Source organism: Canis lupus, chromosome 20 (genome assembly GCF_011100685.1).
Source record: "Canis lupus familiaris isolate Mischka breed German Shepherd chromosome 20, alternate assembly UU_Cfam_GSD_1.0, whole genome shotgun sequence".
NCBI lineage: Eukaryota > Metazoa > Chordata > Mammalia > Carnivora > Canidae > Canis > Canis lupus.
In genome coordinates, this window is record NC_049241.1 from 43,856,592 (window position 1) to 43,978,487 (window position 121,896).

At 41.5% G+C, this 121,896-nt stretch overlaps 5 protein-coding genes, 2 long non-coding RNA genes, 2 other non-coding genes and 1 pseudogene across 20 annotated transcripts in view; 5 read left to right on the forward strand and 5 right to left on the reverse strand.

The window, feature by feature from the left end:
* TMEM42 (transmembrane protein 42) overlaps positions 1-2,466 on the reverse strand; it is a 4,268-nt gene extending 1,802 nt beyond the window's left edge. Inside the window, exons 1-2 of the mRNA XM_038566702.1 lie at positions 2,252-2,466; positions 1-97 (exon numbers count right to left, since the gene is read on the reverse strand). The exon at positions 1-97 is cut by the window's left edge and continues 50 nt beyond it. Coding sequence (XP_038422630.1) covers positions 1-97; positions 2,252-2,443 — 289 coding nt within the window. The 5' untranslated portion in view covers positions 2,444-2,466. The remainder of the gene's footprint in view (positions 98-2,251) is intronic.
* Positions 2,467-5,264: 2,798 nt separating this feature from the next.
* On the reverse strand, positions 5,265-84,144 carry KIF15 (kinesin family member 15). Of its 4 annotated transcripts, XR_005374985.1 has the most exons (36): positions 84,020-84,138; positions 71,971-72,013; positions 71,281-71,464; positions 68,984-69,060; positions 62,760-62,797; positions 60,335-60,432; positions 57,992-58,171; positions 53,920-54,129; positions 51,060-51,185; positions 50,771-50,893; positions 48,156-48,279; positions 44,081-44,157; positions 43,642-43,851; positions 42,220-42,391; positions 37,664-37,805; positions 36,061-36,202; positions 30,662-30,859; positions 29,727-29,834; positions 29,193-29,298; positions 28,101-28,266; positions 25,321-25,471; positions 25,028-25,113; positions 23,978-24,047; positions 23,517-23,603; positions 22,325-22,429; positions 21,094-21,216; positions 16,978-17,124; positions 16,299-16,400; positions 15,870-16,034; positions 13,596-13,705; positions 11,916-12,025; positions 11,136-11,208; positions 10,247-10,284; positions 6,529-6,694; positions 6,175-6,306; positions 5,270-5,846 (listed from the first exon to the last, which is right to left on the reverse strand). XR_005374985.1 is itself a non-coding variant. In XM_038566698.1 (35 exons), exons 1-35 carry the CDS (start codon positions 84,036-84,038, stop codon positions 5,790-5,792), a joined length of 4,155 nt encoding a protein of 1,384 aa, XP_038422626.1. In that variant the 5' UTR covers positions 84,039-84,135; the 3' UTR covers positions 5,265-5,789. The 4 variants fall into 4 exon arrangements, 3 of the variants coding, with proteins under 3 accessions (XP_038422626.1, XP_038422628.1, XP_038422627.1); XM_038566698.1 differs by lacking the exon at positions 11,916-12,025 and having other exon boundaries at positions 5,265-5,846; positions 84,020-84,135; XM_038566699.1 differs by lacking the exons at positions 5,270-5,846; positions 6,175-6,306; positions 11,916-12,025 and adding an exon at positions 7,691-7,791 and having other exon boundaries at positions 6,556-6,694; positions 84,020-84,144.
* Positions 40,836-42,179, reverse strand: LOC102155467 (annotated as a pseudogene).
* Positions 50,927-54,267, forward strand: LOC119877326. The gene is made up of 2 exons (XR_005374986.1): positions 50,927-51,072; positions 53,964-54,267. It is a non-coding gene; the product is annotated as an uncharacterized LOC119877326 (long non-coding RNA).
* Positions 66,334-66,467, forward strand: LOC119864805. Its single transcript, XR_005375291.1, has one exon. It is a non-coding gene; the product is annotated as a U4 spliceosomal RNA (small nuclear RNA).
* An 83-nt stretch (positions 84,145-84,227) lies between the features above and the next one.
* Positions 84,228-90,462, forward strand: KIAA1143 (uncharacterized protein KIAA1143 homolog). The gene is made up of 3 exons (XM_038566701.1): positions 84,228-84,406; positions 88,854-88,998; positions 89,670-90,462. The coding sequence occupies exons 1-3, from the start codon at positions 84,248-84,250 to the stop codon at positions 89,882-89,884; spliced, it is 519 nt and encodes a 172-aa protein (XP_038422629.1). The 5' UTR covers positions 84,228-84,247; the 3' UTR covers positions 89,885-90,462.
* A 1,481-nt stretch (positions 90,463-91,943) lies between these two features.
* Positions 91,944-92,050, forward strand: LOC119864816. Its single transcript, XR_005375299.1, has one exon. It is a non-coding gene; the product is annotated as a U6 spliceosomal RNA (small nuclear RNA).
* A 526-nt stretch (positions 92,051-92,576) lies between these two features.
* On the reverse strand, positions 92,577-101,916 carry ZNF501 (zinc finger protein 501). Of its 5 annotated transcripts, XM_038566709.1 has the most exons (4): positions 99,293-99,676; positions 99,024-99,135; positions 97,458-97,532; positions 92,577-94,341 (listed from the first exon to the last, which is right to left on the reverse strand). In XM_038566709.1, exon 4 carries the CDS (start codon positions 93,917-93,919, stop codon positions 93,104-93,106), a length of 816 nt encoding a protein of 271 aa, XP_038422637.1. In that variant the 5' UTR covers positions 93,920-94,341; positions 97,458-97,532; positions 99,024-99,135; positions 99,293-99,676; the 3' UTR covers positions 92,577-93,103. The 5 variants fall into 5 exon arrangements, with proteins under 5 accessions (XP_038422637.1, XP_038422634.1, XP_038422638.1 ...); XM_038566706.1 differs by lacking the exons at positions 99,024-99,135; positions 99,293-99,676 and adding an exon at positions 101,831-101,916; XM_038566710.1 differs by having other exon boundaries at positions 92,577-94,230; positions 99,024-99,676.
* Positions 100,909-110,337, forward strand: LOC119864706. Of its 2 annotated transcripts, none has more exons than XR_005374988.1 (3): positions 100,909-101,022; positions 102,096-102,175; positions 109,986-110,337. It is a non-coding gene; the product is annotated as an uncharacterized LOC119864706 (long non-coding RNA). The 2 variants fall into 2 exon arrangements; XR_005374989.1 differs by lacking the exons at positions 100,909-101,022; positions 109,986-110,337 and adding exons at positions 101,851-101,992; positions 102,286-102,778.
* On the reverse strand, positions 103,738-120,171 carry ZNF502 (zinc finger protein 502). 4 transcript variants are annotated; one of them, XR_005374987.1, is made up of 5 exons: positions 120,070-120,171; positions 108,759-108,848; positions 107,659-107,772; positions 105,294-107,138; positions 103,738-104,029 (listed from the first exon to the last, which is right to left on the reverse strand). XR_005374987.1 is itself a non-coding variant. In XM_038566703.1 (4 exons), exons 3-4 carry the CDS (start codon positions 107,711-107,713, stop codon positions 105,568-105,570), a joined length of 1,626 nt encoding a protein of 541 aa, XP_038422631.1. In that variant the 5' UTR covers positions 107,714-107,772; positions 108,759-108,848; positions 120,070-120,171; the 3' UTR covers positions 103,738-105,567. The 4 variants fall into 4 exon arrangements, 3 of the variants coding, with proteins under 3 accessions (XP_038422631.1, XP_038422632.1, XP_038422633.1); XM_038566703.1 differs by having other exon boundaries at positions 103,738-107,138; XM_038566704.1 differs by lacking the exon at positions 108,759-108,848 and having other exon boundaries at positions 103,738-107,138; positions 120,070-120,160.
* Positions 120,172-121,896: the final 1,725 nt, after the last annotated feature.

Sequence of the window (121,896 nt, forward strand, 5' to 3'; positions counted from 1 at the left end):
ACATGGAGAAACTGAGGCCGCGGCTAAAGAACGTCCACATGAGAGAATTGGTGGTCGCCATCACGATAATGCCTAAGATGCGGAAGGCCACGTTCACCTGCAGAAGAAAGTGTCGCTGCAGCCCCCCTCCCAGCACACCGAGGGGCCCGATCAGCAGCAGCCGGATCCCACCACAGCCTGGGTGGGCGGGCCTCAGAGCTTTCCTGCACAGGACTTCACTTAATTCTGTGCTCCGCACGCTCTTTTTACAGCAGAAATAAACTGAGACTTAGGTGGCCATGTGCCCTTGGGCAGAGTGGAAAGCTAATCCGTAACCAGTACTGTGTTCTGAGTACCACTCCCTGGTGTCAAAGATCAGTGCCAGAGGGCCAAGCAGTTGCTGGTACGTAGCATAAGTAAACCAAGTGGGGAGCCCTCACTTCCGGGGATGGGGTAAAGCATAACCGGCCGTGCTTCCCCCATTCTGTGCAGGCTACAGGACACTCAGGCCAGTCCCACTAGGCATTCTGTTTCTTTTTTTTTTTTTTTTAAGATTTTATTTATTCATTAGAGAGAGAGAGAGGCAGAGATACAGGCAGAGGGAGAAGCAGCAGGCTCCATGCAGGGAGCCTGATGTGGGACTTGATCTGGGGTCTCCAGGATCACGCCCTGGGCTGAAGGTGGCGTTAAACCGTTGAGCACCCCGGGGCTGCCCACTGCTAGGCATTCTTGAACTTTAACTCTGTGCCAGGTGCTGTGCCAAGTGTTTTAAGTGCATTTTCATTTATTCCCTTAACTCCACTTTACAGAGAAAAGAACCTAAGACATTAGTAACTTGCCTAAAGCTGGTGGGAGCCATGAGGATTCAAACCCAGGCAGTGGCTCCACGCTTTCAACCAGGACACAGCACTGCTTAGGGAAAACACCCTCTACTTGGCTAGTGATCCCAGATGTCACTTAGAGTACTTGCAGCCTTTTTCCTTTTTTTCTTTTTTTTTAAAGTGAAAGCCTGGAGAGAAGAGGATCTTAAGCCTCCTGCACAAAGAATATGCAGACCCCTTACTTGGTTTTGAATTAGAAAACTGCCTGCAGACATAGCTGCCTTCTTCGGGGTCATCTAAATATCATACTCTTTAAAAAAAAAAATTTATTTTAGGGACACCTGGGTGGCTCAGTGGTTGAGTTGAGCGTCTGCTTTCCACTCAGGACGCAATCCCCAGGTCCTGGGATCGACCCACAGGAGCCTGTTTTCCCTCTGCCTATGTCTCTGCCTCTCTTTCTCTCCCTCTGTGGCTCTCATGAATAAATAAAATATTTTATTTTTAAAGTAATCTCTACACCCAACGTGGGGCTCAAAGTCACAACCCTGAGACCAAGAGGTGCATGCTCTGACTGAGCCAACCAGGAGCCCCCTCATACTCATTTCTCGTAACTTTTGAGTAGTGTCTTAAAGGGTGTCTTTGTAGAATTTTCACGAAGGCATTGCATGCACCGATGGCAGCCTGCTTATATAGTCAGGAAGGCCTGGTGCACAAAAGAAGACTAGGAAACCTCATGGTTCAGTCTCTCATCTTCCTTTGGACCACTTGAAGAGTTTATACCCAACAGGACACTAAGGTCAAGCAAGGTGGTCCTCATTGGATCAGCCCTAAATAGGCGACCCCCAAAGACCCAGTCTGTCCACGGTCCAGGTCAAACCTAACCCGGGGCGCAGGTGCGGACGCGGGCCTAGGACTGGCGAGGAGAGGGGCAGGCGCGGGGCGGCAGCTCAGTCCTCAGCAGGATGCAGGTGGGAGGCGGGGGAGATGCCCACTGAGCTTCCCGTCCTCTCTTCCGCCTCTGTGCCCCGAAGCACCCACGATCCGGCAGCCGCTCAAAACCCTCGTTAATTAGGGGGCAGAGATGGGCACCAGGCTTCCCACCTGGAGTCACGTGGAGGGCAAGGTTGGGGCCTAAGGGCTTAGGGCGAGAGGCAGGGTGGGTGTAGGGGGGCGGACCAGCCCCACGGAGGACAGACGCGACGGCGGACGGCAGGCCCCGGTCGGAGGAGGCTCGGTCTCCTACCGCCTACACTGGGCGACGAGTCGCGGGCCTTACAAGGGAGGGACGCCCGCCCGCCTCTGCCGACCGCGGCGGCCGGGGCGACCAGACCTGCGGGCGTGAGGCTTCGCCCTGCGTCCCCGCCCCCGCGCCCGTCCCCGCCCCGCAGCGCCCCTCCGCCCCCCCCGCCCCCGCCCCCGCCCGCTGGCCGCAGCGGCGCCCCGGGCTCGACCTCGCTGCCGAAGGCCAGCTTGGCGGAGGCGGCGGCCAGCGCCCCGAACGCGCCGGCGCACATGCAGTTGAACACGCCCCAGAAGCGGCGCCGCATCGCGCCGGCCTGGAGGTGCGGGGGGAACTCCGCGGCGGCGTCGGGGTAGGCGGCGGGGCACACGGCACCGCTCGGGGGCTGCGGCCTCTCGGCCATAGCGCCCGCCGCCGTCTCTCCAGGGCCCGGCGCCCCCGCCACCAGCAGGGCAGAGCGCGCGCCGCGATTGGGCGGCGGCCTCACGTGACGCGGTGCCCACGTGAGCAGGGAGGCCAATCCGGGGGCGGCGAGGGCCTCCGAGGGGCGGGGCCGAGCTCCGGGGGCCTCCGCGGGGCGAGGGGGTTTAGGTTTCCCGGGGAGACCTCTGGGGCTGGCGTGTGAGTCCGGGGCCGCGCCCCTGTGGTCGCCGCTGCAGAAGTAAAACTGCCCGGGACTCGGCAGTTGCAGTCCTCGCCACGGAGTGTGCCCCCGCATCCCTTTCCTCTGGGAGCCTGTTTGCAATGCCGAACCCCAGACCCTGCCCAACACCCCTGGATCAGAATCTCGCATTCCAACGAGCCCGGCGGGGGATTCACCTGCATCCTCCAGTTGGGGGATCCGCGAAGGGGAAAGCCGCCCCGGCAGAGGGCGCCGGAGACCTCTGTGCTCACCCAGGAGGCGGGTAGGGTTTAGTCCGCTCCCAAGGCCAGGACTCACGCTGCTTCTCATTTCCTGTGCACTTAAATGCTTAAAATTTATTTTATTTGCTTACTTATTTTTGCTTAAAATACTTTTTGTAAAACGCAGTACACGTCTTTCAAAGTTTAGTGCTGGGAGTGTATGAAGGACCATTTCCACTCTCCAGGAAAATCATTATTAGAGTACTTTCCGTCTATGCAGTTTTATATGTAGCACACGTTAGAAAGTAGTTTGCATAGTCTGTATGGGTCTTTTTCTTTTAGTATGATTTCACCCCGAACTGTCGAGCAGCATTTTCTTTCCATTTGGAAAGTTTTTGAAGTCCTTCCTTACGACCTCTCTCACAGGGTGGTTTCGTGGCATGGATAGCCTGACAACGGCTCTTTAAAGGCTGAATTATGTACCCCCCCCAGAAAAGATAGGTTTATCTTAATCCACACCAGTCAATGTGACCTTACTCAGAAAGGGAGCCAACTGCAGATACGATTAGCGTGAGCCCTATCCCGACTAGTGTCCTTCTAGAAGGCCGTGTGACCACGGAGGTAGATTGATGTATGTGTCTCTCTTTAGCCAAGGAGCGCCAAGGAGCGCCAAGATCTGCTATCAGTGCTAAGAGAAACACCTCCAACAGTTGCTCCCCAGGGCCCTCAGAGAGAATGGCCTTGCCAACACCTTGATTCTGGACTTCTAGCCTCCAGAAACTGTGAGAGAGTATGTTTCTAGCCTCCCCAGCTCATGGTCCTTTGTTCTGGCAGGTCCCAGACACTCCCATAGGTGGGTAAGACCCCAGTCTCTTTAGTACCAGCCTCAGGCAGAGACAGGCAGTGGGAGAAGCCTACTTGCTGTGAGGAGCTGGATGCAGGACTTGATCCCAGGACCAAGAGTCCCATACTCCACCATCAGGGCTGCCAGGTGCCCCCTAGAGTGTGATGTTTAGTTCCTTTTTTGTTTCTGGCTCTTAGGGATTTATTTATTACCCCTTGAGAACTCAATTCTGCATTACTTTTTTTTTTTTTTAAAGATTTTATTGATTTATTCATGAGAGACACAGAGAGAGAGCAAGAGGCAGAGACACAGGCAGAGGGAGAAGCAGGCTCTCTGCAGGGAGCCCGATGCAGGACTCCATCCCAGGACTCCAGGATCACACCCTGAGCCAAAGGCAGATGCTCAACCGCTGAGCCACCCAGGTGCCCCACCCTGCATTACTTTTTAAAATTGCCTTTCCTCTACTTTTTTGAGGTATAATCTACAATCCATCAAATGAAACCATTTTGAAAACATTTTAGTTTTTAGTAAATTCATAGAGCTAAATGTGTGTAAGGGACACCACAAACCAAAACATTTCTACCACATTAAAAAGCTCCCATTACACCCATATGGTCATTCACTCCCACCCCCAGGCACAAGCAACCAATGATTTGCTTTCTATCTCTCCATAATTTTGCCCTTTCTGGACACTTCACATATGTGGAATCATACAGTATGTGGTCTTTGGGGTCTGGCTTCTTTCATTTTCTGTGTTGAGGGAGGTCCATCCACATCGTAGCATGTCAGTTTGCCTCTTTCGGATTGCCAAGTATAGTGTCCTGTCATGTGTAAGCAATGCTCAGTATCCTTAGGCATTAGGAGAACGTAAGTGATAAGCCATTATGGGGATGGCTACAGTAAAACACCTGACAGTCACAGGAGCTGAGGAGGATCTGGAGAAACCGAACCCCCTGCTGACCAGAACAGGGATGGTGAAGCGCAACAGCACATCTGGAAGTGAGGCAGGATCTTTAAGAGTTTTGTTTTTCTTTTTTTTAAAGATTATTTATTTATTTATTCAGAGAGAGGGGGGTGGGGGCAGAGACACAGGCAGAGGTAGAAGCAGGCTCCATGCAGAGAGCCCGACGTGGGACTCGATCCAGGGTCTCCAGGATCACGCCCTGGGCTGCAGGTGGCACCAAACCGCTGCGCCACCGGGGCTGCCCGGATCTTTAAGAGTTAAACACAAGCTTACTGGCAATTCTACTCCTAGGTTTCTACTCAAGACATAGGAAACACAGTCCCCAAGACTGGTGCACAAGTGTTTATAGCAGCATTATTCAAAATAACTCCCAAATCGCCAATAGCTCAGATGGCTCTCAAATGTGGCGCGTCCACACAAAGGAACAGGATTCACAAAGAGAAGGAACAAAATGTCAACACAGAGAAGTTTCTTGAGGGCAGGAGGCTTTGTTTTCTTTGTTCACAGATGACCGACGCGTAATAGGTGCTCATGAAGTGGATGCTGAATAAACAAGTCTTTCATTTGGCTCTCTCAAGTGAACAATTAAATCACTTTATTAAACTTTATTTTCAAGAAATTTTATTAATTTTGAAAAATGCAAGAATACAAAAATAATCTATATTAACATGTGTGCCTTTCGCACGTGCTACGCAATCAGTCATGTTATGAAATCACCTCATATTGTTAGAGCTTCTGACATAAGACGCAAAGGAGATTATGGTAGGTAGTATCTAAGGAAAAAACATAACCTGGCCAACATCCACTGTCAACCTTAGCTACCGGCTTTTATTTTAAAAAGGCAAAAGGTTTTCCCAGTATTTACAATTGATTTAAAGCTTTGAAGTGGGGTGGTAACTTCAAAATAGTAGACTGCTGACTGTTACAGGGTGAGTTTGGTTCAGAACGTTCATCAGAAACTTGGGGGTCAGCCCCCAGTGTCACGTATGGAGTTAGTACTTGTGCTCCTTAATTCAGCTATTAGATGCGCAGGGTAGGGCTTACTTTTGCAAGAGGAAAGAAAGTCTCCAAAAAGGTGATGACCAAGATCTTTACGATTCATTCCTTTTTTTTTTCTTTTAAAAATACATTTTCAGCACGCAACTTTTCTGTCTCCTGAGAAATTAAAAAAAAATATATTAAGGCTCTAATGCTTAGAGGAAGTTATTCTCTGTACTCATTAAGTTATATTTCAAATTAAGACCACAATTTTCAATTTGTAAACTACGTGTAACATTAAACAAGAATCTGCTATACAAAAGCATACAAATTCAGACAAAGGACTGAATTACGCTCTGAATAATGATGACTGATTTTTTTTTTTTTTTAATTCAGTAAGGAGTTCCCTGAAGAAAGCATTAAGTGACTTGATAATTAAACTTTAATGAAACAATCATTCTAAAACCAGACTGAGTTTACCTAGAACACTAGGTCCAGAGCTTACCTCAGCAAGCCGGACATTCTCCTTCTTCAGCCGCACCACGTACTGAATCTTCTGGTGTAGGTTCTGGTGACCGACCAACTTGCCATTTTCCTCAGCAAGGCACTCCACCTGCTTCCTTAACATTTCCATCTCCTGCAGGCAAATCAGTGCAGGGAGGGGAAAATGAGCTGCTCTTAATTTTCCTTTTACAATAACATCATTTCCTCCCGTCCAAGAGCATGGGGCATGAGAGCCCAGGCTCCCGGCTTTGGGGGCCATACATCCCTGTACATGCCAGAGCAACTCTGAACCACCAGACACCCAATCCCAGACATGGCCTATGTACATGACAAAAGAACCAACACACAAATGCACCTGGAATATTCTCTCCTTTTCTTCATACACTTCTTCTAGCTTTGATCTCAGTTGCTCCTTTTCTTGGAACGCTTTGGATTCCAAAGTTCTAGTTCGTTCAACTTCCTCAGCCATCCTAAGGCAGTCCATCTCTTGGTTCTGAAGAGCACTCTGGACTTCTTCTAGGCTGTAACAACAAATATCACTTTCTGGAATCCCAAAGGAACATAATTACCACAATATTCAAATGAGACATTTTTTACCCAAGCCCAGAATTTTGATTTGAAAGCGTCACTAGTATTCAGCCCTCCCCTACTGACGGCAGAGGGAGAGAGCAAGGGATGCAGATAAGCTTCTTTTGTTATTTTATCCAAGACTTTCATTTTGGAAAACTTGTCAAAACATTTTTTAAATAATAAAAATTGAGAATTGGAACTTTGGAGCAAATGTAATTTAAGAAAGATATTTTACAGCATCTGGAATAGAAGGATTATTTAATGACATCATACTCAGAATTTCATATACCAAAAAAATAAATAAAAAATAAAAAAATAAAAATAAAAAAATAATTAAAAAAAAAAGAATTTCATATACCACTTAAGGCAAACTAATTTCAGGAGCAGTGTTTAAACTCAGACTAGGGGGATCCCTGGGTGGCTCAGCGGTTTAGCACCTGCCTTCGGCCCAGGGCGCAATCCTGGAGTCCTGGGATCGAGTCCCACATCGGGCTCCTGGCATGGAGCCTGCTTCTCCCTCCTCCAGTGTCTGTGTCTCTGCCTCTGCCTCTGTCTCTGTCTCTCTCTCTCTCTCTCTCCCTATCACAAATAAATAAATAAATCTTAAAAAAAAATAAAATAAACTCAGACTACATTCCATGGAACCTCAGAACAGTGTGGGGAGGAGGGCACTGATGTTCTAATTCATTTGGAGCTGTTCTGTTGTCTTGGGTACTTTGCTTTAGTTTGATGAAAAGGTTCTGGGACATGACAAACCTTGCTGCTGCTTATCCAACAGCCATTCCCTTGCTGCTTTTCTGCTTATAAAAACTCATTTTGAAAAAAAAAAAAAAACTCATTTTGAAGGAAAAGGAAAAAAAGGAGAAGCACACCCAGTTCTTGAGAGTTGGTAAAAAACAAAACAAAAACAAAAAAAAGCTAGTCTATGCTAAGCATGATTTCTTCACCTTGCTGCCAGATCCTGGTTTCCTCAACTTGCCAGAGGTGTGTTCATTCTGGCCACAAAGCACAGGCTGATTCTTGGGGGCCTACTAGGAGTTCTTTTCCCCTGACAAAAGAAAGCCCTTTTGAACTCACCTCACCACAAACTGTGATCCTCTTATTTATGACATTTGGGGCTATGGCAGCCATCTTATGGCCAAGAGGCCACAAGCAAGACTGCCTAAAGCAGAATGGGAAGGATATGGGTCCCTGATGGCATCAATGCACTTCCAGACCTCTTGTAATATGAAATTAAACATCTCCTGCTTTTTAAAAGCATCTCCACATACACAAATAGATAATATTATGGTGAAAATCACTGCTGTAGGTTGGAACCAATAAAACTGGGTATGCCACTTTCTTGTGTGTGCTTCACTTGCCCACACTGTGAGGTCTTGTATCTTCTAGGGACAGTATCACTGGAGACGCTTGGTTACTAGACTATGAAATAAATTACATGCCAACTTAGCTTTTATTCTTTTTGTTAGAAAGTTTAAAATGGCTATTATTTCTAAAATTGCTGTAATTCAACAGAAATCAGATAGCTGATTTTTGAGCTAGAGCCTGTAAGTAATCCACATTTTTATTCCAGCTCTACGACATAGAGAGAGCCTGTAAGTAATCCACATTTTTATTCCAGCTCTACGACACCTATCTAGGAGCCAGTCCCTAAACTGCTTGTATGTAGATCAAAGTATGGAACAAGCTCTGTTCCATATCTATACTCTGATGCTATAAAGCAAATGAGCAGGTAATAAATCTTTTACAGGATAGGTGATCTTCGTCAGCTGGTCATTAAAAAGAATTTTTGATGACAGATCACAATGTAATTTTGGACATATTAACTTGGAAGGAGTTCAAATAACTGCATGACAGGACTCTAACAAAATTCCTTCTGTTGCCATTTACTTACTATGTGAATAAGATTTCTCAGCACTTATAGGTATAAAAACAAAAAGCAGGAAAAAAAGTGCTACTGAATAATGTCTCATTCCAGAATTAAGTATAACAGAATAATGAGTAATTGAAGCAAAAGCATTAAGATAAAATGCACTGGGAGATGCATTTCCACTTAAGTTTTACTATGTATGATAATTTATAAAAACGTATAATAAATCAAGGACACTGTAATGAAAACTCAATCCAGAAAAAATATAGCACTAGAATATGAATACAAATTACTTTTATGATACAAGAAACTTTTACAAATTATTTCCCATTCGTATACATATTTTTGTTGCCAAGTTCCATGATAGGGCAAATCAGCAAAAATTTCCCAGACATATATAAAATTAGGTTATAATTCTGTGTAAGTATGGAACAGAATTTGAAAGGCAAAAGGAACAATGTATAATTTTAGGTGTGGGAATTTGTTCCTGTATTGTTCAACGGGTAGAAAGTATCAAGTAAGTTGGATACTTTTAAGAGAACACCACCAGGAGCTTTATCTCAGTGGCCAAGTTCAAGGTGAGAGTTTTCAGAAGGATTGCAAGAACAAAAGTGGGGATATGTCAGAAGTGGGATTCAAACCCACATCTCCATGCAGAGACCAGAAATCCCAGCCACAAGCAGGAGCCTGAGTCTTGTACTTTAGACCATTTGGCCATCCTGACACCAAGAACTTTCTTCCTAAATGGCATATGTTCAGTATGTGGGAACTTCTACCCTTTGCTTCTATGTAAAATTTCAATGAGAAATTTTAGACATAAAGTAAACTCCAAAAATGTGCATGAGGGTCTATGGTGTTTCAGAATTCTTTTCAGAATTAACAAGTGAAAATGTTTGAGGACCCTCTGTTCCAGATGAATATCTATTCAGAGTGCACCATCTTTCTAATGTTTATTTGTTAATACCAACCAGTTTGCTTATTTTGAACCGGAGAGAAAACACAGTATATCTTGCTCATCCAAGAATGAGGCAGTTTGTAAGTTTATACAAATTAATATGAAAACAAGATGAAAAAAAAAAAACAAAAAAAAAACTAGATGAACGAATTAGAATCCTGTTTACAGAACACATGTAAAGAGACCCAAGTCAAGACCAGAGGCATTCAATCAGAGAAGGACTATTATTATATGGTTTCACTCATACAGGGAATATAAGAAATAGTGAAAGGAAAGGAGGAAAAATGAGTGGGAAAAATTAGAGAGGGTGACAAAACATGAGAGACTCCTAACTCTGGGAAACAAACAAGGGGAAGTGGAAGGGGAGGCGGGAGGCGGGATGGGGTGACTGGGTGACAGGCACTGAGGAGGACACTTGACGGGATGAGCACTGGGTGTTATACTGTGTGTTGGCAAACTGAATCAAACTTCAACAAAATATGTGTGTCTGTGTGTGTGTATATCAGAGGCAATCAAGAGTATTGATTTATGGGTCTCAGGTGGGCCTCAAGGTTTTAAATCAGAAGAGACCAGAGAAAGGAAAGGAGTTAACTTACCTTGTGGATATAGTATTTCTTCCCTTAGAGGAGAAGAAAGAAAAGGCCTATAAGAACTTGAATTACAAAACAGTGCACTTACTTTGCTTTCATTTTCAACATTTCTTCAACTAATTTATTCTGTAATAAGATAAAAAGAAAAAGATGGCTTAAGTTTTTGCCACTGCTAAGAAAAAGATTAAGAGCCAGCAGTCCATTCTCCCTCATGATAATGAGATCAATTAAACCAACATCCTCTTCCATAGTTCCAATGGTGCACTCATAAAGGGGGTACCTGTCTTCAAGACTTCAGGCCCTGTGAGGGCTCCCATGGGCACCCTATACCTGCTTCTATTCTTTTATATTTTTAATATTTTATTTATTTATTCATGACACACACACACACACACACACACAGAAGCAGAGACACAGGCAGGGGGAGAAGCAGGCTCCATGCAGGGAGCCCGACATGGGACTCAATCCCGGGTCTCCAGGATCACACCCCAGGCTGAAGGCAGAGCTAAACCGCTGAGCCACCCGGGCTGCCCCTACCTGCTTCTATTCTAAATGGACAACTCGGGGATCCTTGGGTGGCTCAGTGGTTTAATGCCGCCTTCAGCCCAGGGCATGATCCTGGAGACCCGGGATCGAGTCCCACGTCGGGTTCCCTGCATGGAGCCTGCTTCTCCCTCTGCCTGTGTCTCTGCGTGTCTCATGAATAAATAAATACAATCTTTATAAAAAAAATAAAATAAAATAAAATAAATGGACAACTCTGTGTGAGGGTGCCAGCAGAAGGGTGACCACTGAAACATGAAGACAAATTCACTCATAATTACCAGCAAGGTCTAAATACTGATGGTAAATATCAAACTAATAGTAGGGATACAGAAGGGACAGAAATTTCCAAAGTCAAATGGTGTCTAAAACATATAACCACAAATGCATTTCTCAGACAGGAAACACAACTATTATATTAAAAAAAAATGTACTTTAGCAAGTCTTTCTTTGATCATTTCTTCTTGTTCATTCTTCAGCTGTTGATGATCTGGATGATTCTGTTCACTACAGAGATGAGAAACGGAGAATGGGGAAACTCAGTTAGGCATATTCAAATATCAATTTCCTATGTGTCATAGGCAGCAATGCCAAGTTAGGCAATGAAAAGCTAACTCTGGTGATTAGGTCATCAAAGTTATTTGCACAGTTCACAAATGTGACTGATATAAGGGGATGAAATCAGGCATCTCCCCTGAATTCAGGATGCCTCCCGTACAAAAATGAGATGAACAGAGCTGGGAAATCCAGTCAAGGCTTGGTGGGAAATAAAGTAGAAATTTAGCCAAGAGTGGTACCATATGAAGATCAAATGTGAGCAAAAGGGGTGAGAGACACAGGCAGTTCAGAAGCCTGGTGATCAGCTGGGAGGGGGCATCTCTGGAATGGGGAGGGTTCCTTAGGCCAGCCTAACACATGGAGCCCCAATGCCCCCTCTGCTTGGATCCAGGGTCAGCTGGCAATTTTCTGATAGCACTCTGCTGTCCCATGTATGCTGACACCAGGAAAGGGATTCCTTGAGCACCAGATAGAAATCTCTTCATGGAAAAGGAACATTCCTCTAAATAAAGGAAATCACATTCTGGATGATGCCTCAGTATCACGAATCTGATTAATGGGAGTCCATCTCTGTGAGCTTGACCAGGATAGGATCCTGAATTGAGTTTCTGTGGGTAGCCCCTACACCAGGGGGACAACCCCCAAGCAGAACCTGCCTGAATGCCACAGGCTCCTCTAGAAATATCTCTCACTGATGAGCAAAAGATCGTTTCTTGAAGGAAAATAGAAGCTCCAGTAGTTTCTTTCACTTAATGAATCTGGCAGCCTAGACAGAAATGGTAATGAGACCTCAGTGAGGAAAATGCTTGAAACCATTAGAGAAGTGTTTTCTATGTTCTTTTTTTTTTTTTTTTCCCTATGTTCTAATCCAAAAGTGGGTAAGTTTTTTCTGATAAGAACCAGACAAAATATTCTAGGCTTTGGAAGCTATGGGGTGTCTGTCACAGTTAGTCCACTTCGCTACTATAATGCCAATGCAATCTTTAAATAAGGGACGTGACTATGCTTCTGTAAAACTTTCTTCACCAGACATGCTGTGGGCTGGATCTGACCCCTGAGCCACAGCGTTCTCCCACTCTGATCTTTTAGGAAGGAGGTTCTGTATGGATCCTCATAAGGAACATGTGGCTATGAAAGAGTACTTTTCATTGCGATTTTACAAATGAGCTAGAAACGTTCTATTTTCCACGCTCAAACTAGCTCTTGATAAAAGACAAGTGTACCAAGTACAGTGCTTTTCTTTACATGAAGGTGGAACATGTGGAAAGTAGATGGGCAGACTGCGGGCTACCCACATTGGAATCAGCTGGAAGGCGCAGTGCTACTAGAATGAGCATTTCTAGTGCTGACTGAAACTTGAAGCGTTTAAGAATAGGCTGTGAGCACAGCCACCATTACCATCTTCAAGTATCTGTTGTACCTAGTTAGGTTTTGGACAGTGCTTCTGGACAGGGAAGGGGAGCTGCAGGAGGGGAGAGCATCTGCTCAAGACCTGCTGGCAACAATAGGAACAGCAGGTACCCCTATTCTGGGAAGTTGGGTTCAGTAAGGGCCTCTATCCTAAATGGAGACCCCCTGTGCTTCAGTTCAATTTGCCACCTAATTTTCCAGGCCACCCTCATCTCAAATCCCTCACTCAGAAAGTTCACAGAAGGGCAGGATCATAACTACTTTCTATATCTAATATCTGCCATTTATTGAGAGTGACACCCCTCAGGCCAAGTGCTATAACCAGCATTTTATCCATGTTAGTTTTGGTCTTTAAAACACCTTGTGAGAGAGCCATCATTCTCCTCATTTTATGGCTAAGGATACTGAAATACTAAAAGTTAAAAACTGTCCAAAATCACAGGACTTTCAACCCAAGGTAACGCTTCTCTTAAGGCTCCTTCCTGCGCAAGAGCATTTCCTGGACCATGGGTCATGAAGCAAAACCAACTGGTAGGAAATTCTCTCTTTTTCTGCTGGACCTCTCTTGTTGTTGGACCTCTCAAACCTTGTCTTATCGAGGTCTTTGCTCTGCCACCCCATGCCTCTTTTCTTAAAATAGCAGTAAGACAGTTTGGTGCAAATGTTTCACATGTCTGAAATTCATTTCAGTAGTCTATAACAACATAGAGGTTAACAGAGTAGGCAAGAGCATGAAAGCCTTATTCTGGCACTCTGGAAAAAGCAGCCCCCGCTCATCAGACTTGACTTAAAAGCAACTGATGGAGCATCCCCTGGACTAGCAATAAAAACTGTGCATGCCGTGAAACCAATTTCAACCGCTTTCATCTAACTACACCCAGACAGGCCAAGATTTAGCCCACAGAGTTCTGGTGGCTCTTTCTTACCTGTTGTCCTTTTTTCTTTCAATATCATCCAGCTGACTTTGCAGGAGCCAGTTTCTCTCTCTCAACTGCTCAGCTTCCTTACGTAGGTTTTCCATTTCACACAACTGCTCCTAATGAGACATTGAATCATATCTTTTCAGAAGGCATGTTGTAGTAGGCATTATTTTGCTCCCCAATGCCACAAATGAGACACGTATTCATATCTTAAGCTCCTGCTATGTACAGAACACTGCACTGGTTATCACTGGATAAAAAGTATGACAAGCGCTTGGGGTCTAAAACTGTCACTTATTTTCAAACCCACAGTGTGTTAAAACAAAAGTCTCTTATTGATATCACATAATTCATTAAAGTCCCTTTATGAGAAAAGATTTTCAAAAGTCTCTACTTTGATAAATGTTCTATTTGATTCTATTTAATAAATGCTGATAAAAAAAAACTGATGTAGGGAATATACTGTCAATAACACTGTAATAACGTCTGGTGACAGATGGTAGCTACCCTTGTGGTGATCAGAGCATAACGGATGGACTGTCAAATCACCGTTGCATGCAGTGTACAATTTATGTATCACAGCCCATCATTCAAAATCCTTACATGAACTCTAATGCAAAAATCATGAACATTTAAAACTATCCCGGGATCCCTGGGTGGCGCAGCGGTTTGGCGCCTGCCTTTGGCCCAGGGCGCGATCCTGGAGACCCGGGATCGAATCCCACGTCAGGCTCCCGGTGCATGGAGCCTGCTTCTCCCTCTGCCTGTGTCTCTGCCTCTCTCTCTCTCTCTCTCTGTGACTATCATAAATAAATAAAATCTTTAAAAAAAATAAATAAATAAAAAATAAATAAATAAAACTATCCGGAAGAAGTAAATACTTGTCTGCAAGGAGTGTCCTTTCTTATTTACTCCTACTTGTCCATTGTTTGATTTCTTTTCTTTCTTTTTTAAATCTTTATTTTTTTTAAAGATTTATTTATTTTGGGATCCCTGGGTGGCTCAGCGGTTTGGCACCTGCCTTTGGCCCAGGGCGCGATCCTGGAGTCCCAGGATCGAGTCCCGTGTCGGGCTCCCGGCATGGAGCCTGCTTCTCCCTCTGCTTGTGTCTTTGCCTCTCTCTCTATCATAAATAAATAAATCTTAAAAAAAAAAAAAAGGTTTATTTATTTATCCATGAGAGACACAGAGAGAGCAGCAGGCTCCATGCACGGAGCTTGATGCAGGACTCGATCCCGGATCCCAAGATCATGCCCTGAGCTTAACCACTGAACCCACCCAGGAGTCTCCATTGTTTGATTTCTTTTAACCTGACCCAATTTCTTCTGAGTACTAAAATCATGCCAACTCTGGGTAACAACCACATTCTTGGGATGGCGGCATACTGAGAGCTGCCCTAAATAAAAAAACAAGGAATGATCTCCATGAGGAACAAAGCTTAAGAGAGATGCTGTCTTCACGTACTTTCTGTAACTTAGTTACAGTCAGCTAATTTTGTTGCTAAACAGAAATTCACTACAGAGCAGTGATCTCACAGGCTAAATGCAATTTTCCAGGAAGCATCCTATCTGTTGTTCCACCCATACCCCTCCACACCAACACACCACCCACCAAGGCATTCCTCCCCACACCTCCTGGCCCTCAATACTCCTCTAAACACACTCCCTGCATATACAATCACTGTACTCCCCAAGTCACTGGGTAAAACAAAAAACCAGAAGAAGTTTAAAGGAACAGAAAACAAGAGGAGAGTATTTTTAACTACCACAGACAGAAGCAGATCTAATATCTAAAGAATACTTACAAATCTTTAAGGAAAAGTCCAACAATAGAAAGATGTGCAGAGGATATAGGTCAGAGAAACAGATAAAACAAAGATGCTCTACCTTATTCCTAATAAGAAAAATACAAACTTAAAACTGTAGTGAGAGAGCATACCTTAGCTCTGAAACTGGCAAGGGTCTAAGACAGGCAGCTCTGTGATCAGAGTAGCTGGTACAGCCCGGGTGTGATACCATCATAAAAAACAAACAGGCGGGGAGCCAATGCTAACAGATTTGACTATATGGGAAACTGGCTACAGTGGGGGCCTTCAGGGACAGGCCATCTAGGTAGTTTGGAGTCAGCAGGGGGAGGAAGGCTTTCCTGTGTATCCTTTAGTTCCATCTGTTGAATTTTTGTATTGTCAGTAACCGTGAAAGATATTATTTTACTTATTTATTTTGGATACTGTTTATTTTAAAAGATTAAATTTATGGGAAAAAAAAATCATCCAGTTACCTTTATTCTGAGGATTTCAGCATTTTTGACTTCCCGGTCTTCATTTAGCTTTGTTACAAGGTGTTGCAGAGAAATCTTAGAGGCTCTTCCATCTTCTATCTCTTGTTCTTGTGTTTCCAGGAGTTTTGCCAAATGTGTTTGAAAATGAGGTGGTGTTTTAGGGCTCTAAAATAAAATTAAGTTTCATCCAAATATTCAAGTGACATTTTATAAAGATTTCGTTGTAAATGTATATGCCAAGCACACAAAACACTCAGCTGTTTAGCTTGTTGTTCTAATCTAATTCCTGTCCAAGAAAAACAAATAAAACACTAGTACTTAAGGAAAAAAAAACAAAAACAAAAACGAAGCTACGGTCTTCGTAATTTCCAAACTTTTATCACCCACGAAACTTCAGTCTTCCTGCAATACACTCTTTCTGATAAGTACCTGGGGATACTCAGCAGCAGAATCCATCACGTATTCGAGCTGTCTCATTTTGAAGTTATATTCATTCTTTTTCTGTTCTACTTCCTCCTTCTTCTGGTTCAACTGGGAAAGTTGAACAGAGGTAAAATGTTAAGTTAGAAAATCATATGGGACCCACGGTCCTGTTAGAACAGACAAGCTGCCCAAGGTAGGAAGATACAGATTTCATTTTTTCAGACTTCGTTAATAATTTGAAAAGCAGTAAGGTATTAAAACCAACCTAAACCATAGCAATGTTTATGGCTGTAAACCCTGCAGCTGCCATTGATGTCTGTGGACTGTGGTTGCTGCTATGACCCTCTTGTCTCCCGCTCTTTCCCAGACTTAATTTATGATTTTTGAAGACTTTTTTAAGCTTCACAGGTCATCAAAGGGTCATTTGAAAAAAATAAAATGTAAAAAAAAAAAAACAAAAACAGCCAACAAGAGAATAAAAGTCAGCCATAACCTTGCCCCAGGGGTCAGACTTGAGGGCACATGTTGGGGGTGCTAAGGCTTGGCAGAGAGGCAGCCACGCAAAGCAGAACCCACATAAGCAACCAAGTCATTCAGAGCCCGCTGCGCTGCTGGGCCACCTAAGTGCCCCGATGGCCCCCTCTTTCTGTATACGGAGAGAATGGGCTGAGGCCCTGGACCTCACCTCGTGCTTAAGCTCTTGGATCAGGGCCTCCTTCCTGGTCATCTCCTCCTGGGCAGACTGCAGTAGCTCTGAATGCTTCTTTGACGCTTCGGTGAGCATATTCAGCTGCTCAGTGGCATGGGCCAGGTCCTCGCAGAGCATATCCCTCTGTCAGGAGACAACCCCCAAAAAGGAAGATTCCTCTTAACTGTGGACTCCACTAAGGATTTCTAAATCACCACTATGTGCCATCCTGAAAGGTTAAGAATGTTTTAAGGCAGAACTTTTACTTTTCATTTTTTAAAATTTATGTTTTTTTTTGCTAATGTGATAATTCATTCCAAAGCAAACCAAGCAGTTAATATTGAAGCGGACAGGTCAAAAAAGAAACATCACAGGAAATTCATACAGGTATCCCTATTGCAGTTTAACTCCATTCCACCCATTTCCCCCTAATATTGAACCTCTCCCCTCACCCCCAGGATCTCAAAGTTTATTGCTCTTCCCTGAGGAGGACTCTAGACACAGGTTTCTAGCTTAGATGCTATCTGACCAACTGACTCTAGTCCTTTATATGTTGGAAGGTAAACAGCTGTAAAGATGAATGGCCCTCAGCCAGCTTGGGGAGGATCCAGGCAGTCACTAGACACTGCTACAGTGTCATAGGCCATTAGAGTTTCAGCAAAGTAGCTTGCTGGAGAGTGGCAGAAGAATTAGGAGTCCTATGGGTTGCGTAGTTCCTATGTACACAGCATGCGATCCCTACCAAGTTAGAGCAGAATCTGCTTACCATAACTTTCCAAATGTGTATGTATATATGTATATACATGTATGTATGTGTATATATATGTAAACTTCTATAACTACACATAAGTTAATGTGTACAGTATTTTATAGAGAATACTATGCATGATATGTATCATGTACATGTCACGTACAATAATAATAAATGTAAGAGTACTGTGGAAAAATGTGATACATGCACACATATAGACATGCTTGATGCACCACACTTTTCCACATATTCCTTCCTTTACCCTATCATTTTTCATTGGGTAGGCTTGATTTCATCTTATGAATGCACTACAATTTAACCCATCACTGAATATTTTGGCTGATTTGAATTTTTCATTATTATATGTGTTATATTCTCACATCTAGATTAGTTCCTTAGGCTAATTTCTAAAAGTACAAACTCAAAGCTTATGCAAAAAAAATGAAAGCTGTGCATTGCCAGACCACCTCCCTAAAGGCTGGACTTAAAACCTCACCAGAAGTGTGAGTAATCATCCTTCTCTGAATATCTTCCTTGGATCTTAATATTTACCAGCCATAAAATCAAGAAGTAGCTCCATTTTTAACTTGCGTTTCTTTGACTTTAGCAAGGTTTTTGGGCCACTCTATTCTCCCTGGGGGAGCTACTCATGTACCTTCCTGTGTCCATTTACCACCAGGATGTGTCTGTCTTTCTTGAGTCTTCCGGGCTCTTGTACGGAACAAGGCAAGGACCCCTTTGTCCTTAGTTGTAAATACGTTAGCTAACAAAGCTGAGAGATGAGGAAAAAGGGGATGTGAACTGACTGTGGGGTAAATTCCACTTGAATCTAAGATACTTCAATATGCAGAGTCATACTTTTTTTTCAAGAAGGGAAGAGAAAGAAAGATATAAGGAGACAAAGGGAGTAAAGAAGAGCTTTTAGGAAAATTATATTGAACAAGCATCATTCAGCCACTCCCACTCACACAGCGAGACTTCCCTTTGCCCTCTGGCCACAGGCAGCACCCAGCTGAATTTTTAGTCCTATTTTATACTCTGTACAAGACCTCAGGGTGTGGCTTTTGTGTGCTAATTTTTCCTTTTAATTCCTTTTTTCTAGATTTTACTTATTTATTTGACACAGAGAGAGCACACAAGCAGGGGGAGCAGCAGGGAGAAGGAGAAGGAGAAGCAGGCTTCCCACTGAGCAGGGAGCCTGACGCCTGGTCAATTCCAGGACCTGGAGACCATGACCTGAGCCAAAGGCACATGCTTAACTGAGACAGCAGGTACCCCTAATTTCTTTTTTTTTTAAATCAGAGTATAGTTAGTTGACACTGTGTAGAACTTTTCAACAAGCCTCCAAAAAATATTGCCAGCTTCTGTGGACTGAGCACTTACAAGGTGCCAGTGTCTTAAGCACTTTCCATGTACTACCTCATTTCATCTTCTCCTCTTACGCACGAGGCAGTATTATTATCTCTGCTCCAGAGATGTGACAAATGAGGCACAGAGGGAAATATAACTTTCACAGGGTCACAGAGCCAGGACTCAGACTCCCAAGCAGTCCAACTCCACAGCCTGTGCCCTTAACAGCCTACTACTTGTCTTATCTTCCTTTGACCTGGATTTTACTTGTCTGTTTTAATCTCCTTCCATTGTATATATGTTAACAGCTTCAAGTCCCTCCTGGGGTACAGGAGAATATAAATACAGATTACTGGGTAATATGGGCCTTGGATATCTATCCCCACAGGTTCTCAAAAGTTCAAAACTAGTGTGTGTAAAAGTTACTCCACTAATTTTCCCCCAGACCTCTATTTGTCCATCTCAGGGGTACACAGAAACATCTGTGGTCATTATGGCTGGAGCCCTTGGTGCCTACTCTGACTGCTCCTGCATCCACAGTACACGTCCTACAGACAACAGCAACTGTCAGTGGTACTTCTGATGCACTGCTCAGTTCTAGCTCGTCCTATATCCCCACCAGCACTTTTGGACTGGGCCTCATCATCTTTGGCCTGAGCTAAAGTCTCTATTGCCCTGGCTTCCTGAAAGATACAGCCAATGCTTCTCGAGACCTTCCATGACACAGACTCCCTCACCTCCAGCCTTGATAGGGACTGCTCCACCCCCCCAAACACCCACAGCTGCCGAGCTTCCCTCCCCCATCAAAGTCTTGTACAAATCCTACCTCCTCTGGGAAGCACTCTGGAATTCTCCAGCCTCAATCAATCTTTTCCTCCCCTTCCCGTGCTCTCAGGCCATTGATTACATCAAAATACATCTAATTCTTAAGCTAGATGGCATATTTTGAGGTAAGTAACAGTGCTTCAATCATTCCTCCATTCACAAATGCCAAGTCAGGCAAGGATGTATGGTAGACGGGCTCAATAGGTATTTGCTGAGTTTGTTTCATGGGTAGCATAGTTTAGCAAGAAAACTTTATTTCTAAAGCAACCACAGAGCAGTATACTTAGTGTGTTTACCATCTGTGTGAGAAAAGGAAAACAAAATGTATATGAGATTTGCCTAAAATATCTCTGAAAGGATACATGAGGGAATGTATACTGCTTTACATAATTTGAATATTGAACCTTGTGATAGTACCCTTAAATATTAAAAAACATAAATTTACAACAAAAAACCTGAAAACCTATATTAGCTAAGACACAAGAGGCAACCCTGAGGTTAAACTGTTAACCTGCTCTTTCTTTGCTCCCTGCTTCACTCTACCAAGTAAACACAGCTTCCACTCTGGTCCCTTTCAGGAAGAGGGTCAGTTATAGGAACTTACGAGGTGTCAGCACAATGAAAATCAATCAACTGGATAAAATAGAATAATTTTTTTCTTTTTAAAGATTTTATTTCTTTATTCATGAGAGACAGAGAGAGAGAGACACAGGCAGAGGGAGAATCAGGCTCCATGCAGGGAGCCCGATGTGGGACTCGATCCCAGGACTCCAGGATCACACCCCGAGCCAAAAGCAGACACTCAACCGCTGAGGCACCCAGGCATCCCAAAATATAACAATTTTAATGTTACCTATTAATGGCCTAACTACTCTAGGGAAAATGGCTCTAATTATGACTTATTCCTTTATTTTTTAAAAGATTCATTCATTCATTCATTCATTCATTCAGAGAAAGAGACAGGCAGAGGGAGAAGCATGCAGGGAGCCCGACGCAGGACTCAATCCTGGGTCTCCAGGATCATAACCCTGGCTGCAAGCGGCACTAAACCGCTGCGCCACCGGGGACTGCCCTTGACTTATTCCTTTATAAAGCCCTCTATTTCTTCATTAATAACCTCCCCACACACATACACATATAAACATCAACAAGGGGAAAAACAAGTGTCAGGATGTGTTAAAGTCTACCTCTATGTCCTCAGAGAGTATTCTCAGTCTAAGGGCTTCTTTCAGATCCCGAATCTCCACTTCCTGTTGCTTAATCAACACTTTGCTCTCGTCCTTGTCAGCCAAAGCAGAGTTGTACTTGCACTGCAGAAAAGAAAATTATGATACAAGAGTGGTCTCCTTTACTGTGTTTACTTTTTTTTTTTTTAATTTTACTTATTTATTTGAGGGAGAGACAGAGAGTACAACAGGGGGAGGAGCAGAGAGAGAGGTAAGCAGACTCCCCATTGAGCAGAGAGCTGGATGCAGCACTCGATCCCAGGGACTCTGGGATCATGACCTGAACGAAGGCATACGATTAACGGACTAAGCCACCTAGGTGCCCCTACTATGTTTATTTTTAGGTCAAAAGAACAAGGAGTTTGAGCTCTGAGGTGATGATATTACCACAAATCTTTTAGTAAGTACTTGTTGGATGAAGGAATGAAAGAGTAAATGCTCAAATGGTGAAGAGATGTCAAAAAGTCCCATAGGTACCAGTGAAAACACATCAAGGTTTCTGGTTTTGTTTTTGTTTTTTGGTAATCTCTACACCCAGCGTGGAGCTCGAACCATGACCATGAGATCAAGAGTCATACCCTCAACTGACGGAGCCCGCCAGGCACCCCATATTATCGCACTTTTATCAGGAGATGTCTTTTGCAATAAATGTGGAGAACAGCAAGCTTCCTTTGTAGCAGAGGAATGGGGAATGTGGACAAAAGCCTTCACCCTGATCGGAGGTGAGGAGGAAGCACCAACATTCCACTTAGATACTTGCAAGGGAAAGTAGTTACTTGAGACCATGAAGTCCAATAATGCAAAAACTCACTATGTAACAAATGTCTCTGAACTTCACCAAAATCTGTCAAGGTTTCTTCTTGAAGCAGTTAAGGAACACTACATACCCTTTACTATCACAGACCACAACCAGTCCGTTTCTGATCAAAGGGTGAACACAGAACACTGTTCCTAGGCCCAGGTGGTCCGAGTAGTGCCACAGCCTATACCACCTCCCAGAGGCACACACTGCACATGAGCATATTCAAGGCTCTCTAGAAGTTCTGCAAATCCAGAAACCTGTGGTACTAATATTTGCATGCCGTTATGACCACAGAAATCTTTTTTTCTGGTGGAGCATTTGTTAAACTCTTGAGGAATCTGTGAAGTGCATCTTGTGCTCAAATGTGCTATCTTGTCAGTGACAACTTACACTTATGTCCTTCAGTTCTTGCTTCAGGGTGTCTATGGTTTCTGTTTTCTCACAGACTGATGTTCTTAGCTCCTGGATCTGGCTCATGAGGTCAGCTACAACTTCCTGACGAGGACAGAAACAATATCTTCATATTCAATGGCATTAAGCAAGAGATCATTTTTATTTAATTTTAAGATTTTATTGGAGAGAGAAAAAAAACACAAGCAGGGAGAGGAGTAGAGAGAGAAGCAGATTCCCCACTGAGCAGGGAGGCCAATACAGGGCTCAATTCTAGGACCCTGAAATCATGACCTGAGCTGAACACATATGCTTAACTGACTTGAGCCACCCAGGCGCCCTAGGAGGAGATCACTTTTAAACAACAAAGTTTGTCTTTCCTAATGACAGTCAGAGAAGTCAATTTTATTTAGCAAAAGATGTCACATTATCAATTTATATTTTAATGGCTTTATACTCTTTTATTGAAACATCTGTTTTGGTTTTTCTGAATGAATTAGGGGTAGGCATATAAAGAATTTTTTCTTTTTTTAAGATTTTATTTATTTATTCATGAGAGACACACACAGAGAGAGAGGCAGAGACACAGGCAGAGGGAGAAGCAGGCTCCATGCAGGGAGCCTGATGTGGGACTCGATCTTGGGTCTCTAGATCATACCCTGGGCTGAAGGCAGTGTCAAACCGCTGAGCCACCAGGGCTGCCCCTAAGGAATTTATACTGAATTTTACACTTGGACATACATATTTTGTTTACTATTCTGGTGAAAATCAACAGCAGGGATTTGACAGTTTTTGTATTACAGGATTCAGAGCCAACAAGAAAAGGTCCTACTAACAGTATCCTAGTTAAACTGACAGGATGTGTTTTAGAAACGATGCCAACAGAAATGACAACAGTTTGCCCCTGTAGTTACATGGAGTATTAACTTAAATAGAAGACCTCCTTTAAAAAAAAAAAAAGAAAGAAAAGAAAAGAAAAGAAAAGAAAAGAAAAGAAAAGAAAAGAAAAGAAAAGAAAAGAAAAGAAAAGAAAAGAAAAGAAGACCTCCTTCTCTGGCAACCTCGGAAGATGAACAAGGCTTAAGCATCTCTAGAAATGTCAGTTACCAGTCACCGTGGGAGCAGGAACTATAGCGTTAAAGGATCACTTCTAAAGAAAATGCCAAGGGATGCAGCTTTGGCCTCTACCAACCTTGTCAGCATCTCTAGACTTCTCCAGAGAATGGATTACTTTTTCTGCAGCATATAAGCTCTCTTCCAGTTTCTGTACTTTTGCCATCTATGGGGAAAAAGAAGTATTTTGAGAAAAAAATTAAATCACACACACATATAGAAAAAAAAGGGGGGAGGTGAAATCTGCTTTTCACATTACACAATGCTCTCTAGCTTAAAACTTGAAAACGAGAAGCTGGGTTAACAGGCAATGATGATGCTGTGGGTTTCCAACAAGGGACCACCAAGAAAGTATGACTAGCCATCTAGGAGTTAGGAAAGCAAGAGTTCAAAAATAATACAACCAACCAACAAGTCCTTCTTTTTACTACCAATTTCTGACACCTGACTGCTGAAACCGTGTTTCTAATACACCTATTCCAACATCAGGAACAGAAGTTACAGATCTCAAACTCTAAAATTAGAGCAGAGGTCACTCACCTGCTGCTCACACTTGGCCATCTCTTTCTGTTTCTCCTGACGCACAACCTCAAGAACTTCTAAGATTTCTCTGGAAGAAAAGAATGATTTTTTTTATTCACAACTTATTCCAATAGAAACAGGAATTAAGTGTGTTTGTACAGAAAAGATTCAATGAACTGCAACAGAACTCTGTGCAGCACACACATGGTGTTAGGCATTGCATTCCAGGAGGAGTCCGATATCTACCTGTTTCTTCAACAATTATTTAAGGAGATCCCATCTTTGGGCTACGACTTTCTTTTTCTTCAGAGCACTTAGGACTGGCTAACATAAGCATTTGTTTATTACCTATCTCTGTGTGCTAGAATGTGAAACTCATGGGGATGGGGATATTTTGTTCAGTCTTACTTCTAAATAAATGTTCTGGCATTTGCCAGAATAGTGCTTGGCTTGTTGGATATCACCTAGTATATGAACAAATGACTAAATGTTAACTGCTTCCAAACTAGGATGTAGGCCCACTAGATGTATTCACCCCTGTATCCCCAGGCCCAGAAGACAATCTGAGTCATACTAAGAACTCTACAAGCATTTGTTGAATAAATAAATACAATTTCTTCTCACTAGAGTAATGAGCATCCTGTTGGCTGAGGCCAAGTGACTGACAGAGATCACTAAGGGAAAGAACTTGGGAGAGAGCAGGAAGAAAGACAATGGCATTCATGTGAAGAGACCAAGAGAAAAACAGAACAGCTAGAAAAAGAACAGTAGAGACAGAAATAAAAATCAGTTCCCCACCTTCCAGTTATAAAATTACTGTGATTTATTTAGAGAATGCCCTGGGTTCTGATCACTACCAACTGCAATTTGTTTCAAAAGTATCACAGCTGCTTATCAAATGCTTTTGAAAAATTAAGTTTCTCTACCCTCTTACACAAAAGAATCTGGTATTTTAAAATGCTTAAAAAAAATAACTTTACAGGGTATCAGCAATAAAAAAGTAACTCAAGTTAATATGGTAGTAAATGATATTCTAGTCAACTAACGGAAAAGATAAATAGCACTCACTTAGAACTGTTCTCTTTATCTTCTTCAAATTGTAATAATAATTTGTTATTGCGTTCTTTTTCTGCCTCAAAAAGCTCCACCAAATTCTAAAAGACAACGTCACATCAGATTTTAAGTAATGGTTACTAGCAACGTGTAATCAACAAACACATCAAGTATCTTCTATGTCAGCAGGCATGATGGGCCAGTACAGGAAGTCAGGGAGAGGTCAAAACAGACTTTGCCCTGTGCTCCAGGGAACAATCACACATCCAGGACAAATTCATCAATAAGCAATAACCTTCTTAACTTACATTCAGATCAGATTTCAGAGTTTCATTTTCTTTTTTGCAGTTTTGTAGGTGTTTTGAAAGTTGGTCAATTTCAAACTTCATTACTTCTTGTAAGTTGTCATAGGAATCCTGTAGGCAGGCTTTGCTCTCAAGAAGCTTTTCCTTTTCTAATCTTTATCAGGAAAACATTTTTACAATGGTAAATATAAACATTAAATGTAGTTCTGCTAGTCAGATTATCGGCAGTTCCACTTCTCCCATCTACATACAGACCATTCCCAACTTACAGAAGCCTTGACTGACATAAAGCTCCTCATGAACTTGTGTGGAATGCCCACAATGCACAAACATATAAGACACACTGGACCACAGAGCAGTGTGATAGGGATGGAAAAGACAAGGTGGGCATGTAAGCCTATAGCCGCCTACCTCCTCATTCTTCCTCCCGTGGTCTCAACTGCACGTGCGCAACTGATGGGCAGTTAGGGTCATGGATTCGTTTTAGGGGGTGCCAGACCTAAACCTCTCTCATGTGAGTTAGGGACTGGCCTTAACTTAGTTTTGGTGGTAGCTCACCTCTATCCATTCATCATCACATATTCTCTGAACTCTAGGAAAGTTTTAAGATGGCAAATGGGGCTTTAATTTGATCAAGAGAGTAAACTCCCTCAGACAAAACTCTCATAATTCATATAATTATTATTTCCTGCTTTTTAGGTTCTCATCCCCTCATTCCTCTCCACACATTTTATGACACACCCAAACATCCAGAGCTTGGCCAAGAACTTATAAACAATGAACCTGACTCTGGCACCATCCAAAACAGATGTCCCAGCTTATACACAGGTCATTAGATGGGGATTGATCTGCTTTACTAACTGAAGCAGGGCAGAAGCAGCAAATTTCAAAGCAGTATAAATCAGCTGCTAAAGACAGATATACAGACAAGAGACGGGAACAAGGGGGGATGTATTTATGATATAAACTGTATATATAAAGCAGCCAAATGATTCAAGAAACACACAGTGGTGTTGTGCTATTTCATGCAGGGGCCTCTTCATTGCCTGGAAGGCCATGGAGTACAAGCAGCCCAGAGAGTGATGCCCTCAGTGTTAAACCTGAGTCACTGAGAAAAATTAAGTTGCATCTAATTTAAAAAGCAAGGAAATAAGGACACCTGGGTGGCTCAGCGGTTGAGCTTCTGCCTTCACGCCCAGAGTGTGATTGTGGAGTCCCGGGATTGAGCTCCACATCGGGCTCCCTGCATGGAGCCTGCTTCTCTCTCTGCCTATGTCTCTGTATCTGTGTCTCTCATGAATAAATACATTAATTAATCTTTAAAAAAAAAAAAACAAGGAAATATGCTCGCTATTTTTAAGACAGAATTTAAGCATATAGTCAAATATTGTGGGGATTCTTAACATTTTAGATCTATTTGAACTGACATGAACATCAGGAAGTTAAAACCCAATGAGATTAGTTGAAGTGACCTTTTCAAAAAAATCACACAAAATTAATTTACAACAGAGCCAAGATTATAATCAGTGACTAAGATGTTGAAAACAGATGCCAGGTGTAAGAAAAAACAACAGTGCACCAGGGATGACAAATGGCAACTGGCTGGAGTCTTGGTGCTGGGGACAGTGTGTAGGGGCAGTGGAGGGCATGTGGACTCTGCACACACCCCTGTCTCATGGGGTGAGACTCTGTCTCAAGAGTCATTCACATGGCAGAGATGGGATTTTCAGAGGACGCTAAAAGACAGATTTTTATAAGAAAGCTTTCAATTTTGAGAATGCTATGCTAAGCTTTTTCAAATCATACTGGGCAGGCCCAGTAAAAACCTGTCTGTATGGATTTGGTCTGCAGACCTCAGGTTTTCTTCCTCTATTTTAATTCCTTACATTTGGGGAAAACACATACAAATTGCAGATTTAAACCTTTGCAACGTCTCTGACACTCACCGTATCACATGCCAGATGTCTATTATTAAGTTATTGCCATGGACCCACAAGTTGGCATTGACACCACAAAATGGTTTTACAACAGGTTGAAATTAGCAAGAAGAATAGTAAAAACAACTTCTGTCTATCATTCCTTTGTTTCAAGAGTACTAGCACTGACTCCCACTGGCTTCAGGTGAGTTACCATGGACAATAGTGACAACTGCTGATTTAGTCAGTCTCATACTGTGTGTCCCTTCTAGTAAGAGCACACCTTTTCCTCTGGAAAGGTACTATGTTGGGCCCATGCCATCTCAAACTCTTGATGAGTAATTGGCCCAAACTCTCAATGAGTAATTGGCCCAAAGGTAAGCAGATGACTCCCGAAAGGCTGATTTGGATTTTCCCTGGGACTGATACACGGCTTCTGGGAGAGAGGTCATTGTAGGGATCGTTATGCTAAGAGGCAGAAGATGGAGCTGTCTGAGGCAATCTGTTCCTTGTCACATAAAGGAAGGCTCTCAAAAGTAGGACAGAGTAATGGCAACATACTGAGGGAAAAAGAGCAGGGACTTAGAGAGACAGAGAGAGAGAGACAGAGAGAGAGACACAGAAAGACAGACAGACAGATACAGGCAGAGACACAGAGACAGAGAGAACATGCACTGATGATATCTTCTGAAACTCAATCTAGTTTGTTCCTGAAACCAAAATCACCTCTAGGTCTCCCCAGTATTGTGAGCCAATAATTTACCTTTTTGTTTAACTAGTTTGGGTTGGGTTTATAGCACTTGCACAGCGAGTAGGCCCAGGCTGCAGGCCAACCAGCAACGGGACGTCATAACAGAACAACTCTACCTGACGCTGTCCAGTTGAAGCTGTGTGTGCGCATGTCGATCAGAAAGGCTACTCAGTTCTTTCTCCTGACTCTCTCTGAACGAACTATACTCCAGTTTCATGGAAGACAGCTCCTTGTCTGCAGAATGAAGAACTACACGCAGGTCATGCACCTCACTTTTCAAAACTAAGAAAGAAAGAAAATAAACTCTCAACAGGTTTCTTTATATAATTTTTTTTTTTTAACAAAGTAGGTAAATAAGTTTGAGGGATATCTTCACACAAACAGCAAAAAAGTAAAGATACCAATTTTAAGATGATAAACAATCAAAAAAAAAAAAAAAAAGTTAAACAACCAAGCGGTTGGTACCTAGGGGCACTCAGATTATTTTCTTCCTCCCCTTTGCTTAAGATTTTTGATGTATTTCTACAAAAAAAGGAGACTTAACATCTGTCTCTGATCTGCAGGCCATTTGACTCTACATTTCTCCTGTAGCATGTGCATGAAAATTTAATATAAGGGACAGAAATCAAGAGACTAAGCACATTTTAAGCGATCTAATCTTACTTATTGAAAACTCCTTGGTAATGTACCAGAACTTTCCAAAATGGGTTAAATGCTTCTGGTCTTCTAAGGAAACTCCAACTAAATTAGGTAACTCTTTGGTCAAAGAAAACACAATGGCTGTCTTTTAGCTTTATTATAAACTGCTGCAAACACTTTGATGAAAGGAGAAATAAACTGAAAAAAAAAAAAAAAACCTGGGAATTAAGCGATATTCCCAACTATGGATATATACAAATACCTAATTTATGCTTTATTTTGTCACTATCAAAACATTATTCATCATATAATTTAAAGACAATTTGTTTTCAAAGCCGTATTAAAACTTTCAGCAAACAGTTCAATCACTTGTTTGTGAGCAGTCCTGGAGCAAATTACCCAATTATGACATATTACTGTTACTTATCACTGTCGTGCAGACTCAAGTTTGGTCATCTAATTTAAAATTTTGAAAAACCCAAAATATAGGGCAAGATTTATTCACAAGAGTCAAAAGACACTGAGTTAACAGTATTCAGATGACAAAGCTCCCAGTTGTTCAAACTCACAGTCATTCTTAGTTTGAGTGTCCTGAAGCTGCTTTTCAAGGACATTCAATTGTGAGAGATGCTCTTGCTGTTGTCTGGTCCAGTCAGTTCTTTCTGATGAGAAAAGCTTTGAGAAAAAGATAAGTTTATTGGAAAAGGAATATTGGTGTACTAAGATATACTATAAATTAGTACCTTGTTTCTGTTTTAAACATCTAGTTTAAGGTCTCTGAGAGAAGAAAATTGGTTGTTCCCATGAGCTACAGTGAGGATGATCAACAAAGGGAAGGATCACTGCAAGCACCTGGACTGTCCATCCATCTTACTTTGTTCCAAACTAACAGCACAAGAGACCTCTTGGCACTATCGACAAAGTGTGCTAGAATTCAGACTAGGGGTGTGTGTGTCATGATCAGAGCAGTATGTGAAGTAACACAATAAATACAACTCAAATAAGCCTTGACAGAGGCTTTGTGAAGGCATTTTCTTCTCATAATCCTTTCACTTTGTGGCTTTGTTTCACGTTATTTTCTGGGGCCACACTCCTGGCCTTACCTCCTGCGTTTGTATAGAGTGATGTTCCAGTTTGTCAATGTGCTGTTGAAGCCTGAGGTTTTTATGCTCTTCTTCATCCAACTTCACTTGAAGGGCATTCATCTGTTCCTACAGCAACACAAAAACTTCTGTTGCCAAAAATTCTTTTTAATGGAACTCTCAACAATCCACTGTCTCTTCGGCATTAGAAAAACAAAAAATTAAATTCAAAACCTTATATGCACAAAGACATCAGAGGCCAGTTGGGAGCCAGAAAACAATTTCAAAAGATGACACTAATGACTTGTGGGGTCTCAGAATTATACCTGTGGTCCTTTTAATTAAATAGTTTGAAATACAAGGGAAAAGGTGGTTAAAATTAAGTGGATTCAATCACAGAACCATCTTGAGACTTCTAAGAAGTTTTCCCAGGGCCACATGTGAGTGACTTTACCAGAATGGCCTCTATGCCTTGGAAAGGGCAAAAGTCTGGAATTTGAGAGTGGTGTGGCTCACTCTAAATTTTACTAGACAGCAGAAAAACATTTAAAAAAAATAAATCACCAGAATTCTGAAATAAGCACATTTCACAGGTTCTTTCAAATATACCAAAAACTGCCTGAAATTTGATCTATAATAAGATTCTTTCAATCATTTTAATTTTCTTTAGCAGATATAGTACTGTGTCACATAAACCAGACCTGGAACTTGAAGCTGGTGGCAAAGAGACCAGTTTCTTCACATATGAGAGAACCAAAGCCCCAGGAGACTATAGAGGGGGCCTTGCTAAATACTGAAGAGCAAATCAGAGCGGATTTCAAAGTCAGGAGTTTTCACACATCCATATTTAAAGAAATACAATTTTAATAGTATACAGGTTTGAACACTAAACATTACAGAGTTGAAACGGTAAAGGAAGTTTGTTTTTACTCGTGTTTTCTGAAACTAAACATTACCTGCACCATTCTAAGCTCTTCAGAAATGGCCTCAAAAGCTTGTTCATTCATGTCAGGTGGAATTGGCTCATTCAAGATATTATCATCTAACTCACTTGAATTCTGAGTGCACACAGGGCCAAAGCTCCCCACTTCAGGGCTTAATTTTGGTACTGTTCGAGACCAAAGTTGATAAGCCTTGGTTGGCGTAGTCATAATCTACAGCAAAATGTGATTATGAAACAGTATTAGTACGCATGAACAAAATAGCAAAAGTATTTAGTTACTATGTGAACAGAGAGGATAAAATTGAAATTCTAATCATCAAAAGAAAGAGTATCCTTGAGAGGCAGGTGAGAAATGCCTAAATAGAAACAAATCTATCAATTCAATGTGGTCTCAAGCAAAATTCTAGTTAGATTTTTAAAACTGAAACTTGTTAAGCCAATTCCAAACTTCATATAAAGAATATAAGTGTAAGGAAAAACAATTTTAAAAAGAGAACAAATTAGGAAGACTTCCCTGACCCACATAAAAATACATTATAAGGGTATAGTCCTTAAATCGGTGATTAGCATATGAATAGTCAAATAGAACACAGGAAGAAAATACATAGAAAAACAATGATTTATATGTGTAAAGTTCAAAATAGTGAGAAAAACAAGGACTATTAAAAGTTAAATCCCTGTCTCATTCATTTGGGGAATATAAAAAATAGTGAAAGGGAATAAAGGGGAAAGGAGAAAAAAATAAGTGGGAAATACCGGAAAGGGAGACAGAACATGGAAGACTCCTAACTCTGGGAAACGAACTAGGGGTGGTAGAAGGGGAGGTGGGAGGGACTGGGTGGCGGGCACTGAGGTGGGCACTTGACGGGATGAGCATTGGGTGTTATTCTGTATGTTGACAAATTGAACACCAATAACAATTAAATTTATTAAAAAAAATAAATTCCATAGAAACTTAAAAAAAAAAGTTAAATCCCTATGTAATACCATTCAAAAATAAAATAGCAGATGGATTTAACATCTCAAAGTAAAGAGAAAATTACAAAAGTAGTGAAAAAAGTAGAATATGCTGATGACCTTGAGGTTCGTTGGGTCTTTAAAAGTACATAAAAGAGGCTCTTTGCTCCTCCCCATTTGACAGACAGCCACATCTGGTGTAGTGCCAGCCACATCCCAGAGACACAGTGGTGAAGGTCAGACTAAACAGATTGGGTGTACTGGGTGCCTGGTCACCAGGGCTGCTTTTAACCCTGGGAAAGTAGACAATGTCACCATTAATGACCCTTTCATTGACCTCAACAACATGGTCTACAGTATGATTCCACCCACAGCAAATTCCACAGCACAACCAAGGCTGAGAACAGGAAATTGTCATCAATGGAAAGCCCATCTCCATCTTCCAGGAGCAAGATCCTATCAACATTAAATGAGATGATGCTGGTGCTAAGTATGTTGTGGAGTCCACTGGGGTCTTCATTTACCATAGAGAAGCCTAGGGCTCACTTGAAGGGTGGGGCAGAGGGGGGCTGGTCATCATCTCTGCCCTTTCTGATGCCCCCATTTTGTGGCAGGCATGAACCATGAGAAATATGGCAGTTCCTTCAAGATTATCAGCAATGCCTCCTGCACCACCAATTGTTTGGCCCCTGTGGCCAAGGTCATCTATGACAACTTTGGCATGGTGGAGGGATTCATGACCATAGTCTATGCAATCATGGCCACCAAGACTACCGTGGACAGCCCTTCTAGAAAGCTGTGGCATGAATGACAGCTGAGGGGCTTCCTAGAACATCATCCTAGCTTCTACTGGTGCTGCCAAGGCTGTAGGAAAGTCATCCAAGCTGAATGGGAAGCTCACAAGCATGGTCTTCTGTGTCCCCACCCTCAACGTGTCAGTCATGGATCTGACCCATTACCTGGAGAAAGCTGCCAAATACAATGACATCAAGAAGGTGGTGGTGACATAGGCATAGGAAGGCCCCCTCAAAGGCATCCTAGGCCCTACTGAGGACCAGGTTTGCCCAGCAACTCTAACAATGATATCCACTCTTCCATCTTTGATGATGGGGCTGGCATTGCCCTCAATAACCACTTTGTCAAGCTCGTTTCCTGCTATGACAATGAATTTAGCGACAGCAACTGGGTGATGGACCTTACAGTCCATGCTGCCTCCAAGAAGAGCCCTCCAGACCACCAGCCCCAGGAAAAGCAAGAGAAAGAGAGGCCCTTAGCTACTGGGGAGTCCTTGTCCCAACTCACCCAACACAATGAGAATCTCCCGAACTCTACCTAGTTTCCACCCCAGACTCCCTGAAGAAGGAGAGGGTCTTGGGGAGTCCTACCTTGTCATGTACCATCAATTAAAGTATACTGTACCCAGAAAAAGAAAAAGATAAGGAAACCATCAACAAAATAAAAAAGGCAACCTACTGAATGGGAGAAGATACCTGTAATGATATATCTAATAAGAGTTTAATATCTAAAACATACAGAGGGCAGCCCTGGTGGCGCGGCATTTTAGCGCCGCCTGTAGCCCAGGGCATGATCTGGAGACCCTGGATCGAGTCCCACGTCGGGCTCTCTGCATGGAGCCTGCTTCTCCCTCTGCCTGTGTCTCTGCCTCTTTCTCTCTCTCTCTGCATCTCTATGAATAAATAAATAAAATCTTAAAAAAAATATATAGAGAATTCATATAACTCAATCCTAAAAACCCCAAATAATCCAATTAAAAAGGCACAGAGGTGAGCAGCCTGGGTGGCTCAGCGGTTTAGTGCCGCCTTCAGCCCAGGGTGTGGTCCTGGAGACCCAGGATCGAGTCCCACGTTAGGCTTCCTGCATGGAGCCTGTTCCTCCCTCCGCCTATCTTTGTCTCTCATGACTAAATAAATAAAATCTTAAAAAAAAGGGATCCCTGGGTGGTGCAGCGGTTTGGCGCCTGCCTTTGGTCCAGGGCGTGATCCTGGAGACCTGGGATCGAATCCCACGATCCCACGTCGGGCTCCTGGTGCATGGAGCCTGCTTCTCCCTCTGCCTGTGTCTCTGCCTCTCTCTCTCTCTCTGTGTGACTATCATAAAAAAATAAAAATTAAAAAAAAAAAAAAGGCACAGAGGACCTGAACATTTTTCTAAAGACATCCAGATGCCCAACAGACACATGAGAAAATTGCTCAATATCCCTCATCATTGGAGAAATGCAAATCAAAACCACAATGAGATATCACCCCACCTCATCTATCAGAATGGCCAGCATCAAAAAGACAAGAGACAGTAAATGTTGGCAAGGATGTGGAGAAAAGGAAAGGCTTCTACACTACTGGTGAGAATGTAAATGGTACAGTTAGTGTGGAAAACAATATGGAGGTTCCTCAAAAAAATTAAAATAGAATTATAATATGGTCCAGCAAAATTCTTCTACTGGGTATTAACCCAAAGAAAATGGAAACACTAATTTGAAGAGATACATGCACTCCTACATTTTGTGCAATATTATTTACAGTATCTAAGATATATAAGCAACTCAAGTGTCCATCAATAGATAAACACATAAAGATGTGATATATATATGCACATACACATCCCCACACGTATATACACTGGTATATTACTCAGCCGTAAAAAAGAATGAGACCTTGCCATTGGTGATACCATAGATGGACCCAGAGGGTAGCTTGCTACGTGAAATAAATCAGACAGAAAAAGACAAACACTACATGATTTCACTTATATGTAGAATCTAAAAAACAAAACAAATCAGAAACAGTCATAAATACAGAGAACAAACTGGTGGTTGCCAGAAGGGAAGAGGTTGGGGAGATGGGTGAGATGGGTAAAGGGGTACAAACTCCAAGTTCTAAAATAAATAAGCCACAGAGATGTGACGTACAGCATAGGGATTAGAGTCAATAATACTGTAATAACCTGTACGGTGACAGATGATGACTACAGTTAATTGGGTAAGCACTGCATAATGTATAGGATAATATAAAAAACTACCTAATCACTATATTGTATACCTGAAACTAAAATAATATTGTATACCAACCGCACTTCAATTAAAAAATTTTTAAAAAGGAAAAAATTAAAAGGTGAAAAATAAAACCCCAAAAGACTTGCTGATAGTGACTGTCTCCAAAAAGGGGCTTGGCTAGTCGGCAGGAAGGACAGAAGATGGAGAGAGACTTGTCAATGTATACTCTTTATACCTTTAAAAACTCCCATCATGTGAATTGTCTACTCAAACAAATGAATACAATTTCTTTTAAAAACGGTCTCCTAGGGCAGCCCGGGTGGCTCAGCGGTTTGGCGCCGCCTGCAGCCCAGGGCATGATCCTGGAGACCCGGGATCGAGTCCATCGGGCTCCCTGAATGGAGCCTGCTTCTCCCTCTGCCTGTGTGTCTCTGCCTCTCTCTCTCTCTCTCTCTCTCTCTCTCTGTCTCTCATGAATAAATAAATAAAATCTTAAAAAAAAAAAAAGTCTCCTATTAAGTGACATCAAAAATATCACTTCTAAAAATAACCATTAGAAATAAACATCTATTATTAAGTTTAAGCTGTATAAAGAAAGATATTTTTAGCCTTCACAGAATCTGGTACAAAAGCTCAATCACCAGCATCAGCAACACCACCTTTTTAATCTTTTGCTTTCCCTGGGTTCTCCTCATTCTCAGATATTCACTTTTTTTTTTTTTTAATGAGGGCAATGGTTGTTTAGGAAAAAAGCCCTCTTGTTATTACTAGTTTTATCTTAGATCCTTTAGTGGTCTTTGTCCTTAGGATTTCTATTCTTCTACCACTAACTGGGAGCACATGGTACATTATAGCAACAGCTGTCAAGATCCACCAGGTGGGATCCCTGGGTGGCGCAGCGGTTTGGCGCCTGCCTTTGGCCCAGGGCGCGATCCTGGAGACCCGGGATTGAATCCCATGTCGGGCTCCCGGTGCATGGAGCCTGCTTCTCCCTCGGCCTATGTCTCTGCCCCTCTCTCTCTCTCTCTGTGTGACTATCATAAATAAATAAAAAAATTAAAAAAAAAAAAAAAAAAGATCCACCAGGTGCCACAGCTCTATTATCTCACTTAATGCTCTAAAAAACTTACAATCACATCCTCCTCATCCCCACTTAGGAGACCATAAATATGAAGCTCAGAAATGAGGAAACCCTGCCTAAGGATAGTGACAGGTTAAATCTGAACCCAGGTCTGATTTCAAATGCTTTCTTTCCCACAACATCCCACCACTGGACCACTGGACCACTGGAGGCAGACATCAGAACAGCTGGATCAGTCACTCTGGGGTTGATTGTCTTGCAAAGGAGTCTAGCATATCTGGGGATCATCTGTGCAGTCTCTCTCCATTATTAACAAAATGGGATCAAACTCATTAGGATTAAAGAATTGCTTCAGACCACCTACCTTAAGTGTTTCAGCATGAATTTTATTTAGGTGAGAAACTTCTTGCCGCTTGCAGGCTTTTGTTGCTTCCAAAAGGTTTTCAAGATTAAGGTTTGCTTTTTGCAGAGATTGAAGCTCTGATTCCAATTCTAGCTGCTTTTTCCTAAGGAATATTTAAAAATTGAGTATTTCAGATAATAAGTAATGTCCTTGTAAAGTACAGTTTATATTCTTATATAACTTGATACTTATCTCTCTAAATCTGAGATATTCTCAGATTACCCTCAATTTCTAGTTGGGTAAAATATGGCTATGTTGACTAATAAATGGTAGAGCTCCGGGCAGCCCGGGTGGCTCAGCGGTTTAGTGCTGCCTTCAGCCCAGGGCCTGATCCTGGGGACCCGGGATGGAGTCCCATGTCAGGCTCCCTGCATGGAGCCTGCTTCTCCCTCTGCCTGTGTCTCTGCCTCTCTCTCTGTCTCTCATGAATAAACAAATAAAATATTAAAAAAAAAAAAAAAAAAAAAGGTAGAGCTCCAACTCAAAAGCCCAAATAGTTCACGTGATACCACACGTGATATACTAGTCTCAAAATAAACACTTTTAGGGCACCTAGGTGGCTGTCAGTTTAGTGTCTGACTGCTGGTTTCACCTCAGGTCATGATCTCAGAGTCATGAGGTTGAGCCCTGCATCTGATTCCACCCTCAGCAGGAAGTCTGCTTGGGATTCTCTTTCCCCGCTCCCTCTGCCCCTAACTCCCATGTGCCCTTTACTCTCATGTGTGCTCTCTGCCTCTCTCTAAAATAAATAAAATAAACACTTTTTTATATTTTAGGATAGCATTAACCTTAGTTATACTCTGAATGAAGCTTCTATTTTTTTCTACAAAAGGAGCATAAATAATATTAACAAACCTATAATTCCTAAAAATACTAATTTTTTTTTTTTTAAGATTTTGTTTATTTATTCATGAGAGACACAGAGACAGAGGGAGGCAGAGACACAGGCAGAGGGAAAAGCAGGCTCCATGCAGGGAGCCCAATGCAGGACTCCCTAGGACTCCAGGATCGATCCTAGGACTCCAGGATCATGCCCTGAGCCAAAGGCAGACCCTGAAACCACTGAGCAACCCAGGCATCCCACCTGATTTAACTCCTTTTTTAAAAAGATTTATTTATTTATTTATTTATTTATTCATTCATTCATTCATTCATTCATTCATGAAAGATACAGAGAGAGAGAGAGGCAGAGACACGGGCAGAGGGAGAAGCAGACTCCATGCAGGGAGCCTGACGTGGGACTCGATCCCAGGTCCCCAGGATCACGCCTTGGGCCAAAGGTGGCGCTAAACCATTGAGCCACCCGGGCTGTCCTGATTTAATTCTTAACAATGTTGATTTAAATTTGGTAACTAGGGCAGCCCGGTTATCAGTGAAAATATCTGTATCATCTAGGTTCATTAAATATATTAAGGAGCTTTCTCTTCATGTCAAAACAAGTTAGTTGCTATATGAGAATTAGTATTTAATGGAAAATGCTCAATTAAATTGATGTTAAATGCTAAAATGAATCAACACTAAAGTTACTCAAACAGGAAAGCATGAATGTGCATTTACACTTTACCTTGTTAGTTCTTTGAATTCTTCATATTCTTGCTTTGAATTATTCAGTTCTGTCTGAATTTGCAAGAGTTGTGCTTTCAACTTCTCAGTGTTCACTAACGAACATGGCTCCTTTGGAGTTTTAGGAGAAAATCCTTGTTGACCTGGTAAGAAGGAAACAACTCGGTCTTTGAAAGAAATAACAGAACACATTTTCTAAGTTCTCTGCCAGGTATCAATTTTCAAGCAAAGAAGGAAAAATGAGAGATGGGTTGGAGAGAGGACCCTAAAAATCAAGAACCTGAGGCTCAACAGGACACAAAGAAAGATCCAACACAGTGTGTCAGAAAGTGCCAGAAGTTGTTTCTGAGAAGTGGGGAAGCCCCAGGATATAGGGGCATATTGAAGGCAACACCTTTTCCATCAGGAGAAAGAGCAAACCATGGAGTACAACACACATCAGGCTGGTGCAACGTCAACAGGTGAATACTGCCGAAATTCATGCTGACAGCTAATGTTAACAGTCAATAATTACTCTGGAAAGGAACCAAACAGCAAAGGCAGCAGGTTGAAGGAGATCGGTATCCTCTAACTGGTGGGGAATATGTTCAGGGATTGCTTAGAAAACTGGATATACAGGAGAGAGTTCTGTGGGAAAACATCACATTAAAGTTGTTTAGAAAATGCTCTTCATTTAGAAGATGGTAGGATCAAGAAATGACCATTAGTATCTTTCAAAGGTAGTAGTATGTCAAGGAATTATTTTTTTTTTATAAATTTTTTTTTAAATTTTTATTTATTTATGATAGTCACAGAGAGAGAGAGAGGCAGAGACACAGGCAGAGGGAGAAGCAGGCTCCATGCACCGGGAGCCCGACGTGGGATTCGATCCCGGGTCTCCAGGATCGCGCCCTGGGCCAAAGGCGGGCGCCAAACCGCTGCGCCACCCAGGGATCCCTGTCAAGGAATTATTTGAGGTCAAAATGGCCAACAAAATACAGAGCCCTGTAGTGAAAAATGGCTGAAATAATACACAAACCTCATCTTAACTTTGCATCTAAAATCAATCTCTCCACAACCCATGTTTTATTCTTTTAATCAGTCATAACAGAATGGAAGAAGACTTGCAAAATGAAAATTTAAAATAGACACAAACAGGCTTCGTTACAAGTGCAGAATGAGATTAGAATGTTTTCAATTTCAATCTGAAATGACAAAGGCTGAGACAGAAATCTGATAAAAGTCCATGAAAATATTGGGCAGCCCGGGTGGCACAGTGGTTTAGCGCTGCCTTAGCCCAGGGCATGATCCTGGGGACCTGGGATCGAGTCCCATGTCAGGCTCCTGCATGGGGCCTGCTTCTCCCTCTGCCTGTGTCTCTGCCTCTCTCTCTCTCCCTGTGTCTCTCATGAATGAATGAATAAAATCTTAAAAAAAAAAAAAAAAAAAAGTCCATGAAAATATTCACTCTGAGAGTGGGGCAAACATAGACTCTGTTGCCAAATCCCAGAGCATTAACACCAGGAGCTGCCCAGCCTATAAGTGAGAATCGGCACCAACTAAATCACTTTTCACAGAGTAAAAGCAGATGGAAATAACACAGAACTAACAGTGTATGGTGGCCAGTGTATAACTGGCACCCACAACTCCATGATGCAAGTACCACCAAGCTGGGATCAGGAGTCTGACCTTCAGATACCTCTCATATTGAACAAACCTTGCTTAGCTAGCAGGTAAACATCTCCATCTTCATCCATGTTGATTAGGCTAGCACTTTTCATTACAAATACTTAAAATAGGAAAATTTCATTTAATAAAAATTAAAAATATCTAAGTCAATCTTTTTTTTTTTAATAAAGCCATTTTCACATTAAATCTGTTACATTGCTCAAAAGTTCAAACAAGCTCCAAGGAGAGGCTGATACCAGTGACAACTCACATGAGACAGACACACACCAGACTCGAATTATCAAAAAGAATGAGATGTAAAACATCCAGACACGCACATTTCTTTCACATATGAAGTTTGATTTAGCACCGTGAATGCACATAGAATCCAAAAAGTCCAATGCAAAGTAAATAGATTTTTTGGGAAAAAAACATTAAAAAAACAATTGCCAGACAGCCCTCTAAGGTGGCTTATTTAAGGAAGACAAACACCTTTGGGAAGAAAGGTTTAAAAAGTAATAGGAGAAAATCATGGGGAATTACTGCTACATACTGCAGAAACATACTGGAAGACAAACATGGTTCAAAGAAAAAACCCTATTGAAAAAAATGTCAAAAGTGGATTGTAAAACTAGTACCCGGTTCCAAGGTCAACAGCCTGAACAATCAAAAAATGAAAAAGACCTGGCCTGATCCCAGGATTAGTAAGGGGCTTGCTCCAGGAAAGAGCTGTGTGTCCATGTCTCCTGAGAGCAAAGAGTCATAGTACTTAAGGGGCAGAATGTCTTATCAGAGGACCAAATACTCTTGACCTTGAGCCTGAGAAATTCAGTGTTGAACATGTGGACCCACAACTGGCATGCCCAGCCAGCATTCACGGGCTCACCCCACTGAGGGTAGGAGTGACTCACTTACAGCAGCACCTTGACGGAAAATTGGGCCTTCTTCTTCATAAGTCATAAGGAAACTGAAGGTCTGAACCTGTCCTATGTCTCAAAGCTGAAAGCAATGAAGGATGACTGCCTACAGCCAGTTATTAGGTGTCTCTTCACCTAGGAATTACCCTAACAGCAGGTTTCCATGACAGAAGGGAGGAGGCTCGCAGGGTACCATGGCTGAGCAGACCACAATCGTTTCAACAGTGGCATTGGAAATGAGAAAATCCTCTGGAACAGGGAGTTGGAATTTCTGATTCAGAGGATGCTCACATGCAGGGAATGCAAGCACAAATACCATGATGAGAAAACCTGTGGGCAGCTGGTGCCACCTGCAAGGTGGCTGGTAGAGGGCAAGAATGGAATAGTATCTTTGAGTTGTTGACAATTTTAGATGTCAGAATATAGTGTCCAGGGCCCACTCCTGAAGGAGCTTTTAAAACAAAACTCAAAACAACTACCTTGGGAGAACATACATGTTCAAAAAGGCCAAAAAAACAAAAACAAAAAACAAAAAAAACAAAAAAGGCCAAACATTTTATCGGGGTAAAGGGATGACTTCACTCAGGAAACCCAGGAACACAAGAAAACAACAATTTCCTTGAATATATTTGACTATTAAGGCAAGATATCTTTCTATATGAACTATTATCATGCTCCTACTACTCCAAAGAAATCCAATAAATAAATTTACAGTGAAGGACTCGAGGAGTTTGCAACGGTAGAAGTGCCCCAGAGCACCAGCAACTCCACAGGCTCGCCTGTAGTTTGTTCTTGTATGTGATGCATTAGTGTTTCCAAGCTCCTTCACAGAATAGTTCCACAAGGTAGAGCCCAGTGGTGACTGAGGCCAAAGAGTACAGCACAAGAAGCGGTCAAAGCCAAGACTTCTGTGTGAGGCATCTCTTCTTCTATGCAGACTAGAGAACGCTGGAGGGTGGCTTCAGGCCACAAATTCTCCTGTGGCGTCTGGTCATCCGTGTGTTGTCTGCTGTGCCTGTCACGTGGGGAAGAGCTCAGGAGGGCTCTCTCCATAGCAGTACTTGGCTATGGGGTCCCTATAGGTATTCTCATGCTGCACGCTCTGGGATGAGGTCCTGCATTTGGCCAGACACAATTCGAAGTGATCTTCAACAGCCATGAAGAGGTTCTGGAATGCCACACCTGCGCGGTTGAGGAAGCACTCCAGGAGAAGTCACTTGCTGGGCTGCAGGCAGCAGGACACACAGTAGTCATAGGCACCACAGCAGCCATGGGGCAAGCAGCCATCACAGCGGTACTGCTTCGTGCCGGGGGCGTTGACATTACAGCAGCCGTTCACCAGCAAATCCTTCCTTTCACAAATGTATCCTAGCTCATCTATGATGAGGTGCTTCCCTTGAATGGAGTTCCGGCACTGGTTGCCAGGCCGACTGCTGTTCCCCAGGTGAAAATGCACCTTCCACAGAATGGGCTGGTCATGGTCTTGAACCTGGAGGAGATTCCAATTTCTTACTGCTCTTTTCTCCTGCTTGAAGGTGCTGTGGAGGAAGTAGACAAGCGAGAGCCCAAAGACCAGGGCGAGCACCCACCTCTTCTGGAGGAGCCAGTGCCACACCATCACCACCAGGTTCACCATCCCGGTGTTGATGCGGGGCAGGCCCGGGGCCCGGCCGGCATGGCCCCTATGCGGCTGGCAGCCCCATTCCCCATGGCGGGCACCCTGAGTCAATCTTTCATCAACAGAACAGAACCAGAAGAGGTATTTCGTTGATAAGTCTATTAGCCCAATTCACTACTATGAAATTTATGAGATAAAGTTTTTTAAAAATGCCTTTTGTTAACAAAAAAGCATAAGTATGTATATAAGAAATTAGCACCACACCAGGTCTAGAGGCTAAAACAAAACCTTACCTACAAAGCAATATAAATGCCCTTTCAAACAGACCGCCTGCAGCTAGAAGGCATGCAGACAACAATCATTTCTTACCCTTACCTCTTTTCTCTGTGCCAGATAGTTCGGAGAAAGCTTTCTCTAGTACAGCAATGGTCTGGGCATCCATTTCTTGGGCTCTTTTCACAGGCTCTAATAATCTCAATCTTCTATTCTCCTCTCTAAGAGAATGGTTTTCCATAGCATACTTGGCAACTCTGGGGTGGTGCTCAATCTGTGACACAGAAGAATTAAGACTTACAGACATTTCCATAATAACCAGTCTTTCTGCAAAGCCATTGGGAAACATTAGGAATGCTGCATGCACTGTTGCAGTGGTTGGCTGCAAGGGCTGTGGAAAACAACCTGGCATTTTTGACCACACTCAGTATGTGCATAGCTTATGATGCCATTATCCCATGTTTGGGTCTGTGCCTCAGAACTTTCACCTGGGCATGGGTTTGAAAAAGAGAAGTGTAAGGGTGTACACTCTTCATGCAACAGGGGCTGCTGACATTAACACACTGTAACAAATGACGAAACGCTCTATTGACCAGGTTGGAACACCCTCCAAGATATATTAAGTGAAAAGAAGAACAGCAGAAAAGTATGTATGGTAAGTTGTCTTTTGTGTTAAAAATGAATAAAAGTAAAAATATCCATATTAGATTGAAAATGCATTAAAAAGTCTCAGAAGGCTACAAAAACCAGAAACAGGTTTTCTTTGTGTGTGTGTGTGTGTGTGTTTTTTAAAGATTTTATTTATTTATTTATGATAGTCACACAGAGAGAGACAGAGAGGCAGAGACACAGGCAGAGGGAGAAGCAGGCTCCATGCAGAGCCCGATGTGGGATTCGATCCCGGGTCTCCAGGATCACGCCCCGGGCCAAAGGCAGGTGCCAAACCGCTGCGCCACCCAGGGATCCCCAGTGTGTGTGTGTTTTTAATGACATACCTGTATTAACTACTCATCTTCCCCCAGGGAAAAGGAAAACCAGCATCAAGGAATTCAAAGGGCCCCTATGTACAGAGATTGCTGATTCAGACAACCACAATTGCCCACTGGGACGACAGACAAGGGACACTTGCCTGGGGGATGGAGTGCTAATACAGTATCTCACAGCTCCTCCCATCCCCCTGTCATTTGGGGCAAAGAAGTTGTGCTATCATACGGTCAGCTGAATTCATTCAAAATGCTTTCTGCTATATTAACTCACATGAATTTGGTGACAAGCTTATATATGCCTCGGATCTCCCCCCTCCTTTTTTTAAGATTTATTTATTCATGAGAGACACAGAGACAGAGAGAGGCAGAGACACAGGCAGAGGGAGAAGCAGGCTCCACACAGGGAGCCTGATGTGGGACTCGATCCCGGGTCTCCAGGATCACGCCCTGGGCCAAAGGCAGGTGCTAAACTGCTGAGCCACCCAGGTGTCCCGGATCTCCCTCCTCCTTAGAAATACTGCTAATGTCATATACTCACTTGTTCCCGAAGAGTCTGGATCTCGTCCCTTAATTCCGACAACAAGCGATCCTGCTCTGCAGGCAGAAAACTTCCCCGGGATTCCTTGTGGAGCTTCTCCAGGCGCATTATTTGATCCTCTCGGAATTTCACAATCATTTTATTAGATTGAATAAATTTTTCTTTTTTGAGGGTGAGGTCTTCTAATTGAGTAACTTTTTCTACCAGAGACTTAAGAAATTCATAATTTGGTTAAATGTGAAAAGTAATTCTGCCTCCCTAAATTTCCACAAACCAAGCAATAAACACTAACTTGAAACTTCATCTCAAAGGCAAAATTAGATTTTCTATAGCTTTTCTTTGTTCTCTTTATTTACTTGTGCCATTTCACTCAGAAAGACACCATGGAGCAAAAGCCTAAAATATCTGGAATCCCCTTTATACCAACTTGGTTTCCTACCTTCTTTTCCTGTTCGGATTTCTTAAAGAATAACATTGCCTCTTGGAAATACTTCATGTAATTAGTCTCATCCTTATCTGTAATTGATTTGGTAGGAAAGAAAACGGAAAAAAAATGTTTATCTCTCAAATTTTAGGACTAAGAATTGAGCTATAAAACAGCCTCTGACTGCTCTCAATCAAAAAGAATCAGACTACCATCACTAGATCACATATTTCAAATCAATCCAATCTACGTTATCGATTCTTTTAAGAAAAGTAAGTTCTTTTACCCTGTTTGGTAAACATACATATGTTGCATATGAAAGAATCTCAGAAGTGGATCTAAATGAAATCAGTATCTCTTTTTAGCAGTTGTGGGAATTGAATCACTCAAAATTATTTCTACTCCTCCTTCCTATCATATCCCATAGAAATGGGGATATGATGTACATATGGTATCCATATCTTATTACAAACTATGACATCCCTCATTTTATTGTGCTTTGTGAATACTGCTTTCTTTACCAGTTGAAATTTCGTAGCAACCCTGAGTTGAGCAAGTCAATGGGTATCATTTTCCTAATAGCACTTGTTTTACTTTGTGACTCTGTGTTATATTCTGGCAATTCTTGTAACATTTCAAAATTTTTCAGTATTATTATTATATTATGGTAATCTATGGTCAGTGATCTTTGATGTTTCCATCATTAATTATTTTGGGCACCAAAACCACGTCCATATAAGATGGCAAACATAATAAATGTATTTTCTGACTACTCTACTGCCTGGCTCTTCCCATCTCTCTCCCTCTCCTAGACCGCCCTATTCCCTGAGACACAGCAATATGGAAATTAGGCCCTTTGATAATGCTACAATAGCCTTCTAAGTGTTCAAGTGAAAGAAACCATCGCACATCTCTCACTTTCAACCAAAAGCTAGAAATGATTAACCTTGGTTAAGAAGACATGCCAAAAACCGTGACAGGCTGAAAGCTAGGCTTCTTGCACCAAAGAGCTAGCCAGGTGTGAAGGAAAAGTTCTTGAAGGAAATGAAAAGTGCTATTCCAGTGAGCACATGAGATAAGAAAGCAAAACAGACTTATTGGTGATATGGAGAAACTTTTAAGGATCTGGATAGATCAAACTAGCCACAACATTCCCTTAAGCCAAAGCCTAGGCCAGAGCAGACCCCTGACTCTATTCAATTCTCTGAAGGCTCGGAGAGGTGAGGAAGCTGCAGAAGCAAAGTGTGAAGCCAGCAGAAGATGATTCATGAGGTTTAAGGGAACAAGTGAAATTAATTAATTAATTACTTTTTTTTAATTTAAAAAAGGAAAGAAGTCATCTCCCTAACACCAAAGTACAAGGTTAAGCATCAAGTGCTGATGAAGAAGCTACAGCAAGGGATCCAGAAGATAATTCATGAAGGTGGCCACACTACACAACAGGTTTTCAATGTGGATGAAATCATGTTATACTATAGGGGGAGATGCCATTCCAAGACTTTCATAGCTAGAGAGAAGTCAATGCCTGGCTTCAAAGCTTCATAAGATAGGCTGACTTTCTTGTTGGGGGATAATGCAGCTGATGATTACAAATTGAACCCAGTACTCATTTACCATTCTGAAAGTCCTAGGGCTCTTAATAATTAGGCTAAATTAAAAAAAATTTTAATTCTACTGAATTAAAAAAAAGAATTATGCTAAATCGGCTCTGCCTATGGCCAAGAAATGGAACAACAAAGTCTGGATGATAGCACATCTGTTGAACATGGTTCACTGAGTATCTTAAGGCCACTGTTGAGATGTACTGCTCAGAAAAAGATTCCTTTCAAAATATTACCGCTCATTGAAAATGTAACTGAGGGCAGCCCGGGTGGCTCAGCGGTTTAGAGCCTCCTTTAGCCCAGGGTGTGATCCTGGAGACCCAGGATCGAGTCCCACATTGGGCTCCCTATATGGAGCCTGCTTCTCCCTCTGCCCATGTCTCTGCCTCTTTCTCTCTCCGTGTCTCTCATGAATGAATAGATAAAATTAAAAAAAAAAAAAAAAAAAAGAAAGAAAATGTAGCCGATCACCCAAGAGCTCTGATGGAAATGTATGAGATAAATGTTTTCATTCCTGCTAACATAACATCTATTCGGCAGCCCATGGATCAAGGAGTTATTTTGACTTTCAACTCTTACTATTTAAGAAATATATTTCATGGGGCGCCTGGGTGGCTCAGTGATTGAGCATCTGCCTTTGGCTCAGGGTGTGATCCCAGGGTCCTGGGATGGAGTTCCACATAGGGCTCCCCACAGGGAGCTTTGCTTCTCCCTCTATGTCTCTGCCTCTGTGTCTCTCAGGAATAAATAAATAAAAAGAAATACATTTCATAAGGCTATAGCTGCATAGATGGTTATTCTCCTGATGGATCTGGGCAAAGTCAACTTAAAATCTGGAAACAATTTACCATTTCAGATGCCATTAAGAACAATAGTGATTTATGGAAAGAGGCTAAAATGTCAACATGAACAGGAGTTTGGAAGAAGTGGATTCCAACCATCACGGAGGATGTTAAGGGTTCAAGACTTCAGCAGAGGAAGTAACTGCAGGTGTGGTGAAAACAGCACGAGAACTACAATCACAAGTGGAGCCTGAGGATGGAACTGGATTGCTGCCATCTCATGATAAAACTTGAACGGATGAGGAGTTTTGTTTTGTTTTTAATATTTTATTTGACAGACACAGAGAGAGAGAGAGAGAGAGAGAGAGAGAGAGAACATAAATAGGCAGAGCAGTAGGTAAAAGGAAGAGGAGCAGGCTTCCTGTCAGGCAGAGAGCCAAACTCAGGGCTGAATCCCAGGACCCCGGGACCATGACCTGAGCAAAGGCAGATGCTTAACTGACTGAGCCACCCAGGCACCCCAGTGATGAGGGGTTGCTTCCATTTTTTTTAATAATTAATTTTTTAAAAGATTTTTACTTATTTATTTATTCATAGAGACACACACAGAGAATGAGGCAGAGACACAGGCAGAGGAGAAGCAGGCTTCATGCAGGGAGCCCGATGTGGGACTCGATCCCAGGTCTCCAGGATCATGCCCTGGACTAAAGGCGGCACTAAACCGCTGAGCCACCTAGGCTGCCTGAGGAGTTGCTTCTAATGGATGAGCAAAGAACTCGGTTTCTTAAGCTAGAATCTACTCCTGGTGAAGATGCTGTGAAGATTATTGAAATGACAACAAAAGATTTAGGGTATCACATAAAGTAACTTGATAAAGCAGCGACAGGATTTGAGATGATTGACCTTAATTTCAAAAGACGTTCTACTATGGGTAAAGTGCTATCAAACAGCATCACATGCTACAGAGAAATTGTTCATGAAAGGAAAAACCAATTGATGCAGCAAACTTCACTGTTGTCTTATTTTAAGACACTGCTACAGCCAACCCGGTTCTCAGCAACCACCACCCTGATCAGTCAGCAGCCATCAACATGAAGCAAGACCCTCCACCAGTAGAAAGACTACAATTCGCTGAAAGTTCAGATGATGGTTACCATTTTTAAGCAATTAAATATTTTTTAACTAAGTATGCATGTTGCTACTGCACACTTAATGTATTACACTATAGTGTAAACATAACTTTTATATGCACTGGGAAACCAAAAATTTGACTGGCATTATTGCAGTATTAGCTTTATCGTACTCATCTGGAACTGAATCTACAGAATCTCTGATATATGCCTGTACCATATTCCTACGTAGATAAAACAAAAACACTTGTTCAGAAATGTGGGTATTGTGCCTGTCATCAGAGGGTTCTTTTTTTTTTAAGCTTTTATTTATTTATTCATAAGCTTTTATTTATTATTCATTTTATTTATTATTATTCATGACAGAGAGAGAGAGAGAGGCAGAGACACAGGCAGAGGGAGGAGCAGGCTCCATACAGGGAGCCCGACGTGGGACTTGATCCTGGGTCTCCAGGATCACACCCTGGGCTGAAGGTGGCACTAAACCCCTGAGCCACCCGGGTGCCCTCATCAGAGAGTTCTTATACTAATATCCAAACATGGTCAACTTCAGGATAAAGGACACCGTTCATCTTACCTTTTGTCAGAAAGCTTTCTGGTACTAACCGCCCTGAAGTAAGCTGAGCTAGCTGTTCTTTGAGCCTCTTTACTTCAGCTTGGAGCTGGCTCACATTTCCTTGGGTGTCTTCATTTACTACTGCCTGTTCAAGAATTTTTTAAAAAGCATTAAAAGAATACTTTCAAGTCATACAATCTTGTGTTTATATTTGTTTATAGGATCTGGAGTGACAAACATTAAACAAATCATCTCACAAACAGTCCATAAGGCCCCTAGAATCACAGTGTGCTGGAGTAGGGAGGAAGCCTCTTTTACCTGTCTCTCATACCTATAACAAGGGACTCTCCCCGCCTCACCACACCTCTTTTTTTTTTCAATTTCTTTCTTTTTTTTTTTTAATATATTTATGATAGTCACACACACACACAGAGAGAGAGAGAGAGAGAGAGAGAGAGAGAGGCAGAGACACAGGCAGAGGGAGAAGCAGGCTCCATGCACCGGGAGCCTGACGTGGGATTCGATCCCGGGTCTCCAGGATCGCGCCCTGGGCCAAAGGCAGGCGCTAAACCGCTGCGCCACACAGGGATCCCTCACCACACCTCTTGTATGCTCCCACTTAGGTCTGGGAACACTGGGTCACTGCAGGATCTGGGTACATTCACCTAACACTGCCTTCTTCTTGGGACAGCCCTAGCCCCAAGGAGAAGAGCAAACAGCTCTTCCCGGCTGGAAGGAGTATCCTCTCCCTTCTGTCTTGGCTCACTATATGGGTATGAAGAACTACACAGCTGGCCTGAGCTCCATCAGCTTAGCAGAAAAACCTTCTCCAAAAGAATCCACCCCTATATTTCCTAACAGTCCTCCTGGACACGAGAGTTGGTTGGATAGCTCCATTTCTGTTTTATTACCACACTAGATGTTATTTTAAAGAAATGTCTCTTGGGACGCCTGGGTGGCTCAGTGCTTGAGCGTCTGCCTTCACGCCCAGAGCGTGATCCTGGAGTCCCAGGATCAAGTCCTACACTGGGCTCCCTGCATGGAGCCTGCTTCTCCCTCTACCTAGGTCTCTGCCTCTCTCTCCGTGTCTCTCATAAATAAATAAAATCTTTAAAAAATAAAGATAAAAATTTAAAAAATTACATGTCTCTTGAAGAAATTATCTTAAAGAAATGACTTCTTTAAGACAATTTCTAAGAGGTTCAAAAAGGCCCATAAAACGTACATGGTGATAAAAGCCAATATTTGACTACCAATAAGATAAAAAAAAAAATTCAGTTGTGAAATACCCAAATCCTAGAGAGGGAAAAAAAACTCTGACACAGCCCCAAGGTCCCTGGGTTCTTGTCTGAAGCCAGGTCTGCCCATCAGGAAAGATATAAATAGCACATTTTTAAACAAGTCCCAGATATCCTAGTCATGTTCCACTGATAGGCTGCAGAATGGCTTACCATTGCTAATAATTAGCAGAAGGCTCCTCCTGGTTTTACTTTTTGATGTGTTCAGAACCCATTTCTAGTTGCTTCTGATTTTTATGGCCAGTCTCATTACAAGGCACTCCTGCACTTTCTGACATCATTGCCATGTCAGTGACATCATAATACTAATTATCCCTGCAGTTCTCCACTCTCCAAAAATTTCTAGTAAGTCCCAAGAGACAGGGTCAAGAAGTTCTAGTGATTTTTCCTCCTCATATTACTAATACCCCACCCTACAGGGTCATAATCCAATAAAATGAGTGAACAACTAGACCTATAATCTTCTGACTTAACCAGAGGAGGCAACATGGATCTCTTCCCTCTTAATGCTAAGATGATTGGGGAGTCTACTTGGGTTGAAATGACCAACTACTCCTTTGAAAGAAAGAGGAAATTAATCTGCCAATTCATGGTGCTATGATTCTTTTGTATGAACCAAAGGGGCCTCCAATCTTTTCAAAAGAAGTGGGGGACCCCCTGGTGTTTTGACTGTCTGCTCCAGGGGCTGGCAAAGAGCTTCTTGCTCATAGGTCAAATATGGTCTGCCATCTGTTTTTATAAGTAGAGCTGTACTGGAACACAGCCATGTCCTTATGTTTGCGTATTGTTGACGGCTGCTTTCTCATCACCAAGGCAGAGCTCAGTAGCCGGGACAGACACTATACAGTCCAAGAAGCCTCAAATATTTACCTTTATTGAAGAACTTTTCTGACCACTAGTGTACACAAATATCAAGGAAGCTTCTTATATATTAGAAAAATAGGGATCCTTGGAGGTATCAACAACTTAAAAGACAAAGCTTGTCAATATCAAACTGTATAGTGAAGCCCACCACACACACACACACACATATAGACACAGACACACAACTCTGATAGTATGGTTTAACAGGTAAATAAATTTAGTCTCCAACCCAATTTAGAAAGGAAAAACTCTGCCTTCAAGAAAAAATAAGCCAAACAATACCAACAATAAGACCTTATCTAAATCTCAAACTACTTGAGCAATAGAGAAAGCTAGAAAAGATGAAATAGAAATCTTGCTTAAAGTTAGGCTTTCACAGAGAAATAAATATAAGCTAGTGTTAATAATTAGGGCAATCATTAAAGTGAGACACAAGTATTTTTCTAATTTACTTAATTGTACTCAGTATTTTACCTTATTTTTAATCAGCTTGGCTCTTTGAGCAAAATTAAGCGTTGACAGGGTTTCCCCAAAACACCTGGATCCAGGATGAATGTTAGCAATTATGGCTGTTTTGGCATTACCGCCAAGGGAATCCTGTTTAATGATACGAATAATACACATTTTCAGGGGAGAAACCACAAGATCTTTGGTAAGCAAAGAAAATGGATATTCTTACCACTAAGACTGAGAGATTACATGACAACCAACCATAGTGAGCATAACCAAAAAGAGGGCCCAGGAAGCCAATGATCTACTTTACCCGAAGTAAGAAGGTAAGTTTGGAGTCTCTGTAGCAAACGTGCCTCTGTTTCCCATTACCCACATCGACAAGCGCAGTAATCACTTGGCCCAGGCAGCTCAAAGACCGGTTTATGTTACCTGCCTCCTAAGGGGAAAAAGAACAAAAATTGAGGTGTACTGCTTTCATTTTAGTATTTTAAATTAAAATAAGCCTAGCAGTGAATTTTGAATAGAAAGTCAAGTAAGGACAATATTATTAAGTATAACTGATTTTTCAGCAGAAAAATATCCTCAACTATCTCCTAACTTTTCCTATTTGACATACACTGCATTTTTTTTTTAAGATTTTATTTTTTTGAGAGAAAGAGACAGAGATATCATGAGAGAGCCCAAACAGGGAGGAAAGGAAGAAGCAGGATCCCCACTGTGCAGAGAGCCCAACATGGGGCTGGATCCTAGGATCATGACCTGAGCTGAAGGCAGACACTTAACCAATTGAGCCACATAGGCACCCCCACACACTGCAATTTTAGTATTCGAAGACAAACACAAAAATTATGTGATGGAAAAAAAGCCACCTCATGATTCTAATAGTTTTAAATCGACCTATAGGTAGGTATAAAAGCTAGAAAAGAATAAAGAAAAAGGTTGGAGTAGTGCATAGTAGTAATAGGCATATATTTTAATCCTTTTATATTAAAATATTTGCAACATTAAAACAGTGTGATAACTAATATCCCACTCCATGTCCCACAAAGTCACTGATGAACTTATTACAAGAGGTCAGTGTAATTTTGTAAATTATAATAAAACTCTTTTAAAAAGTGGTTTAGTGGGGGGTGCCTGGGTGGCTCAGTTGGTTAAATGTCTGCCTTTGGTTCAGGTCATAATCGGAAGGTCCTGGATTCGAGACCTGCATCAGGCTGTCTGCTCAATGGGGAGCCTGCCTCGCACTCTTCCTCTGCCTGCTACTCTGCCAACTTGTGCGCCCGCTCTCTCTCTGTCAAATTAAAAAAAAAAAAAAAAAAGTGGTTTGGGGAGGGAAAAATATTGGGATTAAATAAGTTACACTGGGTTTTTACTGTAGTTATCATACTTCAATAACTGAGTCTGCAGTGGTGGGAGTACAGAAAAAAAAGAGAAAAAGTGCATATTATCAAGCAAGATGCTCTGAATTCAAGTGCCGCTGTCTATTTTAGCAGTCAGTAAATCAGAAAGGTGTTAGCAGGGATCCCTGGGTGGCACAGCAGTTTGGCGCCTGCCTTTGGCCCAGGACGCGATCCTAAAGACCTGGGATCAAATCCCACGTCGGGCTCCCGGTGCATGGAGCCTGCTTCTCCCTCTACCTGTGTCTCTGCCTCTCTCTCTCTCTCTCTCTGTGTGACTATCATAAATAACTAAAAAAAAATTAAAAAAAAAAAAAGAAAGAAAGAAAGGTGTTAGCAGCACTGTCTGTAGAGTTGGACTACTTCTGCTTGACTTCCAGATCTACTCCTAGGTGTGTGCCCCTGGATAATTTCACTCCTGTTCCTCTAAGATAGAAAAAATAACAGTACCTACTTCCCAGAGATGTTGGGAAGGTTAAATGAGCTAATACACATGAAACACTTGAAACTGGCCAAGCACATGTCCTATTACAAACACTGGTTATTTCTCTTTGTTTCATGTCTCAATAGAAACATGAGCCTGGGATCCCTGGGTGGCGCAGCGGTTTGGGGCCTGCCTTTGGCCCAGGGCGCGATCCTGGAGAGACGGGATCGAATCCCACGTTGGGCTCCCAGTGCATGGAGCCTGCTTCTCCCTCTGCCTGTGTCTCTGCCTCTCTCTCTCTGTGACTATCATAAATAAATGAATGAATGAATGAATGAATGAATAAATAAATAAAAATAAATAAATAAATAAATAAATAAATAAATAAATAAATAAATAAATAAATAAATAGAAACATGAGCCTAAGACTGCCTGAAACTGCCTAAAACATCAGGAGGCTTAAATCCTCACTTTCCATGAAAAAGTAGACTGTCCTCCCTTGTTTCTGACACTCTACTCCGTAGCCCTCATATACCTTCAACTATAGTATCCACACATTTTACTGATAACACAGATCACAATACATATATATATGCACATATATATATGCTAGTATATATATATACACACTAGAAATACATACTCCAAGAACCTCAGGTTCCACTGCCAATCCCTTAGCCTAGGACTACGTCCTTGCCCTCCTCCTAAAATATTAACCAGCACAGCTGCCCTTTTTCTCTAGGCTCTCCTCTCATGAATCTGGCAGTGGTGGGCCAAATGAATAAGCTTCTATAAAAAAGGCTTTTATGTGAAATCACTCAAAACTTTGCAGTGTTTCCAAGTGTTTAGAGAGTTGAGTGCAAACCTGGCCTGACACTCCTGGTCCTCAGTGACCCGGGCCGGCTTGCACCTCAAACCCAATCCCATTGATCCATGCTGAAATGCCAAATGTCATATTCACTCAGCATCCATAATGACCCTTAAGATGTCCCCCTGTCAGGCATGTAGTCCCTATTCCTCTCTACCAATCCAAATCCTGCCCCCTTTGAGAACTCAACTCAAGAACTACTTTTTTCCATGCTTCCCCCAAGGAGTCCAGTCCCTTCTTCCTCTGACTCTGGCAGATATTTGTACTATCATCTCTTCTGGCATGAATTCAAATACTCTGGCTACCGATAGACTTGTTCTATCCCACTGTATGTTTAATGTCCTTATCCCGCAACAAAAATTCCTACACCTTTAGAATGGGAGCATTTTCTCATTCCTTTGTAACCGCCACACACTTACCTTGGTACTAACTTCTAGTAACTAACTTACACACGAGTCGAAGATCATAATTCCATTCTTACCTTTAACCTCATCCCTTCTGCATGGGTGTCTTTTTGCCTTTCAGATCCTGCTAAATCCACCAGATTGAGTAAGGAGGTCCGTATATTCACAGTTTCATTGCTTTTCTCCATTGACTCTACTGTAATTGTAAAGACCGCATGAGACCTAGAAGACTCTCTATTCATTGATGTTGATGCTACACGTCTATTTCTCCATCCTCCAGACAGGACCTAGGCAAAAGGAAAATTGCCACAACTTCCAAGTGACACAACAGCCATTTTAAGCTGATAGATTATATAGACAAAAAAAAAAAATTAGTAAAAATGTAAAAGCCTATATTCAAGGATATACATTCTTCTCATGCACACGCTTATAAAACTGGCCACTATATTACTTCATAAATCATTTTTCAATAAATCTTAAAGACCAAACATTGCATGAGGCCATATTCTGGTACCATGGCAATTAAGAATCAACATGATAAATAAATTTTAGGGATCCCTGGGTAGCTCAGTGGTTTGGCGCCTGCCTTCGGCCCAGGGTGTGTGATCTTGGAGTCCTGGGATCGAGTCCCACGTCGGGCGCCCTGCATGGAGCCTGCTTCTCCCTCTACATGTCTCTGCCTCTCTCTCTGTCATGAATAAATAAATAAAATCTTAAAAAAAAAAAAAGCCAACATATTTGAAAACTGAGAGGAAATTAAAATTTTCTAGGAATAAAATTAAAAACTTCCTGAAACTTCTGACCCAAGAAGAGGTAAAATGCCTGCACAACTCTAATACAGAATTTTCAACTGGGAGCTAGAAATCTTCACAGAACACAAGGCCCAGATGATTTTAGGAAATGAATGATTTTTAAGAACAAGTCATTCCAATCATACAGACTTTCAGAAAAGACAAAGGGGATAATAAACAAAAAGAGTAGGAAAAACGGAATCACAGGTTGATCTCAATCTTTAATACTGACAAAAAATCCTAAATAAAATATTGACAAATATAATCTAATATTTTATCACGTTAACATGATGAATGAGGGAAACCACACAATCACCTCAACTGAGGTAGAAAAAATTACCTGAAAAAATTTAACACACACTCTTGATTTTTATTAAGACATAAAGGTAGTGGAATATAAAAGTATTCCATAAATATTAACTGCATTTCTATACACACCAAACAAAATACAATTTAAAAAAGAGATTACTGGGACGCCTGAGTGGCTCAGCACTTGAGTGCCTGCCTTTGGCTCATGGCATGATCCCGGATTCCCAGGTTCGAGTCCCACATCGGGCTCCTTGCATGGAGCCTACTTCTCCCTCTGCCTGTGTCTCTGCCTCTCTCTCTGTGTCTCTCATGAATAAATAAATATTTTTTTAAAATAAATAAAGATAAATAAATAAATAAATAAATAAATAAATAAATAAATAAATAAAAAGAATATAAGAGATTACCTTCTACAAGAGCAAAAATATAAGGTATATTGGGAATAAAGCTAACAAAAAAAAAAAAAAAGGTAAGACTTTTATGGTGAAAATTATTGGATTACAAGACATTAAAGACCTAAATAAATGAAGAGACATACCATGTTCACGTATAGACTCAATACTGTAAAGATGCCAATCTCTCCAAACTGGTCTAACTGCAATGCAATTCCAATCAAAATCTCAACATTATTTAAGTATGTGTATGTACGCATGTACACATACATACACATACACACACAACACACACTGGGTCACATGTAAAACCTATATCTTACATGAGAGTCACAGTTTAAGAAGTTTGAATCAGGAGATGTGTTTGAAGCTAAAAGACTAAATAAAACACACTATGATATATACATACGTATTTACACACACACACACACAAATGTTCATACAATGAATTATACAGCAATGATGTGAAACGCAACATGGATAAATTTCATAAACATTGTTGAGTTTTAAAAGGTTATAGAAGGGGGGGATCCCTGGGTGGCACAGCGGTTTAGCGCCTGCCTTTGGCCCAGGGTGCGATCCTGGAGACCCGGATCGAATCCCACGTCGGGCTCCCGGTGCATGGAGCCTGCTTCTCCCTCTGCCTGCGTCTCTGCCTCTCTCTGTGTGACTATCATAAATAAATAAACAAACAAACAAACAAACAAATAAATAAATAAATAAATAAAAGGTTATAGAAGGGGGGGATCCCTGGGTGGCTCAGCGGTTTGGCTCCTGCCTTTGGCCCAGGGCCTGATCCTGGAGTCCCGGGATCGAGTCCCACATCAGGCTCCCGACATGGAGCCTACTTCTCCCTCTGCCTATGTCTGCCTCTCTCTGTCTCTCTATCATGAATGAATAAATAAAAATCTTAAAAAAAAAAAAAAAAAGGTTATAGAAGGCTAAACACACATAATTCATTAAAACTCAAAAACAGGGATCCCTGGGTGGCGCAGTGGTTTGGCGCCTGCCTTTGGCCCAGGGCGCGATCATGGAGACTCGGGATCGAATCCCACGTCGGGCTCCCGGTGCATGGAGCCTGCTTCTCCCTCTGCCTGTGTCTCTGCCTCTCTCTCTCTCTCTCTCTCTCTCTCACTGTGTGCCTATCATAAATAAATAAAAATTTAAAAAAATTACTTCAAAAAAAAAACCCTCAAAAACAGGCAAAACCAACATTTTCAGAAAAACTAATATATGTGATTTAAAAGTGGAAGGAGGGATCCCTGGGTGGCGCAGCGGTTTAGCACCTGCCTTTGGCCCAGGGACGCGATCCTGGAGAGCCGGGATCGAATCCCACGTCGGGCTCCCTGGTGCATGGAGCCTGCTTTTCCCTCTGCCTGTTTCTCTGCCTCTCTCTCTCTCTCTGTGACTATCATAAATAAATAAGAACTAAAAAAAACATTAAAAAATTTAAAATAAATAAAAGTGGAAGGAAATGATCAGGACATTCAGGATAGTGTTTACATTTAGGAAGGAGCCAGGCACATGAGGTAGGGAAGGACACACAGATAGACAGGATAGTACTGGTGACATCTGGGTCTTGAGTTCTCTTAAGATAGTCCAAGTTCATTTTAACATTAAGCTTAGTAATTTAAATGCATGTGGCAGTATTTGGTATGTACCAAATATTACATGATAAAAAACTGTTTAAAATCAACTGGCTAGGGCACCTGGGTGGCTCAGTGTTTGAGCATTTGCCTTTGAGCATTTGGCTCGGGTCAAGATCCTGGGATCTTGGGATCGAGTCTCGAATTGGATTCCCTGCGGGGAGCCTGCTTCTCCCTCTGCCTATGTCTCCGCTTCATTCATGAATAAATAAAATCTTTAAAAAAAAAAAAAACTGGCCAGATAAAATGGGTGTATTTCGTAAATTCCTGTCAAGAGCTTTGTTTGCTCTGAGCTGAGTATTCAAAAGAGGTTGGCTTTCGGGATCTCTGGGTGGCGCAGCGGTTTGGCACCTGCCTTTGGCCCAGGGCGCAATCCTGGAGACTCGGGATTCGAATCCCACATTGGGCTCCCGGTACATGGAGCCTGCTTCTCCCTCTACCTGTGTCTCTGCCTCTCTCTCTCTCTCTCTGTGACTATAATTAATTAAATTAAATAAATAAATAAATAAATAAATAAATAAATAAATAAATAGGTTGGCTTTCGACACCTAACAAGTAAACAAAGGTAGAAAATAAAGGAAAGAGAACAGCCAGCTGGTTTAAAAAGCAGCAATCCCAGAAGATCCTCAAAGGGGCAGCTCCCAGGAAGAACCACCGAAGAAATACCACACTAACAAACTGTGCTCTGTCCCTACCCTCCAGCCATGAGTTACAGGGTGCCTGACTGGAATGAATGGCACCAAAATAATGCAAAATCAAGAGGCTCAAAAAAAAAAAAACAAAAAAAAAAACAAAAAAAAAATAACAAAAACAAAATCAAGAGGCTCAAAGTTCTATTTTAACTAAGGAAAAATCTATAAAACAGTCATATTCTTTTTTCTTCTCGTGAACATTCTATGTCATGCCTTTGTAAAATTATATTTAATGTTCAATTCTTGCTTGTTTTGAGATCAAGGTGCTTTTCACAGCATACAATGTTGGTTATAGATCAAATTGCTCAGGGTAGGATACCTGATAGGCTTCAGCAGCTGAGGTCACTGCCTGCTCCACTGCACCAACAACAAAGACTCCCTTCTTGATGTGCTCCCTTAAGTACAGACCAGCTGATGCAGAGTCCAGTAGGTCATAGATCTGCTCATTGTAGATTTCAATAAAGGAGCATTTACAAAGGAAACTCTTTCCAGCTCCAGCCTGGAAAGTAAAAGCTTGTTTAGACACACTCTTTTCATGAGTTCATCCCTATCTTTTATGAGCATCACCCTTTCATGTGCCTAGTAAGGTGTATATTTCCTAAAACGTTATCCCTTACACAATACAAGGTACCTGGGCAGCCCTGGTGGTGCAGCAGTTTAGCGCCACCTGCAGCCCAGGGTGTGATCCTAGAGACCCGGGATTGAGTCCCTCGTCAGGCTTCCTGCATGGAGCCTGCTTCTCCCTCTGCCTCTCACTCTCTCTCTCTGAAAGAAAAAAAAAAAAAAAGGTACCTAAAAGCCAGTTAAAAATCTAGGTAAAAAAAAAAAAAAAAAAAAAAAAAATCCTAGGTAACTGGATGTAACATTGTTACATCTTAAGGCAGCACCAAACTGATCCCAGGAGGCCTAGGTCTCCAGAGGCGACTTAGAAGCAAGACAGGGAGGTGGGCAGTCGAGATGGGCAATTCCACCTTCTTAAACTGAGGTATCACTGACATACAACATCATATTAGTTTCAGGTGTACAACATACTGATTCAATACATATGTTGAGAAAGAATTGCCATAAGCCTAGTTAACACCTATCACAGTACAGCTACAAATTTTTTCCTTGTGATAAGAGTAATTCCATTTTTATCTGTCATATACTATACTTCCTTGGAAAGTTTTACTTGAAACAAGGGTTATATTCTTTAAAAGGCTAAATATTGATCTCAAAATGCTCTCTCTAGGATTTTTAACCACAGGAATGCAGGGTGCTAAACTTCTTTCACTGGTACCCAAGGTGCATGTCTAACAGCAAAGGTGATGGATAGTTTCTGCAAAGGAGCAAATGGTGAGCCAATGTTATATATCGTTCTCCTTGGTACACAGGGAATGGAACATGTTACACTAAGGGCTCCCAAACATGGAATTCACCAAGCTAAATAAGCACAATCATGAGGAAAGCCCAACCTGAGAGCCAAGGAAAGAGGGAAGGGCGGCCCCAGTGGCACAGAGGTTTGGCACTGCCTGCAGCCCGGGGTGTGATCCTGGAGACCTGGGATCGAGTCCCATGTCAGGCTCCCTGCGTGGAGCCTGCTTCTCCCTCTGCCTGTGTCTCTCCCTTTCTCTGTGTCTCTATGAATAAATAAAAATCTTAAAAAAAAAGAGGGAAGCCCACATCACCAGGATGACAGAGTCATATCATGTATGAAACAAGCAAATTGAGGACCCTGGGTGACTTAGAGGTTTAGTGCCTGCCTTCGGGCATGCAAAGGCATGATCCTGGAGTCCCAGGATCGAGTCCCACATCAGGCTCTCTTCATGGAGCCTGCTTCTCCCTCTGGCTGTGTCTCTGCTTCCTCTCTCTCTGTGTCTCTCATGAATAAATAAATAAAATCTTTAAAAATAAAATAAAAAAAAAGAGAATCCACCACACTATTTAAACAAACAAAAAAAGAAATAAGCAAATTATGGTCAGGTGGTAGAAAGTGCTACTGAGGAGGCAAAGGATGGGCCTATCACTATGGGGCACCCTGAGGATCTAGGGACACCTGCAATCAACTATGAACCTATGTGAAGGTAGGTGACAGGGCTTAATGAATCTGTTATCCTCAGTTAAGATTTTCTTTACACTTTCTCTCTTGAAAAATCTGAGAGCCTAAGAAGTACTACATTCTTCTTTTATTCTGAGTTCACAGAGGATGCAAGATTTAGAAACTAAAAATTTTTAGTAAAAATTAAAAACCTGGGACGCCTGGGTGGCTCAGCAGTTTAGCACCTGCCTTTGGCCCAGGGCGTGATCCTGGAGTTCCCGGATCGAGTCCCACATCAGGTTTCTTGCATAGAGCCTGCTTCTCCCTCTGCCTATGTCTCTGCCTCTCTCCTTCTCTCTGTGGGTCTCTCATGAATAAATAAAATCCTTAAAAAATAAAAAATTCCATGGGGCATCTGGATAGCTCAATCTGTTTAGCATCTGATACCTAAAAAAACAAACAAACAAACAACCTCAGAATCCTTCATTTTTTCTTAAGAACTGAGAAGGTTTTTCCTATGCCACACTCGCCTATCCACATTGTAGGGTATCATCTATAACCCTCTATGTTATGAGATAATTATTAGCAGCTAACTGCTCAAACCTAGAATTTCACAGAACCACTTTATTTTTTGACAAGTTTTACCTTCTCTTTTTCACGATCAATTAAGGAAAACAAATATTCAAAACTTCGTGGGATTACTCCTCTCAGGTTATGAGAAAAATGATCAGATTCAGATGGTCCTAAAGAAAAGGAAAAAAAAATACATATGTAGCTATTCATCTTTATTCCATAACAGTCCTTCAAAATGGCAATACTGAAAGGAAATTTATACAGAAGATGACACATTGTATAAACAATTCCTTCTTCGTACCCCCAAACAATTTAAATTTTAGTCTGAGAAATGGAACAGAACTTGCCTATCAATGGGACTGAAGGAAGGACCCATAGTAGCCACTAAAGCTGTTTTGATGTGCTACAACCTGGAATATTTTAAATGGCACTTGAAGGGGCATCTGGGTGGCACAGTCAGATGAGTCTCCGACTCTTGGTTTCAGCTCAGGTCATAATCTCGGGGTTCTGGGATCGAGCCATGCATTGGGCTCCATGCTCAGCAAGAAGGCTGTTTGCGATTCTTTCTCTCTGCCCCTCCCCCACACCCCTGCACTGACTCTTTCTCTAAAATAAATCTTTAAAAAAAAATGGCCCTTGTAAACGGTACCTAAAATATACATATATAAAGGAGCTGGAAAACCGCAAGTAAATAAACAAAGATGACAAATAATAGAAGAGTATGCAGATAATTTTATAACATCTTCCATTAAATAATATACAAAGATATTCAGCATATTCTTTACAGTTATCTTCATCATCTCCTGTCTCCTCTATGCCTCAGCTCCTCATCCTACTTCTATTCTAGCCCTTCCTAGTCTATTCCATTCATCCGCTTGAGTAATCCTTTTAATTATACATCACATCATGTAGTTTAAAAAAAAACAACCACATTCCAATGACTTCACATCCCACTCACAAAATCCCAAATTTCTCCTATGTCCTACATGACCTGGCCTCAAGGTATAACTGCAATTTCCCTCCCTACTAGCCCCTTATTCTGGAAACTCCTTTAGTCCCATGGGTTTTTTTTTGTTGTTCTTTGAACACTCTTGAGCATGTTCCCAACTCAGAGCCTACTTCCTGGAAGATCAGAGTCTCACGGTTCCTTCTTATTTCACTCAGTAACACTCTTTCTGACTACAACTCACAATTCAGAAATCATTAAAAAAAAAAAAAAAAAAAGACAACCGAAATTCAACCACAAGAAAATAAAAAACTTGAGCAAAAGAAAAAACCTTAACTGAAAAGACAAATGAAAAACCTAAAAAAAAATTTGTTATCTATAAACAGAAAGGGCTAACAGGTTAACCTATTTTATAAAAAATCCCCACGAGTGAGTAGGAAAAAGACAAACTAATTTTTTAAATGGGAGAAAAAAAGCTTGAATGGCCTTTTTACAGAGAGGCTGTTCAAATGTCCAATAAATACATGAAAGGTGCTCAGCTGTCTACAGACATCAGGGAACTGCAAACAAAAACAAAGTGAGATAATACTACACGTACTGCAGAATGGCTAAAATTTTAATATCTGATAATAACACCAAAAAAGGATGGGAGTTCAGAGAACTTCCATATCTATCATGACACTATCTACTAAAGCTAATATACATGGATCTATGATTCAGCAATTCCACTCCTGGATATGTATCCAACAGAAATGAACTTTACAAAACACATACAAGAAAAAGCGGTCATGGTCTCATTATTCATTCATACAGTCTAAATCGGAGATAGTCCAAATGTCTATCAGCACTAGAGTGGAAAACGTGGCATATCCATACAATAACACATTACACAGAAATGACATGCAACAACACCGGTGATAATGCTGAGAGGAAGAACTCAGATATAAAAGAGTATATACAGTAAAACTTCATTTGCAGAAGTTTAAAAACAAGCAAACTAATGATGACAGAGAAGTGAGAGTAATATATACTTCAGGGGAAGGAGGTAAGGTAGTTACTGACTGGGAATCTTGATCTGGGTGGTAATGATACAGATTTATAAATATATAAAAAGTCATTAAATCCAATTAAAAAACTATGGAGCATCTACTCTGTGCTGAGCATTGACTAGGAACATAGGTGCAAACATGGACTTTGCTATCATAGAATTTACAATCTAACAGAAGCCTGGGAAATACCCCTACTTTTATGAGGTCAGAATTGTATACAGAAAGTATGCCTTCTCCCAAAATGTACTAGGTGCCTAGGTGCTATCATTGCAGAAAGAGTAAATTAAGAGTAAATTAAGGAAATAAGGGGATTCCTGGGTGGCTCAGCGATTCAGCGCCTGCCTTTGGCCCAGGCATGATCCTGGAGTCCTGGGATGGAGTCCTGTGTCAGGCTCCAGGCATGGAGCCTGCTTCTCCCTCTGCCTGTCTCTCTCTATATCATGAATAAATAAATAAAATCTTAAAAAAAAATTAAGGAAATAATAATCTTTCATTCACTTACCCATCATTGTAAATGTTTTCCCTGAGCCTGTTTGTCCACTGTAAAAACAAATGTTTTATACATTATTTTTACACATGAAACTTAAAAGGCTACCCTCCTATTTTATTTTATTTTATTTTTACTTTTTTTACCCTCCTATTTTAATATGGTCTACCAGTGTACAAATTTTTCCCACAAAAATCTTATTTTTCTTTTTCCTTTTTTTTTTTATTTTTCTTTTTAAAAATTATATTAGGTAGGGGAGCCTGCCTGTCAGTAGAGCATGCAACTCTTGATCTCAGGATGATGAGTTCAAGCCCCATGTTGAGCAGAGAACTTACTTAAAAAAAAAAAAAAAAAAAAATGGAGCACTTGGGTGGCTCAGTTGATTAATAAGCATCTGACAGTGGTTCAGGTCATGGTCTCGCGTTCTGGGATCACGCTGGGTCATGGGTTCCCCACTTAGTGGGGAGTCTGCTTCTCCCTCTCCACTTGTGCTCACTCTGTCTCTCCCAAATAAACAAAATATTTTTAAAATTATATTACATAAGTGAATGAATGATTCATTTTCTTTCTCTCCTACACTGTTAATTATCTGGTAATGCAGGGCACCTGAGTGGCTTAGTGGGCTAAGCACCTACCTTAGGCTCAGGTCATGATCCCAGAGTCCTGGTATCAAGCCCCACATCAATCTCCCTGCCACTCCCTCTCCCACTCCCCCTACTTGTGCACTCGCACTGTCAAATAAATAAATAAAATCTTTTTTTTTTTATTTAATTTACGATAGGCACACAGAGAGAGAGAGAGAGGCAGAGACACAGGCAGAGGGAGAAGCAGGCTCCATGCACCAGCAGCCCTGACGTCGGATTCGATCCCAGGTCTCCAGGATCGTGCCCTGGGCCAAAGGCAGGTGCCAAACCGCTGCGCCACCTAGGAATCCCTAAATAAATAAAATCTTTAAAAATAATTGTCTGGTAATGCTTCAGGATTTTTTTTTAAGGTTTTATTTATTTATTCATGAGAGACAGAGAGAGAGAGAGAGAGAAGCAGAGACACAGGCAGAGGGAGAAGCAGGCTTCATGCAGGGAGCCCGAAGTGGGACTCGATCCCAGGTCTCCAGGATCAGGCCGTGGGCTGAAGGTGGCGCTAAACTGCTGAGCCACCAGGGCTGCCCCAATGCTTCAGGATTATACAAACACAGACATCAGAGTTTTCATTTTTATTTACAAAACTGAAATGATGCTCCTCATTACTCCTCTGCAATCTGTTTTGTCCTTTAATTTTATCTCAGATATTTTTCTAAGCCAGTAAATAGAAGTCTACCTCATTATTTTTAATAGATACATTGTATTCCATGCATGTATAATTCATTTAACCAGAAGCAACTGAATTTTGTTTCCAGTTATTCTAAATAATTTACCAATTTCTTTCCTAAATTCTGCCATTAAAGATACTACAATGATACTAAAATGCCTTCGTTTAAAAATAAAGCAAGGACAGCCCAGATGACTCAGCAGTTTAGCGCCACCTTCAGCCCAGGGTGTGATCCTGGAGACCCGGGACCAAGTCCCATGTCAGTCTCCCTGCATGGAGCCTGCTTTTCCCTCTGCCTGTGTCTCTGCTTCTCTCTGTGTGTCTCTCATGAATAAATGAATAAAATCTTTAAAAAATTAAAATTAAAATAAAGCAATTCAGGGTAGCCCGGGTGGCTCAGCGGTTTAACGCCACCTTCAGCCGAGGACGTGATCCTGGAGACCTGGGATGAGTCCCAAGTCGGGCCCCCTGCATGGAGCCTGCTTCTTCCTCTGCCTGTATCTCTGTGTCTCTCTGTTTCTCTCATGAATAAATAAATAAAATCTTTAAAAATAAAAAATAAAGCAATTTAAAAATTCCTCAGGCTATAGGCCTGATTTTATATGTAGGCCATATCTTCTCCATTATGCCAAGAAACAAGAGTAACAACTAAAAATAAAAATGCTTATGTTAAAAATAGATGTCCATCAGGGTGTGAAATGTCTTTAGCTTGGATTCACAGCACAAACACAAAAAAATTTTGAATTCAGTTTTTGTTTAAATGCCCCAGAAGATAAAACAAAACAAACAAAAAACCCAGTATGATCTACTATTTATTTAATACCTCTTCCCTTTAGAACTAGAAAAAAAGGTCTTTAGTAACTCAGAAAGAGAAATGGTTACTCTTGAGTCTCCTACTTGGGAGTGAAAGGGACACTATCAATAATGCCATAGAATTGGGACTATCTCCCTCTGCCTGTGTCTCTGCCTCTCTCTCTCACTGTCTGCCTATCATAAATAAATAATAATTAAAAAAAAAAAAAAAAAGGATTGGGACTATCTTAGGTAAACCAGAAAGTATGTTCCCCAACCAATAATCCACACACTCATTCCTCTCTAAGCATTTGTCATTTCTACCTTTTTCTGACGAAAGCAACTTTCATTAAGTTAGTAGTGAATATGTCACAAATTAAACATAATTAGGATACCTACAAAGCCTTCAAAGATAACAGTTGTAAATATAATATAATCTCTGGTAACTGTGGCTGTTTCAAATTCATTTTTGAACTTTACCACTCAAAATATTCTGTGAAAAAAATCTTTTATTCTCTTGAGAAGACAGATGAGAAAATGGGCATCTGCCTCACCATTAAAGAGAAAATATTTAGTTTCCCTGAACTGAAAAGTGAAGGCAAATTTTCAAGGATGTATATGCAATATGAGCCTAAAGTTTACACTTTTTAATGTTTTTTATTTTCTTGTGCCTTGAGCCAATTATCAACAAAACAAGAGCACACAAAAAGGATCAGCCGCTTAAATGTCTTATGTAATTCACTACATTCTGTTAAAAAGCTCTAGTTCTAAATAAAATTTGAAAGGCTACTTCTAAGAAAGAAAAAATTATACTAATTATATCCCTATTTGTGAAATATATCTGAAATACTACTAAAATTTACATTGTATAATTAATCGGCAAGGTCACAATGTTTTTTGGACCTCCATGTTACATTCCAACATTAAATCAATAGCAGTATTTCAAGACTACCAACATTTAGAAATTCAGGATAAAAAAAAAAAAAGAAAAGAAAAATTCAGGATCATGACTCACTTTAAGTATACATTTGGAAAACAATTTGGCAGTTTCTCATAAGGCTAATCACAGACTTACCATATGGTCCAGCAATTGCATTCCTACACACTTACTCAAACGATTTGAAAATTTATGTTCACACAAAAAACAATATTCAAACATTTGTAACAACTTATTCATAATCGGGCAGCCTGGGTGGCTCAGAGGTTTAGCGTCACCTTTAGCCCAGGGCCTAATCCTGGAGACCCAGGATCGAGTCCCACGTGAGGCTCCCTGCATGGAGCCTGCTTCTCCCTCTACCTATGTCTCTGCCTCTGTCTCTCTCTTCTCTTCTCCCTCTACCTGTGTCTCTGCTCCTCTCTCTCTTTCTGAATGTCTCTCATGTATAAATAAAATCTTAAAAAAAAATGTATTCATAATCACTAAAAACCGGAAGCAACTAAGATATCCTTTCACAGGGAAATGGATAGACAGATTATGATACATCTATACAGCTTTGCACAGTGGCAGTATCATAGCCAATGAGGTTTATCTGAGGTGTGATTATTGGTAATTGAAAACTTTTCCCAATATCCCACCGTGACATGATACATACATACACACAATAAAATACTATTTAGAGAAATAAAAAAAGGAAAAAAGTTATTGATGCATGAAACAACACAGGCACATCCTAAATGCATTTTCACTAAGAGAAAACAGCCAGATCCAAAAGGGTATATATTGTAGGATTTCATTATAATGACACTGGAAAAGGTACAACTAAAGGAATGGAAAATATATTAGTGTACCCTAGATACCAGGGGTTAGGCGAAAGGAGAGTGGCTGGTTATAAGCGGAACAAATGGGAAACTTTTAAGGTGAAGGACCTGTCCTCTTCAGTGCTGGAGTGGTAAATATATGACCCTCTGCATCTGTCAAAATACTATGTTACCTGTGTATCACAAAGGGTGAACTTCCAGGAATGCAAACTAAAAAATAAGCAAAACACATCAAACACAGGATGCCTGGATGGCTCAGCAGTTGAGCACCTGCCTTTGTCCCAGGGTGTGATCCTGGAGTCCCAGGACTGAGTCCAACATCAGGCTCCCTGCATGGAGCCTGCTTCTCTCAATCTCTCTGTATCTCTCATGAAAAAATAAATAAAATCTTAAAAAAAAAAAAAAAAAAAAAACCCACAGCAAACAGGATGTTGGCGGTCCCAGGATGGAACCCACTTAACTACATTACAAGTGTGTGACATAACTGCACTGAAGTGGTGGGCAGCAAAGAAGCTGACCTAAGTAACTCTAGAAATGGAGGTTTTGACTGGAATTTGTAAGGCAAAACACACACACACAAACTGTACATTAACACTGTACTTGTTTGTTTTTAAAGATTTTATTTATTTATTCATGAGGGACACAGAGAGAGAGAGAGGCAGAGACACAGACAGAGGGAGAAGCAGGCTCCATGCAGGGAGCCCCATGTGGGACTTGATTCCTGGACCCCAGGATCATGCTCTGAGCCGAAGGCAGACACCCAACCGCTGAGCCACCCGAGGCGTCCCAACACTGCACTTGTTTATAAATTTGTTTCTCAGGAAATATAGATAACAATTATGAAAGAGCCTTATGTGTATATTGAGGTTGAACAAATAAGCAAAGGGATGATAGAAAGTGGGAGCCAGGGTTCTCACTGCCAGCAAGCAAGTTACAGATAAAAAACAAAGGTTAGAACAAACCCATGTGGATTCTAAACCCTGATTAGAGTCAGAGACATAAGCATGAACTCATGCTTAGCTTAATGTGTATACAAATGGATGCATACAGAAACATTACAGATATGTCCTGTATATATGACTTAGTATATACACATATAACACCTAGCTGTCTGCTGAGAAGACCTAGAAGTAAGGACACTCCAGGAACAATCAATAAACACACCTAGTGCCCACATTTTAGTTTCTAAATACTATTCTCCAATAAAAGGAACCAGGGCTCCTTGGCAAAATGGCTGAGTCTAGGCTTAGGGCAAGGAAAATACAGATGAGCCAGGAGCAGCCTGTAGCATCATAAAGTAAGGAAGTGCTCAAGCAAAAGCATGTGACATTTCAAAGGGACACAGAAACCAACCTCAAATCGCTCCTAATGGCCAGGCAATATGAACAATAAGATAAAAATAATTTATTGGACTATAAGTAGAATTAAATAAATGGGGGAGAAGAGACAAATGTTCTTCACAGAAGAATTCCAAATAATTCTCTCCAGGAGGTGGAGTTTAAAATCCCCTCCATCGGGGATCTCTGGGTGGTGCAGCAGTTTAGCACCTGCCTTTGGCCCAGGGCGCGATCCTGGAGACCTGGGATCGAATCCCACATCGGGCTCCCGGTGCATGGAGCCTGCTTCTCCTCTGCCTATGTCTCTGCCTCTCTCTCTCTGTGTGTGACTATCATAAATAAATAAAAATTTTAAATAAATAAATAAGTAAATAAGTAAATAAATAAATAAATAAATAAAATCCCCTCCATCTTGATTATCCAGGTGGGGCCAATTTAATCACACATATCTAAAATTAGGGAACATGGGCAACAGGGGTGGCTCAGCGGTTTAGCGCCACCTTCTGCCCAAGGTGTGATCCTGGAGACCTGGAATCGAGTCCTATGTCCGGTTCCCAGCATGGAGCCTGCTTCTCCCTCTGCCTGTGTCTCTGCCTCTCTCTCTCTCTGTGCCTCTCATGAATAAATAAATAAAATCTTAATTAATTAATTAATTAATTAATTAATTAAAATTAAATAAGGGAACATGTCCCAGCCATTGTCAGAGGGAGAAGTGATTAAGGAAGAAGAGTCAGAGGGTTGCATGTTGTTGGCTTCAAAGATAAAGAGAGCTGTAGCCAAGCAATTTGAGTTGCCTCTAAAAGTTGGAGAAGGGAAGGAAATGGAATTCTCCCCCAGAGCCTCCAGAAAGGGACACAGCCCTGCCAACACTTTTATTATAGCTCAGGAGACTCATGTCAGACTTCAGACGTACAGAACTGAAAGATAATAAATTTGTATTGTTTCAAACCACTAAGTTTGTGGTAATTGATTACAACAGCCATAGGAAATGAACAGAAGCACTTACTATTGTATCTTTGTATAAGGACATAGCCAGGAACTTACTATGCAAAGATGGTACCATTATAACCGCTCATGCAAGATTCCACAATGCCCTTGGCCACAGTTGAGAACACAGACTCCTACAAATGTAAACATCAACCATTTTAACATTTCATAGAAATGAAAACATTTTTCTTAAACTACATTCTAAAACAGAATAAAAATAGTGCTTAAATTTTTCAACGCTTGTGATAATGTGAAAATTACAATCACAATAGAAAAAAGGCTAAAATACCTAAAATGAAAAACATTAGACAATTATGTCCACTAAGCTCATATACAATTATAGATTTAAAGCTTATATCTAGGGACACCTGGGTGGCTCAGCAGTTATACGTCTGCCTTCGGCTCAGGGCGTCATCCTGGAATCCCAGGATCAAGTCCCGTATCAGGCTCCCTGCATGGAGCCTGCTTCTCCCTCTGCCTATGTCTCTGCCTCTCTCTCTGTGTCTCTCATGAATAAATAAATAAAATCTTAAAAAAAAAATAAAGAAATAAAAAATAAAGCTTATATCTACAATTTACACAGAATTTTGTTCAGCACGTTGCATGCTAATATTATACTCGTCTTTGCATCAAATACATAGCTGGAAGAGAGAGGGAGAGGGAGAATCAGGCTCCCTGCTGAGCTGAGAGCCCAACGTAGCACTCTTGATCCCAAGACCCTGGAATCATGACCTGAGCCAAAGGCAGATGCTTAACCAACTGAGCCACCCAGATGACCTGACTACTAGAAAATTTTAAATTATATGTGACTAACTTTATATTTCCATTGACCATCCATGTCCTAAACGAAAAAAGATCTAAAGATTTAGATATCTCACCCAAAAATACCCATGGGTGTAAGGGAATAATCAAGATCTATGATATCCAATACAGTAGCCATTAGCCATCATGTGGCTATTTAAATTCAAAGAAATTAAAATTAAATAAAATGTAAAAGTCAGGTCCTTAGATGCAGTAGCCACATTTCAAGTGCTCAATAGCCACATGCAGTTAATGTCTCTGAAAAACTAAACTTTAGATTTTCTTTAAGCTTCATAAATTCAAACTTAAGTAGCCACATGTGACTAGAGGCTACTGTAATGGACAGCACAGATATAGAACATTTCCCTTTTTTTAACTGATTTATTTTTTGAAACATTTTTTTTAATTTCTTATTTATTCAGAGGCGGGGGGGGGGGGGGGCAGGCAGAGAGGCAGAGACACAGGCAGAAGGAGAAGCAGGCTCCATGCAGGAAGCTCTATGTGGGACTTGATCCAGGGTCTCCAGGATCACACCCCAGGCTGCAGGCGGCGCTAAACCACTGAGCCACCGGGGCTGCCCTGAACATTTCCCTCATTAAAGAAAGTTCTAACAGATAGTGCTAACTAGATCTTAACTAAATTGCCCTTAATTAGAAATAGCTACTGACATCATAGTAATCTTAAACCTGTTACTCTCTTCTATGGTTTGAATATTTATGTCCTTCCCAAAATTTGTATGTTGAAACACTAATCCCCAATGTGATAGTATTTGGAGATGGGGCTTTTGGAAGATAAGGTCAAAAGGTAGAGCCCTCATGATGGGAGTAGTGCCTTTCTGACATTCTAAGAGACGAGAAGAATTTGTTTTCTCTCTCCCTCTACAGTGAGAAGGTAACTGTGGCAAGCCAGGAAGCAGGTCCTTACCAGACACTGGGTATCCTAGCCTGGATCTTAGAATTCCCAACCTCCAGAATAGTAAGAAATAAATGTTTGCTGTTTAAGTCACTTAGTTTTTGATATTTTTGTTATAGCAGCCACAACTAAGATACTCTCCCCTCAACTAGGAAGTTCAACTATACTTATCAATCATCCAAGCGGCTCTGAAAAATACACCTCCACTAACCTCTATCACTGAATGGTGAGTGAAAGTAAAGCGAGTTTGTCCCAAAGCTGATGCATGACTCTTGAAGACACTGAGCCTTCCAGGACCCCTGCCCTTTATCAGTGCATATCAGGGGCTAGGGGACATGAAGCTGGAGAAGCCCTTGCTTTGGGCCTCACTGCCCCTATCCTGGATGCGGTGCGAAATGAAAAGGAGCAAAGGAAGTGTTGAAAAAAAAAAAAAAAAGAGCAGGTTTGTCATTCTGGCACAAAGTTTGATGAAGGAAGAAAAATAATAAAATTAAGTTTAAAATATTTTAAAATATATTAAATCTAAATATTTATATAAAATGTTTGAGTGTCCTTATCTGAAATCAAACCAAAGAAACCAGAAATGAAATCCTCACAAATAACAGAATCTTATCCAAATGGAGTTTCCAAAATTATCATACCTGAGTGGTTTGCATGTCTGCAACATGATCAAATGTGAAGGTCTTGGGCTCAGGGTTGGAGTGTAGCCGGAGAGTGGTAGAGGAAAGCACAGATAAGCATAAGTTTTGCTCTCCATCAGCTGATCCAGAACCTTCTGTAAGTGGACGAATTCGCACAAAAACTTTGATGGCATCACCTTCATTACTAAAGACAAAAAATGTTCCAGCCTAAGTTTAGTGGGGGAAAACTAAAAAGGGATCTGAGTTTCATATTGCCTCTAATGTTTCCATACTGAGTTTCCCCAACAAAGCCCCAAATCTACCCACTTACATTTACTTCTTCTAAAAGAGTCTCACATGACTCACACCCTTTACAGATTTGTTTCATAATACTCATCTTCATAAGCTTTTATTTGAAATCAGCTCAAAGGGAGTTGATTCCATGGAGCTTCAGGCACTGCTTGTCTGATTTCCTTCTTAGTAGCAGTAATAAATCACCCCCAAGGAAGAACGGTTACCAATTCCATCTTTTAGCCTCAAAGGTGAGAGGATGGGTGAAGTTTTGGGGAGGAAGTGTGAGGTTTCCAGATTTCCAGGTAGCTGAGGACCAAGCTTAATTCTGAAACAAGTACCCCTTACTGTGCTAAATGGTTGTTTCAGGAATACTATATCCCTAATTCTTTTGGTCTCATCAACGATATTTTTCCTTACCTTGTTTGGTTAGACTGACAATTTGTCACGTTGCGTAACTCAGCTAGAAAAAAAAACAAGAAGTTACTATAGGCATTTAAAATTGTACTATAAAAATCTCATTCTTATCTAGCCTGATCTTCTGTTGCTGACAACTCCTGTCTCCTCAGCTCCCTGACCTCTTGACAGCAGGGCACTCCAGGGCCCAGGCTTGATCTTCCTTCTATTCTATCTGCATCCACTCAGTTGGTGATGACACCCAAGCTCATGGTTTTAAATGCTAAGCATATGTTGGTGAGTCTCAAATTTAAACCTCCCTGGACCACTTTAAGCACTAGACCCTCAAATCTAACTTCCTACCTGACATTTCCAATTGGATGCCCCATGGTCAATGTCTCAATGTCCAAAACTGAACAACTGATCACCCTACTCCCACCCCAAACATGCTTCTCCCAACTCAATTAATGACAATTCCATCTTTCTTTGTCTTTCTCTCTCCTTTTTTCTTTAAGATTTATTTACTTGAGAAAGAGAGAGAGAGAAAGAGTGAGCTACCAGCAGGGAGGGACAGGGGAGAGGGAGAGAAAGTCTTAAACAGACTCCTTGCTGACCAAGGAGCCTGACACAGGGCTCGATCTCAGGACCCTAAGATCATGACCAAAAGCTGAAACCAAGAGCTGGACACTTAACTGACGTGCCACCCAGGCATCCAGAAAACTCCATCCCTCTAGTTGCTCAGGCCAAATTTTGGGAGTCAGCTCTGACCCCTTTCTTTCTCATACTTCATATCCAACCTGTTAGCCAATCTTTGGCTCTACCTTCAACACATCCAGAATCCTACAACTTCAGGTCAAATCCACTGCTATGGAATCAAGCCAGCAACACCCCTTATTTGAGTTATGACAACAGTCTCCTGCTTCTCTTACTCTCTCCCTCATCCCCAGAGTCCCACCTGTTATCAACCCAGAAGGGAGAATGATTTTGTTAAAAAAGAACTCAGACATCAACTTCCAGCATGACCACATGAGGAACTCCATTGACCCACTGCCCAGGAAAACTGGTGAAATAAAAAAACAAAACAAAACAACAAACACTTAAGCTCTCTAGAACCAGCCATAAAGGTAAATAGCCAAATGAAAAAACACCTAGTCAAGAAGATCTATGAAAATTCCACAACAAATGTGAGAGTCTATGGTACTTGAACCAAGATCACTCCCTCTTTTCCAGCTCAGCAAGTTGGGTGACTACTCCAAACAGCACAGCCAAGAACACAGACATTCTCCCCCCGCTCCCCTCAGCTCCCATTTGGAGGGTTTTCTTTCCAGGAACAGGTGATCAGTTTCTCATTCCACCTCCAGCCAGCTGCCTGTTGCTGAAGCTAAATCCCAAAAAATATGGTTGAGAGGTGGGATTCCCTTCTCCCACCCAGCCTCCACTTGTAGAATGAGACTGTACCTTGGACATAGTGTACTGAAAACACTGGTACTCTGATCTACCCTTGGTCAGGCTCATGAGGCAATAAGTGGTTCTCCACTAGGAGAGGGAAGTCAAGGGAATGCCAGGCTGCACATACACACACACATTCACTCCCCAACACTCAGCAACCAGAGCAGAGGCATCACTCTGAAAGAAGACTGTCATTGTCTCCATCCCCAGCTCCAGAGCCGAGGATCAGAGATCTTGCCTCAGGGAAAACAGACCACAAAGCAGATAGCTTAGCTCAGGAGCTGACCTCATTTCCAACAGAGCATGGAGAAAAGTTCAAGCCTAATAACACACTCAAGAACAATGAAGGTTGTATGAGAGGCAATCAGGAGGTACAAAAAACACCACTGGCCTATTAATTTGCAGGAGAGAACTGGGCATCAGACAGCTGAGAGCAGCTTTACTGGGGTCAACACAAGTATCAAACCAGACCTCAGAAACTTCTGTCAAAGGGGCAAGAGTCCGGGGCTCTTGGGTGGCTCAGTCAATTAAACATCTAATTCTGGGTTTCGGCTCAGGTCATGATCTCAGGGTCATGAGACCGAGGCCCACGTAGGGCCCCAGCAGAGCATGGAGCCTTGCTTAAGATTTTCTCTCTCCCTCTCTTTGCCCCTCTCCACACAAAAAAGGGGTGTGAAGAGTCTAACTAGATTAATTTGTAGGGCAATTTTTAGGCACTGTTCAAAACAGCGCAATCAGCTAGTATTCCTGAAGTTTAAGAACTAAGTGTAGGGGATCCCTGGGTGGCGCAGCGGTTTGGCACCTGCCTTTGGCCCAGGGCGCGATTCTGGAGACCCGGGATCGAATCCCACATCGGGCTCCCGGTGCATGGAGCCTGCTTCTCCCTCTGCCTGTGTCTCTGCCTGTCTCTGCCTCTCTCTCTCTCTCTCTCTATCATAAATAAATAAAAATTAAAAAAAAAAAAAAAAAAAAAAAAACTAAGTGTAGTCAGGGAGAGATCCCCACCAAAAACACTGTCATCAGGGTGACTGTGAGCATACCCAAAGTTGAGGAGCAACATCAGAGCTTAACGCCATGAGAGGGAAAGAGAGGTCACTAAAATGATCCAGTCAGTCATTAAACAAACAAGCAGGGGCAGCCCAGGTGGCTCAGTGGTTTAGCGCGGCCTTCAGCCCAGGGCGTAATCCTGGAGACCAGGGATCAAGTCCCACGTTGGGCTCCCTACATGGAGCCTGCTCCCCCCACCCCGTGGTTCATGAATAAATAAAATCTTAAAATAAATAAATAAACAAACAAGCAAATAACAACCCTGAGAGGGTAGAGAGATCAGTATCCAAAGCTGCTATAATTTATTATCTAGGAGCCCAGGTGGCTCAGCGGTTTAGCACCGCCTTCAGCCCAGAGCATGAGTGATCCTGGAGACCTGGGATGGAGTCCCACGTCGGGCTCCCTGCATGGAGCCTGCTTTTCCCTCTGCCTGTGTCTCTGCCTCTCATGAATAAATAAACAACAACAACAAAACAAAACAAAAACAAAAAAACCCTTTAAGAGGTTAAGTATTGAACCAAAAAAAAATGCCAGGCATTCAAAGAAACAAGAAAATATGAGCCATGAAGCAGGAAAAAAAAAGCTGGCAACAAAAACTGCCTAAGATAGCATCCAGATGTTGGGAGATCTCAAAGTAACCATTTAAACATGTTTACAGAACTGAAGGAAATCCTAACTAAAGCATTAATGGAAGGTATAATAACAATATCCCACCAAACAGAGAACAGAGATAGACATTAATTTGAAAAACTGAACCTCTACAATTCAAAAAGTACAATAACTGAAACAAAAATTCACTAGAAGGACTCAACAGTATATATGAACTGGCAGAAAAAAAATAAGCAAGCTTCAAGACAGATCAATAGAGACTATATAAGCCAAAGGACAGAAAAAAGAATAAAGGAAAGTAAAGCAAGCCTCAGAAAAAGGTGGGACATCATTAAACACACCAATATACATGTAATGAGGAGGACCAGGAGAAAAGATAAACAGCAGAAAAAAATTCAGAGATATGATAACCAAAAACTTTCCAAATTCACGGAAAAATAATGTACACATCCAGGAAGTTCAATGAATTCCACACAGGATAAACACAGAGATCCACAAAGTGACATATCATGGTAAACATGGTGAAGATGGAAGAGAAGGGAAAAAAAAAATCTTTGTTTACCTTCACAGCTGACTTCTCAGCATAAACAAAGGAAGCCAGAAGGAATCTGAGAGAGAATTTGCTGCTGGCAGACCCACCTTTCAAGAATGTGGTAAAGGGAGTCCTCCTGTCTCAAAGTAGGGGACATTCAGATGGTGACCTGAATCCACATGAAAAATCAAAGAGCACCAGGGAAAGGTAATTATGCAATTATTGAAGACATAGAAATGCCTATTTTTTCCTCCTCTTTTCTCTTGACTTTTACTTTTATTTTTTTAAGATTTTATTTGAGAGAGATATATAACATCAGCATGAGGGAGTAAGCACAATGAGCAGGGGGAGGGGTGGAGAGAGAGGGAGTAGCAGACTCCCCACTGAGCAGAGTCCAATGTAGGGCTCAATCCCAGGACCCCAGGATCATGACCTGAGCTGAAGACAGACGCTTAACTGAGCCACCCAGGCGCCCCCTTTTAATGGACTTTTAAAGCATTGAAATGATCTCAGAGTTGTGAATTTTAGCCCCACATCAGTTGTAGATACTACTTAAAAAAAAAAAAAAAAAAAAAAAGCTTTAAAAAACCAAATAAAATAAAATGTACATAATGTATTGTTGGGTCTACAACATATAGGAATGAAATATACATATGAGGTAGGTAGGAGCAAAGCTGTACTGGCCTGAGGAAATGACTAATGTTGGTAAAGTAATAATTACAGTAATGTATTCTTAGGTTTATAACATTAATAAATACAGTATGTTTAACAATAATACCTAAAGGGGGTGAGAGGGAATAGAGCTACAAAAGAGTAATGTTTATTTATTTATTTATTTTTAAGATTTTATTTATTCATGAGAGACACAGAGAGAGAGACAGAGACAGAGACACAGGCAGAGGGAGAAGCAGGCTCCATGCAGGGAGCTGGACGTGGGACTCGATCCCAGGTGTCCAGGATCACGCCCTAGGCTTAAGGCAGCGCTAAACCACTGAGCCACCGGAGCTGCCCAAGAGTAATGTTTATTATCACTGGAATTAAACTAGTATAAATCTGATGCTGATTCTGATAAGATGTGCATGTTAAAACCCTAGAGCAACTGCTTAAAAAAACAAAAATCTGAAAAAGAAAAAGCAGTAAAGCAGTGAAGAACAGAACATAAAAGTTGTGAGACACATGGAAAACAAAAAGTAAAATGGCACATGTAAATCCAACTATATCAATAACATGTGAATGGATTAAATAACCTAATTAAAAGGCAGAGACTGTCAGACTACTTGAGAAAACATTCTCCAACTATACACTACCTACAGGAAACTCACTCTAGATTCAAAGATAAAAATACACTGAAAGTAAACAATGAAAAAGACATCTCACCCAAATAGCAACCACAAGAAGGCTGCAGTAGCTATTGGACAAAACAGATTTTTAAAAACCACACAAAAAAGTCGATAAAGAGATAAATAAGAGGGACATTTTATAATGATACAAAGATCAATCCTTCAGGATGATAATACAGATACAAACATATATTCACCTAATATCACCAAAATATACAAAGGGAAAACGGACAGAAAAGTATAGAGAAACAGACAATTCAACAATAACAGCTGGAGACTTCACTAACCTACTTTGAATAAGAAGAGAGAGTAGTTGTTACTTAGGTCTGATGGAAGAAAGAGAGGTGGGGAGAGGGAGAGCTGAAGGTATGAGATTTCTTTTGAGGTGATGAAAATGTTCTAATGGACTATGCTGATGGTTGCACATATCTGTGAATATACTAAAAACCACTTTACACTTTATACAGATGGTATGGTATCGGACATACATCTCATTCAAACTGCTAAAACATGTCAGACATCAGTACTAAATGCAATGAGAAATCTGGTTCTAGAGAAAAAAGACTAAAATAAATCATTGAGACACTGGATAAAAGTAAAATATAGACTGTGTATTAGATAACAGTATTATGTCAATGTAAAATTTTTTATTTCAATCACTGCAATGTGATTAGCCAACAGAATACACCTATCCATAGAAATTACTCACTGAAATATTTCGTGGTAAAGGCACATGATGTCCCCGTTTTACTCTCAAATGGCTCATAAAAAATATGTGTATACACACACAATCAGGAGGGTGAGGGAGAAGGGAAAGAGAAGGATAAGGCAAATGTGGCAAACTGGAAAGTGGTTAATACGAGTGAAGAGTATTACACAAGAATTCTTTGTACTACTCTCACAATTTTTCTGCAAATTTAAATTATAGCAAAATTAAAAGCTATTAAAATAAATAAGGATATGTGTGTATCATAGCAAGTCATTCCTCTGTTCAAAACTCTGCAATGGTTGTCCATCTCAGAGTAAAAAGCAAAGTTCTTACAACAGCTTATAGGAACCTACATGATCTAGTGACCCTGCCTCCCCCCATTACCACTTCCACAACTCATTTCCTATTACATTCCTTGTTCCACTACAACCAAACTAGATTTCTTGTAATTTCTAGAACGTGTTACACTTCAGTACCTTTACACGTGCTGTACCTTCTGCCTGGAACATTTCTTTCTTTTTTCTTTCTTTCTTTTCTTTCTTTCTTTTTTAAGATTTTATTTATTTATTCATGAGAGATACAGAGAGAGAGAGAGACAGAGACATAGGCAGAGGGAGAAGCAGGTTCCTTGCAGGGAGCCTGATGCAGGACTCCATCCCTGATTCCAGAATCATGACTTGAGTGGAAGGTAGGTGCCCAACCACTGAGCCACCCAGGGTCCCTGGAACATTTCTTTGGGCATTTACTCAAGTATTGTCTTCTCAATAAGGCATTCCAAAACCTCACATGGTGGGAAACACCAGCTGATCTCACCACCTACTCACCTATCACTCTAACTCCCTTTCCTGGCCCTATTATGGACTTACTGCCATAATAATATATATTAGTTTACTCTTTCTCCTCCAAATTAACTGTTTACATTGCCTAGAGCAGTGCCTGACACACAGTGAACACACAGTAAATATCTTTGAATAAATTAATACTAGGACATCAGCAAAAAACAAAACAAAACAAAACAAAACACCCCACAAACACTTAATTTCAATTCTTTCTATTGTTTTTTTTTTCTTTTTTCTTTCTATTGTTTATTTCTATTCTTCACTTCACAGCACAGAAGCTCAAAGTAAATATTCACCACAGAACAAGTGTTCTGGAAACTACCCTTTCCAGCTATTCCCTCAAGCAAATGAATGTCTGTGAAGTGGGAAATAGACCAGATTGCCCAATTCCCCACCTGCTCTTCACAGTTTCTACAAGAGCTGGCAGCAAAGCAACAGTCCTTCTGTATCTTCTGCAAAAATAAAAACAAATGAGAATGCCAGAATACAAAAGGAAGGCTTTCCTGTTAGGAAAGCTGAAGTCTGATCCTTACGAAGAGCTGGAGAAAGAGAAAAAAGATTAAAATAGATGATGTGAGCTAGGGTCACATACCCAGACAGCAGAAAAGGTAAGCAAAAAATACAAAGGCTTGAGTCAGGCAGATATTCAGAAGGTTTTGGGAGTTTTAGGAGGAGGCAGATCAAACAGGAACCTGCACCTCAATTTATCAAGAGGGCACTATTGGGCATCTGGGAGGCTCAGTCTGTTAAGTGTCTGTCTTTGGCTCAGGTCATGATCTCAGAGTCCTTGGATAGAGCCCAGAGTCAGGTGCCCTGCTCAGTGGGGAGTCTGCTTCTCCCTTTCCCTCTGCCCCAGCTCTTTCTCTGTCCCTCTCAAATAAATAAATAATCTTTCAAAAATAACAAATAAATAAAAAGTAAAAAAAATAAAGGCAATGTACCATGCTAAAAACAGTCAACCAATCTTTAATAATTCTATACAAATGATGTTAAGTAATCCCTTTATCACTGCTATGGTATGTTTGTATCTCCCTATAATTAGTATGGTGAAATCCTAACTTTCAGGGTGTGGTATTAGGAGGTGGCGGGGAAAGTGATTAGGTCATGAAGGCAGGACCCTCATGATTGACATTAGGGTCCTTATAAAAGACACCCCAGGTAGCTCTTCCCTTCCACCACATGAGATTACAGCAAAAGAGAGCCTCAGTGAGGAAGTGGGCCCTCACCAAACATAGATATGCAGATACCATCATCATAGACTTCTCAGACTCCAGAACTGTCAGAAATAAATGAACATTGTTTAAAAGCTACCAGTTTGTTATTTTTGTTAGAGCAGCCCAAACAGACTAAGACAACTATCATCTACAACAATGAATCCTCAAGGTGACAGCAGAAAACACATTTTTACATAAGCTTTTTTTTTTTTTAACCACTTAAAATTGAAAGGTTCAAGCCACCACATGTTAGCATTAGTAAAATCAGGAGTTGAGATGCTAAGCAGGAGCATAGCAGATTTTTTAAAAATTACACTAAATTGTAGTTTTAACCTTTCTTTATGATAAGACATATTTTAAACTTATTTCTAAAAATAAAAAAATAAAAATAAACTTATTTCTATTTTTTATGCTTTCTCAGATACAGATTTTTTTTTTTTCTGTGCTGGAATAAGACTGAATTTATTACAGTAAGGCCTTCCTTACTAGGGACAGCCCAGAACTAGAGGATGAGTTTACTTCAGGCCAACCCTCCTGCCTGTAAGCACCCAGGAAGCAGAAAAAGTATAGAAAACTTATCTACCTGACAGCACTGGTGACCTGCCAAGGCGGTCAGCAAATACAGAGCCAAAACCCAAGAGGAGAACACAAGTCCAGAGATGTGAGCGCAACATCTGAGGCTGCTTCTTCCTTCAAAGAGATTACGATTCTGCGAGCTGCAGCTAAGAGGCTGAGATTTTGGGCAGAGTTTTGAATAGACTCAGATGAGAGAAACAAAATTTGGGGTTCAGGGCCCTAATAAATGCCCATGCTTTCGAAGGGAAGACAGAAAGGCCACACCCTAGGGGTAAGGATGAACCAAAAATAGATCCAGACTTCTACTTAAGGCCATGATGGAGTAACAGGGACTACATTTACTGGCCTGTCTTAAGTTACTCGGAAACTGGGAAAATACATACAACAAGTTTCAGACACTGAACAACAGCACAGTAAAGTGAGTGGGAAATAAAGGCAGTGAGTGGCTTCAACTGCCCCACCTCAACTCCCTGGAGTTTCAAGCCTGAAAGGCAGGGAAGGGGAATCCAATATAGCACCTGGTGGTCGAGTTGAGTCAAGAAGATACTGGATGAACATGTGTTACAACTTTTCTGTAAACCTAAAATTACTCTAAAATGAAATGTTTACTAAAGAAAGGAAAAAAGCTAAGTTAGTAAGCCAATAGTGAAATAAAACAAAAAAATTGCACAGAGGTAGATAGTTCTGCATTAAGATTCGTTGAGTTCTGAGGCAATGCCATCACTGAGAAATGCTGCCATTTGAACCCAGACATTCAGGATCCAGAGCTCACACTCTTAACCACCTCAGTATGCTGTATCTTAAGCAAAGGTTTAAGAGTATAAAAATCTATCACACAGCTGCTGTAAAATGTTGACACAAAGGTCCTTGATAGGCATTTGCTGTAAAATTCTTTTAGCTCTCAAGTCCTCAATCCATCTAAACTTAAAATATGATGAATATTTACAGCAGCTTTATTCATAATAACTCATCTAGAAACCCAAATGTACATCAAAGGAATAAACAAATTGTGGCACACTGACATGATGGAACACTAAACAACAATGAAAAAGAATTAACTGCTGCTACAGCCAACAGATAAAACAGTGCTCAGACATAATATTTAGTAAAAAGCCAGAACAAAAAGAATAAATATCATTTACATGAAGTTCAAGAATAGGCAAAATTAGTCAATGGTGATAGAAATCAGTGTAGTTGTTAACTAAGGAACACAGGGAACTTTCTGGGGCATAGGAACCATTCTATTTCTTGATCTTGGTGGCAGTGACAAGAGTGTATTCATATGTAAAAATTCATCGCATAGTAGTCTTAAGATTTATGTCCTTTGCTGTATGTATATTAATCCTCAAAAAAAAATCCTCAACAAAACAGTAAAGTTTTAAAAGGGTCTTCCCGCAATCTTCCTTCCAAAAGATTGGGGACACCTGGGTGGCTCAGCAGTTTAGCACCTACCTTCAGTCCAGGGCGTGATCCTGGAGTCCCAGGATCAAGTCCCACATCAGGATCCCTGCATGGAGCCTGCTTCTCCCTCTGCCTGTGTCTCTACCCCTCTCTCTGTCTCTCATAAATAAATAAATAAAAATAAAAAATAAATAAATAAAAAATAAATAAGTAAATAAATAAATAAAATCTTAAAACAAAACAAAAGTTGCTTTACTTATTCTGCAGTCCAGATAAATACCTATGGATCATTTGACCTGAAAGAGAATCTTCAACTCAATTTCATTGGGATTGTACTTCACATTCTCGTTTCTCTGATTTCACGATCAGCAACCCACGGTGCCAAAGGTGTCACAAAAAATAACCTTCATCGGCACAAAAGTAAAAGTCGTGGACAGCACCGGGTGAGTTCCCCAATTCCTGCGCCAAATCTCTGGACTGCTGGGAATGCAAGCAGCATTCACCTGGATGTCATCAACCTCAATGTTGCTAACAGACTACAAGGAACAGAAAAGTTCCCCATGGAAAACCACCATTTTTTATACAGGGGAGTTGTGAATATCCTTGTTCCCACCACTTCTAGAAAATGATGTGCATAGACAAGACAGAGCACTTTAATAGACAGCGACATATAAATGTTACTTTCCATTATGTGAACAAGATGCTCTAATTATACCACAGGTATCAAATCTTATTTTTTTTTTAAGATTGTATTTATGTATTCATGAGAGACACAGAGAGAGGCCGAGATACAGGCAGAGGGAGAAGCAGACTCCCTGCAGGGAGCGGGATGCAGGACTGGATCCCAGGACCACAGGGAAGGTAGACGCTCAACCACTGAGCCACCCAGCAATCCCTCAATTGTCCTTAAGTCCAGATTTACAAAACAAAGACTGTGGTTGTGCACAAAGCCTAGAGAACATTTCAATCCAAACACATACCAATTTGTGTGCTAATATCCCCTGAATACTGAAAATGGCGATAGAAGAGAAATACTTTCCGGGATCCCTGGGTGGCTCAGTAGTTGGGCACCTGCCTTCGGCCCAGGGTGTGATCCTGGCGGCCAGGGATTGAGTCCCACATGGAGCTCCCTGTGTGGGGCCTGCTTCTCCCTCTGCCTGTGTCTCTGCCTCTAGCTCTTTCTGTGTCTCTCGTGAATAAATAAATAAAATTTAAAAAGAGAGGGAGAGAAACACTTTAGACAGAAAGAGAGAGCACAGTGAGTAGGCAGTGAATGATGTGATGGCCTAGAAAGTAAATGAAAGAAAAAATATATTATCAGAAGACAATTACAACTGACAGCTTGAAGCACCGACGTTGTTGGAAGTCTCATCAAAGCCCCAAACAAAATTCAGTTTCTTCAATCTTCTAACATAGGCCTCTCCTCATTAACATTCATATCATTCAGGGAGATCCATGTGTTAGCTCAAAATCAGCTTTAAAAAACAAGACTCCTTAAAGGATTAGGCAATGTAAGAGATGAGGCACGTACACGGAAAGGCAAAAGACCAAGAAATCAGTGAAAATTACAGGGTTTATCAAAAGCAAAAATTGGGGACGCCTGGGCGGCCCAGTGGTTGAGGGTCTGCCTTCCTCTCAGGTCGTGATCCCGGCGTCCTGGGATCGAGTCCCGCATCCGGCTTCCCGCAGACAGCATGCTTCTTTCTCCCTCTGCCTGTGTCTCTGCCTCTCTCTGTGTATCTCTCACGAATAAATAAATAAAATCTTAAAAAAAAAAAAAAAAAAAAAAGGAAAAATTGGCAGTGCTCCTCTCCAAGAAAACAAGAAGAAAACGAACAGGTCCCTTGAGAAGAAAATAGGGATTTGTGCTAATCCTGAGCTTATCTAGAGATTCTACAGCAGGCCCTCCTCCACAAGAGGAAGACGCGCTTGGGACAGAATCCGTTCTCCCCTTCGGGACTGCCAGGGATGTGGAAATACGCCGAAGGTGGTGAGGCCCTCGGGCAAGGGCACACGGACGGCCCCAGGCAGGACGCGGGAACAGGGCAGCGACGAAGCGGCAGAACGGAGGACGGAAGGACGAAACCAGCGGGTGGCTGGGCGCCAGGCTCCTGGAGGAGGGCTCTCCGGGTCACTGCCCAGCCCAGGCGCCTACAACTGTGCCTGGCTCGTGCTGTGGGGCCAATACACGGAGAGAAGGAAAGACAGCTGTCTGTAGGAGGGACGGAGAGAGAGGTCCCAGACGCTCCGCGCCGCTCAGTCCACTGCTGTCCCTCACGCTCAGCCGGGAAACCGGGGGCGGGGAGCCCCATCCTTTACTATATTTGGGACTCAGGAAGCCTGAGCGCCTTACTTACTTTTGCAGCCCGGCGCCATGGCGCCCTCACAGCTTGATCCCAAGACCAACGCGGCGGATACTCCCACCTTCAGCCGCGCAGCGCGCCGGGGTTCTGCACGCTCAAGATGGCCGCAAATTTGAATTTGGCGCTCGGGCCGGACGTTGACGCCAGCAAGGAGGCCGCCATGTTGCCCGGCCTCTGGCGGGGGCGGGGACGACGTGACGTCACAAGCAGGCGCCGTCGCGAATGTACCATCTCCAGGCGGCGCCGGGAACCTGTGTTTGCCCCGAAGCAGCCATGAGCAAGAGGAACCAGGTTTCGTACGTGCGGCCAGCCGAGCCGGCGTTCCTGGCCCGCTTCAAGGAACGTGTCGGCTACAGGGAAGGGCCCACTGTGGAAACCAAGGTGAGCCCAGGCCAGTCGCGGGACCTCAGAAACCCGGGCCGCCCTGCCATTTCCGGGTTCCGTCTTGACTTGGAGGCCAGGCGCTGACAGGTCCCTCCTCCCACTTGCTCCCAGCCTGGAATCTGGGTGGGTCTCAGCCCCCAGGCTAGTCTTCTTCAGTTACAGCCTCGTACGCCCGCGAGTCTGTCGTTTCTCGTAGTGCTGTTGTATTCTTGAAAATGACTTGATGCTGGTAAAGCGCTTCGTCCTTGGTAGATGGTTAAGAAAGATTCCTTTCCTCTCTTGTCTTATTCGCTGATCCCAAAACCTGTAGTTCGCAAGACGAGTAGTAGCTTAGTCCCGTTTTCCAGATAAAAGAAACCGAAGCCACTCGATCAAATGACCTGATGTCCTAGGCCTGAAAGTCTGAAGCATCTTTGGAAGAATGCCCTGGATCTGTTTTTATGCTTTGTTGTTTACTGCCTGCTTCCCCCCCATCTCCACCCCTCAAAGCATGTTTAAGAATATCCTGGATCTAAATAGAAGAGGAGCTTCAGGAAGGAGAAACACCTGAATAGTTTAGGGATGGGGATTCGTGATAATCAACTTCTGAGTGCTCTCGGGCTAATTGGTTCACACCAGAACCTGCCCTGCTGCTTTCAATAGGAAGAGACTATTATGCTTAGGGGTTGCGTGGCGACATAGAGGATTCATTTAGCACTGTGTCTAGTGCTTTCACGAATACCCACTCCTCAAGTCACTTAGAGCTTTGTAAAGGAAACAAGATCGACTTATGTGAAATTACTCAACCCAGTGAGTATGTGCTAAGACCAGGCATTGTGCTAGGCTCTGAAAGGACAGAGAAATGAATCTCCAAAATACCATATTCTTTTAAAACTTTCCTGCCTGTCTCATCTCTGCCTTCACAGGTTACTACCTCTGTGAACCTCTTCAAAACTCCTCCAAAGCATTGCTTCTCCTGTTTATCTCTTCACGTTGTTCATAGCTGTTATAGTCATCATTTTGCATTGCAATTACTTGCTCTCCTGTGTATCATCATCACTAAATCAAACTCTCCAAGTTAGTATCTTAATCTTTCTGTGTTTTCCCAGCAGCTGGCACAGTGTCTGGCACCAGGTAGTAGATGACCATTTGCATTGACTATTGTCAGGGAAGGCTTCACAGAGGAAGGGATAGTTAGATTGAATCTTGAGCATGGGTAGGACAGCAAGTAGAGATGGAATTCCGGAAGGGTAGATAAAGGTATAAAGATGGTGAGTCGGTGGGGCACCTGGCTGGCTCAGTCAGTGTAGGATGTGACTCTTGATCTCAGGGTTGTAGGTTTGAGCCCTATACTGGGTGTAGAGATTGTTTAAAAATAAAATTTTTTAAAAAAGCGAGTCATGGACTGTGTAGAGATGATTGAGGAACTGGTTGAAGGGAGGCCACATGGCCTATTCAGTAGGCAACAAGGAGCCGTTTTTGGTTAGAGATAACATGATCAGAGAGTGACTGATTTCCCAGGACCCAAACCAGTAATGATGACAAAGGATGAGATTTGAGGAAAGAGACATAGATTTAGCAATGAGGAGAATATGAGACCTAATTTTATGGTTTGCTTGAGATTCTTGTAATGATCATGTGTAAATAATTAACACCCTGAAGATTCTAGCTTGGAATGCTATTTTAAAACTTGGGGAGAGGGATCCCTGGGTGGCGCAGCGGTTTAGCGCCTGCCTTTGGCCCAGGGCGCGATCCTGGAGACCCGTGATCAAATCCCACATCGGGCTCCCGGTGCATGGAGCCTGCTTCTCCCTCTGCCTATGTCTCCGCCTCTCTCTCTCTCTCAATGTGTGACTATCATAAACAAATAAAAATTTAAAAAAAATAAATAAAACTTGGGGAGAGGGCAGCCTGGGTGGCTCAGCGGTTTAGCGCCGCCTTCGGACCAGGGCGTGATCCTGGAAACCCGGGATCGAGTCCCATGTCAGGCTCCCTGCATGGAGCCTGCTTCTCCCTCTGCCTGTGCCTCTGCCTCTCTCTCTCTGTCTGTGTCTCTCATGAATGAATAAATAAAATCTTAAAAACAAAAAAAAAAGGAATGCCAAGTCTCCAAGTCTAAAAAATAATAAATAAATAAATAAATAAATAAATAAATAAATAAATAAATAAAACAAGCAAACTTGGGGAGAGGGGCACTTTCCAATTCATATCAATTATTTAGACTTCCCTAGTTAAGAGACTTTTCCATAAAGGGACACCCCATGTCTGTGGTTGAGAAACCAACCGTACTCTTAGGTTGGCATTATAACCATTGTTCTAGTGATCTGTTAGCAAAAAGATAAGTTTCATGGGAAATAATTACATAATTGAGTTAAATTATCTTATTCACCATCTTGAGAGTTAATTCAAGAGTGGCTTTGAGCAGCCACTGTTTCTTTGTTTCTTTTAAGATTTTATTTTTAAGTAATGTCTACACCCATTGTGGGCTTGAACTCAAAATCCCAAGATCAAGAGTCACATGCTCTATCAACTAAGCCAGCCAGGCACCCCAGGAATGATTTTATTTTATTTTCCCATTTCTATGGTGAAAAATACTTATTTACTAGTTTGTGATGACTTATTGGAATCTTTCAGAAAAAAAAAATAGGCAAAACCAATGAGTAATCTGTGCACTAACATGGATATTATTAAAGAGAATGCACTTGTGTCAAATGATTGAGCAGACTTCGGATATAGACAAAATGAATGAATGTGCCTGTGAGTGACTTCCCCTCCGGGGCTTTAGGTAGTTCATCATTTTTCATCTTATTAGTCATTCATGAGTAAACCAACAAATACTCCTTGTATCATCCCTGCTGTTTGTCAAGCTCTGTGTCTCTCAAAGGAGCTCACCTAGTGGAAACAGAAAAATATTGATAACTCTGTTTGGCACATGCTCCCTATGAGCTATGCACAGTGTGAGAAAGAAGATGAGGCGACATTAGGAATGTACTTCTAAAAAATCTAAGTCTATAAGGCAGCTCAAGTTGGTGTGGACCAGGGGCCATGGGGTTTCTAGGCACTTGGAACTTGTTCAGAGATGGGAGGCAGAGGAGCTAATATAATATGTTCATGGATCTGCAGTCTTCCAACCTGGCTGGTGTCCAGAGCCTGTGGTTGTGGTACAGAATAATGCTGTGTTCATAGGCCAGATCATGAGGGCTTTGTTGCCCTGTTTGGGGAGACAGGACTCTTGAGAGGTGGAGTAACAAGTTACTTGAATAACGTGTGGTGGGTATGCATTCCTTTCAACCCAGCATTTCCACTTCTAGGAATTTATCTTACATATAAGTTCACGAAAGTGAACAAAAACAAGTGCATAGTAGAAGAAAGTAAACAAAGCATAGTGGGGAAAAAACTAGAAACCACTAAAATTTGTATTTACAGGGTACCAGTCAAATAAACCATGAGATGACCATATACACAATTAAATACTAGGCAGTGATTTTTAAAGTAGATAATTCCGTATTAATAAATAATTCCAAGGTGTTATACAAAGATTTTTTTTTTTTTTTTGAGTAAAAACGTTGGGAGAGAAGGGCTTGTGTGGTATCTGACTTTTTTTTTTTTTTTTTTTTTTTTTGAGAGAGAGATCAGAAGCAGAGAAGAGGGGCAGAGGGAGAGGGAAAAGCAGACTCCCCACTGAACAGGGAGCCTAAGGTAGAGGGCTTAACTGACTGAGTCACCCAGGTGTCTCAGTAACTGACATTTTTCGAAAATCTGAATCAACTGGCCAAAGGTTACCACTTGTTACATGTATATAGTGAATACATGGTTTCTGTTGGTATTCTCTGTACTTTTTTATGTTTGGGAAATTTTATAAAGAAAAGAAATCAAGTCATGTAATATGTACAATATCCTGTGTATATACCGAATGTTTCCTATACTCCATATTTTTATACTATTAGAAAAAAAGCTGATAAGATGCCCACCAAACTGAAACTATTAGAAGGGAAGAAAGATCATCAAAGGTGGAATAAAGACTGCCTTTTAGTACTTTGGTGTTTTGTTGTTGTTGTTGTTGTTGTTTTTTTTTTTTGTCAGACTTTGAGAAGAGATGGAAGTGAAAACAGTTGATGAAGAGCAGAAAGAACTGGTGTGATTTAGCATGCCCTGAGGAGGCTGGGAATGCTGGCAGTCCATGAAGCAGAGCCCCCCCATCCCCTACTTTGGGACCTGCAGGCTGGGGTCCTGCTGAGATGGAAATTAATCCCTTCGGGCAGGCACTGCCCAGTATAACTGGAAAGTAGACTTCTTCCCTAATGTGGCAAGGTTAGGCCCTTAAGAGTTACTTGAAAATTCATTGCCAAATATATTTAATGAATAAAGTTATCCTTGTCACTTAGTAATCACAGCATCTCACAGAGAACACTTATATTTGGTTCAAGGTTAGCAGCTTCCATATTGTGTTTGTGTTTTCCCCTAGAGAACCCAGCTTCAGCTCCCAGATGAAGATGGTGATCACAGTGACAAAGAAGATGAACAGCCCCAAGTGGTGGTTTTAAAAAAAGGAGACCTGTCAGTTGAAGAAGTCATGAAAATTAAAGCAGAAATAAAAGCTGCCAAAGCAGGTATGTCTGGAAGTAATCTGGTTTTTCTAACCATGTAAGAAGCCTGGAATATGAAATTGTCTTATGTAATAATATGGAATGTTTGAAAGAGATAGTCCTAGGTTCAAACATTGGCTTTAACACATACCAGATGTGTGATCTTGAACAAGTTATTTCACCTCCGAGCCTTGGCAACCTCATCAGTAAAATGGGGACTATGTTACCTACCTTACTGAGTTGTTAGGAGTGCAAATCTAAATAAAAACATCCTGTTTAAAAAAAAAAAAAAAAAAAAAAGGTGGTTAGGTTTACAGATTAGTCAACAGAGGTGTATTTAATCAGTGCCTGAACCGTGGTATGCTACATGGTATAGTTTTCATTATTCCTGATATTTATTACATTGCCTTAAGTAAAAATGCTGGAGTTCCAAACAATCACTTTTCATAATACTTAAAAATACAGCCTGATTGTAATTAATTGGGGACCGGCAATATGATGGAATACTTCAGGACGTGAGTTTTTATTAAAGGACCACATGTTTTATGGGTATGTAGCTAGAAGCAGTGGAGAAGACCAGACTGAATTAACTCAGGACATCCTTAAAAACCACCTGAGATTTTCTTGCCATTTGACTCTCCAATAAAGACAAAATAATGAGAGAAGAAAATTATTTAACTTTGTCTTTGCTGCAGATGAAGAACCAGCTGCAGTTGATGGAAGAATCATGTATCGGAAACCAGTCAAGCGTTCATCAGATGAAAAATACTCAGGTTTAACAGCAAGCTCAAAAAAGAGGAAGGCAAAGGAAGATGAAATAAATAATCAGGACTCAGTTAAAAAGAACTCACAAAAGCAAATAAAAAACAGTTCCCTCCTTTCTTTTGACAATGAAGATGAAATTGCATAAGTGTAAATATTTTGGACTTAGTCTTCAAGAGCTTATGGGGTGTTTTTTAAAGTGACATTTTTTTTTCTATTTAAAGATAATAAAGGTTCATTATAGAAAGTTCAGAGAATTCAGAAAAAATTTAGTATGATAAAAATTTTGTCTATCAATGCTTCTTTGACATGATTCTAACTTTGTAGATAATAGCTACTATTAACATTTTGGAACTCCCACATGTGGGGTATGTATGTATGTAAATTATATTTTTTAAACAAAATTAAGATTACATTGTATATGTTTTCTCTCCTGCTTCTCACATGACATTATAGTGTGAGCATTTTTCCAGATCAGTAATTCAGAAACTTAACGTAATTGCTACAGAGGATTTTGTCATTAAACAGAGCACCTATTGAATCTTCTACATTAGCAGAAGCTCACTTTGAATGAGGATGATAATGTGCCTAGTTAAGAATAGTTCCCCAGCTCCTGCTAAAGGTAGCCATATAACAGCTCCGGCAATTTTAGAGATAAAAGTGGAACTTGTACAAGTGAGGATCTAATACAAATGATCTTGATAGAAATAAGGATCTAATGTATAACATGCTGACTGTAGTTGATAACAAAAAGAGATACAAATAGAAGTCTGCTTAACAAAGCTACCAGGTGTTTGATATAAGAAAGCAGGTCTGGCAAGCATGAAACTTTGTCCTTGCTACATCCTGCTACATCCCAGAGCATGTACATGAAACTTAGGAGTACTGGTGCCATTTTTTGCCCTAAGGAAGGCAGACCCTTTTTCTGGGTGGTACAGTGGAAAGACTCAAGGCACTTGGATCCTGATAGCATGCCTCAAGAAGCTGCTGCACCAGCTACGGATTCTGGACTTGATACATGAGAAGAATAAACCAAAAGTTGTTGGTCAGTGGTACCACTTGCTAACACTTGAGAATTCAATGTCTCTTGCCCTCCTTTTCCCTTAAGAGGCTCCTTAGTGTTGTGCTCCTAGAATTTATTAGCCTTAAAAATAAAAGTCAGTTATTTTACCAGCAACATGGGTTTGAGAATAGTAGACAGTTGCAATTCAGGATATACAAGCTACTACAAAACCATAGACAAGTCAGGAGAACAAGGAGGGGATTGCTCTTTTACAGAGGAAAGAGGGAATTTGGTGGAGTTGTGATAAAATGTCCATTGGAGTATACTGAGAGCTTGAAGTGGAATGCTTTTTCATTGGCTGAGTTGTGACAGTCTCATTGGCTAGGCTGTTGCCAGGCAAGGAGAAAACCTTCCTTCTTCCTGCTGGGGGTTAGTAAAGTAGGCTTCTTGTTAGGAATGCAAGGTATGGCTCTGTTGTTTCTGCAAAGGGCTGTAAGGTGTGATATATGTGAGCTCCCCTCTCTGGCTTCCCAACTCCATTTTTAAGTGACATTTTCTTTATTCCGTTTCACAAATTTCCAAGCAAGTACAGCCACATGCTAATCAACATGCCTATGGTCTCCTCTATTTCAACCCCACTTTATAATTCTATAACTTCTCACTGACCCCCTGCCCAACACACAAAGGTCCTGCAACATGAGTTTTTATTCAGTTAGTATCACCAAGACTTCCTTTTTCATGGAAAGAGAGGTCTAGAGCTTGAAGTGAAATAAGGTCCAACAGCGGGAGGTGTCAAATCAAAGAAAGCTCTTCAGGGTACCCAGCAGTATACTTCACAAGATCTGCTCAAATCCCAATAATTTCCTTTTTTCTCTGATTCAATCTGAATTTTCTCAAGAATAAACTGGTCTTAAATTGTATTCTTCTTGGGATCCCTGGGTGGCGCAGCGGTTTGGCGCCTGCCTTTGGCCCAGGGCGCAATCCTGGAGACCTGGGATCGAATCCCACGTCGGGCTCCCGGTGCATGGAGCCTGCTTCTCCCTCTGCCTATGTCTCTGCCTCTCTCTCTGTGTGACTATCATAAATGATAAATAAAAAAAAAAATTGTATTCTTCTTAAATCTGGACATAGTTTAAATAAATTTCTGTAGATTAAGCATGAAATCATGGCCCAATTTCAAGAATGTTTTTTAAAAATAAAACCAGTGCTCGCTTCGGCAGCACATATACTAAAACTGGAACGATACAGAGAAGATTAGCATGGCCCCTGTGCAAGGATGACACGCAAATTCGTGAAGCGTTCCATATTTAAAAATATATATATAAAATAAAATAAATAAAATAAAACAAAACCAGGGAACACCTGGGTGGCTCAGTGGTTGAGCATCTACTTTGGGCTCAGGTCATGATCCTGAGGTCCTGGGATTGAGTCCCACATTGGGCTCCCCATAGGAAGCCTACTTCTCCCTCTGCCTATGTCTCTGCCTCTCTCTCTCTGTGTCTCTCATGAATAAATAAAATCTTTAAAAAATAATAAAAAGGGCAGCCCCGGTGGTGCAGCGGTTTAGCGCCACCTGCAGCCCAGGGCGTGATCCTGGAGACCCTGGATCAGGTCCCACGTCGGGCTCTCTGCATGGGGCCTGCTTCTCCCTCTGCCTGTGTCTCTGCCTCTCTCTCTCTCTGTCTCTATGAATAAATAAATAAAAATCATAATAATAATAATAAAAAGTAAAAATGGGGGACGTCTGGGTGGCTCAGTGGTTGAGCATCTGCCTTTGGCTCAGGTCATGATCCCAGGGTCCTGGGATCGAGTCCTACATCGGGCTCCCCAGAGAGAGCCTGCTTTTCCCTCTGCCTATGTCTCTGCCTCTCTTTGGGTATCTCTCATGAATAAATAAATAAATCTTTAAAAAATAAAAAAATAAAAAATGTTTTTTTGAAAATACATTAAGAACCAAAATCTAATGCCGAACTTTGCTTGTTTTCAGTAGCCAGATTTATATAATTTCTGGAACATCTATAACTCAAAACCAATTAATGGCAGTTATTTATTATATACAACTCATTTTATTCTCAAGATAACAATATACTTTTTTTTTTTCCCTCATTATACTTTTGAGGAGGATAGGGAAAACAGGCTCAGAGAGGATCTGGTCTTACACCCATTAAGTGGCAGAGAAGGCATCAAACTCAAGACTACCTAGTTCTGAGTCTGTTTTCTTAACTTTCAGGATACTTTGTGTCTTGCTCAACATACAGAACATTCATCCCTGCTGAAGACTGGGTCTTAAAGTTCTAAGAATTCGGGGAGGGTAGGAGATTGGCATTTTCATACAAATCTTTCCACAATGTTATATCTCAAATTTTATTCTCCAGCATGAAGTCTCTGGTGTCGAACAAGCGCTGAGCTGTGTCTGAAGGATTTCCCACATTCAACACATTCATAAGGTTTTTCTCCAGTGTGAATTCTGTAATGTTCACTAAGGTGTGCTTGTTTGCGGAAAGTTTTTTCACACTCACTACACTTGTAAAGTTTCTCTCCAGTGTGAGTTCTCTCATGCTCAACAAGGGAGGAGTTCTGAGTGAAGGCTTTACCACATTTAGTACATGTGTAAGGCTTCTCTCCTGAATGAATTCTCTGATGCTGCATGAGGCATGTACTCTGATTAAAGGCTTTCCCACATTCATTACACTTATAAGGTTTATCTCCAGAATGACTTCTCTGGTGACGAGTAAGGCAAATGCTTTGACTAAAGGCTTTGCCACATTCGATGCATTTATACGGTTTCTCTCCAGTATGAATTCGCAGGTGTTTGATAAGGGATGGACTCTGACAAAAGGCTTTGCCACATTCCATGCATTTATAGGGTTTCTCTCCAGTATGAATTCTCAGATGCTGAACAAGGATTGCTTTTGTTTGAAAGGCTTTCTCGCATTCGATACATTTATATGGTTTCTCTCCTGTGTGAATTCTCAAATGTTGAGTAAGATTTGACTGTTTACGGAAACAAGTTCCACACTCATTACATATGTAGGGCTTCTCTCCCGTGTGAATCCTCTGATGCTGGGTAAGAGATGATCTCTGAGTAAAGAATTTCCCACATTCACTACACTTTGAAGGTTTCTTCCGCATGTTACGACTCTGAGGGTTCATGTGCAGTGGAATCTGGCTGGAACTCATGCTGCTTGTAATACAAGGAATGTCTGTCCAGTAGTTTCAGGTTTAGAGGAAACTCTCTCCCAAAATCATGATATTTCCAAAGTGCTTTCTCAGAGATGATTATGGTTACAGTAACACTGTCCTGGGAAAGCTTTGGGTATATGAGTACATGAACTGTCCTCTTGGGCATTCCTGCAGGATATGCCTCCTCCACCTTCTTCAGCATGTGTCTTCACCTTCTCCAAATGCAAACCCCAGACAACCAGGTTCTCTGACACTCCACAGCTTCCACAAGTCATTTAACACTGTTGTGTCAGGCTTGGTGTTCTTGCCTGAAAAAAAAAAAATCATGAAGGAAAATGTCCTGTATGAAGAACAAGGGACCTGCATTGTGGAATCTTGATTTTATCCTCTTCTCAATAATGGAGATGGATCACAATGACCTAGAGAAAAAATTAGATAATAGGGAGAAGAGATTAAGTAGTGACAGGTCTTGGGAAATCTATAAAATTCCCTATTGTGATTGTGGAACACTTAAATACTAAAAAATGAATCCAGGTAATTTAGGATTATCCAGAGTGATAAACAGTAGGATGTGAAAGGGATAAGCATACTAATCTTGGGTAAATTCATGTTAGGGAAAATTACCACCTACCTACAGTCTCTACTCCTCAAAAAATAGGTGAAAAGTAATTATATTTTCTTAGGTTGCCTGTAAACAATATCTTGTTCATGCCATTTGAGAAAGTACAAGCTTACATCATTGTCTAGGGACACTCAGAATTTCTCTTTAAGATTTCAAAGGTGTGCCTGGATGGCTCAGTTCAGTAAAGATCCAACTCTTGGTTTTGGCTCAGGTCATGATCTCAGGGTCCTGGGATCGAGCCCCATGTTGGGCTCTCTGTGCTCAGTGGGGAGTCTTCTTCAGATTCTCTCTCATCCTCTCCTCTGCTGCTCCCCCCTTCTCTTTCTAAAAATAAGTAATTCTTTAAAATATTTTATTTATTCATGAGAGACATGGAGGGAGAGCCAGAGACAAAGGCAGAGGGAGAAGCAGGCTCCCTACAGGGAACATGATGTGAGACTCAATCCCAGGATCTCAGGATCATAATTTGAGCCAAAGGCAGATGCTCAACCAGTGAGCCACCCAGGTACCCCCTTAAATATTATTAAAAAAAAAAAAAAGGCTTTCCAAGTTGTAACTTCTACTAGGTCGATCACACTAATCCTTCCTATTCACTCACTTTAATGGTGTCTTTTTGGAACTCTCTCTCCAAAATATTCAGCATCTGTAGCTCTCTCCCTAGGACCATCTGGAAGATCTTTAGGTTTGAAAATAGAGCCCTGCTTACTAAAAGTAAAATATTGTTTTGTTTGAAGAAAAATAGGATGGGGTGGTCCTTGGGGAAGAGATTCCTATTGGACAGTAACTTGACTATAGCATGATGGTCCAGAATCTGGCCCTCACCTTTGATACTAATGAAATGCTTCAGAATCTGATGTATACTAATCATATTCACAAGGTGATGTAGAAAACAGTCACTTTGCTGATCTACACTGAAAAATATATATGCTCAATGTCCAGCTGGTTGACACATTCTCTCCACTATAGAAAAACTGTATAAGAACCAAATCATAAAAAAAAAGTCATTGAGGACACTCCTTAGAACTGGAGAAAGAGAAATACTTAGATGATCTGAATGGCATCAGACTTTGAAACCCTGATGCTCTGAATAAGGGCACACAGAATCTGAGAGCAGATACTTAGGTGCCACACATCAGCAACATCTTCCCTGAATAGTGCCAGAGACATTGACACATTCTTATTCTCTAAGGCCCCTGTTTACTTTAGTTTTTTAATGTAAATTATACATGAATATATCCTCACTTTAAAATATTTAGATAATACAGAAAGATGTAGGATAAATTAGTCATTTTTTTCCTCACCATCCCACCCTACTCAAGTAAACCCATTTCCTTCCTTTTTTTAAATATATATATTTTTATTTTATTCATGAGAGACACAGAGACAGGCAGAGGGAGAAGCAGGCTTCATGCAAGGAGCCTGACGCAGGATTCAATCCAGGTCTCCAGGATCACGTCCCGGGTCAAAGGCGCTAAACTGCTGAGCCACCCAGACTGCCCCAACCTATTTCCTTCCTAATTAACATTAACTCTAGAGTATATTCTTTCAGTCTTTTTTTTTTTTTTTTAAGATTTTTATCTATTCATGAGAAACACACAGAAAGAGAGGCAAAGACACAGGCAGAGGGAGAAGCAGGCTCCCTGCAAGGAACCCGATGTGAGACTCAATCCCAGATCCCGGGATCACACCCTGAGCCAAAGGCAGATGCTCAACCATTGAGCCACCCAATCATCCCTTTTCAGTCTTTTTTCTACACATTTTATTCTCTCTACATAGATAAAATTGTTCTATAGGTTCTATTGTGCTATTGCTTTTTTCTTTTTACACTAAAGAATGTGTCTTCAAAATCATTTCTTGTTAGTACATATGGGTCTACCCTAAGAGTTAGTTGGTATACACTGGTATCTCTGCACAAACTGTTTACAGTCAGAGACTGATCTGATTGGGTAGTACTGTACTGCATTGGTTGCTAAATATATTGAATATTTTTCCTGAACATAGCTATCTTTATTTTTTGTGTACTTCCAGTACAGATACACTGTATATAAAATTTAATGCCAGGTGGTTTAAACAGCTAAACATAAAACCAAAACTCTAACCACACTTTCATTTCCTTTATTTTTATTGTCTCAGAAAGTGTTGTTGTTGTTTTACCACACAAAGAATGCATACTCATTCTAAAAAAACAGTCCACAAAGGAAATTACTTGAAATCCTATCACCTAGTGAAAATACACTTGGTTTTTTGACAGCCTTTTCTTTTAGCCATCTCTCAGTGCATGTACACAAACACATACACATATATTATGCCTACATATTAAACTAAACTGAGTTCGTCAGCCATAAACAGTCACAGTCTATTCATAGAGTTCCTATAGCCTAAGAATCCAGTTCATACAATACTGTTCTTACTGAATTTAACAAATCCCCAAGCTCCATGTTGCTTTCTGATGCCCCATAATAATGGAAGTTGCTATTACTTAGGCTCTTGTTCCAGAGTCAGGAACCCATTCATATTCTTTGAGGACACACTTAAACCACTTTTGTGATGAGTCTTCCAGTAATTTACTACCAGTTTTCCCATATCTGACTGCTACACCATTAAGACATGATAGTTACCAGTTCAGTGAGTAGCTACCAGGTAACTGTAGCTATTCTTGCTACAGTTTAAGTACATGTGATATAAAATTAGTATATTATCTGATCTGTCCAAAACAATTACTCTATTGCCTGCTTCCACAACGGGCCATAATCAGTCTGATTTTAATAAGATGGGGCCATTTCCGAGTGGTTCTGTGTTTTCAGTCTGCAGTGTTTAGGTGTAGTGGTCACTGGTGGGTCGTCTCACAATAGCTCTGCCACCACTTGTGAATGAACACCCCCATCCTGGGCTCTCTAGTTAGATTTCACTTACCCAGAGATAAGCCGTTAGGAACACAAACAACACTGGTTTGTCTTCTGGGGCCTTCTCTTGAGGGAGGGCAGGCATCTGAGGCATGGAGGGAAAGGAAAAAGCACCCATAAATTGTAAGCCTACTTCCTTCCTATTCTGAACTCAGAGGAACTCAGGAATAGCCAATCCCTAGCCGAATAACTATTTTAAGTCTGAATGAAGAATCAGAACAGTATCACCAATGCGGCACCTGGGTGGTACAGGTGGGTAAGTGGTTGACTCTTGGTTTTGGCTCAGGTCATGATTTCAAAGTGGTGAAATCAAGCCCCACATGAGTTCCAAGCTCAGCATGGAGTCTCCTTAAGACTCTCAATCCCTCTCCCTCTGCCCTTCCTCCTACATGCAAATGCACATGCTCACTCTCTAAAAAGTCTTTTTAAAAAGTATCACTAATGACCAAAATCAGTAAGTGGGTAGTCCTCCAAGAGACCTGACACTGCACAAAGAAAGGGGGCAGGTCCTCCTAAGAACTATCCTCAAGTAAAAATACCTCCACAAGAGAGAAAGTTGGATCCAAAGGCCCCTCCCCAAACCTACTGGAAAAGCCATTGACTTCAAAAGTCAAAAACTGGGGCCATGATAGAGGGCATTAGAATAAACGCTGGCCTGAGTCAGGAAGTCTGCATTCTAGTCAGGGCTTTGCTACTGACTTGTTCAGTGACCTAAAGCTAGTCACTCACTCAGTCTTATCTGTGAATTGAAAGTGGAAAACTAGTACCAACATTCTGTAATCCTTTGATTCCAAAAACACACGGGAAAAGAGCAAAAACCTCAAGTCCAGTCCATCTTTGATTGAGGCTGGTTATTCATTTATTTGAAAAATACTAACTGCACAGGTACTCTGTCAGAGAATAGGCTGAGTCAACAGCAAGGAAACTCCCCTCCAGTTATCTTACCAGAATCAGAGGTAGAGGAATTTCAGGAAAATTAGACTGCATTTAGTCAGGCAGCATGTAGGAGAAAGGACAAGGGGAGTCTTTTGGAAGATGTTAAGGACACCTCCTGGGAAGAAAGCTTTTAAGAACTCCCTCTGAATGGGGAGGAAAGAACAGCTATTAAAAGCCACGGATCAGGGAACCCTGGGTGGCGCAGTGGTTTAGCGCCTGCCTTTGGCCCAGGGCGCGATCCTGGAGACCCGGAATCGAGTCCCGCGTCGGGCTCCCGGTGCATGGAGCCTGCTTCTCCCTCTGCCTGTGTCTCTGCCTCTCTCTCTGTGTGTGACTATCATAAATAAATAAAAATTTAAAAAAAATAATTAAAAAAAAATAAAAGCCAGGGATCTGATGACCAGTCCAATCCATCCCAATCCACTAGCACCCCCTATCGGACACTGAACAAACTACTACTTTTTATTTTTTATTTTTTATTTTTTTCGACAGAGTATACAAAGTAACTACTACTTTTTAAACTTGTACGAATATTCAACTCAAATGTGAACCACTACACTTCTCATAGGTGGGTTTTTTTTTGTTTTTTGTTTTTTTGCAAGGCCTTTTCTCCTTTACGTTCTCAAAGAATTTCACATACCTCTACTGCAGCACTTTCTACTGTTTTGATGCGCTGATTATATTTGTCTTCCTCTGATAAACCTGAAGTATGGCGTGGACTTCGGGGCCGGGACTCGGTTTGAATCCCTGCTCTACCATATATGAGCAAATGATAGTGGGAAGTTACTTAACCTTTTCGAGGTCATTTCTCAAACGTCATATGGACTAAATAATGACTTTATAGGGTTGTGATGATGCATGAATGAGTTAATACATGGGAAGCCTTTAGAAAAAAGCCTTCAATAGTACCTGCTGTTAAAGTCTTGGGTCTATATGTCCTCACAGGTACCTATTTTGTTGCTATGAGAGGAGATTAAAAGCTTAAAGGAAGTTGATAACTCTCGCATATAATCATTCAACCCGCTCGACTTTGTCAAGTGGCAAAGCAAGAAACAGCACTGGCTTCTGGAAATCAGAGAACTGAAGGAATCAGAAGTTCGCTTCGTCCCCGAAGTACATACAACGGGTACCCAGGTCTCCCGATTCCCAGAACAGGCTCTCGAACAGGCTTCGCCTTTCTCTCTTCAGGACCCCGCGGCACCCGACCCCTCCTCCAAGGGTCTCCGCGCGAGGAAGAGGCGCTGCGGCGGGCCGGCCCCGGCTCCGAGGGAGGGGCGACCACAAAACCGTCGCAGCTGCGCACCGCCGACTCGACACGCACGGCGCTGCCTGCGACACCTGGCGGCACCTTGCAGCCAGCGCCCGCCGCGCCGGGCCCGCGTGACGTCAGCAGTCCGCGCCGCCGTCAGACCCCTGTGGTCTCCTCTCTAGGAAGGCGGGAGTGGCTCCCTCTCGGTGCTTCCTCCCCGGCCCAGAGCTGGGGGTTCAGCCCGACACCGGAGCCCCAGCTGCAGAAACAGCCGTAAACCCACCTCACCGCGCTCCTTCCCAGAGTAAGGAAACCGAACCGAAGAGACTGCTGGCCTGGACCACAAGGCGCTTTTACTGTTCATTCTGCAACTTTCCTTATCTTCCTAAAAACTCTTCCGTGTCACTGACTTTTGGAGGGCTTCTCAAAGCTGGCTTCAACTTTTCTTACATTCTCACCTGCCAGAAAACTGGCCTCCTCACAGGCACCCCAAGCACCCTCTGCTTTAGGATCTTTGTTCAACAGTTGGCCCTAAGAACATTAGAGCTCTGTTTTCAGGTCAAGTCCCTGATTTTCAGCGTGCAAACTTGGGCAAGTTATTTACTTCTCTGTAGCTGTTTCCTGACTTATAGAACAGAAAATAATAATGGCACCGCATTTCAGGTTACCATGAGGATTAAATGAGGTTAATATATGTAATTACTAGCACTAAAAAAAGTTCAGTAGGGGATCCCTGGGTGGCTCAGCGGTTTGGCGCCTGCCTTCAGCCCAGGGCGTGATCCTGGAGTCCAGGGATGGAGTCCCACGTCTGGCTCCTGCATGGAGACTGCTTCTCCTTCTGCTTGTGTCTCTGCCTCTCTCTCCCTCTCTCTGTGTATCTCATGAATAAATAAAATCTTAAAAAAAAAAAAAAAAAAGTTTGTCCTATCATGCTCCACAGATTCCAGCTTGTCCTCTTTGTTCTGCATTGGCTTCACGGGACCTTGCCAGCCTTCAAGGCCCTCATCACCACTGCTGCAAAACTTCATATCTTACTGAGACTTGCTCAGGAATACTTGCACATACAGGCTCCTCTTGACTGTATTCCTGAGATGAAGGCATGGGCGGCAGGGCACCTGATACACTTACAGGCATTCTTACTGATGTGCAAGCTCTGGGAAATACAGTTGTCTACTGTACAATCCATAGGGGGCACTCAATAAACACTGGGAAAAAATGAATGAGATGCAATAGAGAAGTTATCTGCTTAAATTTCCAGACTGGCTGTTTTACCTTTAGGAGGCTGAAATTAGGAGTGAAGATGCCCCAGACTAAGGCCATCACTAACCCTGTTCAGCTAAAAGAGGATCCTTTGTAGAACTGTCAGCTGACATGCCAGGGAACAATAATGGTGAGTTCATCTTACTTTTTACCAAGTGTCACATTCTCAGCACTTCTTTGGAATCAAATAGCAAGTTCTCCGCCACCCCCACCCCCAGCCCTCTGCACAAGCCCTAACATCCCACAGGTCAGAAAGCCTAGGCCTAATCATTTTTTCCCGTTTAAGCTTCAAAGAATCTAAGTCAGCAGTCTCTGCTGTGTAGGAACTAACTCCGGAGTGGAGTACCATAGAGCAATTTACCAGAAACATGAATCTGTGGCTTAATACAATTTGGGCTAAACTTCCTTCAATGAGGTGGAAAATGGGAGTGGGGGGTGGGCAGGGGAAGAGTGGCTACCAAAAACTTTCCACAAAAGTGACCTTAGCTTTGCAGTGGTCATTAGCTCAAGGGCAGTGAAAATTAAAGCCACCTGGGGTAAAAGCTAGACTTCTGTATTATGTAGGCAGAAAGGTGAAATCAAAATGTAAAACCAATGTACTTCTCACACTTATACACAGGAAGGTCTGTAGGCAAAAAAAAAGCTTTTTGATCTAAAATGAGCTCCCAGGGGAGCCTGGCTGGCTCAGTTGATAGAGCATGTGACTAGTCATCTCTGGGTTGTGAGTTTGAGCCCCATGTTGGTGTAGAGATTACTTTAAAATATTAAAATGAGCTCCTCCCATCCCCACAAGCAGGCCAAAATTGAAGTCCTATGTGGTCACCTCTATAATAATTATAACTAAAGAGGCATCATGGAACAGAGGTATGACTAATAAAGAGAAATCTGAAGGAAAAGTGAAAAAGGACATGGGAGTTTAAATTCCACTTGACACTTACTAGCTATGTGACCTTGGGCAAGACCATCCACCTTTCTGTTTTCTCTACTGTTGCTCTGAGGATATGATGTGGCCTCATCCCATGTTCTTCTGAAATCACAGAATAAATTTCAGCACACTGAGAATAAGCAACACATCGCAGTTCTTTATCATCTGGAGCCAGGTAAAGCCATGAACTCAGGAAATGCTTCCACATTGGAATTGCTAAACTCAAAAGCTCTCCTGCCAGACCAGCAACACTATTCAACTCCTACTTCCTATTTCAGGGATATTCCAGCTGACATAGTTGTACTTCTATAGCTGCAAGCATTTGCCTCTTCCTGTAGACTCTGACATCAACATATCTGTAAGTACTTTGCTAAACTGTGATGGGACATTTAAATGGCTAATTTGTAACAAAACAACCTTATGACAAGTTTTTTTTTTTCTTGCTACAAAATATTACTTTTTCTTAAGGGACCCCCTGCTTAATATAAGGGCACAATCTGTATCTTTGGGAAAGATTCAGAATTCTTGCACCTGGCAAACACTTCAGTGGCATACTCATACTCTGCACACCTCCTTTCTGCTGGCAACTGTGGACCTAAGTCACACCCTGCAGGTAGGCATGGAGAAATCTCTGACTCAATATTTTAATTGAGCTCAACAAATATTTACTAATCACAAGGAAGTGCCAGATACTGTGGATACAAAGATGAATAAATAAATATCACATGGTTCCTGCTCTAACAGCTGATAGTTCAGTGGGGAGAGAAAGGTTTGTACACAAGCCATTACAATGCAACATGATAAATAAAATGAAGATACAAAATGCAGAAATACAAAATATGTGAGGTCAGAGACAGCTTCAAAGGAGATGTTGCATGAGCACATTCACAAGTGACACAAAATCTGGCAGCCTGGGTGGCTCAGCACTTTATTGCCACCTTCAGCCCAGGGTGTGGTCCTGGACATCCGGCTCCCTGCGTGGAGCCTGCTTCTCCCTTTACCTGTGTCTGTGCCTCTCTGTCTCTTGTGAATAAATAAATAAAATCTTAAAAAAAAAAAAAAAAAAGGCGACACAAAAGCTTTCCAGGCAAGCAGAATTAAGGAAGGAAATTGAGGCAATAGGAATAGTATATGCAAAAGGTGCCAAAGATGAGTCCAGCAATGATGTGGAATCACAGGAATTTGTACTGTGAAACAGCATGCAATGCAGGGAAGGCAGCTGAGTGTGATAGCATAGGCATGGCCCAGTGGAGGAGCTTCAGATATCTCTTAAGGGGCTAGGATATTTTGAGGTAACAGTAGAGCTGCCAGTTGTGTCTTACAAATACCATCCAGAAAAATTTGTGAAAGACAGCCTTGTGGGGCAAGCAACTGTAAGACTGATTGTGAAAATAAGAAAATGGTCTAGAAAATAGACTGGGGATTGAACTAAAATGATAGCAATGGAGATGGCTCCTAGATTTAGGAGATGGAAGCAGGATACAGTAGTTGCTTGGATGTGATGACTGACCAAGAGCAATTCCATGATTTGGGACTGGAGTGACTGGGCATGTGACTGGCCAGCAACTGGACCAACAACTGGGAGGCAACTAGGAGCAAATACTTGCAAGTGTGAGAACATGTGATGAGAAAGGCAAGATGACAAGTTCCTTTCCTTCCTGTTTTCTCAGGAAGTTAAAATGGTATCAGACTCTCAGCCTGAGGATTAAAAATTTTTTTGATTTTTGGAAATTCTAACAAGAACTTGAAGATACCTTTCATCCTTAGATTTCCGATTTCTTCCTTAAGAAAACTCTCCCCCACCCCCCAAAAAGAGAACTCTCCCAATTCTAATCTCAAGACTTTATAGACAGTAGTGTATAAATATCTTCATATCAGGAAGTTGCTAAAGTTTCTGGTGGGCAAAATTTGATTAAAATATATTAATTCAACAAATATTTATTGAACATTTACTATGTGCCAGCAATAAATTCTGTAGTGTTATTTTCATTTAGGAAGTACAAATACATCAATATTTTCTTTGAGTAATATTTTTCATGACCATAAAGTTTTAACAGGGTTATTTTTGTCCATAAGGAATTAATTTACTCAATTATGAGTTGCCCCGTGGCAGGTTTTGAGAATATAATCTTCGTAGCTGGAGAGGAAGAGAGTGCCACACTCCCATTAATGGTGATTAATATCTCAAACCACTGCTTACAGGATAGCTGCTCTGGAAAAAAAGAAAAAAAAAAAAAAAAACTAATGCTGAGTTTTAAGTAACCAACCATTCCAGAATCAACTGACTTTGTTTTAACAGTCATTATTTTAAAGACTATATAAGCTTCAGGGCATTGAAATTATTACAAATAGTCAAAAGCAATCCTCACATAATCTCTCAGTTACAGTAAAAAACATGAAAAAGAGTAAGGAGATAAATAGGGGGGAAATGCCCTTTCTCTTAAAAAGAATATCATAGTGGCAAACTGTACTATTCAGGGATTTTAAAAAGAGGTAGTCCTATCTAATACACTTTGCAAATTTATCCCATGAGTGTTTCCCTAGATACTCCTAACCTGCAGGGAAGGGTAAATATCCAAGAATAAGATAGTCCAATAAAAATAGAAACATCTGAAATGTAATAAATCTGCTTATAGTCACCAATGGCATAATTACATGAAATCCAGCTCTCCCTGCTAAAACGACCAATACTCTCTTAAGGACTGGTCCAGCAGCCCCAAGTCCAGCCAACCTAAAAGGCCATCTTCTTTTTTCACTAATGGTTTCTCCTCCCTAAACGTCAATTAACATTTTTTGAACATAGTTAACCCTGGTGGGTCTCTTTCCCCTGGACCCTGCAAACCAGTGGTCCACCCAAACTTGTAAGAGACAGGTGTACACCTTAGTCCAGGGCTGGGATATGAAAGTGAACTGAAAGGTCAAACACAAGCTTCCTGTGCTGGCCTCAGCACCAGCAGCCTAGAGCACATCATTTCCCTCCTGGATGTCAGTGTTCCCCTGGGCAAAGGTTGGACCTTCCTCTTTGTGCCTCTCTAAGCAGATCCGACTCCACAAACTAGCATCATTCAAGAGAAGTTCTTCTTGACCTTCTCCTTCCTTTTTAGCCACAAATTGCCCTCCAGCTTGAAAGGATCAGGAAAGATCTCCCTTACCCTGATAAAAGCCTTCTTCGCAAACATATCTGTAAATGTATCAGCCCAGTTCTTGCCACATATCCCCTTATCTGTTGTATGAATGAATAAGGATTCTTTATTTTCCCTTACTTCCATCTCCCCTTCATGAGAACACTTCTACAGATGACATGTTCAGAGCAGCCTCAGATGTCTGAAGGCTGCTTAGCTCTACCTCAGAACCGCTGCAACTTTCACATTGAATGTTAGGAAATACCCCAGCCGACTGCCACAGAACAGGGGTCACAAGTTGGGAAGGTGGGGCAGGAGTATAGTAAAGGCAACACTAGTGTTAACAAATGGTACCTTAAGATATGAGAGTCACAAGAGAAAGGAGTGGCAGGTGGCAAGGATTTATCCATAAGGCAGGAATTTCCTTTCCACCTTGTATTCCCAGATGCCCAGCTGGAGTAGGCTCTGCATTTTCCAAGCTCCTAACTCCACAACTGGAAATATTTTTCTGAGTGTAATGGTCGATGTTCCTTCATCCTTCCCTCCAAGAACTCTCCTTGCCCCACTGCTCCCAGCCAGATTCCTGGTCACTCTTTCTAGAGAAGCTGTCATAACCTGAACACCAGGGTTATTCACCATTGTGAAGTTTCTGATGTCTGAAAAGGACTGAACTATGTCTGAAGAATTTTCCACATTCAATGCATTCATAAGGTTTCTCACCAGTGTGAATTCTGTAATGTTCACTAAGGTGTGCATACTTGCGAAAAGTTTTCTCACATTCACTACATTTATAAAGCTTCTCACCAGTGTGGGTTCTATGATGTTCAGTAAGAGATGAGCTATGAGCAAAGGCTTTCCCACATTCTTTACATTTATAGGGCTTCTCTCCAGTATGAATTCTCATATGCTGAGTGAGGCAAGTATTCTGATTAAAGCCCTTCCCACATTCACTGCATTTATAGGGTTTTTCTCCAGTGTGACTTCTCTGATGCCGAATGAGGCAAATGCTCTGAATGAAGGCTTTACCACATTCATTGCATTTGTAGGGTCTCTCCCCTGTATGAATTCTCTGATGCTTAGTGAGTGGGGTGCTCTGAGTAAAAGCTTTGCCACATTCCTTACATTTATAGGGTTTTTCTCCAGTGTGAATTCGTTGGTGTTTAATAAGGGATGGGCTCTGACAAAAGGCTTTGCCACATTCCTTACATTTATAGGGTTTCTCTCCAGTATGAATTCTCTGATGCTGAGAAAGGTTTGCCTTTGTTTGGAAAGTTTTCCCACACTGATCACATTTATGAGGCTTTTCCCCAGTGTGAATTCTCTGATGTTGTGTAAGATTTGAGTGTTTGCGAAAAGAAGAGCCACATTCATTGCATAAATAAGGTTTCTCACCAGTGTGAATCCTCTGATGATGAATGAGGTGTGTGTTCTGATTGAATGCCTTCCCACATCTATTACATTTATAAGGTTTCTCTCCAGTGTGAATTCTCTGATGTTCAGTGAGATGTGAATGATTGCGGAAGGAATTCCCACATTCATTACATTTATAAGGTTTCTCTCCAGTATGGATCCTCTGATGCTGAGTAAGAAATGATCGACATCGAAAGGTTTTCCCACATTGCTCACATCCATATGGTTTTACTCCAGTGTGAATTCTTTGATGCTGAACAAGGAAGGAACTACGACTAAAGGCTTTCCCACATTCCTCACATGCATAGGGTCTCTCTCCAGTATGAGTCCTCTGGTGTTGGATAAGAGATGAGCTCTGAGTAAAAGTTTTTCCACATTCGTTACATTCCCAAGACTTTTTCTGTGTAGAGAGAGTTGGACATTTACTTTGGTCTGAAATCTCATTAGTTATGCTACTTGTCTCCCACTGATGTAGGCTCTCTTCTGTAGAAACCCTGAGATGTGTAACAAAGCTAGAGGTCAAAAGCAAGCTTCTCTCAAAATTATATTCTTGGCTAATTGTTTCAGGAGATGCTTCCTTGTGGATAAAAGTTATTTCCCCAAAACCTCCTTCTTGAAAAAGGCATGGTCCAGGAACCTCTCCAGAAGAGTTTTCCTTCATGCTCCCACATGCATATTTTTCTTCAAATATAGAATCCTGGTATGCATCCTCTTGTAATCTCTTTGCTCCTATCCTTGGTGAATCAATTTCAAAGGCATCCTGCTCTGGAACAGACTTGTTCATCAAATCTGAAAGAAAACATCAGAGTGAGTATCTCTTGTGCAGGACAGAGTGGAAGCCTCTGAGGTTATAGGGGCCTAATTCTGACATGTCTCAGTAATAGCATATGAATAAGGGCCAATAAAATCACGTGGAGCAAAGTCATTCAATTACAAGTCATGGAAAAGACCTATAGGAGGGTAAGGGGATCACCATTCATAAGGAATCCCATTTAATGGGCACCTACAGAAACTTAGGAAGCCAGGGACCAGAGATGGTAGAAATAAAAGGACAATGACAAACAATAGCAAGCTGAGATTAGGTCAAGAGAGGAAACATAGATGGTTTCTACTCAGAATGGACAGTGGGAGAATGTAAAAGCAAATGCTAGAAATGAGACAAAATGAGTACTGGGAAAAAGTTAGCCCCAAGAGATGCTCACCACCATCTGTCCCCAACATCCCTAAAAGAAAGGGTAATTTTATTTCTTGAGCTTTAATCAGTTTCTCTTCCTGCTGTTTCTCCTACTGGTTTTTCCTTGCTACTCACCTGGACAAACCTCTCTTCCAAGCTCTCTCTCTTCAGCTCCTTGCATATTCAACATCCACAAATCTTCTCTTTGTTTTGATTGAAAAACACTTCAGAGTTGGAAAACTGGGAGCCCTGCTCATAGGGGGAAAAAAAAGGTGGGGAAGGGGATATCACTGTCCCAGGAAACAGGAAAATGACAAAGAACTGTTGCCCAGGGATACTGTCTAATAATTCACACAAAATCTATTTAGATAGCAATGTGACCGCATCAGCAAAAATCATGGTTGGCTTCCAGCCTTGTAGTTTCACAAATTCCATTTGTCAGCTGTGTAAAAAGTGACAGCCAGACTGATACATTAGCAAACCCTCAAGCACTTGGTGGATAAATCAGAATGTTATTTATAATAATAAAGATATCTATGAAGTAGACAGAAGTATTCATGCCTTTATATAACAATCTATATGAAGGCCAATTAATAGAATCAAAAGTAGCATAGGAAGGGATACGAAGGGATGCCAGGGTGGCTCAGTTGGTTAAGCATCTTGGTTTCAGTTCAGGTCATGATCTCGGGGTCCTGGGATTGAGCCCCACGTTGGGCTCCATGCTCAGTGCAGAACCTGCTTGTCCCTGTCCCTCTGCTGCTCCTCCCCTGCTCACGCAGGTGCACTCTCTCTCAAATACATGAAATCTTAAAAAAAAAAAAAAAAAAAAAGTTGCATAGGGAAATGACCTTATAGCAAGGCTAATACATTAAATCTGATACACCCATCTCCACTATATGCCAAGGAGCTGGACAGGAGTTAGGAAGCTCTATTTGTACAACTTAGAGATACACTGCTTGCCCTTTCTTCTAGATGTCAGATCAACTGAACAGTTTTCTTCAGGTACAGCTCAATATTAAGATTATAGGCTGCAGTTTAAAAAAGAAAAAAAAGGGGGGGGGCACCTGCATGGCTCGGTTGGTTAAGCATCCAATTGTTGATCTCAGCTCAGGTTTGATCTCAGGTCATGAGTTCAAGCCCCCCCACCCCCCCATTTTGGGGTCCATACTGGGTGTGGAGCTTACTTTTAAAAAAGCAACAATAAAAAACAAATTGCGAAATAATTTTTTACTTACAAGAAAGTTCCAAAAAATAGTACAAAGAGTTTCTGGTGCTTGATATGTTAAATTGCAACTGTTCATCCAAAAATGTCTCCCCATATAAGCCTAAAGTGGGAGGTAGAATCAGCAGCATTATTTCAAGGAAAAAAGAAGACAGACAGATGATTTTACCTATAATCAAGAGCTAAGAAGGCATGTTAAGAATGGTCTGAGTCTGCTGAAATACATAATAATGCTGGTACTATGGACTTCTCATCAACATCTGCACTTCTGTGATGAATTTTAAAGGTATAAGAGGATCCTATCTCCGGTGGGGTGGGTGCACCTGGGAGGCTCAGTCAGTTAAGCATCTGACTCTTGATTTCAGCTCAGGTCATGATCTCAGGGTTGTGAGATCGAGCCCTACAGCAAGTCCAGTGTGGAGCCTGCTTGAGGATCCTATCTGAGATTTCCTGATCCTCTTCTATAAGAGGGGCACAGAAAGAAGCTACCACACAATCCTACAGAGAACCATGAAGTAGAGTGGGGTTACAGTGTAATTGGAGTTAGACAATAGATAAACAGTCAAACATGCCCCCACCTGACTAGAACTTAGATTACAGCTGGACAGAGACATTAAAGTGTAGTTACAATTACAGGAATTACAAAAGTGGAAATATGGGATGTAGTAATGTAGAGCAGAGGGGACCTAATGTAGTTTGAGAAAGAAAGCCTCCCTGAAAAAGAGATAAATAGAAATGAAACAGCTGAAGAAAGAAAATAACAGAGATATGAAACAGAATATACAAAAGGAATCAAGCTCAGTGAAGGAGATCTAGTAAGACATGAAGCTCGAGGCAAGCAAAAGCCAGATCAAATACAACCCTGAGGACCATTTTAAGGAATTTACCTTAAAGTGAGTAGAAAGCCACAAAAGAAATACGAAAATGAAAAAAAAAAAAAAAAAGAAAGAAATATGAAAATGTTTTTTGGGGGAAAAAGTGACATGAGTATATCTATCTGCTGTTAAAAAAAAAAAAAACACACAACAAAACAAAAACAAAAACAAAAAAACACGGGGTCCCTGGGTGGCTCAGCAGTTGGGCACCTGCCTTCGGCCCAGGGCATGATCCTGGAGTCCTGGGATCGAGTCCCACATCGGGCTTCCTGCATGGAGCCTGCTTCTCCCTCTGCCTGTGTCTCTGCCTCTTTCTCTCTGTGTCTCTCATGAATAAAATAAATTTTTTTTTTTTTTTTAAAAAGGAACACATTCCTCTGCCCAATAGCAAAGAAGGAAACTGTGTTTGAATGGTGGAAGGTGTAGAGGTAAGGTGAAGACTGGAAGACCCTTTGGGAGGTTGTTCAGCAGCCTTCTAGGGAGACTGGATCAACTAAGAGACTGGATGAATATGGTGTGAGGGAGAGGGAGAAGTCAAGATTATTTTCTGGTTTGGAGCTTGAGTGATGACAGCGACCTTTAGAGAATGGGAACACTACTTTGGGGATAAAGAAGATACATTCAGTTTTTAAATATCCAAATAGAGGGATGCCTGGGTGGCTCAGCGGTTGAGTGTCTGCCTTCAGCCCCGGACATGATCCTGGAGTCCCAAGATGGAGTCCCACATCCAGCTCCCTGCATGGAGCTGGCATCTCTCTCTGCCTGTGTCTCTGCCTCTTTCTGTGTGTCTCTCATGAATAAATAAATAAAAATCTAAATAAATAAATAAATACATAAATATCCAAATAGAAAGTAGGCATACATATCTGGAATAGAGGAGAGAAGTGTCATAATAAGAGTAATTAACATCCTGGGACTAACAGATAAAAACACCAAAGGAGTATAGCTAGGAAAACCTCAACAATGACTTTACATTTTTAAAAGGAAGTTTAGGGGTACCTGGGTGACTTAGTTGAGCATATGGCTCTTGGTTTTATCTGTCATGATCTCATGGGTCATGAGATCGAGCCCCATACTGGGCTCTGTGCTTAGCAGGGAGCCTGCTTGAAGATTCTCTTCCTTGGCTCGGCTCCTCCCATAACACCCCCCCACCCCCCGGTCAAATAAATAAATAAATAAATAAATAAATAAATAAATAAATAAATCTTCTTAAAGATGATGTTTAACACTGGCTTTTGATTTTTTCATTTATTTTTTAAAGATTTTATTTTATTTATTTATTATAAGATTTCATTTATCCACTCATGACACACACACACACATACACACACACACACACACAGAAAGGCAGAGACACAGGCAGAGGGAGAAGCAGGCTCCATGCAGGTAGCCGGACGTGGGACTTGATCCCAGGACTCCAGGATCACGCCCTGGGTCGAAGGCAGGCACTAAACCACTGAGCCACCCAGGAATCCCCTGGCTTTTGATTTTAGAGATTCCTAATGCCCTGAAAGAAAGAAATAAAATATTTTTGTTTGCTTGTTTAAAGATTTTATTTAAAAAAAAGATTTTATTTATTAAAAAAAAAGATTTTATTTATTTATTAATGAGAAACAGAAAGAGAGAGAGGCAGAGACACAGGCAGAGGAAGAAGCAGGCTCCATGCAGGAAGCCCAACTCCGGATTCAATCCTGGGTCTCCAGGATCACACCTTGGGCTGAAGGGAGCACTAAACCGCTGAGCCACCGAGGCTGCCCTAAAAGATTTTAATATACGATAAAATTGGCATCTCTAGTCATAAAAAATTACTTATAAATTATGTTGAAACTGTTGCTTAATTACCTGGAAAAAACACTTAGTGAGATTCCTACCTATACCATATACCAAAATAAATCTAAGCTGGTTAAAGGGTTAAATATAAAAAAAAAACCCCACAAAATAAAATATTAAGAAATAATTGACTTTAGGGTTAGGGTAGACTTTTCTAAGCATTATGCAAAAAAAAAAAAAAAAAAAAAAAAAAAAAAAACCACACATCCTTTTTTTGTCCAAAAAGGACAAAGCTGGATAAATCTGGTCATAGAAAAGCAACAATCTCTATTCTATATCCAAAATACAAATAAAATAAAATGATAATCAATCTAAAAAAAGTATTTCTGATTTACACATCAAAGAGTAAGTAGATGGACCTAATGAATAAAAGACTTATTAATAATTAAGGAAAAAAGATGAACTCATAAAAAATGAGAAGTATACGGGATCCCTGGGTGGCGCAGCAGTTTGGCGCCTGCCTTTGGCCCAGGGCGCGATCCTCGAGACCCAGGATCAAATCCCACATCAGGCTCCTGGAGCATGGAGCCTGCTTCTCCCTCTGCCTGTGTCTCTGCCTCTCTCTCTCTCTGTATGACTATCATAAGTAAATAAAATTAAAAAAAAAATTAAAAAAAATGAGAAGTATACAACATATAGAGCAAGAATTACAAAAGGCCAATAACCATATCAAAACAAAGTTCCATCTTGGTAGTAATAAAAAAATGGAAACGAAACAATAAAGAATCTATTTTTATATTAAATTGGAAATTTTCTTTAAAGTGCCACAAATCAAGACTGGCAAAGGTATGGGGGAAAAGAGCTTCTCATACACCAGCAGTGGGAATATAAGATGGTACCATCCTTCTAGAAATAATTTGGCAATATATATCAATCAGGTCTTAAAGTTGTAGGATGAATAGCAGTTGGAATACTGGGATCATCCTTTTTTTGAGTATAGGAAATCAGAAAATTATACTAAGTATATACAACACCTACAATGTGTCTCAAAAGACTCTCAAAGTTATTAGTATGTCTATAAAATACCTATATTCTTTGACCTATAATTCTACTATTAGAACATTCTCAGGGATCCCTGGGTGGCTCAGCAGTTTAGCGCCTACCTTCAGCCCAGGGCGTGCGTGATCCTGGTGTCCCGGGATCGAGTCCCACTTCGGGCTCCCTACAGGGAGCCTGTTTCTCTCTCTGCCTGTGTCTCTGCCTCTCTCTGTGTGTCTCTCATGGAGAAATAATATCTTAAAAAAAAAAAAAAAGAACTTTCTCATAAATAACTTCCCAGGGCACCTGGGTGGCTCAGATGGTTAAGCATCCAACTTTTGATCTCAGCTCAGGTCTTGAATTCAGGGTTATGAGTTCAAGCCCCAAGTTGGGCTCCGTGCTGGGTATGGAGCCTATTTTTTTTTTTAATTTTTTTAAATTTATTTATGATAGTCACACAGAGAGAGAGAGAGAGGCAGAGACACAGGCAGAGGGAGAAGCAGGCTCCATGCACCCGGAGCCCGACGTGGGATTCGATCCCCGGTCTCCAGGATCGTGCCCTGGGCCAAAGGCAGGCGCCAAACCGCTGCACCACCCGGGGATCCCTTGGAGCCTATTTTTTAAAAAAGTCCGGGGGGGGGGGGTTGCTGCCCGGGTAGCTCAGCGGTTTAGAACCGCCTTCAGCCCAGGGCCTGATCCTGGAGATCTGGGATGGAGTCCCATGTCGGGCTCCCTGCATGGAGCCTGCTTCTCCCTCTGCCTATGTCTCTGCCTCTCTCTCTCTCTCTCAGCCTGCTTCTCCCTCTGCCTATGTCTCTGCCTCTCTGTCTCTCTGTCTCTCATGAATAAATAAAATCTTAAAAAAAAAAAAGAAAAAGGGACACCTGGGTGGCTTAGTGGCTGAGTGTCTGCCTTCAGCTCAGGGTGTGATCCCAGGGTTCCAAAATTGAGTCCCACATCAGGCTCCCTGCATGGAGCCGGATTCTCCCTCTGCCTAATTCTCTGCCTCTCTCTCCCTGTGTGTCTCTAATGAATAAATAAAATATTTTAAAATAAAAGAAGAAAATATAGGGCAGCCCCAGTGGCTCAGTGATTTAGTGTTGCCTTCAGCCCAGGATGTGATCCTAGAGACCCAGGATCAAGTACCACATCGGACTCCCTCCATGGAGCCTGCTTCTTCCTCTGCCTGGGTCTCTGCCTCTCTCTCTCTCTCTCTCTCTCTCTGTCTCTCATGAATAAATAAAATCTTAAAAAAAATAAAATAAAAAAGAACTTCCCAAAGAAGAAAAAAGCTGAATTCTTTTGTTACCTGTAAAAAAATTAAAAATACCCTGCAATGTTGTTGGAAAACACAATCTTTCTATGAATGGACACTGCAGCTTAGCAAATTATAGTACTTCCACTTGGTGGAAATTATATAGACATTAAGATAATTAAAAATGAAAATATGAGGGGCACTTATGGCTCAGTCAGTTAAGTGTCTGTCTTCAGCCCAGGTCATGACATCAGGGTCCTGGAATTGAGCCCTACATAGGGCTCCCTGTCCAGTGAGGAGTCTGCTTCTCCCTCTCATTCTGCCCCTCCCCCTGCTCATGCCCTCTCTTTCTAGAATAAAAATCCTTAAAACAAAAATATGTGATCATGTGCAAAAATACTTATGCTCTATATAAATGAAAAAATGCAGGATATTAAAATTTCAAGTACATCAGAACACTGTATATGTATGCTAAAATATGCTTTCTTTTTAAAAGACTCTAATCCCTAAGAATATGTATCAAATTGTTAACCATAAGCATCTCTAAAGGACAGGATTATGGTAAACTTTTGTGTTAAGACCTATCTTTGGGCAGCCCGGGTGGTTTAGTGCCACCTTCGGCCTGGGGTGTGGTCCTAGAGACCTGGGATCCAGTCCCCTGTCGGGCTTCCTGCATGGAGCCTGTTTTTCTGCCTCTCTGTGTGTCTCTCATGAATAAATAAATAAAATCTTAAAAAAAAAAAAAAGACCTTTGTGTAACAAAAGGTCTTTTGTGTATCTTTGTGTAACATTTCAAAGTTTTCCTTCAGGAATAAACAGCTTCTATAATCCGAGAAAAAAAAAAGTGAAAAAATACAATCAGGGATGGGCACAGAAATTTATGTACAAAGATCACATACTATAATTACTATAATTGTAAAACAAGCAAATAAACACTGATGGCATATTAATATGATAGATTTTGTAACTGTTAAAAATCATTTTTTCAGGGATCCCTGGGTGGCGCAGCGGTTTGGCGCCTGCCTTTGGCCCAGGGCGCGATCCTGGAGATCCGGGATCGAATCCCACATCAGGCTCCCGGTGCATGGAGCCTGCTTCTCTCTCTGCCTCTCTCTCTCGCTCTCTCTCTGTGACTATCATAAATGAATAAAAAATTTTAAAAAAAATCATTTTTTCAAAGAATATCCATTAGAAAAAAGAATATTCATTAGAAAATACAGTATGTTAAAACAGGATAATACAAAATCAAAAATAAAAAACATAAGAGACAACAACTGTTGAAAATGATGTGGGGAAAAAGGAACACTTGGGCACTGTTGGTAGGAATGCAAACTGTATAGTCACTTAGAAAATAGTGTGGAGTTTCCTCAAAAAATTGAAAATAGAACTACCTTACCATCTGATAATCACATTACTGGGTATTTACCCCCAAAATACAAATACACTAATTCAAAGGGATACATGCACCCCTATGTTTATTGCAGCATTACAATAACCAAATTATGGAAACAGCCTGTGTCCATCAGTAAGTAGATGAATGGATAAAGTAGATGTGGTGTAAATACACAATGAAATATTATTCAGCCATAAAAAAGAATGAAATCTTGCCATTTGAAAAAACATGGATGGAGCTAGTGAGTATAATGTTAAGTGAAATAAGTCAAAGAAAGACAAATACCATATTATTTCACTCATATGTGGAATTTAATAAACAAAACAAGCAAAGAAAAAAGAGAGATAAATCAAGAAACAGACTCTTAACTACAGAGAACAAACTGATGGTTACTGGGAGGTTGGGAAATGGGTGAAATAGGTGATGGAGATTAAAGACTACACTTGTGGTAATCACTGGGTAATGTAGAGAATTGTTGAATCATTACACTGTGCACCTGAAACTAATATAACACTATATGTTAACTATACCAGAATTAAAATTAAAAGCTTTTTAAAAAGGTACAAATGAAAGTTACATAAATTTGATTTTGGAAAAATTATTTAATGCCTGCTTATTTTTTTTTAATATTTTTTTTATTTATTCACAAGAGACACAGAGAGAGAGAGGCAGAGACACAGGCAGAGGGAAAAGCAGGCTCCATGCAGGGAGCCTGAGGTGGGACTCAATGCCGGGACTCCAGGATCATGCCCTGGGCCAAAGGGAGGCTCTAAACCGCTGAGCCACCCAATGGATCTTCCTGCTTGATTTTGATATAAATTCTGGTTAAGATTCACCCTGCTGGTCTAGGTATCATGAAGTCAAGGGGCTTGTCTGTCTTGTTCACTACAAAATGCCCAATGCTGGGCACCTGGGTGGCTCAGCGGTTGAGTGTCTGCCTTCAGCTCAGGGTGTGATTCTGGAGCCCCAAGATCGAGTCCCACATTGGGCTCCCTGCAGGGAGCCTGCTTCTCCCTCTGCCTCTCTCTGTGTATCTCTCATGAATAAATAAAATCTTAAAAAAAAAATGCCCAATGCTATCACAATGTTTGGTTCTCAATGATTACAGAAGAAGATTATTTCTCAATGATTACTACTCTGGAAGGGGTGACACTGGGGCAAAAGACGAATCTTACAACTTCATAAAATTTTGTGTATGAGCACTGGAGAACCTTCTAGTGAATTAATCTGCAGAGAAATGCAGCACATAATTCTCAGGGATCCTGTCTTAGCTCACAAATGAAACTGATAGTCTCAACCTAAGATTCCCAAAGGCACACCTTTTAAGTCTGCTACAGTAATAGCTCACGTACATATTAACAGGTCTCAAGAACCTGGACTTCACTGACTAATTCGAACAATTTGTCGTGACAGGTAGATGTAACGGTTGTTAAATATAAGAGCTCTGTTCTGGAAGAACAGACCTTAAAAAGATTATTTTGGTGAGTTGCAAAACTAACCCTCAGCCTCGCAGCTTAAGGTAACAGAATGAGGGCAGCCCCGGTGGCGCAGCGGTTTAGTGCCGCCTGCAGCCCGGGGCGTGATCCTGGAGACCTGGAATCGAGTCCCACGTCAGGCTCCCTGCATGGAGCCTGATTCTCCCTCTGCCTGTGTCTCTGCCTCTCTCTTTCTGTGTCTCTATGAATAAAGAAAATAAAAAATCTTAAAAAAAAAAAAAGGTAACAATGAATGTCCTTATTTGAGTCTTTCACACCTTTAATACAAGAGGTAGTTTTAGGGGAGAATTTGCTTCAAACATCCTTTTTATGAAAGAATTACACTTTTTCCTTCTCAGGATTTAGAGTTCCTTACCCTTAAAAAAAAAAAAAAAATCATGTTGGGATAACTGGGTGGCTCGGTGGTTGAGCATCTGCCTCGGGCTCAGGTCATGATCCCGGGGTCCTGGGATGGAGTACCACATCGGGCTCCCTGCAGGAAGCCTGCTTCTCCCTATGGCTATGTCTCTGCCTCTCTCTGTCTCTCATGAATAAATAAGTAAAATCTTTTTTTTTTTTTTTTAGTAAAATCTTTTAAAAACGTCATGTTTTCAAAGAATATCCATGAGAAAATATGTTAAAACTGGAGAATACAAAATGGTAAAATAAAAATATGCATACATGTACCAGTACTAAGTAAACATTCAATAAATAAGAACTATTATTAATACACAGACATATACAAAACACAAAGGACAGAAGAAATCCACCAAAATGTCAACACACTGATCCTTAGGTCATTTAATGGGTTACTTTCATTTGTCCTTTATACTCTTCTATATATTTCACTTTCCCTACAATAAACATGTATTAAAGTTAGAGAAATAATTATGTAAAAAAATGACTGAACTGTAGTTCCTGCTCACAGGTTTCAACGATCAAAAAAAAACAGAAACAAAAGGAGTTACAACCAACAAAATGCCAGATCCAGTGAATAAGGTATTGGCCTCTCATTCAGAGTAAGATTAAAGTGGATTGAAATGGAAATCAGGAAATTGTTCTGTCACAGCCCATGTGATGGGCCTACATGACAGGCTACTTACCTGAAAAAGCTGACAAATTAGATAATATCCATGGGGGCGAAAAGATAGTATCTATGAGTCCTTTCAGCTTTAACATTCTGTGAATCCTTAACCAAACGAGTTAATTCATGTAAAGCATTTATAAAGACATCTGCCACATGGCAAGTATTCCACAGGGGTCAGGCATTATTATGTTTGATACTAAAATCTATGGAGTAGAAAAGACATCTTGCTGACAACCCTCTCCTCCAACTGTGGATCATCTGAGCTGTCAGCAATTTATGTCAAACTGCAAATTTTCCTGTAATGGGTTAGAAAATAAATAATTAAGGCTTCAGGGGCAATATGGTCTCTCTCTGTCACAACTATTCAACTTTGCCTTTGTAGTGTGAAAACAACTACACACATAATATGTTTAAAAAAAAAATGAGGGACTCCTGGATGGCTCAGTGGTTGAGCGTCTGTCTTCAGCTCAGGGCGTGATCCCAGTTGGGGGATCGAGTCCCACATTGGGATCCCTATGAAGAGCCTGATTCTCCCTCTGCCTGTGTCTCTGCCTCTCTGTGTGTGTGTCTCTCATGAATAAATAAATAAAATCTTTAAAAATAAATAAATAAAAATAAAAAATAAAAATAAATGAGCTTGGCTGTGTTTCAGTAAGACTTTTTTTTTCTTCTTTCTTTTTTTTTTTTTTTAAACAAAAACAGGTGATAGACATTTTGCCTGGGGGCCATAGTTTACTGACCCTCTAGTCTATAAATTTCCCGGAGAGGAAGGTACAGGTTTTTCCGCCAATGCCTAGTATAGAATAATCTGATTGTCAGTGATTTTAAGAAGATAAAAGGATCTGTCAGAATCCACGTTTGGGGGCGAGATGGGTATTACAGTGAAGGGTAAAAGGAAAAAAAGGAAAGCTTTTATTTTTTAATTTTTTAAAAAAGATTTTATTTATTCATGAGAGACACAGAGAAAGAGAGGCAGAGACACAGGCAGAGGGAGAAGCAGGCTTCATGCAGGGAGCCCGATATGAGACTTGATCGGGGGACTTCAGGATTACACCGTGGGCCACCCAGGCGTCCCAGGAGAGCTTTTAATAGCTTAATCCCGTTCAAAGTAACAAGGAGCTAGCTCTCTCTCCCCTTACTTTGTAAGCTTTCTCCTTCCTGCCACCTCTTTACCTCTCAATAATTAGCTAAAGGATTATGGGCAAACCAGGTGGGATTTTTCGAGAATTTGAAACAATTCCTTCAATAAGACCACACTCAAAATGTACTCCTCCCTGAAGCCCTTCTTGGGTTTGTCAGTTGGCCACAAGTAACATACTCATCTAGGCTGTAGCAGCATTCTGGATCTCTCTCTTCTGCAGCTTGGGTCACTAAGTAGCAATATGTCCTTCCATCGTCTCCTATTCTCTCCGTACCTCAATATCCTCATTAAAAAAACTACAAATAAGAGATGCCTGGGTGGCTCAGTGGTTGAGCGTCTGCCTTCAGCCCAGGGCATGACCCTGAGGTCCCAGGATCAAGTCCCGCATCGGGCTCCCTGCAGGGAGCCTGCTTCTCCCTCTGCCTCCTGTGTCTCTGCCTCTCTTTGTGTCTCTTATGAATAAATAAATGAAACCTTAAAAAAAAAAAAAAAAACTACAGATAATGGGTTGTTCTGAAGGTTCAATCAGCACAGCTGCTTCGAACAGTCCTATTTAGCACTATGTTTTAGATCATCACAAAAACCTGTTCACATATATATCTCCCAGCACTAACTAGACTGTAAGCATGTTCCAGGTCCAAGGTCTCTCACTCTGTAGTCCCGCCCCTGGGTTCTGTGTCCAACTTGGCAAGTAACGCACAGTAAAATTTTGTTGCAAGACATGAACGTGTCCGTGCGGGCTATCACATACATGCTGTCAACTGAGCCTTGCAAAGCAAGGAAGGCAAGGACTACTAGACACAGTAGACAGTCCAACTTTAGAGATGAGAAAACAATGAGATGAGATGCAATTCCTGTATCCTCAGGAATTGCAACTCAGAGACTCGAGACTCGCCACCTTCACGCTACTGCCGGTTCCTACTACGACGGTCCCTAAAAAAAAAAGTCTCTGAGCTGCAGGCAGGATTAATGGGGAGGGGGTGGGAGGACGGGGGAGAGATGGTATTCAGACCGAGAACTCTGAGCCCTGGGGCTTCGTTTCCGAACGTGAGCCCTAGCTGTAGATCATCCATGCATCTAGCCCTCAGTCAGTCATCGCTCATTCGCTCGTGCGAATTCGCACGGTCCTCTCAGCCGCCTGCTCCGCGCCGGACGCTGTGCCGAGGCCGCTGGGAGTTCGGGGCCGCACGAGGCCGGGGGCAGGCTGCCTCCAAAAGCCTCCGGCCCGCTGCCCCAGGCGAAGGCGCCCGGAGCCACTCCCCTCCCCTCCCCGAGGCCCCGCCCGCTCACCGTGAGGTCCAGGGGCTCCCCGCGGGGTGGCGACTACGGTCCCACAGGTGCGCGCAGGCCCAGGGCACGGGCTCACCGCCCCGCCCCCAGGCCGGAAGAGCAGTGGCGCGGCCGGTAGTGCGTCACCAGCGGCTCCGCGCGCCTCGTCCCGCGAGGCCTTCCGCTGCCTGAGTCTCGCTCGCGGGGTCCCCGAAGAAGGCGATCCTGGCCTGGTTTCCCTCTAACCCCAGCCAAGTGCATGACGTCCCATTAGAGGCCACCTTTTCCCGGAGCACGGTGACCGCTTCATCCCCCAGGAAGGCTGTAGATGGGGGGCGTTAGTGTTGGAGAGCGTGCTGGATAGGACTCGGGAGAGGCTGCCTCAGCGAGGCACCTAGTGTAGTCCACCTGCTAAAAATAGCCCCGGAGTAAAAATCTTTTTTTTATATATATATTTTATTCATTTATTCACGAGAAACGCAGAGAGAGAAAGAGAGAGGCAGAGACACAGGCAGAGGGAGACCCTGAGTAAGAATCTTGAATGATCCACTATTTACTAAGAATAATGGACAAATTCCTGTTCTAGGCCCCCACATGCTGACATCATCACCCAGCAATCTCTCTTAACTCTGCTCGCATTCACATTTTCTCCTGTATCATAAGTGAATTCCCCCATTGGCCCCCTGAAATCTCTTGACCCTCCCTGACCCCGGATCTTTTTTTTTTTTTTTTTTTTCCAGGACTTGCCCCTCTAGAATATTCTCCCTCCTTTCTACCTACTGCCCCACACCCTGGCCATTCAGGTCATACTGGTTCTTCCAAGACCCAGTGCCAATCTATCCTTGACCTTCATTAATGTTTACACTCCAGTCTCACTGGTATGAGTAATTCTGGCTTGAAATACACACACTTGTCCACTTTTGATCATTATTAGGGAGATATACACGGGTCATATTCCACCTAAGGGCAACTATGAAGGATCCAGTTCATCTCTACACAACTCTATGCAGGTACCTGCAGCTATTATTATATCATATTATCATTATCATATCCCAGTGTTAAGCTGTGTCTGGCAGAGAAGATACTCAGTAAATATGTGTCCAATCCACTAATCAAATACAAAAGTAAAGTTCAGGTTATTGGCATATTTGAGAAATTGAAAATTGTGAATGCCATAAATTAAATTCAGCAAGTCTGTGAACATCCAAAAGGAAGGACCATCTAGTTGGTATATTCCCATCTACTCACCTCAGTCTATACATCTGCTGTTTCCTTCAGTAGAATATAAGCTTTATGAAGGTAGGGACCTTCTCTCTCTTACTCACACTGTCTAACCACATCCAGAACAGTAGCTGACATGAAGTAGGCACCCATGGGACGCCTGGATGGCTCAGCGGTTGAGTGTCTGCCTTAGGCCCAGGGCATGATCCCCGAGTCCCGGGATTGAGTCCCACACCAGGCTCCCTGCATGGAGCCTGCTTCTTCCTCTGCCTCTCTCTCTCTCTCTCTCTCTCTCTCTCTCTCTCTCTCTCTCTGTCTCTCATGAATAAATAAATAAAATCTTTTTTAAAAAAGTAGGCACTCAATACATACTTCATAAATGACTGACCAAACCACCAGAATCAGAATTCTTTCTTGAGCTGAGAAAGGCACTTTGAATACTGATCCTGATCTATCTAGAGTTTCATCCCTAAACATAAATAGACCCAAAAAATTATGAAATTTTTGAAGAACACCAACAACATAAGACAAAGAGTTTCATATTCAATATCACCAGATTCATAGCTGATAGGATACCTGGTTATAGTTTATGTTCCAACATGTTACATGAAGTAGTTCCTCCACGTA

Bases quoted from the DNA above. Each gene is read 5' to 3' on its own strand.
- KIF15 (XM_038566698.1), bottom strand. The intron at 17,125-21,093 runs GTAGACTTTAAC...GTCTCCTGACAG, and splicing joins TACTCTCTGAGGACATAGAG to AGGGATATGCTCTGCGAGGA. The intron at 5,847-6,174 runs GTAAGCTCTGGA...TTAATTTCTCAG, and splicing joins AGAATGTCCGGCTTGCTGAG to GAGACAGAAAAGTTGCGTGC.
- KIAA1143 (XM_038566701.1), top strand. From the start codon at position 84,248: ATGTACCATCTCCAGGCGGCGCCGGGAACCTGTGTTTGCCCCGAAGCA. The intron at 84,407-88,853 runs GTGAGCCCAGGC...GTTTTCCCCTAG, and splicing joins GGCCCACTGTGGAAACCAAG to AGAACCCAGCTTCAGCTCCC. The intron at 88,999-89,669 runs GTATGTCTGGAA...TCTTTGCTGCAG, and splicing joins AATAAAAGCTGCCAAAGCAG to ATGAAGAACCAGCTGCAGTT.
- ZNF501 (XM_038566706.1), bottom strand. From the start codon at position 93,919: ATGAGTTCCAGCCAGATTCCACTGCACATGAACCCTCAGAGTCGTAAC.
- ZNF502 (XM_038566703.1), bottom strand. From the start codon at position 107,713: ATGTTGAATATGCAAGGAGCTGAAGAGAGAGAGCTTGGAAGAGAGGTT. The intron at 107,139-107,658 runs GTGAGTAGCAAG...GTTTTCTTTCAG, and splicing joins TGGAAGAGAGGTTTGTCCAG to ATTTGATGAACAAGTCTGTT.